Genomic DNA, 130,119 nt, shown 5'->3' with positions numbered 1-130,119 from the left:
CGGAGATCAGCAGTGTTGGGGCACCCCATGCACTTGGAGAAGCTACAATCCTGGAATATAAATCCATAGATCACAGTCCTGCTTCTACTAACATACACAAAGCTCTGATTACGCATCTCTCCAGGGACAATACACCTGCTGACTAGATAAAATGATATTTAAAGGGACAGTCCAGTCTGTATTCAGATTGCAGCTATAGTTCCCTGTGGATCTTCCCTGAGCGCTGCAGTTACTATTCCTCCATTATCCGGGCACTGAACTAGTCCTGGCCCCCCGGGGAGAGCGGTCATACACTATACACAGCAGCCGTGATCCAGGTCCCCTGAGCCCGGAGATCTCTGACCATAAGAGGAGAAGAGCTGGGACTATAAATCCGGGTGTGATACACAATGTCCAGCTGTGACCCAGAACACAAGGACTTGTCTGCGCTATACAAAGGGTGAAACCTGAGAGATATATATATATATATATATATATATATATATATATATATATATATATATATATATTTTATGATTTGCATCTTAAAATCCTCATATGCAAGATCTCTGTTTGCTGTCAGTGACTGGGGATGTTAGTTAGAAATCCCTGGATCCTTTTCTCAGCTGAGCGTTTGTTACAATTGTTTCCGGTCTGGATGAAGCTGTTCTGCAGAGTTGTGGACACCAGGGCAGACTGTGACCTGGACCTGATTGTAGGTGATCTGTATCCGTGAGGGGATCCAATGTTCTGTTAATAAACACTGAGAACTGAGTCAGAACAGCGCCATTCTACCTGCGGTGGCTGCACCAGGTAACTGCAGCTCGGTTCTGATTCAAGAGTTACCATGAGATATTGGACAGGAAGGTGTCCCGGTGTGATGCCAAGCACCCCTCCTGCCCTTTACCTTCCCCCATCTCCTTTTCGGATATTATGAGGCCATTCTTGGCAGTGACAGCTGCACTTCAGTATCTCGGCAGTCCTGACACCTCTGGCATCAAAGGGGTTAAATCCAGCTCGCACAGGCGGCTATTGTGTCCTCAGCGCCCATCAGTCACAGCACATTCCTCCACGCTGCCAGCGGTGACCCTTAGAGATGTCCTCAGCGTCTATAGGAGGTTCTCAGACTATGAATGGAGTCGCCTCTGCTGTGTCACTATGTACTGACAGTGTAGAATTCTATTCCTGAACCATTCAGATCACCATAAATACAATATGTCTCTCCACAGACGGTTTTGGTTTCGGACGATCCCATAAATTCTTTACATGAAGCATCACTAAACCTTAGGAAATTAATTGGGATAAAAGAATCCTAAAAAATATATATATGGCCTTCATTTTACTGATACAAAGCACCAAATCTCCTGCATAGTTGTGATTATATGATTGAATTTTGATTACCTGCAGCCGCCACTAGAGGGAGCTCCCTGCATCCCTAATCATACATTTCAATGTGTATGTACCATCACTCCCCCTAGTGGTGGCAGTGGGTCATCACAATATAAAGATACATCGAGGAGAAGAGCTGGAGTTCTGAATGACGCTCTATAGTTATCACTGGCTGTGGCCATAGACCTCTCCCCTCCCCCACTAACAGTCAGACCAGGGATCGGTTGTCAGGGAAGGTTTCAGTCTGCAGTAACTTGTTCTCCTGGGCGCTGATTTGGGGATTTCAGTAGTTTGTCTGGTGCCAGCAGCCAAAGATAGACACAGCGAGGGGCGACCCCGGCCCCAACACATGACAGGGATATACAAGCTCCATGTTCTCATCAATATCCTAACAACCTCAACACACAGAAGTATTCGGAGAGCAGCCGCCATGTTTGCTGGGTGTATTATACTATAATATATACTATAATATACTGCCCCTATGTACAAGAATATAACTACTATAATACTACCCCCTATGTACAAGAATATAACTACTATAATACTGCCCCCTATGTACAAGAATATAACTACTATAATACTGCCGCTATGTACAGGAATATAACTACTATAATACTGCCCCCTATGTACAAGAATATAACTACTATAATACTGCCCCCTATGTACAAGAATATAACTACTATAATACTGCCCCCTATGTACAGGAATATATCTACTATAATACTGCCCCCTATGTACAAGAATATAACTACTACAATACTGCCCCCTATGTACAAAAATATAACTACTATAATACTGCCCCCTATGTACAAGAATATAACTACTATAATACTGCCCCCTATGTACAGGAATATAACTACTATAATACTGCCCCCTATGTACAAGAATATAACTACTATAATACTGCCCCCTATGTACAAGAATATAACTACTATAATACTGCCCCATATGTACAAGAATATAACTACTATAATACTGCTCCCTATGTACAAGAATATAACTACTATAATACTGCCCCCTGTGTACAAGAATATAACCACTATAATACCGCCCCCTATGTACAGGAATATAACTACTATAATACTGCCCCCTATGTACAAGAATATAACCACTATAATACCGCCCCCTATGTACAGGAATATAACTGCTATAATACTGCTCCCTATGTACAGGAATATAACTACTATAATACTGCTCCCTATGTACAAGAATATAACTGCTATAATACTGCCCCCTATGTACAAGAATATAACTACTATAATACTGCCCCCTATGTACAGGAATATAACTACTATAATACTGCCCCCTATGTACAGGAAAATAACTACTATAATACTGCCCCCTATGTACAGGAATATAACTACTATAATACTGCCCCCTATGTACAGGAATATAACTACTATAATACTGCCCCCTATGTACAGGAATATAACTACTATAATACTGCCCCCTATGTACAGGAATATAACTACTATAATACTGCCCCCTATGTACAGGAATATAACTACTATAATACTGCCCCTTATGTACAAGAATATAAATACTATAATACTGCCCCCTATGTACAAGAATATAACTACTATAATACTGCCCCCTATGTACAGGAATATAACTACTATAATACTGCCCCCTATGTACAAGAATATAACTACTATAATACTGCCCCCTATGTACAAGAGTATAACTACTATAATACTGCCTCCTATGTACAAGAATATAACTACTATAATACTGCCCCCTATGTACAAGAATATAACTACTATAATACTGCCCCCTATGTACAAGAGTATAACTACTATAATACTGCCTCCTATGTACAAGAATATAACTACTATAATACTGCCCCTTATGTACAAGAATATAACTACTATAATACTGCCCCCTATGTACAAGAATATAACTACTATAATACTGCCCCCTATGTACAGGAATATAACTACTATAATACTGCCCCCTATGTACAGGAAAATAACTACTATAATACTGCCCCCTATGTACAAGAGTATAACTACTATAATACTGCCTCCTATGTACAAGAGTATAACTACTATAATACTGCCTCCTATGTACAAGAATATAACTACTATAATACTGCCCCCTATGTACAGGAATATAACTACTATAATACTGCCCCCTATGTACAGAAATATAACTACTATAATACTGCCTCCTATGTACAGGAATATAACTACTATAATACTGCCTCCTATGTACAAGAATATAACTGCTATAATACTGCCCCCTATGTACAGGAATATAACTGCTATAATACTGCTCCCTATGTACAAGAATATAACTACTATAATACTGCCCCTTATGTACATGAATATCACTACTATAATACTGCCCCTTATGTACATGAATATAACTACTATAATACTGCCCCCTATGTACATGAATATAACTACTATAATACTGCCCCCTATGTACATGAATATAACTACTGTAATACTGCCCCCTATGTACATGAATATAACTACTATAATACTGCCCCCTATGTACAGGAATATAACTACTATAATACTCCCCCTATGTACAAGAATATAACTACTATAATACTGCCCCCTATGTACAGGAATATAACTGCTATAATACTGCTCCCTATGTACAAGAATATATCTACTATAATACTGCCCCCTATGTACAGGAATATAACTACTATAATACTGCCCCCCTATGTACAGGAATATAACTACTATAATACTCCCCCTATGTACAGGAATATAACTACTATAATACTCCCCCTATGTACAAGAATATAACTACTATAATACTGCCCCCTATGTACAGGAATATAACTACTATAATACTGCCCCCTATGTACAGGAATATAACTACTATAATACTGCCCCCTATGTACAGGAATATAACTACTATAATACTGCCCCCTATGTACAAGAATATAACTACTATAATACTGCCCCCTATGTACAAGAATATAACTACTATAATACTGCCCCCTATGTACAGGAATATAACTACTATAATACTGCTCCCTATGTACAAGAATATAACTACTATAATACTGCCCCCTATGTACAGGAATATAACTACTATAATACTGCCCCCTATGTACAGGAATATAACTACTATAATACTGCCCCCTATGTACAGGAATATAACTACTATAATACTGCCCCCTATGTACAGGAATATAACTACTATAATACTGCCCCTATGTACAAGAATATAACTACTATAATACTGCCCCCTATGTACAGGAATATAACTACTATAATACTGCTCCCTATGTACAAGAATATAACTACTATAATACTGCCCCCTATGTACAGGAATATAACTACTATAATACTGCCCCCTATGTACAGGAATATAACTACTATAATACTGCCCCCTATGTACAGGAATATAACTACTATAATACTGCCCCCCATGTACAGGAATATAACTACTATAATACTGCCCCCTATGTACAGGAATATAACTACTATAATACTGCCCCCTATGTACAGGAATATAACTACTATAATACTGCCCCCTATGTACAAGAATATAACTACTATAATACTGCTTGTTATGTCCAGGAATATAACTACTATAATACTGCACCCTATGTACAAGAATATAACTACTATAATACTGCCCCCTATGTACAAGAATATAACTACTATAATACGGCCCCCTATGTACAGGAATATAACTACTATAATACAGCCCCATATGTACAAGAATATAACTACTATAATACTGCTTGTTATGTACAGGAATATAACTACTATAATACTGCTCCCTATGTACAGGAATATAACTACTATAATACTGCTCCCTATGTACAAGAATATAACTACTATAATACTGCCCCCTATGTACAAGAATATAACTACTATAATACTGCCCCCTATGTACAAGAATATAACTACTATAATACTGCCACCTATGTACAGGAATATAACTACTATAATACTGCCACCTATGTACAGGAATATAACTACTACAATACTGCCCCCTATGTACAAGAATATAACTACTATAATACTGCCACCTATGTACAGGAATATAACTACTATAATACTGCCCCCTATGTACAGGAATATAACTACTATAATACTGCCCCCTATGTACAAGAATATAACTACTATAATACTGCCCCCTATGTACAAGAATATAACTACTATAATACTGCCTCCTATGTACAGGAATATAACTACTATAATACTGCCACCTATGTACAGGAATATAACTACTATAATACTGCCCCCTATGTACAGTAATATAACTACTATAATACTGCCCCCTATGTACAAGAATATAACTACTATAATACTGCCCCCTATGTACAAGAATATAACTACTATAATACTGCCACCTATGTACAAGAATATAACTACTATAATACTGCCACCTATGTACAGTAATATAACTACTATAATACTGCCCCCTATGTACAAGAATATAACTACTATAATACTGCCCCCTATGTACAAGAATATAACTACTATAATACTGCCCCCTATGTACAAGAATATAACTACTATAATACTGCCCCCTATGTACAAGAATATAACTACTATAATACTGCCCCCTATGTACAGGAATATAACTACTATAATACTGCCCCCTATGTACAGGGATATAACTACTATAATACTGCACCCTATGTACAGGAATATAACTACTATAATACTGCCCCCTATGTACAGGAATATAACTACTATAATACTGCCCCCTATGTACAAGAATATAACTACTATAATACTGCCTCTATGTACAGGAATATAACTACTATAATACTGCCCCCTATGTACAGGAATATAACTACTATAATACTGCTCCCTATGTACAGGAATATAACTACTATAATACTGCCCCCTATGTACAGGAATATAACTACTATAATACTGCCCCTATGTACAGGAATATAACTACTATAATACTCCCCCCTATGTACAGGAATAAATTATAACTACTATAATACTGCCCCCTATGTACAAGAATATAACTACTATAATACTGCCCCCTATGTACAGGAATATAACTACTATAATACTGCCCCCTATGTACAGGGATATAACTACTATAATACTGCCCCCTATGTACAGGAATATAACTACTATAATACTGCCCCCTATGTACAAGAATATAACTACTATAATACTGCCTCTATGTACAGGAATATAACTACTATAATACTGCCCCCTATGTACAGGAATATAACTACTATAATACTGCTCCCTATGTACAGGAATATAACTACTATAATACTGCCCCCTATGTACAGGAATATAACTACTATAATACTGCCCCTATGTACAGGAATATAACTACTATAATACTCCCCCCTATGTACAGGAATAAATTATAACTACTATAATACTGCCCCCTATGTACAAGAATATAACTACTATAATACTGCCCCCTATGTACAGGAATATAACTACTATAATACTGCCCCCTATGTACAGGGATATAACTACTATAATACTGCACCCTATGTACAGGAATATAACTACTATAATACTGCCCCCTATGTACCAGAATATAACTACTATAATACTGCCCCCTATGTACAGGAATATAACTACTATAATACTGCCCCTATGTACAAGAATATAACTACTATAATACTGCCCCCTATGTACAAGAATATAACTACTATAATACTGCCCCCTATGTACAGGGATATAACTACTATAATACTGCCTCCTATGTACAAGAATATAACTACTATAATACTGCTCCCTATGTACAGGAATATAACTACTATAATACTGCTCCCTATGTACAGGAATATAACTACTATAATACTGCCCCCTATGTACAGGAATATAACTACTATAATACTGCCCCTATGTACAGGAATATAACTACTATAATACTCCCCCCTATGTACAGGAATAAATTATAACTACTATAATACTGCCCCCTATGTACAGGAATATAACTACTATAATACTCCCCCCACCCCTTTCCATTGGAAGCTGATTGGCTGTGATGGTAGATATGATTAGGTAAATGAATGACTGTATTTCCCTCTGTATACATTAGTTTGGTGCAGGTTGTGGTTATACGCGGTGTCTTCTCTCTGTTGATTGGTCGGTGACATTTGGATTGTCTCCCATTCGTTGTATGAAGCGGGAGGTAACCCTTTCCTCCTTTGCTTGGAGCGGCCGCTCTCCCTGTGGAGGTGCAGGTCCTTATATGGTCTCCCAGATATATCTCACTCCAGGGTCCTGTGATGGATGGTCGGGTGGACAGGGTGGTCCCTGCACCCCCTATTATCCTGCACCCCCAGTAGTTACATATTTGGGGGCTTCCTCTAGAGTATTTTCTATGTGTTTATTTCCTCTGGTGTCGCAGAGATGAGTCAGGATCACGTATCGGGTTTCTTGGTAACTAATAAGATTTCCATGTAAGGAGAGACCCCGGGGCTGCGCTCAGTATTACAGATGTGTACAGGGTCATAAATCCACTGACAGGGAGACCTCTCCTGTGTGATACTGTCTGCTGAGCTGTGTATCTAATCCCATCATGTGTGATACAGTCTGCTGAGCTGTGTATCTAATCCTATCCTGTGTGATACTGTCTGCTGAGCTGTGTATCTAATCCCATCCTGTGTGATACTGTCTGCTGAGCTGTGTATCTAATCCCATCATGTGGGATACTGTCTGCTGAGCTGTGTATCTAATCCTATCCTGTGTGATACTGTCTGCTGAGCTGTGTATCTAATCCTATCCTGTGTGATACAGCCTGCTGAGCTGTGTATCTAATCCTATCATGTGTGATACTGTCTGCTGAGCTGTGTATCTAATCCAATCCTGTGTGATACTGACTGCTGAGCTGTGTATCTAATCCTACCCTGTGTGATACTGTCTGCTGAGCTGTGTATCTAATCCTATCCTGTGTGATACTGCTGAGCTGTGTATCTAATCCTATCCTGTGTGATACTGCTGAGCTGTGTATCTAATCCTATCCTGTGTGATACAGTCTGCTGAGCTGTGTATCTAATCCTATCCTGTGTGATACTGTCTGCTGAGCTGTGTATCTAATCCTATCCTGTGTGATACTGTCTGCTGAGCTGTGTATCTAATCCTCTCCTGTGTGATACTGTCTGCTGAGCTGTGTATCTAATCCTCTCCTGTGTGATACTGTCTGCTGAGCTGTGTATCTAATCCTCTCCTGTGTGATACTGCCTGCAGAGCTGTGTATCAAATCCCATCATGTGTGATACTGTCTGCTGAGCTGTGTATCTAATCCTATCCTGTGTGATACTGTCTGCTGAGCTGTGTATCTAATCCTCTCCTGTGTGATACTGTCTGCTGAGCTGTGTATCTAATCCTCTCCTGTGTGATACTGCATGCTTGGCTGTGTATCTAATCCTATCCTGTGTGATACTGTATGCTGAGCTGTGTATCTAATCCTATCCTGTGTGATACTGTCTGTTGAGCTGTGTATTTAATCCTATCCTGTGTGATACTGTCTGCTGAGCTGTGTATCTAATCCTCTCCTGTGTGATACTGTCTGCTGAGCTGTGTATCTAATCCTATCCTGTGTGATACTCCCTGCTGAGCTGTGTATCTAATCCTCTCCTGTGTGATACTCCCTGCTGGGCTGTGTATCTAATCCTATCCTGTGTGATACTCCCTGCTGAGCTGTGTATCTAATCCTATCCTGTGTGATACTCCCTGCTGAGCTGTGTATCTAATCCTATCCTGTGTGATACTCCTGTGTATCTAATCCTCTCCTGTGTGATACTCCCTGCTGGGCTGTGTATCTAATCCTATCCTGTGTGATACTCCCTGCTGAGCTGTGTATCTAATCCTATCCTGTGTGATACTCCCTGCTGGGCTGTGTATCTAATCCTCTCCTGTGTGATACTCCCTGCTGGGCTGTGTATCTAATCCTCTCCTGTGTGATACTCCCTGCTGGGCTGTGTATCTAATCCTCTCCTGTGTGATACTCCCTGCTGGGCTGTGTATCTAATCCTATCCTGTGTGATACTGTCTGCTGGGCTGTGTATCTAATCCTATCCTGTGTGATACTGTATGCTGAGTTGTGTATCTAATCCTATCCTGTGTGATACTGTCTGCTGGGCTGTGTATCTAATCCTATCCTGTGTGATACTGTCTGCTGAGCTGTGTATCTAATCCTATCCTGTGTGATACTGACTGCTGAGCTGTGTATCTAATCCTATCCTGTGTGATACTGTCTGCTGGGCTGTGTATCTAATCCTATCATGTGTGATACTGTCTGCTGAGCTGTTTATCTAATCCTATCCTGTGTGATACAGCCTGCTGAGCTGTGTATCTAATCCTTTCATATGTGACATAGGCTGAGTATGTGATACAGTGTATCTCAGCTCCTTGGTGTGTGGCTTTTCCTTCTGCTTTCATGTGATTCTTATTATGTGTTTTGTGACTTTTTATCCATTAAATATTAACCTGCGATGTCCTGGAGGGTGGGGGGTCTAAGGTAACGACTGCCCATATAATAATGTTATATATTATTACTTCTATTGCCATACAATGTCCACACAATACCGCTATATAGTATAACCTCATGGTGGTGAATAGATAATACCGCTATGTAGCATTAGCTTATATACAGTCATGGCCAAAAGTTTAGAGAATGATACAAATGTAATTGTTACAAAGTCTCCGGCATCAGGTGTTATAATGGTAATTTGCATATAGTCCAGAATGTTATACAGAGGGATCAGCATAACAGCAATTCATTGCAGAGTCAGTATTTGCCTAGAAAATGAACTTTTTCCCCCAAAACACATTTCACCTTCATTGTAGGCGCCTTAGGCGGAGCAGCTGCCATGGTGTCAGTGATGTCTCCAGTAGCACAGGTGCGGGGGCTGATGGGGACAGGGCTGGGGACAATCTGTCAGGATTAAGTAAGAATCCCACCCCTGGACACTTTACAAGGCGGCTGGTGCTTGGCATCATTGTTTCTCTTCTGTTACCCATGGTTATCTCTAAAGAAACACGCGCAGTCATCATTGCACTGCACAAAACTGGCTGAACAGGGAAGAGTATCGCAGCTAGAAAGATTGCACCTCAGTCCCCAATCTATCACATTATCAAGGAATCCAAGGAGAGAGGCTCCAGTGTTACCAAAAAGGCTCCAGGAGCCCAAGAAGGACCAGCAAGTGCCAGGAGCGTCTCTTACAAGTGTCTCAGCTTGGGGATGGGGCTCCCAGCATCGCAGAGCTCAGGAATGGCAGCAGCAGGTGTGAGGCATCTGCACGCACTGTGACACTGCGGAGACTCCTGGAGCAAGGCCTGGTGTCCAGGAGGGAAGCACAGAAGCCGCTTCTCTCCAGGAACCATCAGGGACAGACGGATATTCTGCAGGAGGTGCAGGGAGTGACTGATATTCTGCAGGAGGTGCAGGGAGTGGACGCTGAGGACTGGGGGACAGACGGATATTCTGCAGGAGGTGCAGGGAGTGACTGATATTCTGCAGGAGGTGCAGGGAGTGACTGATATTCTGCAGGAGGTGCAGGGAGTGACTGATATTCTGCAGGAGGTGCAGGGAGTGACTGATATTCTGCAGGAGGTGCAGGGAGTGGACGTTGAGGACTGGGGGAAAGGCATTGTCTCTGATGAATCCCCTTTCCGATTGTTGGGAGAAGACAAGTTGAGCGATGCCCCCAGTCCTGTCTCCTGCACCTGTAAAGCTCCTGCAGTCATTCATGTAGGGGGGGGGGGGGGGGGAATCGCCTAAAAACACCTCCATGAATAAAGAATGGAGCAGCATGTCCTCCAGGAGCCGCTTCTCCCGACCCTCCAGGAGCAGATGGTGATGAGCAGAGCCTCCTCCAGCATGATGGAGCACCGGCCATAAAGGGGAGAACTAAATGGTGCAGGGAACAGAACACAGAGATTCTGGGTCCATGGCTCCGGGAACAGAACACAGAGATTCTGGGTCCATGGCTCCGGGAACAGAACACAGAGATTCTGGGTCCATGGCTCCGGGAACAGAACACAGAGATTCTGGGTCCATGGCTCCGGGAACAGAACACAGAGATTCTGGGTCCATGGCTCCGGGAACAGAACACAGAGATTCTGGGTCCATGGCTCCGGGAACAGAACACAGAGATTCTGGGTCCATGGCTCCGGGAACAGAACACAGAGATTCTGGGTCCATGGCTCCGGGAACAGAACACAGAGATTCTGGGTCCATGGCCCGGGAACAGAACACAGAGATTCTGGGTCCATGGCCCGGGAACAGAACACAGAGATTCTGGGTCCATGGCCCGGAAACTCCCCGGATCTTATCCCATTGAGAACTTGTGGTCAATCATCAGGAGACGGGGGACAAGCAAAACCCAACACATTGTGACAGAATGCAGCAGTGATTGTGCAGGAATGGACGGCGATCAGTCAGGATCTGGTGCAGGAGGTGAGTGAGAGCTGCCAGGGAGAACCATATACAGCAATATAATAAATCTTTCACATGTTTTGTCAGGTTGTTACAATGTATCAGTGCAGTTATGATCTATCAATCTGGAGTCCTGACATTTTGTGTCACTGAGGATTTTCGCTCCGTGTCACCGGGGTCAGTGATTGCATGTGATGGGTCCTGTGCCCCCGGACACCTCACAGCAGTGACATAGGATGAGGGGTTTCTAGAATTCCTGTAAAATCCCTTTAAAGGACATCTATCACCAGGATAAGGGATTGTAAACCCAGCACTGATAACTGGTGTGTGCCCCCTCTGGCCGTTTCTGCACTTTTATAAGCGTCATATGCCCTTGTTTTTTTTTTTTTTTTAAAGGCTTTATACATTATGCAAATGAGCCTGGGAGGCTTCAAGCTCCATCATTTGCATAATTTTAAAAGCCTTTTATTTTGTAAAAACCAGGAGATAAGAAACTAAAAGACGAGCAGATCCTGCCACAGGGGGCACAGACCAGTATGTCAGTGCTTGGTTTACAATACTTCATCCTGGTGGTAGGCGTCCTTTAAGGTGACACAATGTAACCCCCAGAACCCTGTGTCCTGTGTGCATCATGTGACCTGCCAGCGCTGCCTCTTGATGGGATTTTTACGATCCTTCATTCTGCATTTGTTTCCTACATCTGACATTTTACACAATGAGGCAGATTAGAGGTCCCCAGGTGTGAGATAAGACAGGGAGAGGGTGAGAGGGGCATCCAATATAGGAGGAAGAGACATGGAGAGGTCACCGGGTGCAGGAGATGGATCCCATTCCCTATGGAGAGGTCACCGGGAGCAGGAGATGGATCCCATTTCCAATGGAGAGGTCACAGGGTGCAGGAGATGGATCCCATTCCCTATGGAGAGGTCACAGGGTGCAGGAGATGGATCCCATTTCCTATGGAGAGGTCACAGGGTGCAGGAGATGGATCCCATTCCCTATGGAGAGGTCACAGGGTGCAGGAGATGGATCCCATTTCCTATGGAGAGGTCACAGGGTGCAGGAGATGGATCCCATTCCATATGGAGAGGTCACAGGGTGCAGGAGATGGATCCCATTCCCTATGGAGAGGTCACAGGGTGCAGGAGATGGATCCCATTTCCTATGGAGAGGTCACAGGGTGCAGGAGATGGATCCCATTCCCTATGGAGAGGTCACAGGGTGCAGGAGATGGATCCCATTCCCTATGGAGAGGTCACAGGGTGCAGGAGATGGATCCCATTTCCTATGGAGAGGTCACAGGGTGCAGGAGATGGATCCCATTTCCTATGGAGAGGTCACAGGGTGCAGGAGATGGATCCCATTCCCTATGGAGAGGTCACAGGGAGCAGGAGATGGATCCCATTCCCTATGGAGAGGTCACAGGGAGCAGGAGATGGATCCCATTCCCTATGGAGAGGTCACAGGGTGCAGGAGATGGATCCCATTCCCTATGGAGAGGTCACAGGGAGCAGAATCATCATTACTGTAATCTGCCCGGTCCCATTGATCTCCTGCTCATATTGATGATCTGTTCAAGGTCTCCTTAGACAAGAAGGCGCTGGCAGAAGATTATAGCCCCTACATTATCCATACATATTCCACTTTGCACTATTCCTCTCCCTACATCCTTACGACACTACTTGCATAAAAGGGGTTTTCTAACTCAAATATATATCCCATATCCATAGGCGGCTTCCAGGAGAGGCTCATCCTATAAGCCCAGGACCTAAAATTTAATCAAGCACTGGACGAACGTGGGATTTCTCCCTTCTCCTGAAATACTCTGTGCTGCTGGGGATCTAGCCATCTTCTAGAACACTATATCATGGTGAGATTTTGAAACATTTGGAAAGGAATCAGAGGGGGGGTTTCCTTGCCATGTTTTGGTACCGATGTCCTGTATTACAGCAGTGGGGGTCCGATATCCAGACCCCAGAATCATGGATCGTTTTGGGCTGTCCCTGGCACCAAGCAAGTTCTAGTGATAGAAGTAGCTGAGCTTGATGACTGGTGCGGGGTCCGGTTGTAGGACCCCCACTTCTCTGATACTGATACTAATCATTTACATCACAAACAGACATCTGGTTAGATAATTAGATATTATTAGACAATATAATATAAACTACCGGTACATACAGAAGCAGAAAAAGCAACAAAAACATAAAAAATTCTTTGTTATGAAACATAATAATAATATTTGAATATAATAATTGAAATTAAATATAAATATATAAATGTATTTACAATGTTTCATATTTATTATTTTATTTCTTTTTATTTATACTTTTATTTAAGAAATAAAATAATAAATATGAAACATTGTAAATACATTTATATATTTATATTTAATTTCAATTATTATATTCAAATATTATTATTATGTTTCATAACAAAGAATTTTTTATTTTTGTTGCTTTTTGTAAAAGATAAATGAAAACATAATAACAATTTACTATGACAATATTTATATCCCTGCTAATACTGTTATTACTGCAGCGCTCCCATGTAATGCTGACTCAGCAGGGGGTGAGGAGGTGATGTGATATGTGGCACAGGGAGTGTGCAGGGGGCACAGCAGCAGGTGCCCAGGCTATGCCAGCTCCATGCCCAGCAGTGACATTCTATCCTAGGAGCAAATGTTATGAACACAACCTGCAAAGGGAGGAGGGGGAGAGAGGAAGAGGAGGAATCAGAGGGAAGGAACAGATTCCCAGGCTGAGGGCATAGACTGGGAGCCCTGCACAATGTACAAGGGGACAGGGGAGCCAGAAGGAGCAGGGGACAGGAGAACACACAGGGGTGAAGCCTCCCGCATGGGGGAGGGGGTGTAAGGAGGAAGCAGCTGACAGGGTGACCCATTTAGTGCTGTGTTATTTGGGATTGTCATTTTGCTGTAGTATTAGACCTAGAGGGATATACAAGGACTGGCGTGTACAAGGACTCAGGATGGGATAGGACTGCAACCCCCATCCCAAGGCTTCACCATGGAGATAATGGATGACGATGACCCCCAACAGGTAATCAATCCGGCACCTGATCACTTATGTCTTTGCATGTACAGATGTAGCAGAGCTGAATGTGTCATGTAACGTTCTAGATGCTGCCAGAAGATGTTATAATCCTCTATCATTATTTTGCTTTGAAAAAGCTAAAATATTCCTTGTACCGTGATAGAAAAATGAAAGATGATGACGCCTTTTATTGGCAAACTAAGGAGGTGAAAACAATTGTAAGCTCTTCAGACTATTCGGGTCTCTTCCTACTAATTTGGAAACAAATGGACAAAGTAACGCTACGGCTGATGAGCTTTAAGGGGTAAAGGCTTCCGGGCTTATATGTTCTGCAGAGCATCTCGATTTTAGGAGAGGAGAACTTTCATATAGCATTGATGATACTGAGAGTTGTAGTCCTAGGAAGCCGGACAGCTACTAGTTGCCTGTGTTATTGGTGCTCTGCCTTATGTGTCTATTATATCTGTGTTATCATTGAGTGATGGTAAAGATAGAGAGGTATTTTGGGGGCGGCCTCTTCAGGTTGAGCCCCTCACAAATGGTCGGTGCACTACCACCAGCCGGGGGTCTGTCTGCGCCTTCCAGCAGCATCACAGGATCCATCGGAGCACAGCTATCAGAGAGGGTCATTAGGGGTACAAGCTCCAACATATGTGTGTATTACCTCTATGATGGCAGCTTAGATACAGCAGCTCATCTCTATATATGGTAGATACCTCCATAATGGCAGCTTAGATACAGCAGCTCATCTCTATGTACGGTAGATACCTCCATAATGGCAGCTTATATACAGCAGCTCATCTGGATGTATGATATATATTTCTATAATGACAGCTTAGGTACAGCAGCTCATCTCTATGTATGATAGATTTCTCTATAATGGCAGCTTAGATACAGCGACTTAGCTCTATGTATGGTAGATACCACTGTACTGGCAGATTAGATACAGCTGATCAGTTCTAGTTATGATATATTTCTCTATAATGGCAGCTTAGATCCAGCAGCTCAACTTTATGTATGATAGATCTGTATAATGGAAGCTTAGATACAGCAGCTCATCTCTATGTATGGTAGATACCTCTATAATGGAAGCTTAGATACAACAGCTCATCTCTATGTATGGTAGATACCTCTATAATGGCAGCTTAGATACAGCAGCTCATCTCTATGTATGGTAAATACCTCAATAATGGCAGCTTAGGTACAGCAGCTCATCTCTATGTACGGTAGATACCTCTATAATGGTAGCTTAGATACAGCAGCTCATCTCTATGTACGGTAGATACCTCCATAATGGCAGCTTAGATACAGCAGCTCATCTCTATGTACGGTAGATACCTCCATAATGGCAGCTTAGATACAGCAGCTCATCTCTATGTATAGTAGATACCTCTATAATGGTAGCTTAGATACAGCAGCTCATCTCTATGTACGGTAGATACCTCTAGAATGGCAGCTTAGATACAGCAGCTCATCTCTATGTACGGTAGATACCTCTATAATGGAAGCTTAGATACAGCAGCTCATCTTTATGTACGGTAGATACCTCTATAATGGAAGCTTAGATACAGCAGCTCATCTCTATGTACGGTAGATACCTCCATAATGGCAGCTTAGATACAGCAGCTCATCTCTATGTATAGTAGATACCTCTATAATGGTAGCTTAGATACAGCAGCTCATCTCTATGTATAGTAGATACCTCTATAATGGTAGCTTAGATACAGCAGCTCATCTCTATGTATAGTAGATACCTCTATAATGGTAGCTTAGATACAGCAGCTCATCTCTCTGTGTGTTAGGCGCCTGTGTGGACTAGATGCCAGTTGTACACAGTGAGATGTGATTCTGCGCCAGTTACATCCGGTGTCGCCGCCTCTGATGTAGAGGTGGGAATGGAGTAAAATTCTCTGGTATCGCACCATACAGACCTGTGCAAGGAGAATACTGCAACCCCCGAGCCGCCCCACTGACCTGCGGCTACTTCTGGCAGTCAAAGGTTCATGACATTGTCAGCGGGGAGGGTGACATGTCTGCATCTGGAGTATCATAAATCTCAGTGCGGAGAGCAGGGGAGGACTTATGATACTTAGTCTTCCAGACATCAAAGGAGGTCACAGTATTGTGAGAGAGGCCTTTGGACCCCCTGACCTTTAGGCCTTGTGACAGCTGCATCCTCTATGACCCCTGTTACCACTGAATATAGGGCCAAATACTCCATACGTTATCCAAACAAAATTCAGATGCTTTACATACATCATAGCCCCGATGGAAACCCATTAATACCTCCATACAGTGTCCAGATATTTGCCCTATATAGCGCCTGACCTCCATACAGTGCACATTGTATAAATTATTCTGCTTCCCATACTATACCGCATCTAGTATATTATAACATATGGACTTTATAATCCTGCTGGAGATTTTACTGTAATTAATGTAACATCACCCGGACATATTAGTGGGGATTATGGAGGATTGTGGCCGGTGCCTGGGGGCTTCTATATATGTAGGAAGAAGGGGATGATGTGCACTCAGGACTTCCCTTCTTTTATATAATATACATAGATATAAGATAGAGATGAGTGAGTTGTAGTGAGCCGCGCCCCTGTGTCTCCTCATATATTAGGCACATTCGGTGCAGGGGTAAGGGGTATCCTATATCCCCCCCTGATTCCCTCATTCCCCTCTGGATGCATGTGCTGTAGATATCTCTGTATAACATATCGGTAACACATTCTCTATTTTTCCTCTTAGGATGAGATGCTTCTTGACCCCAGTCTCCCCCTGTACCCCTCTCCAGGTAATAGTCATCGGTTACTTTCTGGTGGCATCAGAGTAACATCCATTACGGTCTTGGGCATTTAACGGGTTAATGGTAACGTCCTTGGTGGTCTACATCAGTATAAGGGTTAATGGTACCGCAACGGATGGTTTAGAGTAGTGAGAGGGTTAATAGTAAGATCCTGGGTGGTCTAGAGCAATGCAAGGGTTAATGGTAAGATCCCGGGTGGTCTAGAGCAGTGTAAGGGTTAATGGCAGGATCCCGGGTGGTCTAGGGCAGTGTAAGGGTTAATGGTAAGATCCCGGGTGGTCTAGAGCAGTGTAAGGGTTAATGGTAAGATCCCGGATGGTCTAGGGCAGTGTAAGGGTTAATGGTAAGATCCCGGATGGTCTAGGGCAGTGTAAGGGTTAATGGTAAGATCCCGGATGGTCTAGGGCAGTGTAAGGGTTAATGGCAGGATCCTGGGTGGTCTAGGGCAGTGTAAGGGTTAATGGTAAGATCCCGGATGGTCTAGGGCAGTGTAAGGGTTAATGGTAAGATCCCGGGTGGTCTAGAGCAGTGTAAGGGTTAATGGCAGGATCCCGGGTGGTCTAGGGCAGTGTAAGGGTTAATGGTAAGATCCCGGATGGTCTAGGGCAGTGTAAGGGTTAATGGTAAGATCCCGGGTGGCCTAGGGCAGTGTAAGGGTTAATGGTAAGATCCCGGATGGTCTAGGGCAGTGTAAGGGTTAATGGCAGGATCCAGGGTGGTCTAGGGCAGTGTAAGGGTTAATGGCAGGATCCCGGGTGGTCTAGAGCAGTGTAAGGGTTAATGGTAAGGTCCTGGAAGGTCTAGGGCAGTGTAAGGGTTAATGGCAGGATCCCGGGTGGTCTAGAGCAGTGTAAGGGTTAATGGCAGGATCCCGGCAGGTCTAGAGCAGTGTAAGGGTTAATGGTAAGGTCCCGGCAGGTCTAGGGCAGTGTAAGGGTTAATGGTAAGGTCCCGGCAGGTCTAGGGCAGTGTAAGGGTTAATGGTAAGGTCCCGGCAGGTCTAGGTCAGTGCAAGGGTTAATGGTAAGGTCCCGGCAGGTCTAGAGCAGTGTAAGGGTTAATGGCAGGATCCCGGCAGGTCTAGGGCAGTGTAAGGGTTAATGGTAAGGTCCTGGAAGGTCTAGGGCAGTGTAAGGGTTAATGGCAGGATCCCGGCAGGTCTAGAGCAGTGTAAGGGTTAATGGTAAGGTCCCGGCAGGTCTAGGGCAGTGTAAGGGTTAATGGTAAGGTCCCGGCAGGTCTAGGGCAGTGTAAGGGTTAATGGTAAGGTCCCGGCAGGTCTAGGTCAGTGCAAGGGTTAATGGTAAGGTCCCGGCAGGTCTAGGGCAGTGTAAGGGTTAATGGCAGGATCCCGGCAGGTCTAGGGCAGTGTAAGGGTTAATGGCAGGATCCCGGCAGGTCTAGGGCAGTGTAAGGGTTAATGGTAAGGTCCCGGCAGGTCTAGGTCAGTGCAAGGGTTAATGGTAAGGTCCCGGCAGGTCTAGGGCAGTGTAAGGGTTAATGGCAGGATCCCGGCAGGTCTAGGGCAGTGTAAGGGTTAATGGTAAGGTCCCGGCAGGTCTAGGGCAGTGTAAGGGTTAATGGCAGGATCCCGGCAGGTCTAGGGCAGTGTAAGGGTTAATGGTAAGGTCCCGGCAGGTCTAGGGCAGTGTAAGGGTTAATGGTAAGGTCCCGGCAGGTCTAGGGCAGTGTAAGGGTTAATGGTAAGGTCCCGGCAGGTCTAGGTCAGTGCAAGGGTTAATGGTAAGGTCCCGGCAGGTCTAGGGCAGTGTAAGGGTTAATGGCAGGATCCCGGCAGGTCTAGGGCAGTGTAAGGGTTAATGGCAGGATCCCGGCAGGTCTAGGGCAGTGTAAGGGTTAATGGTAAGGTCCCGGCAGGTCTAGGGCAGTGTAAGGGTTAATGGCAGGATCCCGGCAGGTCTAGGGCAGTGTAAGGGTTAATGGCAGGATCCCGGCAGGTCTAGGGCAGTGTAAGGGTTAATGGCAGGATCCCTGTGAGAGGGTTATCATTGGTTTCCCTGGTGGTCTAGGGCAGTGACGCTGTAGGAGGAGACTCTATAGGGTCTGGACATATAGGAGCCGTAGCCATCGCAGCCAATCAGGTCTCTGCTTTCATTTCCTAAGCACGTGAGTGGCTGCTGGGGGCTCTGGGCGCTTGTTGTTGTTGTGTTATTGGCCGTACACGTGCGATGTATGACGCTATGGGCTACGTGTGACACCGCGGACGCCATGTCTGTCCCCTACACGTCTCCTCATAAAGAGTCTCCCCCAAATAACCAATCACAGCTCAGCCTTTATTCTACAATGGCGGCAGAGGACATGAAAGATGCGCTGTGATTGGTTGTTCTTGGTCAGACATGGCGTCCGCAGTCTCACTCACACTTCATAGCGCTCTCTATTATACGTGTAAAACCTCTGGCCCTCGCCATCTGCCCTCCTCCCACAGGAATTAAGAAGCCTGTCCTGCCAAGCCCAGCGGGCACATTACCAGCGCCAGGGCAGAGGGTGATAACTGCCGACCATTATCAAGGCTTTGGTCACACAACCTTCTTATCACTGACGTCTCCGTGTCCTGGATGGGGGTAAATGTCCCCAAGACCCAGTGTGCCGCCATATGTCCCCGAGATCCAGTGTGCCGCCATATGTCCCCGAGACCCAGTGTGCCGCCATGTGTCCCCGAGATCCAGTGTGCCGCCATATGTCCCCGAGATCCAGTGTGCCGCCATGTGTCCCCGAGATCCAGTGTGCCGCCATGTGTCCCCGAGATCCAGTGTGCCGCCATATGTCCCCAAGATCCAGTGTGCCGCCATATGTCCCCGAGATCCAGTGTGCCGCCATATGTCCCCGAGATCCAGTGTGCCGCCATATGTCCCCGAGATCCAGTGTGCCGCCATGTGTCCCCGAGATCCAGTGTGCCGCCATATGTCCCCAAGATCCAGTGTGCCGCCATATGTCCCCGAGATCCAGTGTGCCGCCATATGTCCCCGAGATCCAGTGTGCCGCCATATGTCCCCGAGATCCAGTGTGCCGCCATGTGTCCCCGAGATCCAGTGTGCCGCCATATGTCCCCGAGATCCAGTGTGCCGCCATATGTCCCCAAGATCCAGTGTGCCGCCATATGTCCCCAAGATCCAGTGTGCCGCCATATGTCCCCAAGACCCAGTGTGCCGCCATATGTCCCCAAGATCCAGTGTGCCGCCATATGTCCCCGAGACCCAGTGTGCCGCCATATGTCCCCAAGATCCAGTGTACCGCCATGTGTCCCCGAGATCCAGTGTGCCGCCATGTGTCCCCGAGACCCAGTGTGCCGCCATATGTCCCCAAGACCCAGTGTGCCACCATATGTCCCCAAGACCCAGTGTGCCGCCATATGTCCCCAAGATCCAGTGTGCCGCCATATGTCCCCAAGATCCAGTGTGCCGCCATGTGTCCCCGAGATCCAGTGTGCCGCCATGTGTCCCCGAGATCCAGTGTGCCGCCATATGTCCCCAAGATCCAGTGTGCCGCCATATGTCCCCGAGATCCAGTGTGCCGCCATATGTCCCCGAGATCCAGTGTGTCGCCATGTGTCCCCGAGATCCAGTGTGCCGCCATATGTCCCCAAGATCCAGTGTGCCGCCATATGTCCCCAAGATCCAGTGTGCCGCCATATGTCCCCAAGACCCAGTGTGCCGCCATATGTCCCCAAGATCCAGTGTGCCGCCATATGTCCCCGAGATCCAGTGTGCCGCCATATGTCCCTGAGATCCAGTGTGCCGCCATATGTCCCCAAGACCCAGTGTGCCGCCATATGTCCCCAAGATCCAGTGTGCCGCCATATGTCCCCAAGACCCAGTGTGCCGCCATGTGTCCCCAAGATCCAGTGTGCCGCCATGTGTCCCCGAGATCCAGTGTGCCGCCATATGTCCCCGAGACCCAGTGTGCCGCCATATGTCCCCGAGATCCAGTGTGCCACCATGTATCCCCAAGATCCAGTGTGCCGCCATATGTCCCCGAGATCCAGTGTCCCCGAGATCTAGTGTACGGCCATATGTCCCCGAGATCTAGTGTGCCGCCATATGTCCCCGAGATCCAGTGTACCGCCATATGTCCCCGAGATCCAGTATGCCACCATATGTCCCCGAGATCCAGTGTGCCGCCATATGTCCCCGAGATCCAGTGTGCCGCCATATGTCCCCAAGATCCAGTGTGCCGCCATATGTCCCCGAGATCCAGTGTGCCGCCATGTGTCCCCGAGACCCAGTGTGCCGCCATGTGTCCCCAAGATCCAGTGTGCCGCCATATGTCCCCAAGACCCAGTGTGCCGCCATATGACCCCGAGATCCAGTGTGCCGCCATATGTCCCCAAGATCCAGTGTGCCGCCATATGTCCCCAAGACCCAGTGTGCCGCCATATGTCCCCGAGATCCAGTGTCCCCGAGATCCAGTGTGCCGCCATATGTCCCCGAGATCCAGTGTACGGCCATATATCCTCCAAAGCCTAAAGATGTTGCCATTTGTAATTCCGTCGGTTAGTCATTGTGGTAATTTTCATTATAATTTTTTGATGTATCCTTCTCTCTCTCAGGGGATCTCGGGGAGGACGCCGGGGTGTATATGGAGTTTATGATGAAGCACCGATGCTACGATGCCATCCCCACAAGCTGCAAGCTGGTCGTTTTTGACACTTCTCTACAGGTCAGCAATTTTCAGGGGTCAGCATGGGCGCTCTGACCTCTCTGTGACTACACCCCCCATACACAGCGAGCTGCCATGTCCTGTGTGTCCTGACACCTTTCTATCATAGCCAGCAGTGGTCAGGGGTCAGCATGGGCGCTCTGACCCCTCTGTGACTACATCCTCCATACACAGGGAGCTGCCATGTCCTGTGTGTCCTGACACCTTTCTATCATAGCCAGCAATGGTCAGGGGTCAGCATGGGAGCTCTGACCTCTCTGTGACTACACCCCCCATACACAGCGAGCTGCCATGTCCTGTGTGTCCTGACACCTTTCTATCATAGCCAGCAGTGGTCAGGGGTCAGCATGGGCGATCTGACCCCTCTGTGACTACACCCCCCATACACAGCGAGCTGCCATGTCCTGTGTGTCCTGACACCTTTCTATCATAGCCAGCAGTGGTCAGGGGTCAGCATGCGTGCTCTGACTCCTCTGTGACTACACCCCCCATACACAGTGAGCTGCCATGTCCTGTGTGTCCTGACACCTTTCTATCATAGCCAGCAGTGGTCAGGGGTCAGCATGCGTGCTCTGACTCCTCTGTGACTACACCCCCCATACACAGTGAGCTGCCATGTCCTGTGTGTCCTGACACCTTTCTATCATAGCCAGCAGTGGTCAGGGGTCAGCATGGGCGCTCTGACCCCTCTGTGACTACACCCCCCATACACAGTGAGCTGCCATGTCCTGTGTGTCCTGACACCTTTCTATCATAGCCAGCAGTGGTCAGGGGTCAGCATGGGCGCTCTGACCCCTCTGTGACTACACCCCCATACACAGCGAGCTGCCATGTCCTGTGTGTCCTGACACCTTTCTATCATAGCCAGCAGTGTTCAGGGGTCAGCATGGGCGCTCTGACCCCTCTGTGATTACACCCCCCATACACAGCGAGCTGCCATGTCCTGTGTGTCCTGACACCTTTCTATCATAGCCAGCAGTGGTCAGGGGTCAGCATGGGCGCTCTGACCCCTCTGTGACTACACTCCCATACACAGCGAGCTGCCATGTCCTGTGTGTCCTGACACCTTTCTATCATAGCCAGCAGTGGTCAGGGGTCAGCATGGGCGCTCTGACCTCTCTCTGACTACACCCCCCATACACAGCGAGCTGCCATGTCCTGTGTGTCCTGACACCTTTCTATCATAGCCAGCAGTGGTCAGGGGTCAGCATGGGCGCTCTGACCCCTCTGTGATTACACCCCCCATACACAGCGAGCTGCCATGTCCTGTGTGTCCTGACACCTTTCTATCATAGCCAGCAGTGGTCAGGGGTCAGCATGGGTGCTCTGACATCTCTGTGACTACACCCCCATACACAGCGAGCTGCCATGTCCTGTGTCCTGACACCTTTCTATCATAGCCAGCAGTGGTCAGCATGGGCGCTCTGACCCCTCTGTGACTACACCCCCCATACACAGCGAGCTGCCATGTCCTGTGTGTCCTGACACCTTTCTATCATAGCCAGCAGTGGTCAGGGGTCAGCATGAGCGCTCTGACCCCTCTGTGACTACACCCCCCATACACAGCGAGCTGCCATGTCCTGTGTGTCCTGACACCTTTCTATCATAGCCAGTAGTGCTCAGGGGTCAGCATGGGCGCTCTGACCCCTCTGTGACTACACCCCCCATACACAGCGAGCTGCCATGTCCTGTGTGTCCTGACACCTTTCTATCATAGCCAGCAGTGCTCAGGGGTCAGCATGGGCGCTCTGACCCCTCTGTGACTACACCCCCCATACACAGCGAGCTGCCATGTCCTGTGTGTCCTGACACCTTTCTATCATAGCCAGCAGTGCTCAGGGGTCAGCATGGGCGCTCTGACCTCTCTGTGACTACACCCCCCATACACAGCGAGCTGCCATGTCCTGTGTGTCCTGACACCTTTCTATCATAGCCAGCAGTGGTCAGGGGTCAGCATGGGTGCTCTGACCCCTCTGTGACTACACCCCCCATACACAGCGAGCTGCCATGTCCTGTGTGTCCTGACACCTTTCTATCATAGCCAGCAGTGGTCAGGGGTCAGCATGGGCGCTCTGACCCCTCTGTGACTACACCCCCCATACACAGCGAGCTGCCATGTCCTGTGTGTCCTGACACCTTTCTATCATAGCCAGCAGTGGTCAGGGGTCAGCATGGGTGCTCTGACCCCTCTGTGACTACACCCCCCATACACAGCGAGCTGCCATGTCCTGTGTGTCCTGACACCTTTCTATCATAGCCAGCAGTGGTCAGGGGTCAGCATGGGCGCTCTGACCCCTCTGTGACTACACCCCCCATACACAGCGAGCTGCCATGTCCTGTGTGTCCTGACACCTTTCTATCATAGCCAGCAGTGGTCAGGGGTCAGCATGGGCGCTCTGACTCCTCTGTGACTACACCCCCCATACACAGCGAGCTGCCATGTCCTGTGTGTCCTGACACCTTTCTATCATAGCCAGCAGTGGTCAGGGGTCAGCATGGGTGCTCTGACCCCTCTGTGACTACACCCTCCATACACAGGGAGCTGCCATGTCCTGTGTGTCCTGACACCTTTCTATCATAGCCAGCAGTGGTCAGGAGTCAGCATGGGCGCTCTGACCCCTCTGTGACTACACCCCCCCATACACAGCGAGCTGCCATGTCCTGTGTGTCCTGACACCTTTCTATCATAGCCAGCAGTGGTCAGGGGTCAGCATGGGCGCTCTGACCCCTCTGTGACTACACCCCCATACACAGCGAGCTGCCATGTCCTGTGTGTCCTGACACCTTTCTATCATAGCCAGCAGTGGTCAGGGGTCAGCATGGGTGCTCTGACCCCTCTGTGACTACACCCCCCATACACAGCGAGCTGCCATGTCCTGTGTGTCCTGACACCTTTCTATCATAGCCAGCAGTGGTCAGGGGTCAGCATGGGCGCTCTGACCCCTCTGTGACTACAACCCCCATACACAGCGAGCTGCCATGTCCTGTGTGTCCTGACACCTTTCTATCATAGCCAGCAGTGGTCAGGGGTCAGCATGGGAGCTCTGCCCCCTCTGTGACTACACCCCCATACACAGCGAGCTGCCATGTCCTGTGTCCTGACACCTTTCTATCATAGCCAGCAGTGGTCAGGGGTCAGCATGGGACCTCTGACCCCTCTGTGACTACACCCCCCATACACAGCGAGCTGCCATGTCCTGTGTGTCCTGACACCTTTCTATCATAGCCAGCAGTGGTCAGGGGTCAGCATGGGCGCTCTGACCCCTCTGTGACTGCACCCCCCATACACAGCGAGCTGCCATGTCCTGTGTGTCCTGACACCTTTCTATCATAGCCAGCAGTGGTCAGGGGGGAGCATGGGTGCTCTGACCTCTCTGTGACTACATCCCCATACACAGCGAGCTGCCATGTCCTGTATGTCCTGACACCTTTCTATCATAGCCAGCAGTGGTCAGGGGTCAGTATGGGCGCTCTGACCCCTCTGTGACTACACCCCCCATACACAGCGAGCTGCCATGTCCTGTGTGTCCTGACACCTTTCTATCATAGCCAGCAGTGCTCAGGGGTCAGCATGGGCGCTCTGACCCCTCTGTGACTACACCCCCATACACAGCGAGATGCCATGTCCTGTGTCCTGATACCTTTCTATCATAGCCAGCAGTGGTCAGGGGTCAGCATGGGCGCTCTGACCTCTCTGTGACTACACCCCCCATACACAGCGAGCTGCCATGTCCTGTGTGTCCTGACACCTTTCTATCATAGCCAGCAGTGGTCAGGGGTCAGCATGGGTGCTCTGACCCCTCTGTGACTACATCCCCCATACACAGCGAGCTGCCATGTCCTGTGTGTCCTGATACCTTTCTATCATAGCCAGCAGTGGTCAGGGGTCAGCATGGGCGCTCTGACCCCTCTGTGACTACACCCTCATACACAGCGAGCTGCCATGTCCTGTGTCCTGACACCTTTCTATCATAGCCAGCAGTGGTCAGGGGTCAGCATGGGCGCTCTGACCCCTCTGTGACTACACCCCCCATACACAGCGAGCTGCCATGTCCTGTGTGTCCTGACACCTTTCTATCATAGCCAGCAGTGGTCAGGGGTCAGCATGGGCGCTCTGACCCCTCTGTGACTACAACCCCCATACACAGCGAGCTGCCATGTCCTGTGTCCTGACACCTTTCTATCATAGCCAGCAGTGGTCAGGGGTCAGCATGGGCGCTCTGACCCCTCTGTGACTACACCCTCATACACAGCGAGCTGCCATGTCCTGTGTCCTGACACCTTTCTATCATAGCCAGCAGTGGTCAGGGGTCAGCATGGCGCTCTGACCCCTCTGTGACTACACCCCCATACACAGGGAGCTGCCATGTCCTGTGTGTCCTGACACCTTTCTATCATAGCCAGCAGTGGTCAGGGGTCAGCATGGGAGCTCTGCCCCCTCTGTGACTACACCCTCCATACACAGCGAGCTGCCATGTCCTGTGTGTCCTGACACCTTTCTATCATAGCCAGCAGTGGTCAGGGGTCAGCATGGGTGCTCTGACCCCTCTGTGACTACACCCCCCATACACAGCAAGCTGCCATGTCCTGTGTGTCCTGACACCTTTCTATCATAGCCAGCAGTGGTCAGGGGTCAGCATGGGCGCTCTGACCCCTCTGTGACTACACCCCCATACACAGGGAGCTACCATGTCCTGTGTGTCCTGACACCTTTCTATCATAGCCAGCAGTGGTCAGGGGTCAGCATGGGCGCTCTGACCCCTCTGTGACTACACCCCCCATGCACAGCGAGCTGCCATGTCCTGTGTGTCCTGACACCTTTCTATCATAGCCAGCAGTGGTCAGGGGTCAGCATGGGTGCTCTGACCTCTCTGTGACTACACCCCCCCATACACAGCGAGCTGCCATGTCCTGTGTGTCCTGACACCTTTCTATCATAGCCAGTAGTGGTCAGGGGTCAGCATGGGCGCTCTGACCCCTCTGTGACTACACCCCCCATACACAGCGAGCTGCCATGTCCTGTGTCCTGACACCTTTCTATCATAGCCAGCAGTGGTCAGGGGTCAGCATGGGCGCTCTGACCCCTCTGTGACTACACCTCCCATACACAGAGAGCTGCCATGTCCTGTGTGTCCTGACACCTTTCTATCATAGCCAGCAGTGGTCAGGGGTCAGCATGGGCGCTCTGACCCCTCTGTGACTACACCCCCCATACACAGCGAGCTGCCATGTCCTGTGTCCTGACACCTTACTATCATAGCCAGTAGTGGTCAGGGGTCAGCATGGGCGCTCTGACCCCTCTGTGACTACACCCCCCATACACAGCGAGCTGCCATGTCCTGTGTGTCCTGACACCTTTCTATCATAGCCAGCAGTGGTCAGGGGTCAGCATGGGCGCTCTGACCCCTCTGTGACTACACCCCCCATACACAGCGAGCTGCCATGTCCTGTGTCCTGACACCTTTCTATCATAGCCAGCAGTGGTCAGGGGTCAGCATGGGCGCTCTGACCCCTCTGTGACTACACCCCCCATACACAGCGAGCTGCCATGTCCTGACACCTTTCTATCATAGCCAGCAGTGGTCAGGGGTCAGCATGGGTGCTCTGACCCCTCTGTGACTACACCCCCCATACACAGCGAGCTGCCATGTCCTGTGTCCTGACACCTTTCTATCATAGCCAGCAGTGGTCAGGGGTCAGCATGGGAGCTCTGACCCCTCTGTGACTACACCCCCTATACACAGCGAGCTGCCATGTCCTGTGTCCTGACACCTTTCTATCATAGCCAGCAGTGGTCAGGGGTCAGCATGGGCGCTCTGACCCCTCTGTGACTACACCCCCCATACACAGCGAGCTGCCATGTCCTGTGTCCTGACACCTTTCTATCATAGCCAGCAGTGGTCAGGGGTCAGCATGGGTGCTCTGACTCCTGTGTGACTACACCCCCTATACACAGCGAGCTGCCATGTCCTGTGTCCTGACACCTTTCTATCATAGCCAGCAGTGGTCAGGGGTCAGCATGGGCGCTCTGACCCCTCTGTGACTACACCCCCCATACACAGCGAGCTGCCATGTCCTGTGTCCTGACACCTTTCTATCATAGCCAGCAGTGGTCAGGGGTCAGCATGGGCGCTCTGACCCCTCTGTGACTACACCCCCCATACACAGCGAGCTGCCATGTCCTGTGTCCTGACACCTTTCTATCATAGCCAGCAGTGGTCAGGGGTCAGCATGGGGGCTCTGACACCTCTGTGACTACACCCCCCATACAAAGTGAGCTGCCATGTCCTGTGTCCTGACACCTTTCTATCATAGCCAGCAGTGGTCAGGGGTCAGCATGGGTGCTCTGACTCCTGTGTGACTACACCCCCTATACACAGCGAGCTGCCATGTCCTGTGTCCTGACACCTTTCTATCATAGCCAGCAGTGGTCAGGGGTCAGCATGGGCGCTCTGACCCCTCTGTGACTACACCCCCCATACACAGCGAGCTGCCATGTCCTGTGTGTCCTGACACCTTTCTATCATAGCCAGCAGTGGTCAGGGGTCAGCATGGGCGCTCTGACCCCTCTGTGACTACACCCCCCATACGCAGCGAGCTGCCATGTCCTGTGTGTCCTGACACCTTTCTATCATAGCCAGCAGTGGTCAGGGGTCAGCATGGGCGCTCTGACCCCTCTGTGACTACACCCCCCATACACAGCTAGCTGCCATGTCCTGTGTCCTGACACCTTTCTATCATAGCCAGCAGTGGTCAGGGGTCAGCATGGGTGCTCTGACCCCTCTGTGACTACACCCCCCATACACAGCGAGCTGCCATGTCCTGTGTGTCCTGACACCTTTCTATCATAGCCAGCAGTGGTCAGGGGTCAGCATGGGCGCTCTGACCCCTCTGTGACTACACCCCCCATACACAGCGAGCTGCCATGTCCTGTGTGTCCTGACACCTTTCTATCATAGCCAGCAGTGGTCAGGGTTCAGCATGGGTGCTCTGACCCCTCTGTGACTACACCCCCCATACACAGCGAGCTGCCATGTCCTGTGTGTCCTGACACCTTTCTATCATAGCCAGCAGTGGTCAGGGGTCAGCATGGGCGCTCTGACCCCTCTGTGACTACACCCCCCATACACAGCGAGCTGCCATGTCCTGTGTGTCCTGACACCTTTCTATCATAGCCAGCAGTGGTCAGGGTTCAGCATGGGTGCTCTGACCCCTCTGTGACTACACCCCCCATACACAGCGAGCTGCCATGTCCTGTGTGTCCTGACACCTTTCTATCATAGCCAGCAGTGGTCAGGGGTCAGCATGGGCGCTCTGACCCCTCTGTGACTACACCTCCCATACACAGGGAGCTGCCATGTCCTGTGTGTCCTGACACCTTTCTATCATAGCCAGCAGTGGTCAGGGGTCAGCATGGGGGCTCTGACCCCTCTGTGACTACACCCCCCATACACAGCGAGCTGCCATGTCCTGTGTGTCCTGACACCTTTCTATCATAGCCAGCAGTGGTCAGGGGTCAGCATGGGCGCTCTGACCTCTCTGTGACTACACCCCCCATACACAGCGAGCTGCCATGTCCTGTGTGTACTGACACCTTTCTACCATAGCCAGCAGTGGTCAGGGGTCAGCATGGGCGCTCTGACCCCTCTGTGACTACACCCCCCATACACAGCGAGCTGCCATGTCCTGTGTGTCCTGACACCTTTCTATCATAGCCAGCAGTGGTCAGGGGTCAGCATGGGTGCTCTGACCCCTGTGTGACTACACCCCCCATACACAGCGAGCTGCCATGTCCTGTGTGTCCTGACACCTTTCTATCATAGCCAGCAGTGGTCAGGGGTCAGCATGGGCGCTCTGACCCCTGTATGACTACACCAATAGTCTTCATATCATCCGTCAGTGGTTGTCATGTCATGGTTCCGCGGTGTCTATACACATACAATACGTATATATCTCATGTTTTTATATCAACACATTACATAATATCCTAAGTGAGATACTTGATCTGGTGTTTATCCATACACAGCACAGTGTGGCGGTGTAGTGTGCGCCAGTTCTCTACATTCTTCATTGAAAAATTTAGTGTTATGTAAAATAACATGGCCAAAAAATGAAAAGCCACAAAACCTTTAACCTTTTAGTCTGTGTTATGATAGCATGTCTATATAAGCAATATATGGCACTAATACAGTCACATGATGTGTCCCTCTGGTTTGTCAGATGTTTATCACATACAGAGATACAAGTGCAATCATATTATGGGGAGCAGAAGCTTTTATTGTCAGGTGGGAGGAGTTACTGCAGCGAGTCAGTATCTGCAGGACCTCTCCTTGTTCTTCAGGACCTCTGCAATTCTCCCCGGCAGCTCTCACTCACCTCCTGCACCAGATCCTGACTGATCGCCGTCCATTCCTGCACTATCACTGCTGCATTCTGTCACAATGTGTTGGGTTATGTTTGTCCTCCGTCTCCTGATGATTGACCACAAGTTCTCAATGGGATAAGATCTGGGGAGTTTCCGGGCCATGGACCCAGAATCTCTGTGTTCTGTTCCCGGAGCCATGGACCCAGAATCTCTGTGTTCTGTTCCCGGACCATGGACCCAGAATCTCTGTGTTCTGTTCCCGGAGCCATGGACCCAGAATCTCTGTGTTCTGTTCCCGGAGCCATGGACCCAGAATCTCTGTGTTCTGTTCCCGGGCCATGGACCCAGAATCACTGTGTTCTGTTCCCGGAGCCATGGACCCAGAATCTCTGTGTTCTGTTCCCGGAGCCATGGACCCAGAATCTCTGTGTTCTGTTCCCGGAGCCATGGACCCAGAATCTCTGTGTTCTGTTCCCGGGCCATGGACCCAGAATCTCTGTGTTCTGTTCCCGGAGCCATGGACCCAGAATCTCTGTGTTCTGTTCCCGGAGCCATTTAGTTCTCCCCTTTATGGCCGGTGCTCCATCATGCTGGAGGAGGCTCTGCTCATCACCATCTGCTCCTGGAGGGTTGGGAGAAGTTCGGACAGTTTTGTGCAGTGCAATGATGACTGCACGTGTTTCTTTAGAGATATCCATGGTTAACAGAAGAGAAACAATGATGCCAAGCACCAGCCTCCTTGTAAAGTGTCCAGGGGTGTGATTCTTACTTAATCCTGACAGATTGAAAATGAAGGTGAAAATGTGTTTTGGGGGAAAGTTCATTTTCTAGGCAAATATTGACTTTGCAATTAATTGCTGTTAAGCTGATCCCTCTTTATAACATTCTGGAGACTTTGTAAAAATTAACATTTGTATCATTCTCAAAACTTTTGGCCATGACTGTATGTACTATTACTTTGTGATGTAAGCACTATATGGCACTACTATGTACTATTACTATGTGATGTAAGCACTATATGGCACTACTATGTACTATTACTATGTGATGTAAGCACTATATGGCACTACTATGTACTATTACTTTGTGATGTAAGCACTATATGGCACTACTATGTACTATTACTATGTGATGTAAGCACTATATGGCACTACTATGTACTATTACTATGTGATGTAAGCACTATATGGCACTACTGTGTACTATTACTACGTGATGTAAGCACTATATGGCACTACTATGTACTATTACTTTGTGATGTAAGCACTATATGGCACTACTATGTACTATTACTATGTGATGTAAGCACTATATGGCACTACTATGTACTATTACTATGTGATGTAAGCACTATATGGCACTACTATGTACTATTACTTTGTGATGTAAGCACTATATGGCACTACTATGTACTATTACTATGTGATGTAAGCACTATATGGCACTACTGTGTACTATTACTACGTGATGTAAGCACTATATGGCACTACTATGTACTATTACTATGTGATGTAAGCACTATATGGCACTACTATGTACTATTACTTTGTGATGTAAGCACTATATGGCACTACTATGTACTATTACTATGTAATGTAATCACTATATGGCACTACTATGTACTATTACTATGTGATGTAAGCACTATATGGCACTACTATGTACTATTACTTTGTGATGTAAGCACTATATGGCACTACTATGTACTATTACTATGTGATGTAAGCACTATATGGCACTACTGTGTACTATTACTACGTGATGTAAGCACTATATGGCACTACTATGTACTATTACTATGTGATGTAAGCACTATATGGCACTACTATGTACTATTACTTTGTGATGTAAGCACTATATGGCACTACTATGTACTATTACTATGTAATGTAATCACTATATGGCACTACTATGTACTATTACTATGTGATGTAAGCACTATATGGCACTACTATGTACTATTACTATGTGATGTAAGCACTATATGGCACTACTATGTACTATTACTATGTGATGTAAGCACTATATGGCACTACTATGTACTATTACTTTGTGATGTAAGCACTATATGGCACTACTATGTACTATTACTATGTGATGTAAGAACTATATGGCACTACTATGTACTATTACTTTGTGATGTAAGCACTATATGGCACTACTATGTACTATTACTATGTGATGTAAGAACTATATGGCACTACTATGTACTATTACTATGTGATGTAAGCACTATATGGCACTACTATGTACTATTACTATGTGATGTAAGCACTATATGGCACTACTATGTACTATTACTATGTGATGTAAGCACTATATGGCACTACTATGTACTATTACTTTGTGATGTAAGTACTATATGGCACTACTATGTACTATTACTATGTGATGTAAGCACTATATGGCACTACTGTGTACTATTACTACGTGATGTAAGCACTATATGGCACTACTATGTACTATTACTATGTGATGTAAGCACTATATGGCACTACTATGTACTATTACTTTGTGATGTAAGCACTATATGGCACTACTATGTACTATTACTTTGTGATGTAAGCATTATATGGCACTACTATGTACTATTACTTTGTGATGTAAGCACTATATGGCACTACTATGTACTATTACTTTGTGATGTAAGCATTATATGGCACTACTATGTACTATTACTACGTGATGTAAGCACTATATGGCACTACTATGTACTATTACTATGTGATGTAAGCACTATATGGCACTACTATGTACTATTTCTATGTGATGTAAGCACTATATGGCACTACTGTGTACTATTACTACGTGATGTAAGCACTATATGGCACTACTATGTACTATTACTATGTGATGTAAGCACTATATGGCACTACTATGTACTATTACTATGTGATGTAAGCACTATATGGCACTACTATGTACTATTACTTTGTGATGTAAGCACTATATGGCACTACTATGTACTATTACTTTGTGATGTAAGCACTATATGGCACTACTATGTACTATTACTATGTGATGTAAGCACTATATGGCACTACTATGTACTATTACTATGTGATGTAAGCACTATATGGCACTACTATGTACTATTACTATGTGATGTAAGCACTATATGGCACTACTATGTACTATTACTATGTGATGTAAGCACTATATGGCACTACTGTGTACTATTACTATGTGATGTAAGCACTATATGGCACTACTATGTACTATTACTATGTGATGTAAGCACTATATGGCACTACTATGTACTATTACTTTGTTATGTAAGCACTATATGGCACTACTATGTACTATTACTATGTGATGTAAGCACTATATGGCACTACTGTGTACTATTACTATGTGATGTAAGCACTATATGGCACTACTATGTACTATTACTATGTGATGTAAGCACTATATGGCACTACTATGTACTATTACTATGTGATGTAAGCACTATATGGCACTACTGTGTACTATTACTACGTGATGTAAGCACTATATGGCACTACTATGTACTATTACTTTGTGATGTAAGCACTATATGGCACTACTATGTACTATTACTATGTGATGTAAGCACTATATGGCACTACTGTGTACTATTACTATGTGATGTAAGCACTATATGGCACTACTATGTACTATTACTTTGTGATGTAAGCACTATATGGCACTACTATGTACTATTACTATGTGATGTAAGCACTATATGGCACTACTGTGTACTATTACTACGTGATGTAAGCACTATATGGCACTACTATGTACTATTACTATGTGATGTAAGCACTATATGGCACTACTATGTACTATTACTATGTGATGTAAGCACTATATGGCACTACTGTGTACTATTACTACGTGATGTAAGCACTATATGGCACTACTATGTACTATTACTATGTGATGTAAGCACTATATGGCACTACTATGTACTATTACTATGTGATGTAAGCACTATATGGCACTACTATGTACTATTACTTTGTGATGTAAGCACTATATGGCACTACTATGTACTATTACTTTGTGATGTAAGCACTATATGGCACTACTATGTACTATTACTTTGTGATGTAAGCACTATATGGCACTACTATGTACTATTACTTTGTGATGTAAGCACTATATGGCACTACTATGTACTATTACTATGTGATGTAAGCACTATATGGCACTACTATGTACTATTACTTTGTGATGTAAGCACTATATGGCACTACTATGTACTATTACTTTGTGATGTAAGCACTATATGGCACTACTATGTACTATTACTTTGTGATGTAAGCACTATATGGCACTACTATGTACTATTACTATGTGATGTAAGCACTATATGGCACTACTATGTACTATTACTTTGTGATGTAAGCACTATATGGCACTACTATGTACTATTACTTTGTGATGTAAGCACTATATGGCACTACTATGTACTATTACTATGTGATGTAAGCACTATATGGCACTACTATGTACTATTACTATGTGATGTAAGCACTATATGGCACTACTATGTACTATTACTATGTGATGTAAGCACTATATGGCACTACTATGTACTATTACTACGTGATGTAAGCACTATATGGCACTACTATGTACTATTACTTTGTGATGTAAGCACTATATGGCACTACTATGTACTATTACTTTGTGATGTAAGCACTATATGGCACTACTATGTACTATTACTATGTGATGTAAGCACTATATGGCACTACTATGTACTATTACTATGTGATGTAAGCACTATATGGCACTACTGTGTACTATTACTATGTGATGTAAGCACTATATGGTACTACTATGTACTATTACTTTGTGATGTAAGCACTATATGGCACTACTATGTACTATTACTATGTGATGTAAGCACTATATGGTACTACTATGTACTATTACTTTGTGATGTAAGCACTATATGGCACTACTATGTACTATTACTATGTGATGTAAGCACTATATGGCACTACTATGTACTATTACTACGTGATGTAAGCACTATATGGCACTACTGTGTACTATTACTATGTGATGTAAGCACTATATGGTACTACTATGTACTATTACTTTGTGATGTAAGCACTATATGGCACTACTGTGTACTATTACTATGTGATGTAAGCACTATATGGCACTACTATATACTATTACTATGTGATGTAAGCACTATATGGCACTACTATGTACTATTACTATGTGATGTAAGCACTATATGGCACTACTATGTACTATTACTATGTGATGTAAGCACTATATGGTACTACTATGTACTATTACTTTGTGATGTAAGCACTATATGGCACTACTATGTACTATTACTTTGTGATGTAAGCACTATATGGCACTACTATGTACTATTACTATGTGATGTAAGCACTATATGGTACTACTATGTACTATTACTTTGTGATGTAAGCACTATATGGCACTACTATGTACTATTACTATGTGATGTAAGCACTATATGGTACTACTATGTACTATTACTATGTGATGTAAGCACTATATGGCACTACTATGTACTATTACTATGTGATGTAAGCACTATATGGCACTACTATGTACTATTACTATGTGATGTAAGCACTATATGGCACTACTATGTACTATTACTATGTGATGTAAGCACTATATGGCACTACTATGTACTATTACTATGTGATGTAAGCACTATATGGCACTACTATGTACTATTACTTTGTGATGTAAGCACTATATGGCACTACTATGTACTATTACTATGTGATGTAAGCACTATATGGCACTACTATGTACTATTACTATGTGATGTAAGCACTATATGGCACTACTATGTACTATTACTATGTGATGTAAGCACTATATGGCACTACTATGTACTATTACTATGTGATGTAAGCACTATATGGCACTACTATGTACTATTACTATGTAGAGATGTTCCAGGCTCTTGTATTTCTTTCTCTTGTGTTTCCCTTGCTGATGTTCTCCCATTTCTGTCTGTAGATTAAGAAAGCCTTCCTGGCCCTGGTGGCGAACGGTGTGCGTGCGGCGCCTCTGTGGGACAGTAAGCAGCACTGCTTTGTGGGTAAGTGTCCATGTCGTGTATCATTTCATATATAACAATAGTCAATAAAGAACATCATGGTCTGAGGACAACGGTGTCTCTCAAAGGGACCACAACTTATGTTGGATACATTGTATATAACTTTAGTTTGTATCGAGTAGGCGATAGGAGATGAGCAGAATGTAAGGCAGATTCTCTAGGGATAACTTCACTTCACTGGCAAAATGAATAGTTATTCTATATTTGGATGAAATTATGGGGTTTATCCAGTGTAATAGAGTTCTTAAAGGGGATCTCCACTTTTACAATCCCTTTTGTTTACGAGAGAGCATGGAGGGAAGTGTTCGCCCCAACACAGCGCCACCACAGGAGCAGTTTAGAATTGCATGCTGCTTATTGAAATCATGTTCCTTGGACTCTCTTACAAGAGACACTTGTCCCTCTCTTATGACTTATGACTGTAGTTGTAGTACTGTTGGCAGGCAGGACCCTTGGTCTTGAATTGTCACTTTGTAACCACTCCACCCTGCCAAATTTCACATTGTTCTCTCCTGGATCTGAAACAAGAGCCTCATACATTAAAACAGGGCAGATTTCCTCATCCAAGATTTAAAGTCTACAGAAGCCTCAAAAATGCATGTGCCATTCTGATTGTTGCAATGGCATTGTTTAAAATGCATGTCAATCGCACCGGGGTGTAACAATATACGTATCAGGAAGATGAGGGGCTAGCCTGGTTGCATCTTAGCCATGGGGGTCGGGGTAGCACTCTCCCAGTCAAATCCCCATCAGAAAGACCCAGAACCCGGCGTAGATTCACTGCCAGTGTGCACCCGATATCCTGCATGTGTCGCTTCCCCGCTCAGGTCCCCGGAGTTTACCTTCTTCTTCCTAGTGCATGTGCAACACCCTCGCCGATGCAATGGCGAGGTAGTGCTTGCGAATACGTCCCACCTGTAGGTAACACCACATTACACTACATGGTCCTTATAGGATCAAGGGGAAATTGCAGTGGTTAATCCTGCCTGGCAAGGCAGATGTTAATATGTGATGTAATTTCTATTATCCAATGATATGTGTTGCATCCTGTCTCTGTGCACTGAGAGGTAATTGGAGGAGCAGCCACCACCTGACCAAAGGGAGGTAATAAAACCCCCTAGCCTGGAATGTTCTGGGGAAAAGAGAGAAATCTCTCTCAGGAGAGAGACCGGTCCTAGTCAGGCCCTCTGGGTCTGTAGGACACAAGCAGAGAGTAGTTAGCTGAGCAGCAGCTCAGAGACTCTAGCATACCAGACCAGTGCAGGAAGAGCCTAGCCCCTGCCTGAAGTGGAAGCTAAGACTAGAGGTAGTGTAGTGAGGAAAAGGGGTATCATTCCTACCTTCAAGGGTGATACCTGAAGAGATCCAGGACCGAGCTGAAGCCTCCTCTAAGGACACAGCTGCCTCCCAGCCTGCCCTATACATCCAGGCTGGTGAAATACATCCTGTGGCTCCCTCCAAATACCTCTCCAGTACTCCACCTGTTAAAGGCACGTTTGCTGCGGTTCCTGCGGTTCAAATAAAGAACTGTAAGTTGTTTTCTTCAACTTCTGTCTCCGTCTGGTCCCTACTACTACAACTACCATCATCACCGGCACCCTGTCCGCCACCCAGAGACTCACACTCGGGACATTAAGGGGTTGCCCCAGGGAGATCCGCTATAGCAGCCTCTCCCTCATCATTTCTTGCCAACACCACCTGCTGGAGACCTGCCAGGCTGTAGGACAGCCCTCCGGTTCCCCCGTACCAAGCACCGTGACAATAGCGTGCTTAGGCCGCAACCGCCAGCCACTCCGGTACCGCGGGCCCCGGCTGTCACCAGGCCTCACCTCAAGGGCTAGGCCCCGGTGGGGGATGTTGCACATGTAAGTGCATTGTCTGTGTATAATGTGCTGTGCGGGGAGTCACTAAGATCCTGCACCCGATATCCTGCATGTGTCGCTTCCCCACTCAGGTCCCCGGAGTTCACCTTCTTCTTCCTGGTGCATGTAAGTGCATTGTCCGTGTATAATGCGCTGTGCGGGGAGTCACTAAGATCGTGCGCCCGATATCCTGCATGTGTCGCTTCCCCGCTCAGGTCCCCGGAGTTCACCTTCTTCTTTCTGGTGCATGTAAGTGCATTGTCCGTGTATAATGTGCTGTGCGGGGAGTCACTAAGATCCTGCCCCCGATATCCTGCATGTGTCGCTTCCCCGCTCAGGTCCCTGGAGTTCACCTTCTTCTTCCTGGTGCATGTAAGTGCATTGTCCGTGTATAATGCGCTGTGCGGGGAGTCACTAAGATCCTACCCCGATATCCTGCATGTGTCACTTCCCCGCTCAGGTCCCCGGAGTTCACCTTCTTCTTCCTGGTGCATGTAAGTGCATTGTCCGTGTATAATGCGCTGTGCGGGGAGTCACTAAGATCCTGCGCCCGATATCCTGCATGTGTCGCTTCCCCGCTCAGGTCCCCGGAGTTCACCTTCTTCTTCCTGGTGCATGTAAGTGCATTGTCCGTGTATAATGTGCTGTGCGGGGAGTCACTAAGATCCTGCGCCCGATATCCTGCATGTGTCGCTTCCCCGCTCAGGTCCCTGGAGTTCACCTTCTTCTTCCTGGTGCATGTAAGTGCATTGTCTGTGTATAATGTGCTGTGCGGGGAGTCACTAAGATCCTGCACCCGATATCCTGCATGTGTCGCTTCCCCACTCAGGTCCCCGGAGTTCACCTTCTTCTTCCTGGTGCATGTAAGTGCATTGTCCGTGTATAATGCGCTGTGTGGGGAGTCACTAAGATCCTGCGCCCGATATCCTGCATGTGTCGCTTCCCCGCTCAGGTCCCCGGAGTTCACCTTCTTCTTCCTAGTGCATGTAAGTGCATTGTCTGTGTATAATGTGCTGTGCGGGGAGTCACTAAGATCCTGCACCCGATATCCTGCATGTGTCGCTTCCCCACTCAGGTCCCCGGAGTTCACCTTCTTCTTCCTGGTGCATGTAAGTGCATTGTCCGTGTATAATGCGCTGTGTGGGGAGTCACTAAGATCCTGCGCCCGATATCCTGCATGTGTCGCTTCCCCGCTCAGGTCCCCGGAGTTCACCTTCTTCTTTCTGGTGCATGTAAGTGCATTGTCCGTGTATAATGTGCTGTGCGGGGAGTCACTAAGATCCTGCGCCCGATATCCTGCATGTGTCGCTTCCCCGCTCAGGTCCCTGGAGTTCACCTTCTTCTTCCTGGTGCATGTAAGTGCATTGTCTGTGTATAATGCACTGTGCGGGGAGTCACTAAGATCCTGCGTCTGATATCCTGCATGTGTCGCTTCCCCGCTCAGGTCCCCGGAGTTCACCTTCTTCTTCCTGGTGCATGTAAGTGCATTGTCCGTGTATAATGCGCTGTGCGGGGAGTCACTAAGATCCTGCGCCCGATATCCTGCATGTGTCGCTTCCCCGCTCAGGTCCCCGGAGTTCACCTTCTTCTTCCTGGTGCATGTAAGTGCATTGTCTGTGTATAATGCACTGTGCAGGGAGTCACTAAGATCCTGCGCCCGATATCCTGCATGTGTCGCTTCCCCGCTCAGGTCCCCGGAGTTCACCTTCTTCTTCCTGGTGCATGTAAGTGCATTGTCCGTGTATAATGCGCTGTGCAGGGAGTCACTAAGATCCTGCGCCCGATATACTGCATGTGTCGCTTCCCCGCTCAGGTCCCCGGAGTTCACCTTCTTGTTGCCGGTGTATGTAAGAGCATTGTCCATGTATAATGCCCTGTGCGGGGAGTCACTAAGATCCTGCACCCGATATTCTGCATGTGTCGCTTCCCCGCTCAGGTCCCCGGAGTTCACCTTCTTCTTCCTGGTGCATGTAAGTGCATTGTCCGTGTATAATGCGCTGTGCGGGGAGTCACTAAGATCCTGTACCCGATATCCTGCATGTGTCGCACCCCGCTCAGGTCCCCGGAGTTCACCTTCTTCTTCCTGGTGCATGTAAGTGCATTGTCCGTGTATAATGTGCTGTGCTGGGAGTCACTAAGATCATGCGCCCGATATCCTGCATGTGTCTCTTCCCCGCTCAGGTCCCTGGAGTTCACCTTCTTCTTCCTGGTGCATGTAAGTGCATTGTCCGTGTATAATGCGCTGTGCTGGGAGTCACTAAGATCATGCGCCCGATATCCTGCATGTGTCTCTTCCCCGCTCAGGTCCCTGGAGTTCACCTTATTCTTCCTGGTGCATGTAAGTGCATTGTCCGTGTATAATGCGCTGTGCGGGGAGTCACTAAGATCCTGCGCCCAATATCCTGCATGTGTCGCTTCCCCGCTCAGGTCCCTGGAGTTCACCTTCTTCTTCCTGGTGCATGTAAGTGCATTGTCTTCTAACATAATTTAAATGTTAAATCCCGCGGTTTGTCCGAATCCGTCTCATTGCCGGACGGTCCCACGATTTTTGTTGCATGAAAGCCGATGCGCCAAAATCTGATCGCATGCGTCACAATCCCTGTTATTCCACTGATCAGTGTAAGATCATTTAGAGCCTGTCCTTTATGTGTACACCGACACCGAACATTGGATGAGTGGAAAAAAAAAATTGACTGATGAAAAAGCCCATTGAAAAGAAAGGATCAGTAAAGCAACAGAGAAAAAATACTGAAAAAAGGAAGAGAAATCCAATCTGTTTGGGGCCTTGGTGACTGGAGACGAAGAGGAGGCGGAGATACTTAATACAATAGAAGAAAGAACTTCTGACGTGGGTGGTGCCGGTGCTGAGGATTGGGTGTGGGTGGTGCCAGTGTGGGTCATGTATCCGGTAATATACTACACTGGCTGAATGTAGACATAATGGGGGTCATTTACTAAGGGCCCGATTCGCGTTTTCCCGACGTGTTACCCGAATATTTCCGATTTGCGCCGATTTCCCCTGTATTGCCCCGGGATTTTGGCGCACGCGATCGGATTGTGGCGCATCGGCACCGGCATGCACTCCAGCGCGTTCAGATGCTTTTCAGCGCAGAAGCGCTACCTGGTGGACGGCGGAGGAACTACCTTGATGAATCCCGTCCGGACCCGAATCCAGCACAGAGAATGCGCCGCTGGATCGCGAACGGACCGGGTAAGTAAATCTGCCCCATTGTGTACAAAGCTCCTGGACCAGATGGGTTACACCACAGAGTTCTTAAAGAACTCAGTTCTGTTATTGCTGTACCGCTGTCTAACATCTTCAGGGATTCTGTAATATCTGGTGCGGTGCCAAGTGACTGGCGCAAGGTGAATGGGGTGGCAATATATAAAAAGGGCTCTAGAACATCGCCAGGCAATTACAGGCCTGTAAGCTTAACTTCCATTGTGGGGAAAATATTGGTGTCTCTCTCGTTGAGAAGGAGCTGGGTGGCTAGTAGATCATCAATTAAATAACAACACAATGTCAATCAGCTGCCTCTAAAGCCAGCAAGGTCTTGTAATGTATCAAAAGTGGTCTGGACTCTCGGGATGGGGATGTAATATTACACTGTACGAGACATTGGTTCAGCCTCACCTGGAATATACCCTCCAGTTCTGGGCACCAGAGGGTTCAACGAAGAGCCAAAAAATGATAAGGGGTATGGAGGGTCTCAGTTATGAGGAAAGATTAAAACAACTCAATTTATTCAGTCTGGAAAAGAGACGACTACGAGAGGAAATGATTAATCTATATGAATGTTCCATACAAAATATTTGGTGGAAAGTTGTTTCAGATTAAATCAAATCAAAAGACGAGGGGGCACTGTCTGCGTCTGGAGAAAACAAGGATTAATCACCGGAGGCGACAGGGCTTCTTTACTATGAGAACTGTCAATCTGTGGAATAGCCGAGCTCAGGCGCTGGTCACAGCAGGGGCAGCAGAGAGCTCAGGCGCTGGTCACAGCAGGGGCAGCAGAGAGCTCAGGCGCTGGTCACAGCAGGGGCAGCAGAGAGCTCAGGCGCTAGTCACAGCAGGGACAGCAGAGAGCTCAGGCGCAGAGCACAGCAGGGACAGCAAAGAACTCAGGCGCTAGTCACAGCAGGGACAGCAGAGAGCTCAGGCGCTGGTCACAGCAGGGTCAGCAGAGAGCTCAGGCGCTGGTCACAGCAGGGACAGCAGAGAGCTCAGGCGCTGGTCACAGCAGGGACAGCAGAGAGCTCAGACGCTGGTCACAGCAGGGACAGCAGAGAGCTCAGGCACTGGTCACAGCAGGGACAGCAGAGAGTTCAGGCGCTGGTCACAGCAGGGACAGCAGAGAGCTCAGGAGCAGAGCACAGCAGGGACAGCAGAGAGCTCAGGCGCACAGCACAGCAGGTACAGCAGAGAGCTCAGGCGCTGGTCACAGCAGGGACAGCAGAGAGCTCAGGCGCTGGTCACAGCAGGGACAGCAGAGAGCTCAGGCGCTGGTCACAGCAGGGACAGCAGAGATCTCAGGCGCTGGTCACAGCAGGGACAGCAGAGAGCTCGGGAGCAGAGCACAGCAGGGACAGCAGAGAGCTCGGGAGCAGAGCACAGCAGGGACAGCAGAGAGCTCGGGAGCAGAGCACAGCAGGGACAGCAGAGAGCTCGGGAGCAGAGCACAGCAGGGACAGCAGAGAGGTCAGGCGCTGGTCACAGCAGGGACAGCAGAGAGCTCAGGCACTGGTCACAGCAGGGACAGCAGAGAGCTCAGGCGCTGGTCACAGCAGGGACAGCAGAGAGCTCAGGCGCTGGTCACAGCAGGGACAGCAGTGAGCTCAGGCGCTGGTCACAGCAGGGACAGCAGAGAGCTCAGGCGCTGGTCACAGCAGGGACAGCAGAGAGCTCAGGCGCTGGTCACAGCAGGGACAGCAGAGAGCTCAGGCGCTGGTCACAGCAGGGACAGCAGAGAGCTCGGGAGCAGAGCACAGCAGGGACAGCAGAGAAGTCAGGCGCTGGTCACAGCAGGGACAGCAGAGAGCTCAGGCGCTGGTCACAGCAGGGACAGCAGAGAGCTCAGGCGCTGGTCACAGCAGGGACAGCAGAGAGCTCAGGCGCTGGTCACAGCAGGGACAGCAGTGAGCTCAGGCGCTGGTCACAGCAGGGACAGCAGAGAGCTCAGGCGCTGGTCACAGCTGGGACAGCAGAGAGCTCAGGAGCAGAGCACAGCAGGGACAGCAGAGAGCTCAGGCGCTGGTCACAGCAGGGACAGCAGAGAGCTCAGGCGCTGGTCACAGCAGGGACAGCAGAGAGCTCAGGCGCAGAGCACAGCAGGGACAGCAGAGAGCTCAGGCGCAGAGCACAGCAGGGACAGCAGAGAGCTCAGGCGCTGGTCACAGCAGGGACAGCAGAGAGCTCAGGAGCAGAGCACAGCAGGGACAGCAGAGAGCTCGGGAGCAGAGCACAGCAGGGACACCAGAGAGCTCAGGCGCTGGTCACAGCAGGGACAGCAGAGAGCTCGGGAGCAGAGCACAGCAGGGACAGCAGAGAGCTCAGGCGCAGGTCACAGCAGGGACAGCAGAGAGCTCAGGCGCAGGTCACAGCAGGGGCAGCAGAGAGCTCGGGAGCAGAGCACAGCAGGGACAGCAGAGAGCTCAGGCGCAGGTCACAGCAGGGGCAGCAGAGAGCTCGGGAGCAGAGCACAGCAGGGACAGCAGAGAGCTCAGGCACTGGTCACAGCAGGGACAGCAGAGAGCTCAGGCACTGGTCACAGCAGGGACAGCAGAGAGCTCAGGGGCTGGTCACAGCAGGGACAGCAGAGAGCTCAGGCGCTGGTCACAGCAGGGACAGCAGAGAGCTCAGGCGCTGGTCACAGCAGGGACAGCAGAGAGCTCAGGCGCTGGTCACAGCAGGGACAGCAGAGAGCTCAGGCGCTGGTCACAGCAGGGACAGCAGAGAGCTCAGGTGCTGGTCACAGCAGGGACAGCAGAGAGCTCAGGCGCTGGTCACAGCAGGGACAGCAGAGAGCTCAGGCGCTGGTCACAGCAGGGACAGCAGAGAGCTCAGGCGCTGGTCACAGCAGGGACAGCAGAGAGCTCAGGCACTGGTCACAGCAGGGACAGCAGAGAGCTCAGGCGCTGGTCACAGCAGGGACAGCAGAGAGCTCAGGTGCTGGACACAGCAGGGACAGCAGAGAGCTCAGGCGCTAGTCACAGCAGGGACAGCAGAGAGCTCAGGCGCTGGTCACAGCAGGGACAGCAGAGAGCTCAGGCGCTGGTCACAGCAGGGACAGCAGAGAGCTCAGGCGCTGGTCACAGCAGGGACAGCAGAGAGCTCGGGAGCAGAGCACAGCAGGGACAGCAGAGAGCTCGGGAGCAGAGCACAGCAGGGACAGCAGAGAGCTCAGGCGCAGGTCACAGCAGGGACAGCAGAGAGCTCAGGCGCAGGTCACAGCAGGGGCAGCAGAGAGCTCGGGAGCAGAGCACAGCAGGGACACCAGAGAGCTCAGGCGCTGGTCACAGCAGGGACAGCAGAGAGCTCGGGAGCAGAGCACAGCAGGGACAGCAGAGAGCTCAGGCGCAGGTCACAGCAGGGACAGCAGAGAGCTCAGGCGCAGGTCACAGCAGGGGCAGCAGAGAGCTCGGGAGCAGAGCACAGCAGGGACAGCAGAGAGCTCAGGCGCAGGTCACAGCAGGGGCAGCAGAGAGCTCGGGAGCAGAGCACAGCAGGGACAGCAGAGAGCTCAGGCGCAGGTCACAGCAGGGGCAGCAGAGAGCTCGGGAGCAGAGCACAGCAGGGACAGCAGAGAGCTCAGGCGCACAGCACAGCAGGGACAGCAGAGAGGTCAGGCACAGAGCACAGCAGGGACAGCAGAGAGCTCAGGCGCTGGTCACAGCAGGGACAGCAGAGAGCTCAGGCACTGGTCACAGCAGGGACAGCAGAGAGCTCAGGCACTGGTCACAGCAGGGACAGCAGAGAGCTCAGGGGCTGGTCACAGCAGGGACAGCAGAGAGCTCAGGCGCTGGTCACAGCAGGGACAGCAGAGAGCTCAGGCGCTGGTCACAGCAGGGACAGCAGAGAGCTCAGGCGCTGGTCACAGCAGGGACAGCAGAGAGCTCAGGCGCTGGTCACAGCAGGGACAGCAGAGAGCTCAGGCGCTGGTCACAGCAGGGACAGCAGAGAGCTCAGGCGCTGGTCACAGCAGGGACAGCAGAGAGCTCAGGCGCTGGTCACAGCAGGGACAGCAGAGAGCTCAGGCGCTGGTCACAGCAGGGACAGCAGAGAGCTCAGGCGCTGGTCACAGCAGGGACAGCAGAGAGCTCAGGCGCTGGTCACAGCAGGGACAGCAGAGAGCTCAGGAGCAGAGCACAGCAGGGACAGCAGAGAGCTCAGGAGCAGAGCACAGCAGGGACAGCAGAGAGCTCAGGCGCTGGTCACAGCAGGGACAGCAGAGAGCTTCAAGAAGGGTCTAGATGCCTTTTTACACCTAAATAACATTGATGGTTATGTTATATAGAATTGTTTCCCCTAAATCCCTTCCTCATCCAATCCCTTCCCTTCCTCATCCGATCCCTTCCCTTCCTCATCCGATCCCTTCCCTTCCTCATCCGATCCCTTCCCTTCCTTGGTTGAACTTGATGGACAAGGGTCTTTTTTCAACCGTATAAACTATGTTACTATGGATCTGTATGTGTCCATAGGCCAAACTGGGTCCAATAAAAAAACACAATGTGAATGAGCCCTTAGATAATAAGTTTTGCTCTGAGCTTTTCCTTGCTTAGATGTAAGTGAAGGTTTATGCTGTACGGATGTGACCGCTGCGCGATACTATTAGGAGGCTCCACCCATTCTCTACACGCCGGATACAATTACCGCTCTGATTACTTATTGTCTTATAGGAATGCTGACCATCACCGACTTCATCAACATCCTGCACAGATACTACAAGGCTCCCATGGTAAACTATAGAATACATAGGGGAGGGGCTCATCTATAGGTGCTACCATACTGGAACCTAAATTAACCAATCACAGACCTGCTATGAGTTCTTGACCTCAGTTCGCACCATGCGTGATACAACATGATAGAACAAAGGACAAGGGACACATTTTCCCTATTATTACTGCTCCTAGAGGTTGTCAGACCTTTCTCGGAATGGCAGATCTTAGTTGTGCCGTAGTTGAGGTTTTGGTAAAGTTGGGCGACAACCAGTACAAGCACTTCTATAGCAGAAATTGTCAGGTAACTTGTATTAGTTCTGTAACAGTATGGAGGCTGGTACATCACTGCAATGCTACCTACTACTACCCACCACTACTACCTACTACTACCCACCACTACTACCCACTACTACTACCTACTACTACCCACCACTACTACCTACTACTACCCACCACTACTACCTACTACTACCCACCACTACTACCCACTACTACTACCCACCACTACCTACTACTACCCACCACTACTACCTACTACTAATACCCACCACTATCTACTACTACCCACCACTACTACCTACTACTAATACCCACCACTACCTACTACTACCCACCACTACTACCCACCACTACTACTACCTACTACTACCTACTACTACCCACCACTACTACTACCTACTACTACCCACCACTACTACCCACTACTACTACCCACTACCACTACTACCTACTACTACCCACCACTACTACCCACTACTACCTACTACTACCCACCACTACTACCTACTACTACCCACCTCTACTACCCACTACTACCCACCACTACTACCTACTACTACCCACTGTGACTGTCTAGAGATGTTCACTATACAAGCATTGACCATTGTGTCCATATATACTGAAACTTCCCCTCTATGGTATAGTACAGTATATACTCATTATATTACACTTTTGTTTGTCCATATACTCTGACCCCTCCATGATATAGTTTAGCAAATACTTTTTATAGTTTATCTTTGTGGGTCCTTCTATTCTGTACCTTATGATATAGTACAGTATATACTCTATATAGTACACCTTTGTGTGTCTATATACTCTGACCCCTCCCTCTATGATATAGTACAGTATATACTCGTTATATTACACCTTTGTGGGTCCTGCTATTCTGTACCTTATGATATAGTACAGTATATACTCTATATAGTACACCTTTGTGTATCCATATACTCTGACCCCTCCCTCTATGATATAGTACAGTATATACTCGTTATATTACACCTTTGTGGGTCCTTCTATTCTGTACCCTATGATATAGTACAGTATATACTCGTTATATTACACCTTTGTGGGTCCTTCTATTCTGTACCCTATGATATAGTACAGTATATACTTGTGATATAAGACCTTTGTGTGTCCTTAGGTGCAGATTTATGAGCTGGAGGAGCATAAGATAGAAACGTGGAGAGGTAACCTGTGATTTTTCCTCCTTTGCTATCCTCTGGTGTTCGGAGCGGTCAGTAAGTGATTTTCTTGTCTTGTAGAGGTTTACCTGCAGAGCTCCTTCAAGCCCCTGATCCACATCGCCCCCGGTGACAGGTACGAGTACTGCACCCTGTAGCCAGAGCTTGTTGGGGTTATTGGTGACCTGTGATACATTGTATCTCCTCAGTCTCTTCCATGCCGTCTATTCTCTCATCAAGAACAAGATCCATCGCTTACCAGTCCTGGAGCCCGTGTCCGGCAACATCCTGCACATCCTGACACACAAGCGGCTGCTCAAATTCCTGCACATATTTGTAAGTAGAGGTCGTGGTGTCAACGTCATCACCGGTATCACATGACAAGAACTCTAATGATCGTCTGTAAGGTCATACCTGGTGCAAATCCAACGCCGAATGTAAGATTTAATAAAGTTGAAACGCATTTAACTATTAGTGGTAAAACCATCTCGTCTGCAGCTCTAATATTCCCTTTACATGGACCATAGGAACCTGCTGCAGGGAGATGTCCATTGACTTCTATAGGAGGTTGTTGTGGGCATGCTCTGTGCAGGGGGGGCAGCACCATTGTCAGTATTATGAAGCTTAGTATAAAAAATTAAGATTTCAGGACAAGGAGGAGTGGGGAAAAAAAAGCAAAATAATAAAAATATATTTACCTGTATATACTCGAGTATAAGCCAACCCAAGTATAAGCCGAGGCCCTTAATTTTACCACCAAAACCTGGGAAAACCTATTGACTCGAGTATAAGCCGAGGGTGGGAAATGCATTGGTCACAGCCTCCCCAGTATATAGCCTGCTTGACCCTGCCCCATATTATATAGCCAGCACCTGCTCCAGTATATAGCCTGCCAGCCCATATCCCCCAGTATATAGCCAGCCTCCTGCCCTTAGTATATAGCCAGCATCTGCCCCCAGTATATAGCCTGCCGGACCCTGCCCCATAGTATAAAGAGTATATAGCCAGCACCTGCCCCAGTATATAGCCTGCCAGCCCATATCCCCCAGTATGTAGCCAGCCCCCTGCCCTTAGTATATAGCCAGCACCTGCCCCCAGTATATAGCCAGCACCTGCCGCCAGTATATAGCCTGCCAGCCCATATCCCACAGTATATAGTCAGCCCCCTGCCCTTAGTATATAGCCAGCACCTGCCCCCAGTAGATAGCCAGCACCTGCCCCCAGTATATAGCCAGCACCTGCCCCCCGTATATAGCCTGCCAGCCCATATCCCGCAGTATATAGCCAGCACCTGCCCCCAGTATATAGCCAGCACCTGCCCCCAGTATATAGCCTGCCAGCCCAGATCCCGCAGTATATAGCCAGCCCAGATCCCGCAGTATATAGCCAGCCCAGATCCCGCAGTATATAGCCAGCCCAGATCCCGCAGTATATAGCCAGCCCAGATCCCGCAGTATATAGCCAGCAGTGGGGGAAGCCAGAAAGGTGAGTTTTAATATATTTTTCTACTCGAGTATAAGCCAAGTTTGGGTTTTCAGCACATTTTTTTGTGCTGAAAAACTAGAGTACTCGAGTATATATGGTAATTTTAAAAAAAAATAAGATTTATCAAAACATTTTTCTGATAATTTTCCTGTTTAAAAAGTAGCTGCTCCGTAGTAGTGGGCGATGACATTACCTTCTCACCTTCTTGTAGGGGGGAACCATTCCAAGGCCGCGCTTCCTGCAGAGGACCATGCAGGAGCTGGGGATCGGCACCTTTAGAGATGTGGCCATTGTCCTGGATACATCCACAGTTTACAGCGCGCTGGAGATCTTTGTGGAGAGGAGAGTGTCAGCGCTTCCCGTGGTGAATGAGGCCGGTGAGTAACTACTCTACATCAAGTGGTTCCTCCTCCATCCTATAGGAAAGGAAACCTGTCAGCAGCTGCTTCCAGTGTTATGCATTCTCTTTGTGGATGTAGAGTTGCAGCAGGACTGTGAAATATGGATTTATAATGCATGATTGAAGCTTCATGTCCTCACACTGCTGTGCTCTATGCAATCAATGTTTGGTACTGTCTCTGGAGAGATGTGTAATTACACTTTTGTGTATGTTGTGAGTAGCAGCAGGACTGTGATATATGAATTTAAAAGACAGAATCTTCAAGTGCACAGGGGGTGTTCCCTCACACTGCTGTGTTCTTAGACCTAAACTACCACCTCCCCCCAGCTCTGAATAACTGCTGCAGTATTTTACCAGAAGCCTAATACTATAGCTTTAACACAGAGGGGAGGGATTGTGGAGCAGCTAAATGCAAAAGGATAAGAGCACAGCAGTGTGAGGACACCTACATTTACTAATTCACTTTCTGAAGCTACAATCCTGGAATATAATTCCATAGTTCACAGTCCTGCTGCTACTAGCAACATGCACAGAGGTCTGATTACACATCTCTCCAAGATGCAAACAGTTAAGAGCACAGCAGTGTGAGGACACCTACATTTACTAATTCACTTTGTGAAGCTACAATCCTGGAATATAATTCCATAGTTCACAGTGCTGCTGCTACTAACAACATGCACAGAGGTCTGATTACACATCTCTCCAGGGACAATACATAACACTGGCTGCAGAGAGCACAGTGCACAGCAGTGTGAGGTCTGATTACACATCTCTCCAGGGACAGCACATAACACTGGCTGCAGAGAGCACAGAGCACAGCAGTGTGAGGTCTGATTACACATCTCTCCAGGGACAATACATAACACTGGCTGCAGAGAGCACAGAGCACAGCAGTGTGAGGTCTGATTACACATCTCTCCAGGGACAGTACATAACACTGGCTGCAGAGAGCACAGAGCACAGCAGTGTGAGGTCTGATTACACATCTCTCCAGGGACAATACATAACACTGGCTGCAGAGAGCACAGTGCACAGCAGTGTGAGGTCTGATTACACATCTCTCCAGGGACAGCACATAACACTGGCTGCAGAGAGCACAGTGCACAGCAGTGTGAGGTCTGATTACACATCTCTCCAGGGACAATACATAACACTGTCTGCAGAGAGCACAGAGCACAGCAGTGTGAGGTCTGATTACACATCTCTCCAGGGACAATACATAACACTGTCTGCAGTCTTTATGGTCACCCCTGTACCATAGAGAAGCCTTTATTTTTGTTAAATTTGAGTAATTTCCACCATATCCCATGTGAATAACTTCTCCAGCTATAATCAATCCCTCCCCATCCTGGGGCAGGTAGCTGGACATCTCTAACCCCTCCGTACAGCGACTTATATTTCATTGTCCTGCTGTCACTGTAATGCGGCTACACCCTTCACTCTCCAGAGGGCAGAGGCTTTTATACTTCCTTCCTCGGCAGCTTCGGCTCCTTCTTCTCATCCATACACAATGATCCCAGGTCCAGATCTGATGACCGGATCAGGAGCTTCCTGTCTGGGGTGGGAATTAATTAAAATAGTTTCTTATTCTCCTTCTTTCCTAATTCTGGAGGAGGCTAAATGAATGAAATTGCCCAGTGTCCAGTGTTCCCCCAGCATCACTAGGCTGTCACCATCCCATCTCACACATCATACATACAGCTATAATGGAAATGGCTGGTAGAGTGTGCTGAGGAGTGCGAAGGGTTAAAATTCTCTGGCAAAATGAGAGCAGGTCCCTTACACTCCTGTAGCTCCTACTAAAAGGGTCACAGCCACGATCATCTCATCCCTCTACAGCTGCTATTTCTGGACACAGCAAGGCATTTACAGATATAAATAACCCCGCAAGTGCAACCCAGACACATACTACATGGTAACCACACAGAGAGGTAACACAAGGAGGTTACATTATATCCTAAATGTAAATGATTCTTTATGATCCTGTAAATTATGTGCCCCCTATGTACAAGAATATAACTACTATAATACTGCCCCCTATGTACAAGAATATAACTACTATAATACTGCCCCCTATGTACAGGAATATAACTACTATTATACTGCACCCTATGTACAGGGATATAAACTACTATAATACTGCCCCCTATGTACAAGAATATAACTACTATAATACTGCCCCCTATGTACAGGAATATAACTACTATAATACTGCCCCCTATGTACAAGAATATAACTACTATAATACAGCACCCTGTATACAGGAATATAACTACTATAATACTGCCCCCTATGTACAAGAATATAACTACTATAATACAGCACCCTGTATACAGGAATATAACTACTATAATACTGCCCCCTATGTACAAGAATATAACTACTATAATACTGCCCCCTATGTACAAGAATATAACTACTATAATACTGCCCCCTATGTACAAGAATATAACTACTATAATACTGCCCAATATGTACAGAAATATAACTACTATAATACTGCCCCCTATGTACAGGAATATAACTACTATAATACGGCCCCCTATGTACAAGAATATAACTACTATAATACTGCCCCTGTATACAGGAATATAACTACTATAATACTGCCCAATATGTACAGAAATATAACTACTATAATACTGCCCCCTATGTACAGGAATATAACTACTATAATACTGCCCCCTATGTACAAGAATATAACTACTATAATACTGCCCCCTATGTACAGGAATATAACTACTATAATACTGCCCCCTATGTACAGGAATATAACTACTATAATACTGCCCCCTATGTACAAGAATATAACTACTATAATACTGCCCCCTGTGTACAAGACTATATCTACTATAATACTGCCCCCTGTGTACAAGACTATATCTACTATAATACTGCCCCCTATGTACAAGAATATAACTACTATAATACTGCCCCCTATGTACAGGAATATAACTACTATAATACTGCCCCCTATGTACAAGAATATAACTACTATAATAGTGCCCCCTATGTACAAGAATATAACTACTATAATACTGCCCCCTATGTACAGGAATATAACTACTATAGTACTGCCCCCTATGTACAGGAATATAACTACTATAATACTGCCCCCTATGTACAAGAATATAACTACTATAATACTGTTCCCTATGTACAAGAATATAACTACTATAATACTCCCCCTATGTACAAGAATATATCTACTATAATACTGCCCCCTATGTACAGGAATATAACTACTATAATACTGTCCCCTATGTACAGGAATATAACTACTATAATACTGCCCCCTATTTACAGGAATATAACTACTATAATACTGCCCCCTATGTACAAGAATATAACTACTATAATACTGCCCCCTATGTACAAGAATATAACTACTATAATACTGCCCCCTATGTACAAGAATATAACTACTATAATACTGCCCCCTATGTACAGGAATATAACTACTATAATACTGCCCCCTATGTACAAGAATATAACTACTATAATACTGCCCCTATGTACAGGAATATAACTACTATAATACTGCCCCCTATGTACAGGAATATAACTACTATAATACTGCCCCCTGTGTACAGGAATATAACTACTATAATACTGCCCCCTGTGTACAAGAATATAACTACTATAATACTGCCCCCTATGTACAAGAATATAACTACTATAATACTGCCTCCTATGTATAAGAATATAACTACTATAATACTGCCCCCTATGTACAAGAATATAACTACTATAATACTGCCCCCTATGTACAAGAATATAACTACTATAATACTGCCCCTATGTACAGGAATATAACTACTATAATACTGCCTCCTATGTACAAGAATATAACTACTATAATACTGCCCCTATGTACAGGAATATAACTACTATAATACTGCCTCCTATGTACAAGAATATGACTACTATAATACTGCTCCCTATGTACAGGAATATAACTACTATAATACTGCCTCCTATGTACAAGAATATAACTACTATAATACTGCCCCCTATGAACAAGAATATAACTACTATAATACTGCCCCCTATGTACAAGAATATAACTACTATAATACTGCCCCCTATGAACAAGAATATAACTACTATAATACTGCCTCCTATGTACAAGAATATAACTACTATAATACTGCCCCCTATGTACAAGAATATAACTACTATAATACTGCCTCCTATGTACAATAATATAACTACTATAATACTGCCCCTATATACAAGAATATAACTACTATAATACTGCCCCTATATACAAGAATATAACTACTATAATACTGCCCCCTATGTACAGGAATATAACTACTATAATACTGCCCCCTATGTACAAGAATATAACTACTAAAATACTGCCCCTATGTACAGGAATATAACTACAATAATACTGCCCCCTATGAACAAGAATATAACTACTATAATACTGCCTCCTATGTACAAGAATATAACTACTATAATACTGCCCCCTATGTACAAGAATATAACTACTATAATACTGCCTCCTATGTACAATAATATAACTACTATAATACTGCCCCCTATGTACAAGAATATAACTACTATAATACTGCCCCCTATGTACAAGAATATAACTACTATAATACTGCCCCTATATACAAGAATATAACTACTATAATACTGCCCCCTATGTACAAGAATATAACTACTATAATACTGCCCCTATATACAAGAATATAACTACTATAATACTGCCCCTATATACAAGAATATAACTACTATAATACTGCCCCCTATGTACAGGAATATAACTACTATAATACTGCCCCCCATGTACAGGAATATAAGTACTATAATACAGCCCCCTATGTACAGGAATATAACTACTATAATACTGCCCCCCATGTACAGGAATATAAGTACTATAATACAGCACCCTATGTACAACAATATAACTACTATAATACTGCCCCCTATGTACAAAAATATAACTACTATAATACAGCCCCCTATGTACAGGAATATAACTACTATAATACTGCCCCCTATGAACAAGAATATAACTACTATAATACTGCCCCCTATGTACAAGAATATAACTACTATAATACTGCCCCTATATACAAGAATATAACTACTATAATACTGCCCCCTATGTACAGGAATATAACTACTATAATACTGCCCCCTATGTACAGGAATATAACTACTATAGTACTGTTTCCTATGTACAGGATATAACTACTATAATACTGCCCCTATGTACAGGAATATAACTACTATAATACTGCCCCCCATGTACAGGAATATAACTACTATAATACAGCCCCCTATGTACAGGAATATAACTACTATAATACTGCCCCCTATGTACAAGAATGTAACTACTATAATACTGCCTCCTATGTACAAGAATATAACTACTATAATACTGCCCCCTATGTACAGGAATATAACTACTATAATACTGCCCCCTATGTACAGGAATATAACTACTATAATACTGCCCTCTATGTACAGGAATATAACTACTATAATACTGCCCCCTATGTACAAGACTATAACTACTATAATACTGCCTCCTATGTACAAGAATATAACTACTATAATACTGCCCCCGATGTACAAGACTATAACTACTATAATACTGCCTCCTATGTACAAGACTATAACTACTATAATACTGCCTCCTATGTACAGGAATATAACTACTATAATACTGCCTCCTATGTACAAGAATATAACTACTATAATACTGCCCCCTATGTACAGGAATATAACTACTATAATACTGCCCCCTATGTACAGGAATATAACTACTATAATACTGCCTCCTATGTACAAGAATATAACTACTATAGTACTGCCTCCTATGTACAAGAATATAACTACTATAATACTGCCCCCTATGTACAGGAATATAACTACTATAATACTGCCTCCTATGTACAGGAATATAACTACTATAATACTGCCTCCTATGTACAAGAATGTAACTACTATAATACTGCCCCCTATGTACAAGAATATAACTACTATAATACTGCCCCCTATGTACAGGAATATAACTACTATAATACTGCCTCCTATGTACAAGAATATAACTACTATAATACTACCCCCTATGTATAGGAATATAACTACTATAATACTGCCCCCTATGTACAGGAATATAACTACTATAATACTGCCCCCTATATACAGGAATATAACTACTATAATACTGCCCCTATGTACAAGAATATAACTACTATAATACTGCCCCCTATGTACAAGAATATAACTACTATAATACTGCCTCCTATGTACAAGAATATAACTACTATAATACTGCCTCCTATGTACAAGAATGTAACTACTATAATACTGCCCCCTATGTACAAGAATATAACTACTATAATACTACCCCCTATGTATAGGAATATAACTACTATAATACTGCCCCCTATGTACAGGAATATAACTACTATAATACTGCCCCCTATATACAGGAATATAACTACTATAATACTGCCCCTATGTACAAGAATATAACTACTATAATACTGCCCCCTATGTACAAGAATATAACTACTATAATACTGCCTCCTATGTACAAGAATATAACTACTATAATACTGCCTCCTATGTACAAGAATATAACTACTATAATACTGCCCCCTATGTACAAGAATCTAACTACTATAATACTGCCCCTATGTACAGGAATATAACTACTATAATACTGCCCCCTATGTACAGGAATATAACTACTATAATACTGCCCCCTATGTACAAGAATATATCTACTATAATACTGCCCCTATGTACAGGAATATAACTACTATAATACTGCCCCCTATGTACAGGAATATAACTACTATAATACTGCCCCTATGTACAGGAATATAACTACTATAATACTGCCCCCTATGTACAGGAATATAACTACTATAATACTGCCCCCTATGTACAAGAATATAACTACTATAATACTGCCCCCTATGTACAAGAATATATCTACTATAATACTGCCCCCTATGTACAAGAATATAACTACTATAATACTGCCCCCTATGTACAGGAATATAACTACTATAATACTGCCCCCTATGTACAGGAATATAACTACTATAATACTGCCCCCTATATACAGGAATATAACTACTATAATACTGCCCCTATGTACAAGAATATAACTACTATAATACTGCCCCCTATGTACAAGAATATAACTACTATAATACTGCCTCCTATGTACAAGAATATAACTACTATAATACTGCCTCCTATGTACAAGAATATAACTACTATAATACTGCCCCCTATGTACAAGAATCTAACTACTATAATACTGCCCCTATGTACACACCAAAAAATTGATCAAAACAATAACAATCTTTAAGTTCATATATTAAATTTATATTTTATTGATAACAAAAATGTACAAAAAGTATTTCAAATACATAGAATGTCAATAATGAATGGATCGAAATTTAAAACAATGATAAAAAAGTGACTATGTGAAATGGATAGCCAAATAAGGCATATAGGTAGGTTATACAGACCAAATTCAATACATTATGAGCACAAACAAGGCATGAGAAATCAAATGAACATAAACAAATGTGACATATGTAAACAGGTTGTACTAATACCATACCACAGAGAGACACACGCCACTAACCCCGACACGTGTTTCGCCGCTTAGGCTTTCTCAAGGGGAGTGCTGATTGTATGAGGGTGTCAAGAATATAAAGAGCAGCGGACCAATAAGAAATAGTTGAATAATTACCACCTGGTTTACCTTATCATAGCAGCCAATGTAGTGCCACCTCTATAAACCGCTAGCTGCGGTCCGGCGGCGAAGTGCGCATGCGCGAGAGCAGTATGTCATCGCGGGAGCCGCCGCAAATCACGTGGCGGCGGTATCGGCCGAGATGAACACTGCGCATGCGCAGAGCTCGCAGCGGCAGTAGTTAACAATGCGCACGCGCCAAGGCACAAAAACACATTGGTAAGTATAGAAAGAATATCTAAATGCATATTGCACATAAACCCATAAGTAAATGAATAAAATACATGTGAAAGAAATGTTTTTTATAAGAGGAATATATATATAAAAATACTATTTTATGAAAAAATTTTTTGCAATGCTAGAAAGTGCATAGTAAGAGCATGGACGCTAGCGAATGTGGGTCCAGGCATGAATCTGATAATAACGTGACACTATAATGAGGAGATAAAAGCAACAGTTGTTGCATATAATATAACATTTTATCAAAAAAATAACGTGAATAAAGTGCAAAAAGTGCAACCCAGTGCAAAAGTGGACACTCGTGAAAATACACATAAAAATATAATGGAGGGATGGGCAAATGAGTTGGCTTAGGTCAGTGGCACAGAATAAGGGCGATAGGATCCGATGACTCCTGTGAAAAAGAAAAGAGACAACATGACAGACAACATCAAGTACAAAATAATAGTGAGTGCGAAATTAAAATAAAGCTATATTAAAACCCAAAACAAGAACAACAAAAAGCATATAGAGAGGAATGGTAAGCATAAAAACAATTAAAAAGTCAAGACCCCAAAGCGGTAAGAGAGCTATATGGGGAAGAATCACAAGAAGGGCGCGTAACTGAGGTTCTCATTGAGACCATGTGGAGTTACCGTATCCAAAAGGAAAATCCATTTGGATTCTCTTTGTGCCAATATCCTTCTCCAATTGCCTCCCCTAGCATCGGTGAGCACCCTATCTATTCCCCTTACCTTCAATAGGGCTTCGTTACAGTCGTGATGTTCTTTAAAATGTCGCGGAATAGTTTTCAATTTCGTTGGATCACTTTCTTCCTTTGCGGCTCTGATGCCTAAGACGTGTTCACGGACTCTGCGGCGTAGTTCTCTAGTGGTGAGACCAATATAGATGAGCCCACAGGGACACATGGCCGAGTAGATAACACCAAAGGTGGTACATGAGATGGTGTGCGTAATCTCATAGTTGCGTTGCCTGTTGGAATTGGAAAAAGATGTGGCAGTTTCAACATTCACACAGGCAACACAATTACCACATGGTCGGCAGCCCCATTTTGGACCACGTGATCCAAATAGATGGGGAGTCTGGCCTTTGTATGCACTCCGGACCAAATGATCTCTCAGATTCTTAGATCGACGGTATGTAATAGAAGGATTCCTCTGTGTATACTGGCTGAGAGTATGGTCCATACGCAAAATCTGCCAATATTTAGACAGAATGGCCCTGACATTAGACCATTGAGAATTATAGGTAGTGATAAATCTCACCTGGTTATCCATCTCTTTGTTTTTAGTTTTTGGTCCAAGTAGGTCTCTGCGTCTGGATCGTTTCGCTACTTTGTATCCCTTGTGGATGACTTGATCAGAGTAGCCCCGTTCTTGAAATCTTTGTCGGAGATCCTCAGACTGGATCTCAAATTCAGCATCGTTCGAACACAGTCTACGAATACGGAGAAATTGTCCAATCGGTATACTATCAATCAGCTTTTGAGGATGAGAGGAATTTGCATGGAGTAGAGTATTGCTAGACGTTTCTTTCCTGTAGACGGTAGAGGAAATGTTGCCCATATCATCCACATCAAAAAGAATATCTAGAAATTCCATTCTATGTCTTCCAGCCTTGTATGTCAATTTGATGTTCTTATCATTTTGATTGAGGGTTTGAATGAACTCGTGAAGTTCCCCCAATTCCCCCCGCCAGACCATGAGAATATCGTCTATGTAGCGTGCATATAAACATACTTTGTCCACATGTTTGGAAGGATTGGTAACAAAGATCTCCCTCTCCCACAGCCCCAGGAAAAGATTAGCATATGAGGGGGCACATGCCGCCCCCATAGCTGTCCCCTGGAGCTGCAGGTAGAGGAGATCTTTGAACAGGAAAAAATTATGTACCAATGCAAACTCCAAAAGATGTAATAGTAGGGTAGCAAAATTGCGATCAATATTGGACGTCTCCAGGAAGAATTTCGTGGCTGATATGCCATCAACATGGCGTATTGACGTATAGAGTGACTCAACGTCACATGTCACGATTAACATATCTGGATCCAAGTGTAAATCTTGAAATTTCATCAAGACGTCATTGGTATCTTTGAGGTACGAAGGCAGTGTCTCAACAAGTGGGCGTAAGTAGTGGTCAACTAACTTACATATCGGTTCACAGAGGCTACCCGTTCCTGACACAATCGGACGTCCAGGTGGATTGTTCAGTCGCTTGTGAACCTTGGGAAGTAGATAAAAAGAGGATACCTTAGGAAATTTTGGCACAAGGGTATCAATATCCTTCCCCAGAATAACATTATTATCTACTGCCACTTGGAGAACTTCAATCAACTCATCTTTGAATTTAGTTAGGGGATTAAATGTGAGTCGTTGGTAACACGTAGTATCCCTCAATTGTCTAAATGCCTCTTTCTCATAATCTTGAACTGGCCAAATCACCACGTTCCCACCTTTATCAGATGGTTTAATAACCACATTATTTAACTTACTTAGTTCACAGATGGCTTTTCTTTGAACTGCTGTACAGTTGTTGTTATTGCCACTTCTAGGTAGGCGTCTGAGTTCCTGTGTGACCAATTTGACAAATAAATCAATATTGGGATAATTAGAAAAAGATGGAAAGTTTTTTGAGCGAGGTAGCAAATGTGGGGGAATTTTACCTTTGATGGTGGTTTGCTCTTGTTCATCTAATAAATCCTCCAAAGCTTGAAGAGCCAGGTGCTCATGGTCATCTGGTGACATAGACATCTCTTTCTCGTGGAATATCTTCTTAAAAGTAAGTTTTCGTGCAAATAGGTGAAGATCTTTTATTGCTGTGAAGCAATCGAAATTATCGGTGGGAGAGAAGGAGAGACCTAGTTCTAAAACATCAGTTTGGGCTTTGGTAAGTACAATATTAGAGAGATTAATTACCTTTTGTGTTTGTTTCTTTGTGCCCATCTCGGAATCACCTCGAGCCCATCTTTTTGGTTGTTGGCGTTGGTATGGTTCAAATCTTCTCTTATTCCCTCGTCTGGGTCTGGGATCAGGTCCATCTGAGGAGGTTTGTGAATGACCTCCTAAAGAAGATAGAGAGGATATGGACGGACTACGATTCTGAAGACTCAGTTTGGACGTTTTCCATTTGTAGATTTTACCAAGAGCCATATCTTGGGAATCGCGTTGGAATTTTCTAGTTTTCTGAATTTTAATCTGTTTCTCCCAAATGTTAAACAGTTCTTCTGTCTCTGTTTTAAATAGTTCTAATTCCGTAGTAGACAGGATTTGGTTCACCTGACCTTCCATATCCTCTATCTCTTTATCAAGAAGTTCAAGCTGTTTTGTGTTCTGTTCAATTATAATGTTTATGAGTAATTGAGAGCTTTTGTTACATACCTCTTCCCATTGTGTACAGAAGGTAAGATCATCTAGGCCGAAAGAGGGGTATATTTGTATTCTTAGTCCCCTAGGAATGAGATTTTTTGAAATATAGTTTTCCAAGGATAAGCGATTCCACCACAATCTAGTGTGGCGGTGTAATAGATTCTTTAGGCTCAATTTTAGCTCTTTACTCTTCTTCTGATTGGGGTCCTCAGTAGATCCACCATTATTGCCAAAGACGGCGTCAGCTTCGCGGCGCCATTGGGATTCCCTAGCCCGAAAATCCATGGTAGGATGTAAACAACGTCTGTAAAAATACAGGAATAAGTATACACAAAAAAGGAGCAAAAGCCAGTAATGGGGGCCGGCCACCACTGGCAACATACGTAACACACCAAAAAATTGATCAAAACAATAACAATCTTTAAGTTCATATATTAAATTTATATTTTATTGATAACAAAAATGTACAAAAAGTATTTCAAATACATAGAATGTCAATAATGAATGGATCGAAATTTAAAACAATGATAAAAAAGTGACTATGTGAAATGGATAGCCAAATAAGGCATATAGGTAGGTTATACAGACCAAATTCAATACATTATGAGCACAAACAAGGCATGAGAAATCAAATGAACATAAACAAATGTGACATATGTAAACAGGTTGTACTAATACCATACCACAGAGAGACACACGCCACTAACCCCGACACGTGTTTCGCCGCTTAGGCTTTCTCAAGGGGAGTGCTGATTGTATGAGGGTGTCAAGAATATAAAGAGCAGCGGACCAATAAGAAATAGTTGAATAATTACCACCTGGTTTACCTTATCATAGCAGCCAATGTAGTGCCACCTCTATAAACCGCTAGCTGCGGTCCGGCGGCGAAGTGCGCATGCGCGAGAGCAGTATGTCATCGCGGGAGCCGCCGCAAATCCCAATATTGATTTATTTGTCAAATTGGTCACACAGGAACTCAGACGCCTACCTAGAAGTGGCAATAACAACAACTGTACAGCAGTTCAAAGAAAAGCCATCTGTGAACTAAGTAAGTTAAATAATGTGGTTATTAAACCATCTGATAAAGGTGGGAACGTGGTGATTTGGCCAGTTCAAGATTATGAGAAAGAGGCATTTAGACAATTGAGGGATACTACGTGTTACCAACGACTCACATTTAATCCCCTAACTAAATTCAAAGATGAGTTGATTGAAGTTCTCCAAGTGGCAGTAGATAATAATGTTATTCTGGGGAAGGATATTGATACCCTTGTGCCAAAATTTCCTAAGGTATCCTCTTTTTATCTACTTCCCAAGGTTCACAAGCGACTGAACAATCCACCTGGACGTCCGATTGTGTCAGGAACGGGTAGCCTCTGTGAACCGATATGTAAGTTAGTTGACCACTACTTACGCCCACTTGTTGAGACACTGCCTTCGTACCTCAAAGATACCAATGACGTCTTGATGAAATTTCAAGATTTACACTTGGATCCAGATATGTTAATCGTGACATGTGACGTTGAGTCACTCTATACGTCAATACGCCATGTTGATGGCATATCAGCCACGAAATTCTTCCTGGAGACGTCCAATATTGATCGCAATTTTGCTACCCTACTATTACATCTTTTGGAGTTTGCATTGGTACATAATTTTTTCCTGTTCAAAGATCTCCTCTACCTGCAGCTCCAGGGGACAGCTATGGGGGCGGCATGTGCCCCCTCATATGCTAATCTTTTCCTGGGGCTGTGGGAGAGGGAGATCTTTGTTACCAATCCTTCCAAACATGTGGACAAAGTATGTTTATATGCACGCTACATAGACGATATTCTCATGGTCTGGCGGGGGGAATTGGGGGAACTTCACGAGTTCATTCAAACCCTCAATCAAAATGATAAGAACATCAAATTGACATACAAGGCTGGAAGACATAGAATGGAATTTCTAGATATTCTTTTTGATGTGGATGATATGGGCAACATTTCCTCTACCGTCTACAGGAAAGAAACGTCTAGCAATACTCTACTCCATGCAAATTCCTCTCATCCTCAAAAGCTGATTGATAGTATACCGATTGGACAATTTCTCCGTATTCGTAGACTGTGTTCGAACGATGCTGAATTTGAGATCCAGTCTGAGGATCTCCGACAAAGATTTCAAGAACGGGGCTACTCTGATCAAGTCATCCACAAGGGATACAAAGTAGCGAAACGATCCAGACGCAGAGACCTACTTGGACCAAAAACTAAAAACAAAGAGATGGATAACCAGGTGAGATTTATCACTACCTATAATTCTCAATGGTCTAATGTCAGGGCCATTCTGTCTAAATATTGGCAGATTTTGCGTATGGACCATACTCTCAGCCAGTATACACAGAGGAATCCTTCTATTACATACCGTCGATCTAAGAATCTGAGAGATCATTTGGTCCGGAGTGCATACAAAGGCCAGACTCCCCATCTATTTGGATCACGTGGTCCAAAATGGGGCTGCCGACCATGTGGTAATTGTGTTGCCTGTGTGAATGTTGAAACTGCCACATCTTTTTCCAATTCCAACAGGCAACGCAACTATGAGATTACGCACACCATCTCATGTACCACCTTTGGTGTTATCTACTCGGCCATGTGTCCCTGTGGGCTCATCTATATTGGTCTCACCACTAGAGAACTACGCCGCAGAGTCCGTGAACACGTCTTAGGCATCAGAGCCGCAAAGGAAGAAAGTGATCCAACGAAATTGAAAACTATTCCGCGACATTTTAAAGAACATCACGACTGTAACGAAGCCCTATTGAAGGTAAGGGGAATAGATAGGGTGCTCACCGATGCTAGGGGAGGCAATTGGAGAAGGATATTGGCACAAAGAGAATCCAAATGGATTTTCCTTTTGGATACGGTAACTCCACATGGTCTCAATGAGAACCTCAGTTACGCGCCCTTCTTGTGATTCTTCCCCATATAGCTCTCTTACCGCTTTGGGGTCTTGACTTTTTAATTGTTTTTATGCTTACCATTCCTCTCTATATGCTTTTTGTTGTTCTTGTTTTGGGTTTTAATATAGCTTTATTTTAATTTCGCACTCACTATTATTTTGTACTTGATGTTGTCTGTCATGTTGTCTCTTTTCTTTTTCACAGGAGTCATCGGATCCTATCGCCCTTATTCTGTGCCACTGACCTAAGCCAACTCATTTGCCCATCCCTCCATTATATTTTTATGTGTATTTTCACGAGTGTCCACTTTTGCACTGGGTTGCACTTTTTGCACTTTATTCACGTTATTTTTTTGATAAAATGTTATATTATATGCAACAACTGTTGCTTTTATCTCCTCATTATAGTGTCACGTTATTATCAGATTCATGCCTGGACCCACATTCGCTAGCGTCCATGCTCTTACTATGCACTTTCTAGCATTGCAAAAAATTTTTTCATAAAATAGTATTTTTATATATATATTCCTCTTATAAAAAACATTTCTTTCACATGTATTTTATTCATTTACTTATGGGTTTATGTGCAATATGCATTTAGATATTCTTTCTATACTTACCAATGTGTTTTTGTGCCTTGGCGCGTGCGCATTGTTAACTACTGCCGCTGCGAGCTCTGCGCATGCGCAGTGTTCATCTCGGCCGATACCGCCGCCACGTGATTTGCGGCGGCTCCCGCGATGACATACTGCTCTCGCGCATGCGCACTTCGCCGCCGGACCGCAGCTAGCGGTTTATAGAGGTGGCACTACATTGGCTGCTATGATAAGGTAAACCAGGTGGTAATTATTCAACTATTTCTTATTGGTCCGCTGCTCTTTATATTCTTGACACCCTCATACAATCAGCACTCCCCTTGAGAAAGCCTAAGCGGCGAAACACGTGTCGGGGTTAGTGGCGTGTGTCTCTCTGTGGTATGGTATTAGTACAACCTGTTTACATATGTCACATTTGTTTATGTTCATTTGATTTCTCATGCCTTGTTTGTGCTCATAATGTATTGAATTTGGTCTGTATAACCTACCTATATGCCTTATTTGGCTATCCATTTCACATAGTCACTTTTTTATCATTGTTTTAAATTTCGATCCATTCATTATTGACATTCTATGTATTTGAAATACTTTTTGTACATTTTTGTTATCAATAAAATATAAATTTAATATATGAACTTAAAGATTGTTATTGTTTTGATCAATTTTTTGGTGTGTTACGTATGTTGCCAGTGGTGGCCGGCCCCCATTACTGGCTTTTGCTCCTTTTTTGTGCCCCTATGTACAGGAATATAACTACTATAATACTGCCCCCTATGTACAGGAATATAACTACTATAATACTGCCCCCTATGTACAAGAATATATCTACTATAATACTGCCCCTATGTACAGGAATATAACTACTATAATACTGCCCCCTATGTACAGGAATATAACTACTATAATACTGCCCCTATGTACAGGAATATAACTACTATAATACTGCCCCCTATGTACAGGAATATAACTACTATAATACTGCCCCCTATGTACAAGAATATAACTACTATAATACTGCCCCCTATGTACAAGAATATATCTACTATAATACTGCCCCCTATGTACAAGAATATAACTACTATAATACTGCCCCCTATGTACAGGAATATAACTACTATAATACTGCCCCCTATGTACAGGAATATAACTACTATAATACTGCCCCCTATGTACAAGAATATAACTACTATAATACTGCCCCCTATGTACAGGAATATAACTACTATAATACTGTCCCCTATGTACAAGAATATAACTACTATAATACTGCCCCCTGTGTACAGGAATATAACTACTATAATACTGGCCCCTATGTACAAGAATATAACTACTATAATACTGCCCCCTATGTACAGGAATATAACTACTATAATACTGCCCCCTATGTACAGGAATATAACTACTATAATACTGCCTCCTATGTACAGGAATATAACTACTATAATACTGCCCCCTATGTACAGGAATATAACTACTATAATACTGCCCCCTATGTACAGGAATATAACTACTATAATACTGCCCCCTATGTGCTGGAATACTGTGTAACTCTGCTGTATTTTTTGTTCACAGGGCAGGTGGTCGGGCTATATTCCCGTTTTGATGTTATAGTGAGTTGGTTTTTATGTGTAAATGTTAATTTTTGCTACCATATTTGGACATTTTTGACTTTCGATATGTTTATTCTCTTCCCTCTCTGTATAACAGCATCTAGCAGCGCAGAAGTTGTATAATAATCTGGATATAACAGTGGGGGAGGCTCTGCGGCTGCGCTCCCTGTGCCTGGAGGGCGTTCTTATGTGTTACCCCTATGAAACAGTGGAGGTTGTGATTGACCGTATAGTACGAGAACAGGTACTAACTGTATAGATATGAGTATATCTATAATATCTTTATGTGTCACTATATAGCAACTAATAAAATTATTTACATGAGACCCCAGGTTATACCGGCTGTACATATATCATTATATACAGGAGCTCCCCAGGTTATACCAGCTGTACATATATCATTATATACAGGAGCTCCCCAGGTTATACCAGCTGTACATATATCATTATATACAGGAGATCCCCAGGTTATACCAGCTGCACATATATCATTATATACAGGAGATCTCCAGGTTACACCGGCTGTACATATATCATTATATACAGGAGATCCCCAGGTTATACCGGCTGTACATATATCATTATATACAGGTGATCCCCAGGTTATACCGGCTGTACATATATCATTATATACAGGAGATCCCCAGGATATACCGGCTGTACATATATCATTATATACAGGAGATCCCCAGGTTATACCAGCTGTACATATATCATTATATACAGGAGATCCCCAAGTTATACCGGCTGTACATATATCATTATATACAGGAGATCCCCAGGTTATACCGGCTGTACATATATCATTATATACAGGAGATCCCCAGGTTATACCAGCTGTACATATATCATTATATACAGGAGATCTCCAGGTTATACCGGCTGTACATATATCATTATATACAGGAGATCCCCAGGTTATACCGGCTGTACATATATCATTATATACAGGAGATCCCCAGGTTATACCGGCTGTACATATATCATTATATACAGGAGATCCCCAGGTTATACCGGCTGTACATATATCATTATATACAGGAGATTCCCAGGTTATACCGGCTGTACATATATCATTATATACAGGAGATCCCCAGGTTATACCGGCTGTACATATATCATTATATACAGGAGATCCCCAGGTTATACCGGCTGTACATATATCATTATATACAGGAGATCCCCAGGTTATACCGGCTGTACATATATCATTATATACAGGAGATCCCCAGGTTATACCCGCTGTACATATATCATTATATACAGGAGATCCCCAGGTTATACCGGCTGTACATATATCATTATATACAGGAGATCCCCAGGTTATACCGGCTGTACATATATCATTATATACAGGAGATCCCCAGGTTATACCGGCTGTACATATATCACTATATACAGGAGATCCCCAGGTTATACCGGCTGTACATATATCATTATATACAGGAGATCCCCAGGTTATACCGGCTGTACATATATCACTATATACAGGAGATCCCCAGGTTATACCGGCTGTACATATATCATTATATACAGGAGATCCCCAGGTTATACCGGCTGTACATATATCATTATATACAGGAGATCTCCAGGTAATACCGGCTGTACATATATCATTATATACAGGAGATCCCCAGGTTATACCGGCTGTACATGTATCATTATATACAGGAGATCCCCAGGTTATACCGGCTGTACATATATCATTATATACAGGAGATCTCCAGGTTATACCGGCTGTACATATATCATTATATACAGGAGATCCCCAGGTTATACCGGCTGTACATATATCATTATATACAGGAGATCCCCAGGTTATACCGGCTGTACATATATCATTATATACAGGAGATCCCCAGGTTATACCGGCTGTACATATATCATTATATACAGGAGATCCCCAGGTTATACCGGCTGTACATATATCATTATATACAGGAGATCCCCAGGTTATACCGGCTGTACATATACCATTATATACAGGAGATCCCCAGGTTATACCGGCTGTACATATACCATTATATACAGGAGATCCCCAGGTTATACCGGCTGTACATATATCATTATATACAGGAGATCCCCAGGTTATACCGGCTGTACATATATCATTATATACAGGAGATCCCCAGGTTATACCGGCTGTACATATATCATTATATACAGGAGATCCCCAGGTTATACCGGCTGTACATATATCATTATATACAGGTGATCCCCAGGTTATACCGGCTGTACATATATCATTATATACAGGAGATCCCCAGGTTATACCGGCTGTACATATATCATTATATACAGGAGATCCCCAGGTTATACCGGCTGTACATATATCATTATATACAGGAGATCCCCAGGTTATACCGGCTGTACATATATCATTATATACAGGAGATCCCCAGGTTATACCGGCTGTACATATATCATTATATACAGGAGATCCCCAGGTTATACCGGCTGTACATATATCATTATATACAGGAGATCCCCAGGTTATACCGGCTGTACATATATCATTATATACAGGAGATCCCCAGGTTATACCGGCTGTACATATATCATTATATACAGGACATCCCCAGGTTATACCGGCTGTACATATATCATTATATACAGGACATCCCCAGGATATACCGGCTGTACATATATCATTATATACAGGAGATCCCCAGGTTATACCGGCTGTACATATATCATTATATACAGGAGATCCCCAGGTTATACCGGCTGTACATATATCATTATATACAGGAGATCCACAGGTTATACCAGCTGTACATATATCATTATATACAGGAGATCCCCAGGTTATACCAGCTGTACATATATCATTATATACAGGAGATCCCCAGGTTATACCGGCTGTACATATATCATTATATACAGGACATCCCCAGGATATACCGGCTGTACATATATCATTATATACAGGAGATCCCCAGTTTATACCGGCTGTACATATATCATTATATACAGGAGATCTCCAGGTTATACCAGCTGTACATATATCATTATATACAGGAGATCCCCAGGTTATACCAGCTGTACATATATCATTATATACAGGAGATCCCCAGGTTATACCGGCTGTACATATATCACTATATACAGGAGATCCCCAGGTTATACCGGCTGTACATATATCACTATATACAGGAGATCCCCAGGTTATACCGGCTGTACATATATCATTATATACAGGAGGTGCCCAGGTTATACCAGCTGTACATATATCATTATATACAGGAGATCCCCAGGTTATACCGGCTGTACATATATCATTATATACAGGAGATCCCCAGGTTATACCGGCTGTCCATATATCATTATATACAGGAGATCCCCAGGTTATACCGGCTGTCCATATATCATTATATACAGGAGATCCCCAGGTTATACCGGCTGTACATATATCATTATATACAGGAGATCCCCAGGTTATACCAGCTGTACATATATCATTATATACAGGAGATCCCCAGGTTATACCGGCTGTACATATATCATTATATACAGGAGATCCCCAGGTTATACCGGCTGTACATATATCATTATATACAGGAGATCCCCAGGTTATACCGGCTGTACATGTATCACATTCTTGGTTCCTTTTGTCAGGTTCATCGCTTGGTCTTGGTGGATGAAGATCATCGGCCTCGTGGGATTGTGTCGCTCTCTGACATCCTACAAGCCCTGGTTTTAACCCCCGCAGGTATTGATGCCCTTAATTCCTAACCCTGCGAAGGCTCTTTTCTACCTTCACCCTGCACCTCCTCCTCCTCTCAGGCTCAGGTACGCCCCCTACAGATCCCGGCAGGAGCAAACATCGGTGTGAGAATGGTCTGGATCCTTGCACTTTGCCCCCTGGGTCCTCAGTAATGTGCACTTCTGCTGCTGCCAAGTTTTACGCTCTGCCTGAAGCTCTGCTTTTCTTTGTTTTCCCTCCTGCTGCTCTCCTGAGGGGTCCCGGACCCTCTGCTATCACCCTCCTATTTCCAGATTTTCCTAGAACCATACTTTTCCAATAAAGTATGGACTACGCTTGTGAATCTACATGCCCCAAAATTTGCAGAATATATCAGAATGAATTGCAGCACTTGTTACCGTGCTCTAATTGAGGGGATAGAGAGAACTGTGCAGCTGTAACTCCTTATGACTGCACAGTTCTCTCTATGATTGGGCGGAGAAATTCAGGAGAAGTCGACCAAACTCTGCAGTGATAAGTAACAGTAATAATATTTACCTAATAAGACAAATTCACTATACAATATAATTTCTCACTGCACACCACACAGTGCCATACTATGCTAATTACCGTTTTCGGACTATAAGGCGCACAAAAAATCCTTTGATTTTCACAGAAATCAAAGGTGCACCTTATAATCTGGTTCGCCTTATATATGAACCGTACTTACAGACAACAGCTGCCTTGATCTGCGCACAGGTCTGCCACCTGCTGGTCATTCATCCTTATAATAAGGTGTGCCTTATAATCTGGTGCGCCTTATATATGAAACTAGACGTTTTAGCAGGAATTTATTGATGGTGCGCCTTATAGTCCGGTGTGCCTTATGGTCCGAAAAATACGGTATATTACTTCTATATAATGATAATAATATAAAACGTTTAATGATACAGGGAAACTTTGTGAAGGGTGCGATACGGTGCTGTATTTTGGTGAAGTAAGATACTTACCTCTCTAAGTTGTGACACTGTCCTGGCTGTAAATTAGGCCTAACACCAGTTATTCAGTGCAGGGAATGGATAGAGAGAACTGTGCAGCTTTATCTCTATGACTGCACAGTTCTCTCTATGGTTGGGCGGAGAAATTCAGGAGAAGTCGACCAAACTCTGCAGTGATAAGTAATAATATTTACCTAATAAGACAAATTCACTATACAATATAATTTCTCATTGCACCACACACAGTGCTGCTAATATATTACTTCTATATAATAATAATAATATAAATAGTTTTTAGGGAAATTTTGTGAAGGGTGCGATACGGCCCTGCACTTTGGTGTAGTAAGCTACTTACCTCTCTAAGTTGTGACACTGTCCTGGCTGTAAATTAGGCTGAACACCAGCTCTCCCATGCAGGGTAGGGATAGAGAGAACTGTGCAGCTGTATCTCTATGACTGCACAGTTCTCTCTATGGTTGGGCGGAGAAATTCAGTCTGTGGGTGGTTTTGAGGAGACGGCGGAGGAGCAGCCTGTCCCTGAGTGGGGATATCTTCTGAGCTGCCTGGATATAATGTAATGAATTGCCGTTCAACCTGATATATCCTGCAAATTGGCCCAAAACTGGAAGTAAACTTTGAAAAATCTATGAGGTCCAAATTGGGCAAAACTCCTGAATCCCTCCAGAATACCTGTGTCTTCCTGTTCTCTGCACGCCTCCGTCTCCGTCTCCTTGCACTACGTAAACCCTCAGCGATGACATCATGTCCGACTGCCATCCTGATCCCCTTTCTGCTTCCAGCGTTTACTCCACTGCTTATCTGTGACCCCGTTTCTGCACATTTCCCCTCGTTCCATGACGTTCCTTTTCTTCTGACTCTTCCAGGTCTAGACCGCAATTCCTTGTGATGGATACAGGAGAATTACAGAACTTTTTGTGCCTAGGGGGCGCTATTTCATCAACCAATGGTGTTCCAATGCCTGATGACGTGATATCACAGGAAGACTTGTTCCAGCCGGTGGATGTCGGCCGTCAGAGACATTACTATGGAAACCCAGATGCATTTAAAGGGGATGTGTCACCTTGTGTACATAGGATTTACTGTATTGTGTGGTCATGTGATCTCTGGAGACGGAGATGTCCTCGGAGCTGTGAGCGGGACTCATCCTTCAGTCATATGTGTTTTCTAGGTATATGCCGTTTACACAGTGCACACGTATGCATATATCTCATTGTAGCGATTATATATGGCGGATATTCTGTTCTCCATACTCATTGGTTAGAACTTTCTGTCTACTGAGCATATAAAATCCCTAGTTGGCAACATTTTATAGTTCTTGGCCACCTTTACGCCTCATGTGATTATTAGGGCAATTTGTCCTTAACCCACGAGGACCTGCCATATTTTTCCAATGGACAGAGTGTAATTCCTTTTTTCTCCTCTAGAGGTGCTGCAGAGAAATGGAACTCTTGCCGGATATTATGTAGTCACCTTGTTTTCCAGGTACCTGTTAGAACATGTAGGAATTGTTCAAAGCAAGCAATGCTCTTAAAGGGGCGTTTCAGTTACACGGTGTGGCCCCCAGATTGTTTCGTAGTCACTTGAAGTGGGGCACCGCGCCTTTATATTGTATGTAGCGAGTGGCCGCGGTACTGTTCAGTAGTGTGTTCGTTGCCCTAAAAGATCCATGTCCCCTATATTGTGTATCACTGACAGCGTGCAGTCTTTGTTCGTCAGTGTTTGTATTTGCACATACCGCCCCCTGCTGTACCATGCCATAATTTAAAGGGATCTACCATAATTTAAAGGGTTTTCTGAGTTTCTGTTACCGGGATCTGCTGTGAATAGCTTTTATGCTCTGCCATGTTTTACTGCTATAAGTTATATCATATCTTCTCTATTCACACCCAAAGCTGCATTTAGTATTTTTGGAGTATTGGATAACAGTTGTCTCTGTAAAGTAGTTCTGTGAATGTAGTCCACGCTCTGGGATGTGACCAAACAACTCCGCATACTGCAAACCAGCAGCTTTGGATGTGACTAGAGTAAAGAACAGGGGATTTATATAGTAGTGACAAGACCTCCTGTCTTCCTTCCCATCTTGCCTTATTTTTACACTCGCACTTTGTAGAAGAACTGCTGCAATTTTTTTTCTTTCTTTAACTTCTCTTCCATAAAATGTAACTGGAGGTTTTCAGAAAAAAAAAAAAAAAGTACAATAAACCCACCCGGCTCCTGGTCTATGTCTGTGTGATCCGTCTGTCGTTATCTTGTGTTACAGTCAGAGGGGTTCTCTCCTCTCCCTCTGCACTGATACACAGACTGTGCTTCATCTCCTTCATATCTACAACCTCTGAATACTTGGCCACTTCCTCACGGACTACCTACTATTCTACTGTGTACACCAGGGGTGGCAGCTATGGGGCCCCCAGTGTCAGGGGGCCCGTCATCCAACCTGACAATAAAGATGTTTGTATGCTGTTACATCTGTGTATTGCACTGCATGTGTATGTTTATTCTCTATGTGCGAGTATAGACATTTGTGTGTATGAGTGAAGAACTGTATGGTTATAGGTATATAAATGTATATATATGAGTGTAATATGTATATAGGGGAATGGGGGCTGCTATGGAGCCCTGCCTCTCTTAGTTAAGCCCGTGAATAGTAGATAGTCAAGTCTCGCCTCGTGGCTTCTTAGGCCCACCCCCCTCAGCTACGAGGAAACAAACCTTAGAAGGCTAATTAGGGTCCTATTTTGTGTTAGACTGTGGGCCCACCTGATTCTCTGGTAGGCCAGTCCAAACCAGTAGGAGGCAAACAGAGCCAAGAGCAGTTCAAGATTTATGTCAGATTCAGCAGAACAGCCAGCTAGACAAAGAAGCTATACAGAGTATACAACGGCGGTTAAAGGAAAATGTGAAGACTAAAAGGGAACCTGTCAGCACATTTGCACATACACAGCCAGTGACAGGTTCCTATAGAGCCCTAATAACGGACTGACCCCCTTCTTTTAGCTAAAAATTTTTTGCTTACATCCACATATATCACCTTTTATCTTATATTACCTGGCATCAGGGGGGGGGGGGGTCCTGCTTGGTTAGCCCCTCCCATCTAATCCTCCCCACGCCTTATTCCTCCTTACTGGTCACAGTTCATGTCATGTCACCAGAGTGACATCATCACAGGTCCTTTAGCCTCTTAACAATAGCAAACTGTACCCCATGCACATATCTGACCACATGAAGTCACAGCAGCCTCCATGGACTTCTACTCCTCTCCATCCTCCATGGAGGCTGCTGTGAGTTCATGTAATTACATACATGGTGTGCAGTTTGCTATTCTTAGAAGACTAAAGGACCTGCAATGATGTCACTGGTCACATGTCATGAATGTAACACAATGCACCATGTAAAAAGATTGACGCAATTTTTCCCATCTGTACATAGAGCCTTATACGTCTGTAGTTGAATATTAGCAGACGGTCCCTAAGTATAAGGAGGCAGAGCAGTGATGTGAAGAGACACAGAGCTGTCAGTCACAATAATGGGGTGTGGTTCACTGGTATCTCTGACTTTGCTCCTTTTTGGAGACAATCATTCAAAAGAAAAAAATAATCGAAAAAGGTCATTTTCGCTGTGCCCCTGCGCAATTTAATGTTTGTTTTGTTAAAATCCATCCGATAGTTCAGAAGATATGGCCCTCGGAAGTTTATACATGAATTGTCTCATACTAGCCAAGAAGGCGGAACCTTCTATGTGCCTGGGGGTGTGTCTATAAATAAAAGGTTACCACCCCCTTGCATTCGCGTTTTCCCGACGTGTTACCCGAATATTTCCGATTTGCGCCGATTTTCCCTGAATTGGCCCGGGATTTTGGCGCACGCGATCGGATTTTGGCGCTTCGGCGCTGGCATGCACGCGACGTTAATTGGGGGGCGTGGCCGAACGAAAACCCGGCGGATTCGGGAAAACCGCCGCATTTTTTAAAAAAATGTGTTGCGCAAATTGCACTTACCTTCACTAGGAATAGGCCGGTGAATTTCAGGGCATTCCAGCGGACTTCAGCGCAGCAGCGCCACCTGGTGGACGGCGGAGGAACTACCTTAGTGAATCCCGGCCGGACCCGAATCCAGCGCAGAGAACGCACCGCTGGATCGCGAATGGACCGGCTAAGTAAATCTGCCCCATAGAGTTCCAGTGGCCATATCTTCTGAACGGATAGACGGATTTTAATCAAACCAACACTAAATTGATTAGGGGGGGGGGGGGGCGGCTGTAATAACATGAGTCATGTTATTTAGCATTTTGTGCACAGTGAAAGGTCCCCTTTAAGTCCTATTTCCTCTGTAGATTTACTACCTGGATATATCCATCTCTGGGCTGCACAGTGGCTCAGTGGTTAGCATTACAGCCTTGCGGCGCTGGGGTCCTGGGTTTAAGTCCCAACTCTGCAAAGAGTTTCTATGTTTTCTTCATGTTTGCGTGGGTTTCCTCCGGGTCCTCCGGTCTCCTCCCACACTCCAAAAACATATAGGTAGGTTGATTAGGTTGTGAGTCACCGTAGGACGCCTCCTTTACCCCAAGCCATGGAATCTGCTGACTGACGCAGCAATAGGTTAGCAAACTGAATGATACTTGGTGAATTCCTTTAACAGTCTATTATATCATCACATCCTGAGTTCCTAGAGCCACGTTCTCCGCACGAGAGGCTCAGGTTATTAGAAAACCCCAGTGCACGCAAGTGGAACACCAAGGTTAATGAGTGGCCGAGGAATGGTCTACAAGGAACAGACAAAGGTTGTTCGGACCATTGGGAAGCGTGTTGTCTGCACGACCCTCCTCCTCCTTATATCTCCTGGAAACGGAAGGATCCAGTCTTCTTCCTCAATGACTCCTTAGAAGCCACAAGGACTGGGCAAAGGATGTCTATAATCTGCTGCGGGACCAAGAGTACCCGACAATCCTCCTACCAACCCCATGAGACCCCCCCATGGCTTCTCAGCTTCCTTTTTGCACTTCAGGTAAGTGATGATTCACCAGATATCTGGTACTTGAGCTGTGGCAGAAGTACAACTCCCAGCATGCACTGGCACCCCGCAGCTGTGGGAGAACCCTGGAAATAGGTGACTACTGTCTTAGATGAGTAAATGTGCATTAATTTATTAACTAATCCTTATAACGCTCTCCCCCTCCAGCACCTCTTGGTCCAGACGTCACTGATCTGCACCTGTCACAACCTCTTCCTGCAGCATCGTCCGCTGACGTCACCAGATGAGAGTCGTTTATTGGCCAGGACCCTCTTTGTCTGTGGCATCAGCACCAGCCTGCAGAGTAGTCTGGGAACAAGGTACCATCTCTAATGCAATAGTGTAATCCAGGAACATATGCAAATAAGTTTTCCAGGATGGGATTAGGCTTCCTGAAAGTCATGCTTGATGTACAAGGCAGCTAAAAGAGGCGTGGCTTTCCTTATCACACCCCCAAAATTGATTTGCATATTTTCCCACAATCCCCTAGTAAAGTGTCAATGACTAAAAGCCTCCACAAGCCAAAAGTCTCTATAAGGAGAACTCTTACTTCCCGACCCTTTTGTAAAATAATTAACCAATACTACAAGTGTTTATAAGAAACTTTGGAACATATCTTATCATTCTCCAATTATTATGCTCTTTACCTCCTCTCTTCTACTATCTTTACTCATTCATTGCTTTGGTCTCTAAAGACTTCCAGCTCAGTGATTAGAGCAGCTACATGTAAAAGTTTAGAAAGTGGGAGCAGGTGCTCGGTGCGAGACAAAAATAGAGGTATAGACTGCTGCAGCTAAATATAAGTTTTCTATCTTACCCGCAAAATATTGCTCACATCAGTAAAGGTCAATTCTTCTCTATAATGGCCTATATGATCCTTCAGATGCTTAGAGTTATAGAGGAGATTCTCCTCTACTTTCTGTGTGCAGTGTATGGGAGACACTGCAGAATATACTAGCCAGATATTGGGGCTCATTAACTTACCCGGTCCATTTGCGATCCCGCGGTGCGTTGTCCGACATGGATTCGCATCCTGCTGGGATTCACTAAGGTCGTGCGCCCGATATCCACTAGGTGTCGCTGCTGCGCTGAAGTCCACCGGAGTTCGTCGGAGTTCACCATCTTCTTCCTGGTGCATGTAAGTGCGTGTCAAGCGACATAATTTTTTAAAAGAATACCGCAGTTTTTCCGAATCCGGCAGGTTTTCCGAAGGCCACACTCCCCGATTTCCGTCGCATGCAAGCCGGCATTGACGCGACACAATCCGATCGCGTGCGCCAAAACCCGGGGCAATTCGGTGCAGAACGGTGCAAATCCGAAATAATCTGGAAAACACAATTGTGTTGTTTTCTGATGGACCTCTGGTTTTCAGTATTAGGTTGAGCCAGGGCCCACCGGAGGATCCTCTGCTACTCCGGTGGGCCAGTCCGACACTGGGTTCACCAGCGTGCAAACAGTCAAAAATATTCTCCTGCCTTTCTGTGTACACAACTCAATTACAGACGTATGTATCTCCCTGACTACAAACAAATCTCATGTAGTCAGATCGTGGAAATCGGTTATTAACTTAATCTAAATGACTAAGAAGATGGAGACAGTATCGCATGACTTAATTATTATGAAATATACTGAGGCTGATTTAATCGCTTCTAACTTCTACCTGTTTAGGGCTTGTTATAGTGTATCCATATCTCGATAGTACAGAACCCTGTTGTATTGGTTGAGTTTCTTCCAGTTAGTTGTGGACTTGGCTTTCATTCCACAGACTTCCGGGTAAGAGGTTAGTTTCGCATAATAGTAAATGTGTCAAATATGTGAAGAATTTACAAAAGTGGCACCAGCATACTACACTGTGTATGTATAAACACTGGATTGAGAATCTCATCTATGATGTTATGTAATAACGTGTGTATGTATCTATGTATACATCAGCACAAATCATACAAATGATGGGGCAGTGCAGGAGCCCATGGCGGTTCCTCAACATCTGCCAGTGCAACTTGTGGCCATCTATTCAGCGCCATCGTACACTTCACTAACATAAAATGTAGTATGTAGTGTTCTCATGAGCTCTTTCAAGTGGTACCTGTAGCCAACGACCATAAAATCCTGTAAACCTATAGCTATGTGGTGGAATTGGTGTGGTGTTGTAAAATGGAGCTCTGTGGGACCTAGAAATGACAGAATGATAGAAAGTGGAGACGTATGGTCGGTTATGGAGTTACTGAGAGCTCCGCCTCCTCTTTTAAAGTCATTGAAATTTTAAAGTCTTCAACCAAGAGGTATATGATGTTAGCATTGAACATGAAGGGAACAAAGTGTCACAGTAGGAAGGAGACAACCCTGACAGTTTGATACAGTATGTTGCCCAGGCAGCACAGGGAATATCAGTACTGTAGATGTATGGAGCTGTAACCTGTCCTCTCATGTCATGATGCCATTAAGGGCATGCCTATACTGGAAGGAACACAGTGAACAATGATAAAGTAGGATGGAGAGGTCCCTGTGTGACAGTTTGGTGCAGTATGTTGCTCAAGCAATGCAGAGCATTTCAGATGTGAAGTTGTTGTGGAGAGCTGTAACCTGTCCTCTGCTGCAATGATGCTGGTAAGGGAAAGGCTATATTAGAAAGAACACAGTGAACAATGTCAAGGTAGGATTGAGAGGTCCCTGATTGACTGTAGGATACAGTATGTTGCCGTAACAGTGAAGACAATTTCAGAAGTGAAGTTGTTGTGGGTAGTTAAGACCTCTCATGTGATGATGCTAGTAAGGGCAGAGCTGTAACCTGTCATCTCATGTGATAATGCTAGTAAGGGTAGAGCTGTAACCTGTCCTCTCATGTGATGATGCTAGTAAGGGCAGAGCTGTAACCTGTCATCTCATGTGATAATGCTAGTAAGGGTAGAGCTGTAACCTGTCCTCTCATGTGATGATGCTATTAAGGGTGGAGCTGTAACCTGTCCTCCCATGTGATGATACTAGTAAGGGCAGAGCTGTAGCCTGTCCTCTCATGTGATAATGCTAGTAGGAGTAGAGCTGTAAACTGTCCGCTCATGTGATAATGCTATTAAGGGCAGAACTGTAACCTGTCCTTTCATGTGATGATCCTAGTAAGGGCAGAGCTGTAACCTGTCCTCTCATGTGATGATGCTAATAAGGGTAGATCTGTAACCTGTCCTTTCATGTGATACTAGTAAAGGAAGAGCTGTAACCTGTCCTCTCATGTGATGCTAGTAAGGGCAGAGCTGTAACCTGTCCTCTCATGTGATGATGCTAATAAGGGTAGATCTGTAACCTGTCCTTTCATGTGATACTAGTAAAGGAAGAGCTGTAACCTGTCCTCTCATGTGATGCTAGTAAGGGCAGAGCTGTAACCTGTCCTCTCATGGGATGATGCTAGTAAGGGTTGCGCTGTAACCTGTCCTCTCATGTGATGATGCTAGTAAGGGTTGCACTGTAACCTGTCCTCTCATGTGATGATGCTAGTAAGGGGAGAGCTGTAACCTGTCCTCTCATGTGATGATGCTAGTAAGGGGAGAGCTGTAACCTGTCCTCTCATGTGATGATGCTATTAAGGGTAGAGCTGTAACCTGTCCTCTCATGGGATGATACTAGTAAGGGGAGAGCTGTAACCTGTCCTCTCATGTGATGATGCTATTAAGGGTAGAGCTGTAACCTGTCCTCTCATGTGATGATACTAGTAAGGGGAGAGCTGTAAACTGTCCTCTCATGTGATGATGCTATTAAGGGTAGAGCTGTAACCTGTCCTCTCATGGGATGATACTAGTAAGGGGAGAGTTGTCACCTGTTCTCTCATGTGATGATGCTATTAAGGGTAGAGCTGTAACCTGTCCTCTCATGGGATGATACTAGTAAGGGGAGAGTTGTAACCTGTCCTCTCATGTGATGATGCTATTAAGGGTAGAGCTGTAACCTGTCCTCTCATGGGATGATACTAGTAAGGGGAGAGTTGTCACCTGTCCTCTCATGTGATGATGCTATTAAGGGTAGAGCTGTAACCTGTCCTCTCATGGGATGATACTAGTAAGGGGAGAGTTGTAACCTGTCCTCTCATGTGATGATGCTAGTTAGGGCAGAGCTGTAACCTGTTCTCTCATGGGATGATACTAGTAAGAGGAGAGCTGTAACCTGTCCTCTCATGTGATGATGCTATTAAGGGTAGAGCTGTAACCTGTCCTCTCATGGGATGATACTAGTAAGGGGAGAGTTGTCACCTGTCCTCTCATGTGATGATGCTAGTAAGGGTAGAGCTGTAACCTGTCCTCTCATGTGATAATGCTAGTAAGGGTAGAGCTGTAACCTGTCCTCTCATGGGATGATACTAGTAAGGGGAGAGTTGTAACCTGTCCTCTCATGTGATGATGCTATTAAGGGTAGAGCTGTAACCTGTCCTCTCATAGGATGATACTAGTAAGGGGAGAGTTGTCACCTGTCCTCTCATGTGATGATGCTATTAAGGGTAGAGCTGTAACCTGTCCTCTCATGGGATGATACTAGTAAGGGGAGAGTTGTAACCTGTCCTCTCATGTGATGATGCTAGTTAGGGCAGAGCTGTAACCTGTTCTCTCATGGGATGATACTAGTAAGAGGAGAGCTGTAACCTGTCCTCTCATGTGATGATGCTATTAAGGGTAGAGCTGTAACCTGTCCTCTCATGGGATGATACTAGTAAGGGGAGAGTTGTCACCTGTCCTCTCATGTGATGATGCTAGTAAGGGTAGAGCTGTAACCTGTCCTCTCATGTGATAATGCTAGTAAGGGTAGAGCTGTAACCTGTCCTCTCATGGGATGATACTAGTAAGGGGAGAGTTGTAACCTGTCCTCTCATGTGATGATGCTAGTTAGGGCAGAGCTGTAACCTGTCCTCTCATGGGATGATACTAGTAAGGGGAGAGTTGTAACCTGTCCTCTCATGTGATGATGCTAGTTAGGGCAGAGCTGTAACCTGTTCTCTCATGGGATGATACTAGTAAGAGGAGAGCTGTAACCTGTCCTCTCATGTGATGATGCTATTAAGGGTAGAGCTGTAACCTGTCCTCTCATGGGATGATACTAGTAAGGGGAGAGTTGTCACCTGTCCTCTCATGTGATGATGCTAGTAAGGGTAGAGCTGTAACCTGTCCTCTCATGTGATAATGCTAGTAAGGGTAGAGCTGTAACCTGTCCTCTCATGGGATGATACTAGTAAGGGGAGAGTTGTAACCTGTCCTCTCATGGGATGATGCTAGTTAGGGCAGAGCTGTAACCTGTCCTCTCATGTGATGATACTAGTAAGGGGAGAGCTGTAACCTGTCCTCTCATGTGATGATGCTATTAAGGGTAGAGCTGTAACCTGTCCTCTCATGGGATGATACTAGTAAGGGGAGAGTTGTAACCTGTCCTCTCATGTGATGATACTAGTAAGGGGAGAGTTGTAACCTGTCCTCTCATGTGATGATGCTAGTTAGGGCAGAGCTGTAACCTGTTCTTTCATGGGATGATGCTAGTAAAAGAAGGACAATATTAGAAAGTAACACAGTTGACAATGTCGGGAGGGATGGAGACAAGTGAACGTTCACAGTTGAACAATTTGATGGAATATGTTGTTTCAGCAGCAGCACAGAGTATTCCTGGAAAGTAGTTTGCTGATGTTGTAAGGGACAGTGACCTGTGTTCTCATGTAATGATGTCAGTGAGGACAGACGTGTATGACGCAGTGTAACATCGCCCGGGGGTCCCTAATAACGCAGCCCAGTGACCCTCATGTTAACCTATGGCAGGACGATTCTGGGTCAGGATGACCGCTGTGACACAAAGGTTGCACTCTCATTAAACCTGCTCTGTCAGTAGACTGCACTCACCTGGAGAGCGTCACACACGAGCGCCTTTCATCTGTTTAGTGCAGGGATCAGCAGCGCAATATGTGCTCTGCCCGCTACGTAGAAATCTGTACAGAACCAGATGAACCGGGTTTATCTTGAGGGGACCAACTAAATTGACACCAGTATTCTGGGGCTTCTAGCAGATTTTAGATTAGGTTCCCAGAGTCTTTAGTTATTCCATTAGCAACACAATCAGACTATAGAGGTTTTTATTACATTGTACCAAGTATAGAACTTCCGCAGAACCAATCATTCTCCTGTTCTGATGATTTGCTACAATGTATCATTGGAAGTGAAATATATCAGGAGTCTCACTAAGGGTTACCTTTACTGGATACAATTGTAACAAACCTCCTGCTGTGAGGATTATTAGGCCTGTACAGGTTTCAGTCTATGTATGTAATTAACAATGTTCCCTTTCAATGACAACAAGCAGAGATTGAGGAAACAATAAAAAGTTTACTGGGAAGTAATAACCTTTTTGGACATAAATTCTGGCCAATGGTTCATTCAGCTTGGAGTAGGATACATCTGGGGCCAGTGAGAAGCAATGAGAGGGTCATAGCATTTGGAAGAGCAAAGCACTAAGCACAGCGCCGCATATGACATAGTGGCTGCTCTTGGTATTGCAGCTCAGCCCCATTCACGTGAATTACTGATCTACAAGAGATCCTCATTTAGTAAATATCTCTATCCCCCCAATGCAGGTTACCCCTGGTGCAGGCACCTACCTTTGAGCTGCTGATCCCGGCCATAATACTCTACAAATATAACGAAGTGAAAGACACTGCAGCGGGTGAGTCTCCTCCAGCCACCTATCTATCATCATACTATACAGCTGCAGGATGTTGGGCGTTGTAGTCCCTCAGCTGTTCTGTATAGGATATATGTGGAGTAATATGGAAGAGCTGTAATGTTTAACCCCTTGTTATCACTCTGCTTCCAGATGCTCCTGGATCGGTGCAGTGCACAGGGAGCTCATGTGACCTTCAGCCAATCAGAGAGGTGAGTAATAAATTACATATACTTTATCCTGAGGTGGGAATATTACCTTTACAGACCATCCTGCTAATGTGGAGGGAGAGGGCCCAGGCTTGGTGGTCCCGTGCCCCCTACTATTGGGTGGTGAGACCCTGTGCATCTGCATAAGAAGCAGAAAAATAACTCTAAGAGCGCGTTCACACGTTGCGTTTTGACCTGCATTTTCATTGCGTTTGAAACGCATATACAACAGCTGAGGAGAGGCGATTTGCCTAATTACATTACTGTTTACGTTTGTAAACGCAATGTTAACGCATGCGTTAACAAAACACATGCGTTAACGCTTTGTTAACATCGCGTTTACGATTCGTTTTGTAAACGGAAACGTTTACAGTGATGTAATTAGGCAAATCGCCTCTCCTCAGCTGTTGTATATGCGTTTCAAACGCAATGAAAACGCAGGTCAAAACGCAACGTGTGAACGCGCCCTAAGGGCGCTGTCCCACGTTGCGTTCGCAAACGCAGACGCATTCAAAACCGCGCCCACCGGGGCGGTCTGCGGTCCGATCGCATCGGCGTTTCTATGGAAACGCCTGCGATCGGGAACGCAAAACACCGGCGGCTCGTACCCGAGCCGCCGGTGTTTTTGGGCCGTTTTTGGGCCGTTTTTGGGCCGTTTTTACTAAGTGCGTTTTCAGATCGTTAAAAAACGCATCCGTTTTTTAAAAACGCATGCGTTTTTGAAAACGCATGCGTTTTTGTCCGTTTTTCCGAAATTGCGCAATGAAAAACGGACAAAAACGCATGCGTTTTCAAAAAACGCATGCGTTTTTAAAAAACGGATGCGTTTTTTAACGCATGCGTTTTTAACGATCTGAAAACGCACTTAGTAAAAACGGCCCAAAAACGGCCCAAAAACGCCATGTGTGTCTTCACCCTAAGGGTCATAAAAGGCCCAAAACAGGGGTCAAGTAGTTTTATTCTGTGTGTCCCGTCTCCCATGTAAGTCAGGTCATGTGAGTCCTCATCTGTCCAGTCACTATTATCATCATTGGGGTCTGCAGGTGTCGGGGGCTCTGCTCGTCTCGGGACTCCTGCAGGTCATCTTTGGGGTCTCTGGACTCTGGGGATTCATCCTACAGTTCTGTGGCCCCATGGTCCTGGCACCGGTGCTCTCTATTATTGGACTCTCATGCTACAAACCTGCAGCCATGTTGTGCGCCTCCAACTGGGGCATCTCCATGAGGTAAGTGTCCCAAATGTTTCACTTGTTCTACTCCATTCACTTTCAGAGCTGCGTTTCTAAAGTCTTGCTTTATGCTCCAGTCACATCCAGAGATGCAGTTACAGTTCTTCTTGGCGACATCCATCCAAAAACATTTTACATTTCTTCTTATACTTGACATTTTATACTCCGCTCACACCCAGGGCTGCACTTACAGCAGAATGGGGGAGATTTATCACTGATTCTGACATAGAAGCAGGGAAATAATTGCAAATTTTTGTGCAGGGCAAGAATGTGCAATAATAATAGCGACTATGCCACGTCATGTGGGCATGGAGGTGGTGTAGAGGGGCGCGGTGGCCAGTGGATGGGCGCGGGGGTTCCTGCCCCATGCCTGTGGGCAGCCTCTTCATGTATCCGGTAATCTAACGCTGGTGCAGGATAAATCTCCCCCAATATGTTACTCTCAGGTGATATCCAGGGCTTTTCCAGATATCCGCGACCCTCTATGCCCCCCTATACCCACATGGCATGCACGTGGTGTAGTCACAAATTCGTGCCCTGTGCTCCCACTGCTTCTACGCCATAAATCTCCCATTGTCTCTTCTATACTCCACAGCTCCCACAATGCAATGAAGCACAGAAGTGATTGATCCCTATTGTCAATCATCTCTGATTTCTGTGTTTCAGCCTGATCGCAGTGTGCGGGCTATTGTCACAGACCCTCCGCTGTGTGCACCTCCCTCTGTGCACCTGGCGAGGGGGGGACAGGAGGTACGCACCTGTATTCCGGATGCTGGCGGTAAGTGCCTACATGACAGGTGACAATTGACCTCTGGTTACAACACAATGGGGCACATTTACTTAGCCGGTCCAGTCGCGATCCCGCGGAGCATTGTCCGACGCTGATTCGGGTTCTGCTGGGATTCACTAAGATCCGTGCGCCCGATATCCTGCAGGTGTGGCTTCCCCGCTCAGGTCCCCGGAGTTCACCTCCTTCTTCCTGGTGCATGTAAGTGCATTGTCCGTGTATAATGCGCTGTGCAGGGAGTCACTAAGATCCTGCACCCAATATCCTGCATGTGTCACTTCCCCGCTCAGGTCCCCGGAGTTCACCTTCTTCTTCCTGGTGCATGTAAGTGCATTGTCCGTGTATAATGCGCTGTGCGGGGAGTCACTAAGATCGTGCACCTGATATCCTGCATGTGTCGCTTCCCTGCTCAGGTCCCTGGAGTTCACCTTCTTCTTCCTGGTGCATGTAAGTGCATTGTCCGTGTATAATGTGCTGTGCGGGGAGTTACTAAGATCGTGTGCCCGATATCCTGCATGTGTCACTTCCCCGCTCAGGTCCCCGGAGTTCACCTCCTTCTTCCTGGTGCATGTAAGTGCATTGTCCGTGTATAATGTGCTGTGCGGGGAGTCACTAAGATCCTGTGCCCGATATCCTGCATGTGTTGCTTCCCCGCACAGGTCCCCGGAGTTCACCTTCTTCTTCCTGGTGCATGTAAGTGCATTGTCCGTGTATAATGCGCTGTGCGGGGAGTCACTAAGATCGTGCGTCCGATATCCTGCATGTGTCACTTCCCTGCTCAGGTCCCTGGAGTTCACCTTCTTCTTCCTGGTGCATGTAAGTGCATTGTCCATGTATAATGTGCTGTGCGGGGAGTCACTAAGATCGTGCGCCCGATATCCTGCATGTGTCGCTTCCCCGCTCAGGTCCCCGGAGTTCTCCTTCTTCTTCCTGGTGCATGTAAGTGCATTGTCCGTGTATAATGCGCTGTGCGGGGAGTCACTAAGATCCTGCGCCTGATATCCTGCATGTGTTGCTTCCCCGCTCAGGTCCCTGGAGTTCACCTTCTTCCTCCTGGTGCATGTAAGTGCATTGTCCGTGTATAATGCGCTGTGCAGGGAGTCACTAAGATCGTGCGCCCGATATCCTGCATGTGCCGCTTCCCCGCTCAGGTCCCCGGAGTTCACCATCTTCTTCCTGGTGCATGTAAGTGCATTATCCGTGTATAATGCAATGTGCGGGGAGTCACTAAGATCCTGCGCCCGATATCCTGCATGTGTCGCTTCCCCGCTCAGGTCCCTGGAGTTCACCTTCTTCTTCCTGGTGCATGTAAGTGCATTGTCCGTGTATAATGCGCTGTGTGGGGAGTCACTAAGATCCTGCGCCCGATATCCTGCATGGGTCGCTTCCCCGCTCAGGTCCCCGGAGTTCACCTTCTTCTTCCTGGTGCATGTAAGTGCATTATCCGTGTATAATGCAATGTGCGGGGAGTCACTAAGATCCTGCGCCCGATATCCTGCATGTGTCGCTTCCCCGCTCAGGTCCCTGGAGTTCACCTTCTTCTTCCTGGTGCATGTAAGTGCATTGTCCGTGTATAATGCGCTGTGTGGGGAGTCACTAAGATCCTGCGCCCGATATCCTGCATGGGTCGCTTCCCCGCTCAGGTCCCCGGAGTTCACCTTCTTCTTCCTGCTGCATGTAATTGCTTGATCTTGCGACACAAATTCTTTTTTAAATGCCACGGTTTTTCCGAATCCGTCGGGTTGTCCGACGGCCACTCCCCTCGATTTCTGTAGCGCGAAAGCTGAAGCCGATGCGACACAATCCGATCGCGTGCGCCAAAATCCTGGGGCTATTTGGCACAAATCAGAAATATTCGGGAAACCCGGCGAAAGTGCGGTGTTCGGACTCTTAGTAAATGAGCCCCAATCTGTCACTTACCCCTATATCTGTCCCGGTAGATGTTCCTCCCCATTTCTTGCATCTGGATCGTCTGCAGTTTTTGGGTTCATGATGCGACGGATTATCCAAGTGATGTCCGTCTGGTGCAGAACACATCCGCTCGTACTGCAGAGAATCCACACCGGACACTCGCTGCGCTTCAAGGGAACATCACTCAGCTATCACCATGGTTTCAATTTCCATATCCAGGTAAGGAATAAAGATCTGTGTATCTAATCCAATCATGTGTGATACTGTCTGTAGATCTGTGTATCTAATCCAATCATGTGTGATACTGTCTGTAGATCTGTGTATCTAATCCAATCATGTGTGATACTGTCTGTAGATCTGTGTATCTAATCCAATCATGTGTGATACTGTCTGTAGATCTGTGTATCTAATCCAATCATGTGTGATACTGTCTGCATAGCTGTGTATCTAATCCAATCATGTGTGATACTGTCTGCATAGCTGTGTATCCAATCCAATCACGTGTGATACTGTCTGCATAGCTGTGTATCTAATCCAATCATGTGTGATACTGTCTGCATAGCTGTGTATCTAATCCTCTCATGTGTGATACTATCTGCTGGTCTGTGTATCTAAGCCTATTACATACAATACTAAACTTGAGTTTGCTCTGATCCACTCAGGAGCGCTGGGATGGCCTCATCTTAGTCTAGAGACGGCAGGTGTGGGGGCAGCGATGGCTCTGATCTCCAGCCTCTCCTCTCTAGGATCCTACATCTTATGTGCTCGCATGCTGAAATGTCCCCCACCCCCCCTACATCCATGTAACCGAGGGATCAGCATTGAGGGAATAGGGAATATCTTATCTGGAATTATGGGAAGTGTGTGCGGAGCAGGATCCAACATTCCCAGTGCAGGAATCACCGGAATCACACAGGTAACTAGGATAAAACTGTCCAACCAATATATAACATAGGAGGCAGTATTATAGTAGTTATATTCCTGTACATAGGGGGCAGTATTATAGTAGTTATATTCCTGTACATAGGGGGCAGTATTATAGTAGTTATATTCTTGTACACAGGGGACAGTATTATAGTAGTTATATTCTTGTACACAGGGGACAGTATTATAGTAGTTATATTCTTGTACATAGGGGGCAGTATTATAGTAGTTATATTCTTGTACATAGGGGGCAGTATTATAGTAGTTATATTCTTGTACATAGGGGGCAGTATTATAGTAGTTATATTCTTGTACATAGGGGGCAGTATTATAGTAGTTATATTCCTGTACATAGGGGGCAGTATTATAGTAGTTATATTCCTCTACATAGGGAGCAGTATTATAGTAGTTATATTCCTGTACATAGGAGGCAGTATTATAGTAGTTATATTCTTGTACATAGGAGGCAGTATTATAGTAGTTATATTCCTGTACATAGGGGGCAGTATTATAGTAGTTATATTCTTGTACATAGGCGGCAGTATTATAGTAGTTATATTCTTGTACATAGGCGGCAGTATTATAGTAGTTATATTCCTGTACATAGGGGGCAGTATTATAGTAGTTATATTCTTGTACATAGGGGGCAGTATTATAGTAGTTATATTCTTGTACATAGGCGGCAGTATTATAGTAGTTATATTCTTGTACATAGGGGGCAGTATTATAGTAGTTATATTTTTGTACATAGGGGGCAGTATTATAGTAGTTATATTCCTGTACATAGGGGGCAGTATTATAGTAGTTATATTCCTGTACATAGGGGACAGTATTATAGTAGTTATATTCCTGTACATAGGGGGGCAGTATTATAGTAGTTATTATATTCCTGTACATAGGGGGCAGTATTATAGTAGTTATATTCCTGTACATAGGAGGCAGTATTATAGTAGTTATATTCTTGTACATAGGGGGCAGTATTATAGTAGTTATATTCCTGTACATAGGAGGCAGTATTATAGTAGTTATATTCCTGTACATAGGGGGCAGTATTATAGTAGTTATATTCCTGTACATAGGGGGCAGTATTATAGTAGTTATATTCTTGTACATAGGGGGCAGTATTATAGTAGTTATATTCCTGTACATAGGGGCAGTATTATAGTAGTTATATTCCTGTACATAGGGGGCAGTATTATAGTAGTTATATTCTTGTACATAGGGGGTAGTATTATAGTAGTTATATTCCTGTACATAGGGGGGCAGTATTATAGTAGTTATATTCTTGTACATAGGGGGCAGTAGTATAGTAGTTATATTCTTGTACATAGGGGGCAGTATTATAGTAGTTATATTCCTGTACATAGGGGGCAGTATTATAGTAGTTATATTCCTGTACATAGGGGGCAGTATTATAGCAGTTGTATTCCTGTATAGGGGGCAGTATTATAGTAGTTATATTCTTCTACATAGGGGGCAGTATTATAGTAGTTATATTCTTGTACATAGGGGGCAGTATTATAGTAGTTATATTCTTGTACATAGGGGGCAGTATTATAGTAGTTATATTCCTGTACATAGGGGGCAGTATTATAGTAGTTATATTCTTGTACATAGGGGGCAGTATTATAGTAGTTATATTCTTGTACATAGGGGGCAGTATTATAGTAGTTATATTCTTGTACATAGGGGGCAGTATTATAGTAGTCATATTCTTGTACATAGGGGCAGTATTATAGTAGTTATATTCCTGTACATAGGGGGCAGTATTATAGTAGTTATATTCCTGTACATAGGGGGCAGTATTATAGTAGTTATATTCCTGTACATAGGGGGCAGTATTATAGTAGTTATATTCCTGTACATAGGGGGCAGTATTATAGTAGTTATATTCCTGTACATAGGGGGCAGTATTATAGTAGTTATATTCTTGTACATAGGGGGCAGTATTATAGTATTTATATTCTTGTACATAGGGGGCAGTATTATAGTAGTTATATTCCTGTACATAGGGGGCAGTATTATAGTAGTTATATTCCTGTACATGGGGGACAGTATTATAGTATTTATATTCCTGTACATAGGGGGCAGTATTATAGTAGTTATATTCCTGTACATAGGGGGCAGTATTATAGTAGTTATATTCCTGTACATAGGGGGCAGTATTATAGTAGTTATATTCTTGTACATAGGGGGCAGTATTATAGTAGTTATATTCTTGTACATAGGGGGCAGTATTATAGTATTTATATTCTTGTACATAGGGGGCAGTATTATAGTAGTTATATTCCTGTACATAGGGGGCAGTATTATAGTAGTTATATTCCTGTACATGGGGGACAGTATTATAGTAGTTATATTCCTGTACATAGGGGGCAGTATTATAGTAGTTATATTCCTGTACATAGGGGGCAGTATTATAGTAGTTATATTCCTGTACATAGGGGGCAGTATTATAGTAGTTATATTCCTGTACATAGGGGGCAGTATTATAGTAGTTATATTCCTGTACATAGGGGGCAGTATTATAGTAGTTATATTCTTGTACATAGGGGGCAGTATTATAGTAGTTATATTCCTGTACATAGGGGGCAGTATTATAGTAGTTATATTCTTGTACATAGGGGGCAATTTTTATTAGTAAAAACAAACAAAAATTTACAATACATTCTTGTCAGAATGAAAAATAAAACAATTATTTAACAAAGATCAAACACATCAGCAAAATAATGAATTTAGTGTAACTTCAAATTAAAAAGTCCATCACTGGTAATAAGGGAAAAAATGAAATAAACAGAATTCCATGACATATAATCCATCACTGTAGATATATGTTCCTCCATAACTGAACATTCTCACTCTTTTTCCTGAACTCTAATGATCGGATCCACCTCAGCTCTGATAGTATCTGTGTGACTGCGGTCATGGGCTGGAAGGACTCATTATGTACGGACACTCTGGTCCTGGTGTGCCAGTGGTAGTATTTAGTTACCGTGATGATGAGGTACATGGTCCCCCTGTTGATGCCGGCTACCTGTGATGTCACCCCATAGATTACATCAGGGTAGGTCAGAGACTGCAGTCCTGGTATCCTAAGCCTGCGGGACACCTCCTGCCATATCCGCCTCCCTCCCTGGCACTCGGTAATGAAGTGCTGCATCGTCTCCTCCTGATGACAACCCAAGGGGCACATACGGTCTGAGACACTTAAAAACTTTAAATTACCCCTAACAAAAAGCTTCCCGTGCAGTGATAGCCAAGCAATGTTGAATAGTTTTGCAGGGAGCCTAGGACTATTGAGGAGCTTCAGACTTTTCTGCAATGTGGCCGTTGTGCAGTCCCTCAGAGCTGGCTGTAAAGTATAAAAGGTCCTACAGACACTCATATAAAGGTCCTTCCTGGTCTTACTCTCCAGATAGGTCTTATTTATTCTCCACTTTTTCACACACCTGAGACCATACTCCAGATACTGGGGGAGGAAGCCAGGAGTCCATCGGCCCCTCTTGAGACTGACGCCTCGCACCCAAGACTCTGCAAAAGGCAATATCCAGTCCCTGACACTACTTACCCACAGGAGACCATTATTTGAGTCCAGGCTTCCAAAATTAACTTTCAGAAACATGGAGTCAAAGAAAACCCTTGGATTTAACATATCCAGCCCACCCTCTCTCCTCTGCAGGTAGGTGATCCCTCTTTTTACTGGGTTCAACCTGTTCCCCCATAAAAGCTGGAAGAACAGGCTAAAGAGCCGAGCGGAGAAAGATTCTGGCAAAGGAAAGACGACAGAGACGTAGAGGAAGACAGGGACCAGGTAAGTCTTCATCAGAGTAACCCTTTCTCTATAGGTCAGCCTCCAGTTCTTCCATCGCTGAACCTTTGCATTTCCGGCTTCCAACTTCTCTTTCCAATTTAGTTTGGCATTATCTTCCCTCCCGAATTTAACCCCAAGAATCTTAATATGTGTGGAGGCCTTGGCGAACTGTGGCAGATCAAAGCCAGGAGCAGTATCCAATGTCCAGAAAGCTTGACTCTTCTCAAGGTTGACCAGAGACCCGGAGGCCCCTGAGTAACTTCTGATGGCTGCAGACAACATCTCCACCTCACGAGGTTCAGATATCACCACAGTCACATCATCCGCGTAGGCGACTACCTTCAAAGGCAAGCAATGGGGACCGGCACCCCCTGAAAATCGCACCGCTGCAGTGATCGCAGAAACAAGTCTATAGCAAACACATACAGCAGTGGACTCAGGGGGCAGCCCTGTCGCACCCCTGCCTCTACTCCGAAAGTGTCCCCCTGCCAACCATTGATCAGAGGAAAGCTCTTCGCCTCTCTATATAAAGTTCTCAGCCAATCTATAAATTGTCCCGGAATACCGTACTTTGACAAAGTTGCCCATAGATAATCGTGATCAACCCTGTCAAAGGCTTTAGCCTGGTCCAGACCTACAACATATCTCCCACACCTCAGGGCTTTACATCTCTCAAACATCTCCCTTATCGAGATGACTGCTCCAGAGATGTTCCGCCCTTTTACCGTGCCGTACTGAGAGCCTGCCAACAGTGCCGGGGACAAACAGACTAACCTAGAAAACAGAATTTTTGCCAAAATCTTCCGGTCAACATTCAAGAGGGCGATCGGCCTCCAGTTCTTGATGTCACTAGGCTCCTTACCTTTGGACAGCAGAATAAGGGAGGACACTCTCATGGATGGAGGCATCAGGTGATTCTCTAGACAATTTGTAAATACATCCACAAGGATCGGGGCTAAGAGGTCTCTGAACTTCTTATAAAATTCTGCTGTTATCCCATCAGGACCTGGTGCCTTCTTCAGATGTAACTTATCAATGGCCTCTTTAACCTCCTACTCTGTTATTCCTGCTGTCAAAGGAGAAAAATCCAAATCTTTAGTGTCAGGACCTGGAGTTGCCTCCAAGAATTGAGCCATTTTCTCTTTATCCAAAACCTTCTTCTGAAATAATTCAGCATAGTAGGATCTCACCACCCCCAGGATACCCTCCCGAGATTCCTGTAAAACTCCCTGGGAGTCAGTGAGACCTGTGATCGATTTTTTTGCCACACGTTCCCGGCAATTTTCATATGGATCTGGAACCCCCAGAGTCCCGTAATCCCGTTCTACAACAAGAGACGTGTAGCGGCTGTACTGATACTGCTTTATCTCAGATTTCAGTCGGTCAATCTTTTGTTTGTCCCCCCCTCCCGCCGAATACAGTGACTCCAATTCTTTCCGCAGCCTGAGATACTGGCTGTACTTACTCTTACCCTTCTTCACTGACAGTCTCTTTAAGAGGGACCTGATCTCCTCCTTGACGTTCTCCCACCAGTCAGATATGTTGTCATAGAAGTCTACTCTCTGGAGCTGGTCCTGAAAAAGGGAGTAAACACAATTCTGGACACAGACATCATCCAGGATGCTGGAATTGAGCCTCCATAACCCCCGACCAATGTCCGACCGGTTAGAGGCTCCCATACAAAAAAATAACGCCAGGTGATCAGAATATGGGACGACTCTCTCGCTCATCCCACTAACAGTCTCTGAGGGACTCACAAACGCCATATCTATCCTACTTCTCCTGTCAGCACATGTGTAGGTGTACTTGGGTTTCCTGCCACCCAGGGTAAACACATCACATAGATGGGCCTGTGATATGATGCTCTTTAGGACTTTGGAGTCTCTGACCACTGCTCTGCCTGAGGACCTGTCACCTGATGTCATGGTAACATTAAAGTCGCCCGCCATTATCACAGGGATTGAGGTAAAAAGATATTGTTTTACCTCATTGAACAGCTGGATTCTCTCTGTCACTGTCTGTGGGCCATAGATGTTGATCAGCCGGAGCCGCCTACCATGGATGGTCACTTCCAGCACCAGGCACCTCCCCATAGAAACCTCCGTCAGCCTGTGCACCGTCACGTCTGTGGTGTTAAACAGTATGGCGACCCCGGCGTACGGCTCCACAGCCAGTGACCAGTAAGAAGGACCAGACCGCCACTCACGCTCAGCCTCACGGAGATGCCCTAAGGTGGTCAGACGGGTCTCCTGCAGGAAGATGACATCAGCGTCCAGATATCTCAGGTGATCATACACGGCGTGTCTGGTCCTTCTTACTTTAATGCTGTTAACATTGCTAGAAGCAACTCTTAGAGAGAATCCAGCCATCATAAGGAAACAGAAAAACAGCGCAGCGACCCCCATCATCATGAGTCAGAGTCAGATTCCCTCTGCCTACCACCAGTCTCCATGTCTGACAGGGGGTCTCCAGCTTCAGAAGAAGGGGGCTTCTTTTTTGTCGGAGGGTCTTCTGTATCCCCGTCACACTCATTATCAATGCGTTCTAACTCACGCTCAAAATCTCCATCTGACTCTGATAAGACATCATATCTATTGGAAAGGACCATGACCCCGGCATCACCACTGGATTTTTTCATGGTCTTAGACCCTGCACCATACTCTGTCTCAGGCTTACGGGTGGATTTGTCTTTTTTCTTTCTTTTGTTCTTTTTGGCCTCCTCGTATTCGGTAGTAGATGTTATAGAGGCTGCTGCCTGAGGCTGGTCCTGAGTGACAACCTCCATATTCTGCTGAGTGCGGACTGCTCTCTGAGGTTCTGGCGCAGTATCACCTGACCCCTGCTGTACCTCCTGCCTAGTTAGTATTAGACCTGACATCAAGGCCTCCTCCTCTAAGGCGTCTGCCTCCTGTACTATCTCGTCATCAGAGAAATCCCTGGCGATGTTATGCCAGGCCTCCGGGCAATCCTTGTGTGGGTGGCCAATCTCTCCGCAGAGGTTACATCTGACCATTTCACAGGTGGCACTGAGATGGCCGACCTCCCCACACAGGTTGCACTTTACTACTGTGCATACTTTGGCCACGTGACCGATCTTACCGCATCTAAAACACTTTCTCGGCTGCCCGGGATAGAAGCAGACGCCTTTCTCTCTGCCTATGAAGAAGCTGTTGGGGAGGTGCAGGGTGATGTTATTATACTGGCGTAACTTCACCAGAACCTTCCACCCTCCAGTCCAGATACCGTCGGCGTCTCTATTCTTGGTGAGGTCTGACACCAGATCACAATGACGCCTGAGCCACACCAGAATATCCTGAGGGGGAACAGACTCATTCCAAAAGATATTTACCACTACGGTACCTGGCCTGGATATGGGAACAAACGTAAACTTATTCCAGTTTGTCCCAGAACCTATCCAGACTAGACATGAGCTTAAAGCTGACATCATAGCCCTGTCTGTCTGGAAGGTTGATGACTGCCAGGATATCATCAGGCGTGAACCCCATCTGGCGGCACAGGAGATCCCGCACCACAAACCTCCTATCTGGGAGATCTTCCTTAGCGCCTCTGTTCTTAAAGCGCACCACGTTCCTCCTCTTAAACGCCTGCCCGGAGTATTGTGCACTGGAGGTAAAGGAGGGAGCGCCGCGGCTCCAGGCATTTCTAGGAGGCTCTTGACGGGGTTCACTCTGGCTATTAGGGGGAGGGTCTAATCTAGGGGGATCTGACTTATTTGGGGGGCTTGATGTTAGAGGGGGGAAATCACATACATCATCCTGTACAACCCCCTGCGCCCCATCCACCTCTATGCTATTATTAGATGATTGCATATCCCAGACAGACTGAGGGTCCCCTCCATCCCCCAACCCCTCAGGTCCATCAGAATGTCCCCCAGTCTCGGTCACAGCAGCACAGATCTCCTGGGACAGTGCATCAGTCTGACACACAGAGGAAAATGCTTTGTCTTGCTGCTGCACGGTCACTGCTGGGACTTGTTGTACCACATCCTCGTGCTCCTTCTCAGTGACTGCTGCAGAGGTCTGCGGCTGATCCTGCGACTGTCCCTTTTGGAAGGAGAAACTAGCAGGTTTCAGTACAGGTGTTGTAACACGGGGCGCATCTTGGGTCTGGGGTCACAGCTCTGCCTCTGCTGTGAGAAGCGCTCCCTATTCCGATATGTCTCAGCCAGGGGTCCCATCTTCTCCAGAACACAGTCCATGTCCCTCACCACCTGTGCCAGCTCTATGCTCAGTGAGTGCAGCTTGGTATCATACAGTCTCTTACTCTCTGGATGCGCAGTTTTCAGGTTATACATACAGTCTATCTGCATCTGCAGCATTTCCTTATGGTGGCTAAGCTCCCCCATCCTCCTTACCAGTCCTGGGATCTCCTCTGCTAGCCTCAGCTCAGGCGCTCGCACGGTCTCCTTCCCCTGCTGTGCTGGTCGGGGTGCTGCTCCAGGTGGTCTAGGAGCACCCGTCTCCTTTGCAGCTCCATTCTTTCTGCCTGCAGTGGCAGAGCTTGAGGCCTGTTCACACTGTGCAGGGACACTCAGCGGCTTAGCTGTAGATCTTGTGCGGCCTGTAGCGGCCATGCTGGACACCACATCCTTCTGCAGTAAGTTCTCTTGCAGGGTTTGTCTCTCCAGGGATGTTCTTCTCTGTCTGGGTGCAGGAGTGGGAGGCTGTGCACCTGCTGCTCGTCCTGCACTCACCACCTGTGCTGCTCCATGCTGGCCGGGCCTGGGACTCACTTCCATCATTACTTCACTCACTTTGTTTTCTTGTACCTTCTTTACAACATCCATATTCTGTTGACTTTCTTCCTTACAAATGACTCTGGGATTTCCATCCCTTGTAGAAATTGTATGGGAGTTTTCTCCCGGTGTAGGCCTGGAAGCCTGGGCCTTGCTTGGGGAATCTCCCCACCCAGGGTGGCCCCGCCCTGGGCTCGCTCCAGACATCAGGAGACTCAGGAGCTCACACTGCACACAACCTCTCAGCAAGGGGGCAGTATTATAGTAGTTATATTCCTGTACATAGGGGGCAGTATTATAGTAGTTATATCCCTGTACATAGGGGGCAGTATTATAGTAGTTATATTCCTGTACATAGGGGGCAGTATTATAGTAGTTATATTCTTGTACATAGGGGGCAGTATTATAGTAGTTATATTCTTGTACATAGGAGGCAGTATTATAGTAGTTATATTCCTGTACATAGGGGGCAGAATTATAGTAGTTATATTCTTGTACATAGGGGGCAGTATTATAGTAGTTATATTCCTGTACATAGGGGGGCAGTATTATAGTAGTTATATTCCTGTACATAGGGGGCAGTATTATAGTAGTTATATTCTTGTACATAGGAGGCAGTATTATAGTAGTTATATTCTTGTACATAGGAGGCAGTATTATAGTAGTTATATTCTTGTACATAGGGGGCAGTATTATAGTAGTTATATTCCTGTACATAGGGGGGCAGTATTATAGTAGTTATATTCCTGTACATAGGGGGCAGTATTATAGTAGTTATATTCTTGTACATAGGAGGCAGTATTATAGTAGTTATATTCTTGTACATAGGGGGCAGTATTATAGTAGTTATATTCTTGTACATAGGAGGCAGTATTATAGTAGTTATATTCTTGTACATAGGGGCAGTATTATAGTAGTTATATTCTTGTACATAGGAGGCAGTATTATAGTAGTTATATTCCTGTACATAGGGGGCAGTATTATAGTAGTTATATTCCTGTACATAGGGGGCAGTATTATAGTAGTTATATTCTTGTACATAGGGGGCAGTATTATAGTAGTTATATTCCTGTACATAGGGGGCAGTATTATAGTAGTTATATTCTTGTACATAGGAGGCAGTATTATAGTAGTTATATTCTTGTACATAGGGGGCAGTATTATAGTAGTTATATTCTTGTACATAGGAGGCAGTATTATAGTAGTTATATTCTTGTACATAGGGGCAGTATTATAGTAGTTATATTCTTGTACATAGGAGGCAGTATTATAGTAGTTATATTCTTGTACATAGGGGGCAATTTTTATTAGTAAAAACAAACAAAAATTTACAATACATTCTTGTCAGAATGAAAAATAAAACAATTATTTAACAAAGATCAAACACATCAGCAAAATAATGAATTTAGAGTAACTTCAAATTAAAAAGTCCATCACTGGTAATAAGGGAAAAAATGAAATAAACAGAATTCCATGACATATAATCCATCACTGTAGATTTATGTTCCTCCATAACTGAACATTCTCACTCTTTTTCCTGAACTCTAATGATTGGATCCACCTCAGCTCTGATAGTATCTGTGTGACTGCGGTCATGGGCTGGAAGGACTCATTATGTACGGACACTCTGGTCCTGGTGTGCCAGTGGTAGTATTTAGTTACCGTGATGATGAGGTACATGGTCCCCCTGTTGATGCCGGCTACCTGTGATGTCACCCCATAGATTACATCAGGGTAGGTCAGAGACTGCAGTCCTGGTATCCTAAGCCTGCGGGACACCTCCTGCCATATCCGCCTCCCTCCCTGGCACTCGGTAATGAAGTGCTGCATCGTCTCCTCCTGATGACAACCCAAGGGGCACATACGGTCTGAGACACTTAAAAACTTTAAATTACCCCTAACAAAAAGCTTCCCGTGCAGTGATAGCCAAGCAATGTTGAATAGTTTTGCAGGGAGCCTAGGACTATTGAGGAGCTTCAGACTTTTCTGCAATGTGGCCGTTGTGCAGTCCCTCAGAGCTGGCTGTAAAGTATAAAAGGTCCTACAGACACTCATATAAAGGTCCTTCCTGGTCTTACTCTCCAGATAGGTCTTATTTATTCTCCACTTTTTCACACACCTGAGACCATACTCCAGATACTGGGGGAGGAAGCCAGGAGTCCATCGGCCCCTCTTGAGACTGCCGCCTCGCACCCAAGACTCTGCAAAAGGCAATATCCAGTCCCTGACACTACTTACCCACAGGAGACCATTATTTGAGTCCAGGCTTCCAAAATTAACTTTCAGAAACATGGAGTCAAAGAAAACCCTTGGATTTAACATATCCAGCCCACCCTCTCTCCTCTGCAGGTAGGTGATCCCTCTTTTTACTGGGTTCAACCTGTTCCCCCATAAAAGCTGGAAGAACAGGCTAAAGAGCCTAGCGGAGAAAGATTCTGGCAAAGGAAAGACGACAGAGAAGTAGAGGAAGACAGGGACCAGGTAAGTCTTCATCAGAGTAACCCTTTCTCTATAGGTCAGCCTCCAGTTCTTCCATCGCTGAACCTTTACATTTCCGGCTTCCAACTTCTCTTTCCAATTTAGTTTGGCATTATCTTCCCTCCCGAATTTAACCCCAAGAATCTTAATATGTGTGGAGGCCTTGGCGAACTGTGGCAGATCAAAGCCAGGAGCAGTATCCAATGTCCAGAAAGCTTGACTCTTCTCAAGGTTGACCAGAGACCCGGAGGCCCCTGAGTAACTTCTGATGGCTGCAGACAACATCTCCACCTCACGAGGTTCAGATATCACCACAGTCACATCATCCGCGTAGGCGACTACCTTCAAAGGCAAGCAATGGGGACCGGCACCCCCTGAAAATCACACCGCTGCAGTGATCGCAGAAACAAGTCTATGGCAAACACATACAGCAGTGGACTCAGGGGGCAGCCCTGTCGCACCCCTGCCTCTACTCCGAAAGTGTCCCCCTGCCAACCATTGATCAGAGGAAAGCTCTTCGCCTCTCTATATAAAGTTCTCAGCCAATCTATAAATTGTCCCGGAATACCGTACTTTGACAAAGTTGCCCATAGATAATCGTGATCAACCCTGTCAAAGGCTTTAGCCTGGTCCAGACCTACAACATATCTCCCACACCTCAGAGCTTTACATCTCTCAAACATCTCCCTTATCGAGATAACTGCTCCAGAGATGTTCCGCCCTTTTACCGTGCCGTACTGAGAGCCTGCCAACAGTGCCGGGGACAAACAGACTAACCTAGAAAACAGAATTTTTGCCAAAATCTTCCGGTCAACATTCAAGAGGGCGATCGGCCTCCAGTTCTTGATGTCACTAGGCTCCTTACCTTTGGACAGCAGAATAAGGGAGGACACTCTCATGGATGGAGGCATCAGGTGATTTTCTAGACAATTTGTAAGAACATCCACAAGGATCGGGGCTAAGAGGTCTCTGAACTTCTTATAAAATTCTGCTGTTATCCCATCAGGACCTGGTGCCTTCTTCAGATGTAACTTATCAATGGCCTCTTTAACCTCCTCCTCTGTTATTCCTGCTGTCAAAGGAGAAAAATCCAAATCTTTAGTATCAGGGCCTGGAGTTGCCTCCAAGAATTGAGCCATTTTCTCTTTATCCAAAACCTTCTTCTGAAATAATTCAGCATAGTAGGATCTCACCACCCCCAGGATACCCTCCCGAGATTCCTGTAAAACTCCCTGGGAGTCAGTGAGACCTGTGATCGATTTTTTTGCCACACGTTCCCGGCAATTTTCATATGGATCTGGAACCCCCAGAGTCCCGTAATCCCGTTCTACAACAAGAGACGTGTAGCGGCTGTACTGATACTGCTTTATCTCAGATTTCAGTCGGTCAATCTTTTGTTTGTCCCCCCCTCCCGCCGAATACAGTGACTCCAATTCTTTCCGCAGCCTGAGATACTGGCTGTACTTACTCTTACCCTTCTTCACTGACAGTCTCTTTAAGAGGGACCTGATCTCCTCCTTGACGTTCTCCCACCAGTCAGATATGTTGTCATAGAAGTCTACTCTCTGGAGCTGGTCCTGAAAAAGGGAGTAAACACAATTCTGGACACAGACATCATCCAGGATGCTGGAATTGAGCCTCCATAACCCCCGACCAATGTCCGACCGGTTAGAGGCTCCCATACAAAAAAATAACGCCAGGTGATCAGAATATGGGACGACTCTCTCGCTCATCCCACTAACAGTCTCTGAGGGACTCACAAACGCCATATCTATCCTACTTCTCCTGTCAGCACATGTGTAGGTGTACTTGGGTTTCCTGCCACCCAGGGTAAACACATCACATAGATGGGCCTGTGATATGATGCTCTTTAGGACTTTGGAGTCTCTGACCACTGCTCTGCCTGAGGACCTGTCACCTGATGTCATGGTAACATTAAAGTCGCCCGCCATTATCACAGGGATTGAGGTAAAAAGATATTGTTTTACCTCATTGAACAGCTGGATTCTCTCTGTCACTGTCTGTGGGCCATAGATGTTGATCAGCCGGAGCCGCCTACCATGGATGGTCACTTCCAGCACCAGGCACCTCCCCATAGAAACCTCCGTCAGCCTGTGCACCGTCACGTCTGTGGTGTTAAACAGTATGGCGACCCCGGCGTACGGCTCCACAGCCAGTGACCAGTAAGAAGGACCAGACCGCCACTCACGCTCAGCCTCACGGAGATGCCCTAAGGTGGTCAGACGGGTCTCCTGCAGGAAGATGACATCAGCGTCCAGATATCTCAGGTGATCATACACGGCGTGTCTGGTCCTTCTTACTTTAATGCTGTTAACATTGCTAGAAGCAACTCTTAGAGAGAATCCAGCCATCATAAGGAAACAGAAAAACAGCGCAGCGACCCCCATCATCATGAGTCAGAGTCAGATTCCCTCTGCCTACCACCAGTCTCCATGTCTGACAGGGGGTCTCCAGCTTCAGAAGAAGGGGGCTTCTTTTTTGTCGGAGGGTCTTCTGTATCCCCGTCACACTCATTATCAATGCGTTCTAACTCACGCTCAAAATCTCCATCTGACTCTGATAAGACATCATATCTATTGGAAAGGACCATGACCCCGGCATCACCACTGGATTTTTTCATGGTCTTAGACCCTGCACCATACTCTGTCTCAGGCTTACGGGTGGATTTGTCTTTTTTCTTTCTTTTGTTCTTTTTGGCCTCCTCGTATTCGGTAGTAGATGTTATAGAGGCTGCTGCCTGAGGCTGGTCCTGAGTGACAACCTCCATATTCTGCTGAGTGCAGACTGCTCTCTGAGGTTCTGGCGCAGTATCACCTGACCCCTGCTGTACCTCCTGCCTAGTTAGTATTAGACCTGACATCAAGGCCTCCTCCTCTAAGGCGTCTGCCTCCTGTACTATCTCGTCATCAGAGAAATCCCTGGCGATGTTATGCCAGGCCTCCGGGCAATCCTTGTGTGGGTGGCCAATCTCTCCGCAGAGGTTACATCTGACCATTTCACAGGTGGCACTGAGATGGCCGACCTCCCCACACAGGTTGCACTTTACTACTGTGCATACTTTGGCCACGTGACCGATCTTACCGCATCTAAAACACTTTCTCGGCTGCCCGGGATAGAAGCAGACGCCTTTCTCTCTGCCTATGAAGAAGCTGTTGGGGAGGTGCAGGGTGATGTTATTATACTGGCGTAACTTCACCAGAACCTTCCACCCTCCAGTCCAGATACCGTCGGCGTCTCTATTCTTGGTGAGGTCTGACACCAGATCACAATGACGCCTGAGCCACACCAGAATATCCTGAGGGGGAACAGACTCATTCCAAAAGATATTTACCACTACGGTACCTGGCCTGGATATGGGAACAAACGTAAACTTATTCCAGTTTGTCCCAGAACCTATCCAGACTAGACATGAGCTTAAAGCTGACATCATAGCCCTGTCTGTCTGGAAGGTTGATGACTGCCAGGATATCATCAGGCGTGAACCCCATCTGGCGGCACAGGAGATCCCGCACCACAAACCTCCTATCTGGGAGATCTTCCTTAGCGCCTCTGTTCTTAAAGCGCACCACGTTCCTCCTCTTAAACGCCTGCCCGGAGTATTGTGCACTGGAGGTAAAGGAGGGAGCGCCGCGGCTCCAGGCATTTCTAGGAGGCTCTTGACGGGGTTCACTCTGGCTATTAGGGGGAGGGTCTAATCTAGGGGGATCTGACTTATTTGGGGGGCTTGATGTTAGAGGGGGGAAATCACATACATCATCCTGTACAACCCCCTGCGCCCCATCCACCTCTATGCTATTATTAGATGATTGCATATCCCAGACAGACTGAGGGTCCCCTCCATCCCCCAACCCCTCAGGTCCATCAGAATGTCCCCCAGTCTCGGTCACAGCAGCACAGATCTCCTGGGACAGTGCATCAGTCTGACACACAGAGGAAAATGCTTTGTCTTGCTGCTGCACGGTCACTGCTGGGACTTGTTGTACCACATCCTCGTGCTCCTTCTCAGTGACTGCTGCAGAGGTCTGCGGCTGATCCTGCGACTGTCCCTTTTGGAAGGAGAAACTAGCAGGTTTCAGTACAGGTGTTGTAACACGGGGCGCATCTTGGGTCTGGGGTCACAGCTCTGCCTCTGCTGCGAGAAGCGCTCCCTATTCTGATATGTCTCAGCCAGGGGTCCCATCTTCTCCAGAACACAGTCCATGTCCCTCACCACCTGTGCCAGCTCTATGCTCAGTGAGTGCAGCTTGGTATCATACAGTCTCTTACTCTCTGGATGCGCAGTTTTCAGGCTGTACATACAGTCTATCTGCATCTGCAGCATTTCCTTATGGTGGCTAAGCTCCCCCATCCTCCTTACCAGTCCTGGGATCTCCTCTGCTAGCCTCAGCTCAGGCGCTCGCACGGTCTCCTTCCCCTGCTGTGCTGGTCGGGGTGCTGCTCCAGGTGGTCTAGGAGCACCCGTCTCCTTTGCAGCTCCATTCTTTCTGCCTGCAGTGGCAGAGCTTGAGGCCTGTTCACACTGTGCAGGGACACTCAGCGGCTTAGCTGTAGATCTTGTGCGGCCTGTAGCGGCCATGCTGGACACCACATCCTTCTGCAGTAAGTTCTCTTGCAGAGTTTGTCTCTCCAGGGATGTTCTTCTCTGTCTGGGTGCAGGAGTGGGGGGCTGTGCACCTGCTGCTCGTCCTGCACTCACCACCTGTGCTGCTCCATGCTGGCCGGGCCTGGGACTCACTTCCATCATTACTTCACTCACTTTGTTTTCTTGTACCTTCTTTACAACATCCATATTCTGTTGACTTTCTTCCTTACAAATTACTCTGGGATTTCCATCCCTTGTAGAAATTGTATGGGAGTTTTCTCCCGGTGTAGGCCTGGAAGCCTGGGCCTTGCTTGGGGAATCTCCCCACCCAGGGTGGCCCCGCCCTGGGCTCGCTCCAGACATCAGGAGACTCAGGAGCTCACACTGCACACAACCTCTCAGCAAGGGGGCAGTATTATAGTAGTTATATTCCTGTACATAGGGGGCAGTATTATAGTAGTTATATTCCTGTACATAGGGGGCAGTATTATAGTAGTTATATTCTTGTACATAGGGGGCAGTATTATAGTAGTTATATTCTTGTACATAGGAGGCAGTATTATAGTAGTTATATTCCTGTACATAGGGGGCAGAATTATAGTAGTTATATTCTTGTACATAGGGGGCAGTATTATAGTAGTTATATTCCTGTACATAGGGGGGCAGTATTATAGTAGTTATATTCCTGTACATAGGGGGCAGTATTATAGTAGTTATATTCTTGTACATAGGAGGCAGTATTATAGTAGTTATATTCTTGTACATAGGAGGCAGTATTATAGTAGTTATATTCTTGTACATAGGGGGCAGTATTATAGTAGTTATATTCCTGTACATAGGGGGGCAGTATTATAGTAGTTATATTCTTGTACATAGGGGGCAGTATTATAGTAGTTATATTCCTGTACATAGGGGGCAGTATTATAGTAGTTATATTCTTGTACATAGGAGGCAGTATTATAGTAGTTATATTCTTGTACATAGGGGGCAGTATTATAGTAGTTATATTCTTGTACATAGGAGGCAGTATTATAGTAGTTATATTCTTGTACATAGGGGCAGTATTATAGTAGTTATATTCTTGTACATAGGAGGCAGTATTATAGTAGTTATATTCCTGTACATAGGGGGCAGTATTATAGTAGTTATATTCCTGTACATAGGGGGCAGTATTATAGTAGTTATATTCTTGTACATAGGGGGCAGTATTATAGTAGTTATATTCCTGTACATAGGGGGCAGTATTATAGTAGTTATATTCTTGTACATAGGAGGCAGTATTATAGTAGTTATATTCTTGTACATAGGGGGCAGTATTATAGTAGTTATATTCTTGTACATAGGAGGCAGTATTATAGTAGTTATATTCTTGTACATAGGGGCAGTATTATAGTAGTTATATTCTTGTACATAGGAGGCAGTATTATAGTAGTTATATTCCTGTACATAGGGGGCAGTATTATAGTAGTTATATTCTTATACACAGGGGGCAGTATTATAGTAGTTATATTCCTGTACATAGGGGGCAGTATTATAGTAGTTATATTCCTGTACATAGGGGGCAGTATTATAGTAGTTATATTCTTGTACATAGGGGGCAGTATTATAGTAGTTATATTCTTGTACATAGGGGGCAGTATTATAGTAGTTATATTCTTGTACATAGGGGGCAGTATTATAGTAGTTATATTCTTGTACATAGGGGACAGTATTATAGTAGTTATATTCCTGTACATATGGGGCAGTATTATAGTAGTTATATTCCTGTACATAGGGGGCAGTATTATAGTAGTTATATTCTTGTACATAGGAGGCAGTATTATAGTAGTTATATTCCTGTACATAGGGGGCAGTATTATAGTAGTTATATTCCTGTACATAGGGGGCAGTATTATAGTAGTTATATTCCTGTACATAGGGGGCAGTATTATAGTAGTTATATTCCTGTACATAGGGGCAGTATTATAGTAGTTATATTCCTGTACATAGGGGGCAGTATTATAGTAGTTATATTCCTGTACATAGGGGGCAGTATTATAGTAGTTATATTCCTGCACATGGGGGACAGTATTATTTTATTGTAGTCTTTACATGTCAATTACTTTTCAGGTGGGCTCCCGCCACTCGGTACAGCTATGTGCACTTCTTTTTGTTCTCATTGGCTGCTCCCCAAGGCTATCACAGATACTAATGACTATACCTTCTGCTGTCCATGGTATGATTAGTGTCACATACACAACCCATATATTTTATGCACCATTGTAGAACTATTTTAGCCACATTGTGCTGTTAGAAAGGGAATCTTCAGATTCTTGTACGTGTCTCACCTTGGGGTCTGTCTCACCTTGCAGGGGGCTCGCTATCTGTGACATTCGCTATGGCAGTGGGAGGTGGAGTCTCCTTCTTCCAATATGCAGATATAGACTCGGGGAGGAACATCTTCATTGTAGGCTTCACCATGTTCATGGCTCTCCTGGTCCCACGCTGGGTTAATGCTGTGCCGACACAACTGGACACAGGTAAGGCCACACCCAAATTTATTATTACTAGTATTGATTGATGGCCATATCCTGATGATTAGATCTGTGCTTTCCTTCTCCAGGCTGGCCAGCGCTGGACATGCTCATCCTGTCACTGCTCACCACTCCTATCTTTCTAGGAGCTTTGTTCTCATTTATATTGGACAATACTGTGGAAGGTGAGAAAATGAAAGTTAAGTTTACGTAAAAAATGTAAACCAGCAGTAAATATACCCCACTTATAAATATATACCAGCAGTGAATATACCCCACATATAAATATATACCAGCAGTGAATATACCCCACATATAAATATATACCAGCAGTGAATATACCCCACCTATAAATATATACCAGCAGGGAATATACCACACTTATAAATATATACCAGCAGTGAATATACCAGATACTTAAATCTATACCTGCACTGAATATATATTCAAGAAGCTTCAAGAAGGGCCTAGATGCCTTTTTACATCTAAATAACAGTGATGCTTATGTTATATAGAATTGTTTCCCTAAATCCCTTCCTCATCCAATCCCTTCCCTTCCTTGGTTGAATTTGATGGACAAGTGTCTTTTTTCATCCATATAAACTATGATATTGCACAAAAGGCAGCGTTAATGTGATGTTAACATATGTGGTGACATCACGTTAACAAAATGCATGTTAACAGATAGTTAACACATGCAGTAAAATTGCATTTACGAAGTGTTTTGTAAATGCAATTGTTAACAATAATGTAATTAGGCAAATCACCTCGCCTCAGCTGTTCTAATGCGTTTCAAAATGCACCGTGTGAATGCGCCCTTACAGATGATCATTGCAGCTTGGGACTAAGGAAAGCTTCCAGAGAGGTCACAGGGGCAGAGTGGGCCATCTGTAGCTAGTGGTTGTCTGTAAGTTGGTGTCCTTAAGTAGGGGACCACCTGTATATACATACAACTTGCACACAAATTCAACTTGAGAACAAACCTACAGAACCTCCCTTGTATGTAACCCGGGGACTGCCTGTAATAACATGGGGCTGTTTATAATGATACAATTACATATAGAGTCTTGTGTTCCTTCTGTGTCCAGGAACACTAGAGGAACGAGGTCTGCAGTCAAACCTCCCCCCCTGGGAAGCAGGATCCAAAGACGAGGCACCGAAGAACCAGGACAGAGAGCTGGCGCTGGTGTATGGACTGCACCCCGTGGTGGCACGCCTCTTACCCGCCACATACCCATTCACCCAGCTGTGCCCTCCCCCAGCTAAGTCCATTATTATTGTGGAGGGAGAAGATGACAAACTCTTGAGCGGACCTCCAGGGACGGATGTAGAACTGGGATGTACACGGAGCATGGACAACCCCGGAGCCTCTGTATAGTCACCAGAGCAATATTTATTTTATTTTGTTCTCATTTTTCAAAGTGATATTTTATTTTTTATGCAGCTGTGACTCCGGATCTCATAATTTACCATCTATCGAGCTTCTGATATAGAAAGTATTGTATCCAGTCCACTATAGCAGGGATCTTGTAAACGTATTTGTTATTATATAAAATGCGAGGACCAAAGTGAAGACTGACACGTGACTACAGAAGATGATATAACGATGATCACTACTGTCTTACTTATTGTTCTACTTTAAGAAAATAAGTTACATAAAGGGCAAGTAAAGAATAATCAGTGATACACTAATATCACCATATAAATATATAACGGCAGTGAATATACCATCCACATGAATATAGACCTGCAGGGAATATGTATTGTACATAAATATATAAAGGCAGTGACTATACCATACACATGAATATATTCCTGCATTGAATATATACAGTATATATTGCAGCACAGATCAAATCGAAGATTATACAGTAATTTCCTTATATCACCAACCACAGATTTTTCACATTCAGAAAAAAAGATATATATGCCAATATTGAAGCTTCTCCAAGTTCACTGGAGGTATATCCTCACACTGCTGTGCTCTGTGCTCTCTGCAGTCAGAGTTAGGTATTGTCCCTGGAGATATGTGTAATCAGACCTCACACTGCTGTGCTCTGTGCTCTCTGCAGCCAGTGTTATGTATTGTCCCTGTAGAGATGTGTAATCAGACCTCACACTGCTGTGCTCTGTGCTCTCTGCAGCCAGTGTTATGTATTGCCCCTGGAGAGATGTGTAATGAGACCTCACACTGCTGTGCTCTGTGCTCTCTGCAGCCAGTGTTATGCATTGTCCCTGGGGAGATGTGTAATCAGACCTCACACTGCTGTGCTCTGTGCTCTCTGCAGCCAGTGTTATGTATTGTCCCTGGAGAGATGTGTAATCAAACCTCAAACTGCTGTGCTCTGTGCTCTCTGCAGCCAGTGTTATAGATTGTCCCTGGAGAGATGTGTAATCAGACCTCACACTGCTGTGCTCTGTGCTCTCTGCAGCCAGTGTTATGTATTGTCCCTGGAGAGATGTGTAATCAGACCTCACACTGCTGTGCTCTGTGCTCTCTGCAGCCAATGTTATGTATTGTCCCTGGAGAGACGTGTAATCAGACCTCACACTGTTGTGCTCTGTGCTCTGTGCAGACAGTGATATGTATTGTCCCTGGAGAGATGTGTAATCAGACCTCACACTGCTGTGCTCTGTGCTCTCTGCAGCCAGTGTTATGTATTGTCCCTGGAGAGATGTGTAATCACACCTCACACTGCTGTGCTCTGTGCTCTCTGCAGCCAGTGTTATGTATTGTCCCTGGAGAGATGTGTAATCACACCTCACACTGCTGTGCTCTGTGCTCTCTGCAGCCAGTGTTATGTATTGTCCCTGGAGAGATGTGTAATCACACCTCACACTGCTGTGCTCTGTGCTCTCTGCAGCCAGTGTTATGTATTGTCCCTGGAGAGATGTGTAATCAGACCTCACACTGCTGTGCTCTGTGCTCTCTGCAGCCAGTGTTATGTATTGTCCCTGGAGAGATGTGTAATCACACCTCACACTGCTGTGCTCTGTGCTCTCTGCAGTCAGAGTTAGGTATTGTCCCTGGAGATATGTGTAATCAGACCTCACACTGCTGTGCTCTGTGCTCTCTGCAGCCAGTGTTATGTATTGTCCCTGTAGAGATGTGTAATCAGACCTCACACTGCTGTGCTCTGTGCTCTCTGCAGCCAGTGTTATGTATTGCCCCTGGAGAGATGTGTAATGAGACCTCACACTGCTGTGCTCTGTGCTCTCTGCAGCCAGTGTTATGCATTGTCCCTGGGGAGATGTGTAATCAGACCTCACACTGCTGTGCTCTGTGCTCTCTGCAGCCAGTGTTATGTATTGTCCCTGGAGAGATGTGAAATCAAACCTCACACTGCTGTGCTCTGTGCTCTCTGCAGCCAGTGTTATAGATTGTCCCTGGAGAGATGTGTAATCAGACCTCACACTGCTGTGCTCTGTGCTCTCTGCAGCCAGTGTTATGTATTGTCCCTGGAGAGATGTGTAATCAGACCTCACACTGCTGTGCTCTGTGCTCTCTGCAGCCAATGTTATGTATTGTCCCTGGAGAGACGTGTAATCAGACCTCACACTGCTGTGCTCTGTGCTCTCTGCACCCAGTGTTATGTATTGTCCCTGGAGAGATGTGTAATCAGACCTCACACTGTTGTGCTCTGTGCTCTGTGCAGACAGTGATATGTATTGTCCCTGGAGAGATGTGTAATCAGACCTCACACTGCTGTGCTCTGTGCTCTCTGCAGCCAGTGTTATGTATTGTCCCTGGAGAGATGTGTAATCACACCTCACACTGTTGTGCTCTGTGCTCTCTGCAGCCAGTGTTATGTATTGTCCCTGGAGAGATGTGTAATCACACCTCACACTGCTGTGCTCTGTGCTCTCTGCAGCCAGTGTTATGTATTGTCCCTGGAGAGATGTGTAATCACACCTCACACTGCTGTGCTCTGTGCTCTCTGCAGCCAGTGTTATGTATTGTCCCTGGAGGGATGTGTAATCAGACCTCACACTGCTGTGCTCTGTGCTCTCTACAGCCAGTGTTATGTATTGTCCCTGGAGAGATGTGTAATCAGACCTCACACTGCTGTGCTCTGTGCTCTCTGCAGCCAGTGTTATGTATTGTCCCTGGAGGGATGTGTAATCAGACCTCACACTGCTGTGCTCTGTGCTCTCTACAGCCAGTGTTATGTACTGTCAGGCCCGGCTCCAGCACCCGGCATACCTGGGCAAGTGCCGGGGCCCAGAGAGCTGCCGGGGGCCCACACACGCTGTGAACATCTTCAATCCTTACTTTCTGTGATTGAGCTGTGTCCTCCACCATTCCTCCCCCACTCGGACAGGCACACACAGCACAGGTAGAGACTACAGAGCTGCCTGTGTGGTGCAGCACATTATGGGTTAACCTCCCCCCTATCACCTCTTTACATGGAGCTGCAGTAAAGCTGAAATCCGGCAGCTCAGAGATCGGGACGAAGAGGAGGAGGAGGAGGAGGAGAAGAAGCCTGAAGACTCCTCTGTGTGATGCCAGGGCCGCTGCAGACACCACAGGTTGTGTGTGATGGTATGTGACATGTATGGATGTGTACATAGTGAGTGTATGGTATGTGTGATGATGTGTTTGCCTGCATGTGTATCTGTATCTGTTTGCATGTATCTGTCTGTCAGAGTGTGTTTTTGCCTCCATGCTTGTCTATCTTTATGCATGTCTCTGTCTGCCTGTATACTGTATATGTCTTGCTGCATGTGTGGATGTATGAATGATATTAATCATCTCAAATGTACATGAGAAACAGAGAGGGTTCAGTGTAAGCAGTGATGTGTATTATGAGGTTACACAGCAGCTCAGGTGTGTATTATGAGGTTACACAGTAGCTCAGATGTGTATTCGGAGGTTCCGCAGCAGCTCATGTGTGTATTCGGAGGTTCCGCAGCAGCTCAGGTGTGTATTATGAGGTTCCGCAGCAGCTCAGGTGTGTATTATGAGGTTCCGCAGCAGCTCAGGTGTGTATTATGAGGTTCCGCAGCAGCTCAGGTGTGTATTATGAGGTTATGCTGCAGCTAAGTTGAAGTTTCAGTTTTATTGCTTGGCAGAGTGGAGGGGCACACATTTTTATGTTCGCCCTGTTGGTTAAATGACCTCAAAACTGCCCTGACCGTGACACGGCTGTTTGGGATGATAAACTGGGGAATATTTCGGGGAACAGGAGACAGTTTTTTAGTATTTGAATTTTTAATGCTGGCACGTGAGTTCACTGCAAAGGGGCCCACTGAGGCACTGTCGCCCAGGGGCCTACTGAAACCTGGAGCCGGCCCTGTGTACTGTCCCTGGAGAGATGTGTAATCAGACCTCACACTGCTGTGCTCTGTGCTCTCTGCAGCCAGTGTTATGTATTGTCCCTGGAGAGATGTGTAATCAGACCTCACACTGCTGTGCTCTGTGCTCTCTGCAGCCAGTGTTATGTATTGTCCCTGGAGAGACATGTAATCAGACCTCACACTGCTGTGCTCTGTGCTCTCTGCAGCCAGTGTTATGTATTGTCCCTGGGCAGATGTGTAATCAGACCTCACACTGCTGTGCTCTGTGCTCTCTGCAGCCAGTGTTATGCATTGTCCCTGGAGAGATGTGTAATCAGACCTCACACTGCTGTGCTCTGTGCTCTCTGCAGCCAGTGTAATGTATTGTCCCTGGATAGATGTGTAATCAGACCTCACACTGCTGTGCTCTGTGCTCTCTGCAGCCAGTGTTATGTACTGTCCCTGGAGAGATGTGTAATCATTCCTCACACTGCTGTGCTCTGTGCTCTCTGCAGCCAGTGTTATGTATTGTCCCTGGAGAGATGTGTAATCAGACCTCACACTGCTGTGCTCTGTGCTGTCTGCAGCCAGTGTTATGTATTGTCCCTGGAGAGATGTGTAATCAGACCTCACACTGCTGTGCTCTGTGCTCTCTGCAGCCAGTGTTATGTATTGTCCCTGGAGAGATGTGTAATCACACCTCACACTGCTGTGCTCTGTGCTCTCTGCAGCCAGTGTAATGTATTGTCCCTGGATAGATGTGTAATCAGACCTCACACTGCTGTGCTCTGTGCTCTCTGCAGCCAGTGTTATGTATTGTCCCTGGAGAGATGTGTAATAATTCCTCACACTGCTGTGCTCTGTGCTCTCTGCAGCCAGTGTTATGTATTGTCCCTGGAGAGATGTGTAATCAGACCTCACACTGCTGTGCTCTGTGCTGTCTGCAGCCAGTGTTATGTATTGTCCCTGGAGAGATGTGTAATCAGACCTCACACTGCTGTGCTCTGTGCTCTCTGCAGCCAGTGTTATGTATTGTCCCTGGAGAGATGTGTAATCAGACCTCACACTGCTGTGCTCTGTGCTCTCTGCAGCCAGTGTAATGTATTGTCCCTGGATAGATGTGTAATCAGACCTCACACTGCTGTGCTCTGTGCTCTCTGCAGCCAGTGTTATGTACTGTCCCTGGAGAGATGTGTAATCAGACCTCACACTGCTGTGCTCTGTGCTCTCTGCAGTCAGTGTTATGCATTGTCCCTGGAGAGATGTGTAATCAGACCTCACACTACTGTGTTCTGTGCTCTCTGCAGCCAGTGTTATGTATTGTCCCTGGAGAGATGTGTAATCAGACCTCACACTGCTGTGCTCTGTGCTCTCTGCAGCCAGTGATAGGTTTTGTCCCTGGAGAGATGTGTAATCACACCTCACACTGCTGTGCTCTGTGCTCTCTGCAGCCAGTGTTATGTATTGTCCCTGGAGAGATGTGTAATCAGACCTCACACTGCTGTGCTCTGTGCTCTCTGCAGCCAGTGTTATGTATTGTCCCTGGAGAGATGTGTAATCAGACCTCACACTGATGTGCTCTGTGCTCTCTGCAGCCAGTGTTATGTATTGTCCCTGGAGAGATGTGTAATCATACCTCACACTGCTGTGCTCTGTGCTCTCTGCAGCCAGTGTTATGTATTGTCCCTGGAGAGATGTGTAATCAGACCTCACACTGCTGTGCTCTGTGCTCTCTGCAGCCAGTGTTATGCATTGTCCCTGGAGAGATGTGTAATCAGACCTCACACTGCTGTGCTCTGTGCTCTCTGCAGCCAGTGTAATGTATTGTCCCTGGATAGATGTGTAATCAGACCTCACACTGCTGTGCTCTGTGCTCTCTGCAGCCAGTGTTATGTACTGTCCCTGGAGAGATGTGTAATCATTCCTCACACTGCTGTGCTCTGTGCTCTCTGCAGCCAGTGTTATGTATTGTCCCTGGAGAGATGTGTAATCAGACCTCACACTGCTGTGCTCTGTGCTATCTGCAGCCAGTGTTATGTATTGTCCCTGGAGAGATGTGTAATCAGACCTCACACTGCTGTGCTCTGTGCTCTCTGCAGCCAGTGTTATGTATTGTCCCTGGAGAGATGTGTAATCACACCTCACACTGCTGTGCTCTGTGCTCTCTGCAGCCAGTGTAATGTATTGTCCCTGGATAGATGTGTAATCAGACCTCACACTGCTGTGCTCTGTGCTCTCTGCAGCCAGTGTTATGTATTGTCCCTGGAGAGATGTGTAATAATTCCTCACACTGCTGTGCTCTGTGCTCTCTGCAGCCAGTGTTATGTATTGTCCCTGGAGAGATGTGTAATCAGACCTCACACTGCTGTGCTCTGTGCTGTCTGCAGCCAGTGTTATGTATTGTCCCTGGAGAGATGTGTAATTAGACCTCACACTGCTGTGCTCTGTGCTCTCTGCAGCCAGTGTTATGTATTGTCCCTGGAGAGATGTGTAATCAGACCTCACACTGCTGTGCTCTGTGCTCTCTGCAGCCAGTGTAATGTATTGTCCCTGGATAGATGTGTAATCAGACCTCACACTGCTGTGCTCTGTGCTCTCTGCAGCCAGTGTTATGTACTGTCCCTGGAGAGATGTGTAATCAGACCTCACACTGCTGTGCTCTGTGCTCTCTGCAGTCAGTGTTATGCATTGTCCCTGGAGAGATGTGTAATCAGACCTCACACTGCTGTGTTCTGTGCTCTCTGCAGACAGTGTTATGTATTGTCCCTGGAGAGATGTGTAATCAGACCTCACACTGCTGTGCTCTGTGCTCTCTGCAGCCAGTGATAGGTTTTGTCCCTGGAGAGATGTGTAATCACACCTCACACTGCTGTGCTCTGTGCTCTCTGCAGCCAGTGTTATGTATTGTCCCTGGAGAGATGTGTAATCAGACCTCACACTGCTGTGCTCTGTGCTCTCTGCAGCCAGTGTTATGTATTGTCCCTGGAGAGATGTGTAATCAGACCTCACACTGATGTGCTCTGTGCTCTCTGCAGCCAGTGTTATGTATTGTCCCTGGAGAGATGTGTAATCATACCTCACACTGCTGTGCTCTGTGCTCTCTGCAGCCAGTGTTATGTATTGTCCCTGGAGAGATGTGTAATCAGACCTCACACTGCTGTGCTCTGTGCTCTCTGCAGCCAGTGTTATGTATTGTCCCTGGAGAGATGTGTAATCAGACCTCACACTGCTGTGCTCTGTGCTCTCTGCAGCCAGTGTAATGTATTGTCCCTGGAGAGATGTGTAATCACACCTCACACCTCACACTGCTGTGCTCTGTGCTCTCTGCAGCCAGTGTAATGTATTGTCCCTGGATAGATGTGTAATCACACCTCACACTGCTGTGCTCTGTGCTCTCTGCAGCCAGTGTTATGTATTGTCCCTGGAGAGATGTGTAATCACACCTCACACTGCTGTGCTCTGTGCTCTCTGCAGCCAGTGCTATGTATTGTCCCTGGAGAGATGTGTAATCATACCTCACACTGCTGTGCTCTGTGCTCTCTGCAGCCAGTGTTATGTATTGTCCCTGGAGAGATGTGTAATCAGTCCTCACACTGCTGTGCTCTGTGCTGTCTGCAGCCAGTGTTATGTATTGTCCCTGGAGAGATGTGTAATCAGACCTCACACTGCTGTGCTCTGTGCTCTCTGCAGCCAGTGTTATGTATTGTCCCTGGAGAGATGTGTAATCAGACCTCACACTGCTGTGCTCTGTGCTCTCTGCAGCCAGTGTAATGTATTGTCCCTGGATAGATGTGTAATCAGACCTCACACTGCTGTGCTCTGTGCTCTCTGCAGCCAGTGTTATGTATTGTCCCTGGAGAGATGTGTAATCATTCCTCACACTGCTGTGCTCTGTGCTCTCTGCAGCCAGTGTTATGTATTGTCCCTGGAGAGATGTGTAATCAGACCTCACACTGCTGTGCTCTGTGCTCTCTGCAGCCAGTGTAATGTATTGTCCCTGGAGAGATGTGTAATCACACCTCACACTGCTGTGCTCTGTGCTCTCTGCAGCCAGTGATAGGTTTTGTCCCTGGAGAGATGTGTAATCACACCTCACACTGCTGTGCTCTGTGCTCTCTGCAGCCAGTGTTATGTATTGTCCCTGGAGAGATGTGTAATCAGACCTCACACTGCTGTGCTCTGTGCTCTCTGCAGCCAGTGTTATGTATTGTCCCTGGAGAGACATGTAATCAGACCTCACACTGCTGTGCTCTGTGCTCTCTGCAGCCAGTGTTATGTATTGTCCCTGGGCAGATGTGTAATCAGACCTCACACTGCTGTGCTCTGTGCTCTCTGCAGCCAGTGTTATGCATTGTCCCTGGAGAGATGTGTAATCAGACCTCACACTGCTGTGCTCTGTGCTCTCTGCAGCCAGTGTAATGTATTGTCCCTGGATAGATGTGTAATCAGACCTCACACTGCTGTGCTCTGTGCTCTCTGCAGCCAGTGTTATGTACTGTCCCTGGAGAGATGTGTAATCATTCCTCACACTGCTGTGCTCTGTGCTCTCTGCAGCCAGTGTTATGTATTGTCCCTGGAGAGATGTGTAATCAGACCTCACACTGCTGTGCTCTGTGCTGTCTGCAGCCAGTGTTATGTATTGTCCCTGAAGAGATGTGTAATCAGACCTCACACTGCTGTGCTCTGTGCTCTCTGCAGCCAGTGTTATGTATTGTCCCTGGAGAGATGTGTAATCACACCTCACACTGCTGTGCTCTGTGCTCTCTGCAGCCAGTGTAATGTATTGTCCCTGGATAGATGTGTAATCAGACCTCACACTGCTGTGCTCTGTGCTCTCTGCAGCCAGTGTTATGTATTGTCCCTGGAGAGATGTGTAATAATTCCTCACACTGCTGTGCTCTGTGCTCTCTGCAGCCAGTGTTATGTATTGTCCCTGGAGAGATGTGTAATCAGACCTCACACTGCTGTGCTCTGTGCTGTCTGCAGCCAGTGTTATGTATTGTCCCTGGAGAGATGTGTAATCAGACCTCACACTGCTGTGCTCTGTGCTCTCTGCAGCCAGTGTTATGTATTGTCCCTGGAGAGATGTGTAATCAGACCTCACACTGCTGTGCTCTGTGCTCTCTGCAGCCAGTGTAATGTATTGTCCCTGGATAGATGTGTAATCAGACCTCACACTGCTGTGCTCTGTGCTCTCTGCAGCCAGTGTTATGTACTGTCCCTGGAGAGATGTGTAATCAGACCTCACACTGCTGTGCTCTGTGCTCTCTGCAGTCAGTGTTATGCATTGTCCCTGGAGAGATGTGTAATCAGACCTCACACTACTGTGTTCTGTGCTCTCTGCAGCCAGTGTTATGTATTGTCCCTGGAGAGATGTGTAATCAGACCTCACACTGCTGTGCTCTGTGCTCTCTGCAGCCAGTGATAGGTTTTGTCCCTGGAGAGATGTGTAATCACACCTCACACTGCTGTGCTCTGTGCTCTCTGCAGCCAGTGTTATGTATTGTCCCTGGAGAGATGTGTAATCAGACCTCACACTGCTGTGCTCTGTGCTCTCTGCAGCCAGTGTTATGTATTGTCCCTGGAGAGATGTGTAATCAGACCTCACACTGATGTGCTCTGTGCTCTCTGCAGCCAGTGTTATGTATTGTCCCTGGAGAGATGTGTAATCATACCTCACACTGCTGTGCTCTGTGCTCTCTGCAGCCAGTGTTATGTATTGTCCCTGGAGAGATGTGTAATCAGACCTCACACTGCTGTGCTCTGTGCTCTCTGCAGCCAGTGTTATGCATTGTCCCTGGAGAGATGTGTAATCAGACCTCACACTGCTGTGCTCTGTGCTCTCTGCAGCCAGTGTAATGTATTGTCCCTGGATAGATGTGTAATCAGACCTCACACTGCTGTGCTCTGTGCTCTCTGCAGCCAGTGTTATGTACTGTCCCTGGAGAGATGTGTAATCATTCCTCACACTGCTGTGCTCTGTGCTCTCTGCAGCCAGTGTTATGTATTGTCCCTGGAGAGATGTGTAATCAGACCTCACACTGCTGTGCTCTGTGCTATCTGCAGCCAGTGTTATGTATTGTCCCTGGAGAGATGTGTAATCAGACCTCACACTGCTGTGCTCTGTGCTCTCTGCAGCCAGTGTTATGTATTGTCCCTGGAGAGATGTGTAATCACACCTCACACTGCTGTGCTCTGTGCTCTCTGCAGCCAGTGTAATGTATTGTCCCTGGATAGATGTGTAATCAGACCTCACACTGCTGTGCTCTGTGCTCTCTGCAGCCAGTGTTATGTATTGTCCCTGGAGAGATGTGTAATAATTCCTCACACTGCTGTGCTCTGTGCTCTCTGCAGCCAGTGTTATGTATTGTCCCTGGAGAGATGTGTAATCAGACCTCACACTGCTGTGCTCTGTGCTGTCTGCAGCCAGTGTTATGTATTGTCCCTGGAGAGATGTGTAATTAGACCTCACACTGCTGTGCTCTGTGCTCTCTGCAGCCAGTGTTATGTATTGTCCCTGGAGAGATGTGTAATCAGACCTCACACTGCTGTGCTCTGTGCTCTCTGCAGCCAGTGTAATGTATTGTCCCTGGATAGATGTGTAATCAGACCTCACACTGCTGTGCTCTGTGCTCTCTGCAGCCAGTGTTATGTACTGTCCCTGGAGAGATGTGTAATCAGACCTCACACTGCTGTGCTCTGTGCTCTCTGCAGTCAGTGTTATGCATTGTCCCTGGAGAGATGTGTAATCAGACCTCACACTGCTGTGTTCTGTGCTCTCTGCAGACAGTGTTATGTATTGTCCCTGGAGAGATGTGTAATCAGACCTCACACTGCTGTGCTCTGTGCTCTCTGCAGCCAGTGATAGGTTTTGTCCCTGGAGAGATGTGTAATCACACCTCACACTGCTGTGCTCTGTGCTCTCTGCAGCCAGTGTTATGTATTGTCCCTGGAGAGATGTGTAATCAGACCTCACACTGCTGTGCTCTGTGCTCTCTGCAGCCAGTGTTATGTATTGTCCCTGGAGAGATGTGTAATCAGACCTCACACTGATGTGCTCTGTGCTCTCTGCAGCCAGTGTTATGTATTGTCCCTGGAGAGATGTGTAATCATACCTCACACTGCTGTGCTCTGTGCTCTCTGCAGCCAGTGTTATGTATTGTCCCTGGAGAGATGTGTAATCAGACCTCACACTGCTGTGCTCTGTGCTCTCTGCAGCCAGTGTTATGTATTGTCCCTGGAGAGATGTGTAATCAGACCTCACACTGCTGTGCTCTGTGCTCTCTGCAGCCAGTGTAATGTATTGTCCCTGGAGAGATGTGTAATCACACCTCACACCTCACACTGCTGTGCTCTGTGCTCTCTGCAGCCAGTGTAATGTATTGTCCCTGGATAGATGTGTAATCACACCTCACACTGCTGTGCTCTGTGCTCTCTGCAGCCAGTGTTATGTATTGTCCCTGGAGAGATGTGTAATCACACCTCACACTGCTGTGCTCTGTGCTCTCTGCAGCCAGTGCTATGTATTGTCCCTGGAGAGATGTGTAATCATACCTCACACTGCTGTGCTCTGTGCTCTCTGCAGCCAGTGTTATGTATTGTCCCTGGAGAGATGTGTAATCAGTCCTCACACTGCTGTGCTCTGTGCTGTCTGCAGCCAGTGTTATGTATTGTCCCTGGAGAGATGTGTAATCAGACCTCACACTGCTGTGCTCTGTGCTCTCTGCAGCCAGTGTTATGTATTGTCCCTGGAGAGATGTGTAATCAGACCTCACACTGCTGTGCTCTGTGCTCTCTGCAGCCAGTGTAATGTATTGTCCCTGGATAGATGTGTAATCAGACCTCACACTGCTGTGCTCTGTGCTCTCTGCAGCCAGTGTTATGTATTGTCCCTGGAGAGATGTGTAATCATTCCTCACACTGCTGTGCTCTGTGCTCTCTGCAGCCAGTGTTATGTATTGTCCCTGGAGAGATGTGTAATCAGACCTCACACTGCTGTGCTCTGTGCTCTCTGCAGCCAGTGTAATGTATTGTCCCTGGAGAGATGTGTAATCACACCTCACACTGCTGTGCTCTGTGCTCTCTGCAGCCAGTGATAGGTTTTGTCCCTGGAGAGATGTGTAATCACACCTCACACTGCTGTGCTCTGTGCTCTCTGCAGCCAGTGTTATGTATTGTCCCTGGAGAGATGTGTAATCAGACCTCACACTGCTGTGCTCTGTGCTCTCTGCAGCCAGTGTTATGTATTGTCCCTGGAGAGATGTGTAATCAGACCTCACACTGCTGTGCTCTGTGCTCTCTGCAGCCAGTGTTATGTATTGTCCCTGGAGAGATGTGTAATCAGACCTCACACTGCTGTGCTCTGTGCTCTCTGCAGCCAGTGTTATGTATTGTCCCTGGAGGGATGTGTAATCAGACCTCACACTGCTGTGCTCTGTGCCCTCTGCAGCCAGTGTAATGTATTGTCCCTGGAGAGATGTGTAATCACACCTCACACCTCACACTGCTGTGCTCTGTGCTCTCTGCAGCCAGTGTAATGTATTGTCCCTGGATAGATGTGTAATCACACCTCACACTGCTGTGCTCTGTGCTCTCTGCAGCCAGTGTTATGTATTGTCCCTGGAGAGATGTGTAATCACACCTCACACTACTGTGCTCTGTGCTCTCTGCAGCCAGTGCTATGTATTGTCCCTGGAGAGATGTGTAATCATACCTCACACTGCTGTGCTCTGTGCTCTCTGCAGCCAGTGTTATGTATTGTCCCTGGAGAGATGTGTAATCAGTCCTCACACTGCTGTGCTCTGTGCTGTCTGCAGCCAGTGTTATGTATTGTCCCTGGAGAGATGTGTAATCAGACCTCACACTGCTGTGCTCTGTGCTCTCTGCAGCCAGTGTTATGTATTGTCCCTGGAGAGATGTGTAATCAGACCTCACACTGCTGTGCTCTGTGCTCTCTGCAGCCAGTGTAATGTATTGTCCCTGGATAGATGTGTAATCAGACCTCACACTGCTGTGCTCTGTGCTCTCTGCAGCCAGTGTTATGTATTGTCCCTGGAGAGATGTGTAATCATTCCTCACACTGCTGTGCTCTGTGCTCTCTGCAGCCAGTGTTATGTATTGTCCCTGGAGAGATGTGTAATCAGACCTCACACTGCTGTGCTCTGTGCTCTCTGCAGCCAGTGTAATGTATTGTCCCTGGAGAGATGTGTAATCACACCTCACACTGCTGTGCTCTGTGCTCTCTGCAGCCAGTGTAATGTATTGTCCCTGGATAGATGTGTAATCACACCTCACACTGCTGTGCTCTGTGCTCTCTGCAGCCAGTGTTATGTATTGTCCCTGGAGAGATGTGTAATCACACCTCACACTGCTGTGCTCTGTGCTCTCTGCAGCCAGTGCTATGTATTGTCCCTGGAGAGATGTGTAATCATACCTCACACTGCTGTGCTCTGTGCTCTCTGCAGCCAGTGTTATGTATTGTCCCTGGAGAGATGTGTAATCAGTCCTCACACTGCTGTGCTCTGTGCTGTCTGCAGCCAGTGTTATGTATTGTCCCTGGAGAGATGTGTAATCAGACCTCACACTGCTGTGCTCTGTGCTCTCTGCAGCCAGTGTTATGTATTGTCCCTGGAGAGATGTGTAATCAGACCTCACACTGCTGTGCTCTGTGCTCTCTGCAGCCAGTGTAATGTATTGTCCCTGGATAGATGTGTAATCAGACCTCACACTGCTGTGCTCTGTGCTCTCTGCAGCCAGTGTTATGTATTGTCCCTGGAGAGATGTGTAATAATTCCTCACACTGCTGTGCTCTGTGCTCTCTGCAGCCAGTGTTATGTATTGTCCCTGGAGAGATGTGTAATCAGACCTCACACTGCTGTGCTCTGTGCTGTCTGCAGCCAGTGTTATGTATTGTCCCTGGAGAGATGTGTAATCAGACCTCACACTGCTGTGCTCTGTGCTCTCTGCAGCCAGTGTTATGTATTGTCCCTGGAGAGATGTGTAATCAGACCTCACACTGCTGTGCTCTGTGCTCTCTGCAGCCAGTGTAATGTATTGTCCCTGGATAGATGTGTAATCAGACCTCACACTGCTGTGCTCTGTGCTCTCTGCAGCCAGTGTTATGTACTGTCCCTGGAGAGATGTGTAATCAGACCTCACACTGCTGTGCTCTGTGCTCTCTGCAGTCAGTGTTATGCATTGTCCCTGGAGAGATGTGTAATCAGACCTCACACTACTGTGTTCTGTGCTCTCTGCAGCCAGTGTTATGTATTGTCCCTGGAGAGATGTGTAATCAGACCTCACACTGCTGTGCTCTGTGCTCTCTGCAGCCAGTGATAGGTTTTGTCCCTGGAGAGATGTGTAATCACACCTCACACTGCTGTGCTCTGTGCTCTCTGCAGCCAGTGTTATGTATTGTCCCTGGAGAGATGTGTAATCAGACCTCACACTGCTGTGCTCTGTGCTCTCTGCAGCCAGTGTTATGTATTGTCCCTGGAGAGATGTGTAATCAGACCTCACACTGATGTGCTCTGTGCTCTCTGCAGCCAGTGTTATGTATTGTCCCTGGAGAGATGTGTAATCATACCTCACACTGCTGTGCTCTGTGCTCTCTGCAGCCAGTGTTATGTATTGTCCCTGGAGAGATGTGTAATCAGACCTCACACTGCTGTGCTCTGTGCTCTCTGCAGCCAGTGTTATGCATTGTCCCTGGAGAGATGTGTAATCAGACCTCACACTGCTGTGCTCTGTGCTCTCTGCAGCCAGTGTAATGTATTGTCCCTGGATAGATGTGTAATCAGACCTCACACTGCTGTGCTCTGTGCTCTCTGCAGCCAGTGTTATGTACTGTCCCTGGAGAGATGTGTAATCATTCCTCACACTGCTGTGCTCTGTGCTCTCTGCAGCCAGTGTTATGTATTGTCCCTGGAGAGATGTGTAATCAGACCTCACACTGCTGTGCTCTGTGCTATCTGCAGCCAGTGTTATGTATTGTCCCTGGAGAGATGTGTAATCAGACCTCACACTGCTGTGCTCTGTGCTCTCTGCAGCCAGTGTTATGTATTGTCCCTGGAGAGATGTGTAATCACACCTCACACTGCTGTGCTCTGTGCTCTCTGCAGCCAGTGTAATGTATTGTCCCTGGATAGATGTGTAATCAGACCTCACACTGCTGTGCTCTGTGCTCTCTGCAGCCAGTGTTATGTATTGTCCCTGGAGAGATGTGTAATAATTCCTCACACTGCTGTGCTCTGTGCTCTCTGCAGCCAGTGTTATGTATTGTCCCTGGAGAGATGTGTAATCAGACCTCACACTGCTGTGCTCTGTGCTGTCTGCAGCCAGTGTTATGTATTGTCCCTGGAGAGATGTGTAATTAGACCTCACACTGCTGTGCTCTGTGCTCTCTGCAGCCAGTGTTATGTATTGTCCCTGGAGAGATGTGTAATCAGACCTCACACTGCTGTGCTCTGTGCTCTCTGCAGCCAGTGTAATGTATTGTCCCTGGATAGATGTGTAATCAGACCTCACACTGCTGTGCTCTGTGCTCTCTGCAGCCAGTGTTATGTACTGTCCCTGGAGAGATGTGTAATCAGACCTCACACTGCTGTGCTCTGTGCTCTCTGCAGTCAGTGTTATGCATTGTCCCTGGAGAGATGTGTAATCAGACCTCACACTGCTGTGTTCTGTGCTCTCTGCAGACAGTGTTATGTATTGTCCCTGGAGAGATGTGTAATCAGACCTCACACTGCTGTGCTCTGTGCTCTCTGCAGCCAGTGATAGGTTTTGTCCCTGGAGAGATGTGTAATCACACCTCACACTGCTGTGCTCTGTGCTCTCTGCAGCCAGTGTTATGTATTGTCCCTGGAGAGATGTGTAATCAGACCTCACACTGCTGTGCTCTGTGCTCTCTGCAGCCAGTGTTATGTATTGTCCCTGGAGAGATGTGTAATCAGACCTCACACTGATGTGCTCTGTGCTCTCTGCAGCCAGTGTTATGTATTGTCCCTGGAGAGATGTGTAATCATACCTCACACTGCTGTGCTCTGTGCTCTCTGCAGCCAGTGTTATGTATTGTCCCTGGAGAGATGTGTAATCAGACCTCACACTGCTGTGCTCTGTGCTCTCTGCAGCCAGTGTTATGTATTGTCCCTGGAGAGATGTGTAATCAGACCTCACACTGCTGTGCTCTGTGCTCTCTGCAGCCAGTGTAATGTATTGTCCCTGGAGAGATGTGTAATCACACCTCACACCTCACACTGCTGTGCTCTGTGCTCTCTGCAGCCAGTGTAATGTATTGTCCCTGGATAGATGTGTAATCACACCTCACACTGCTGTGCTCTGTGCTCTCTGCAGCCAGTGTTATGTATTGTCCCTGGAGAGATGTGTAATCACACCTCACACTGCTGTGCTCTGTGCTCTCTGCAGCCAGTGCTATGTATTGTCCCTGGAGAGATGTGTAATCATACCTCACACTGCTGTGCTCTGTGCTCTCTGCAGCCAGTGTTATGTATTGTCCCTGGAGAGATGTGTAATCAGTCCTCACACTGCTGTGCTCTGTGCTGTCTGCAGCCAGTGTTATGTATTGTCCCTGGAGAGATGTGTAATCAGACCTCACACTGCTGTGCTCTGTGCTCTCTGCAGCCAGTGTTATGTATTGTCCCTGGAGAGATGTGTAATCAGACCTCACACTGCTGTGCTCTGTGCTCTCTGCAGCCAGTGTAATGTATTGTCCCTGGATAGATGTGTAATCAGACCTCACACTGCTGTGCTCTGTGCTCTCTGCAGCCAGTGTTATGTATTGTCCCTGGAGAGATGTGTAATCATTCCTCACACTGCTGTGCTCTGTGCTCTCTGCAGCCAGTGTTATGTATTGTCCCTGGAGAGATGTGTAATCAGACCTCACACTGCTGTGCTCTGTGCTCTCTGCAGCCAGTGTAATGTATTGTCCCTGGAGAGATGTGTAATCACACCTCACACTGCTGTGCTCTGTGCTCTCTGCAGCCAGTGATAGGTTTTGTCCCTGGAGAGATGTGTAATCACACCTCACACTGCTGTGCTCTGTGCTCTCTGCAGCCAGTGTTATGTATTGTCCCTGGAGAGATGTGTAATCAGACCTCACACTGCTGTGCTCTGTGCTCTCTGCAGCCAGTGTTATGTATTGTCCCTGGAGAGATGTGTAATCAGACCTCACACTGCTGTGCTCTGTGCTCTCTGCAGCCAGTGTTATGTATTGTCCCTGGAGAGATGTGTAATCAGACCTCACACTGCTGTGCTCTGTGCTCTCTGCAGCCAGTGTTATGTATTGTCCCTGGAGGGATGTGTAATCAGACCTCACACTGCTGTGCTCTGTGCCCTCTGCAGCCAGTGTAATGTATTGTCCCTGGAGAGATGTGTAATCACACCTCACACCTCACACTGCTGTGCTCTGTGCTCTCTGCAGCCAGTGTAATGTATTGTCCCTGGATAGATGTGTAATCACACCTCACACTGCTGTGCTCTGTGCTCTCTGCAGCCAGTGTTATGTATTGTCCCTGGAGAGATGTGTAATCACACCTCACACTACTGTGCTCTGTGCTCTCTGCAGCCAGTGCTATGTATTGTCCCTGGAGAGATGTGTAATCATACCTCACACTGCTGTGCTCTGTGCTCTCTGCAGCCAGTGTTATGTATTGTCCCTGGAGAGATGTGTAATCAGTCCTCACACTGCTGTGCTCTGTGCTGTCTGCAGCCAGTGTTATGTATTGTCCCTGGAGAGATGTGTAATCAGACCTCACACTGCTGTGCTCTGTGCTCTCTGCAGCCAGTGTTATGTATTGTCCCTGGAGAGATGTGTAATCAGACCTCACACTGCTGTGCTCTGTGCTCTCTGCAGCCAGTGTAATGTATTGTCCCTGGATAGATGTGTAATCAGACCTCACACTGCTGTGCTCTGTGCTCTCTGCAGCCAGTGTTATGTATTGTCCCTGGAGAGATGTGTAATCATTCCTCACACTGCTGTGCTCTGTGCTCTCTGCAGCCAGTGTTATGTATTGTCCCTGGAGAGATGTGTAATCAGACCTCACACTGCTGTGCTCTGTGCTCTCTGCAGCCAGTGTAATGTATTGTCCCTGGAGAGATGTGTAATCACACCTCACACTGCTGTGCTCTGTGCTCTCTGCAGCCAGTGTAATGTATTGTCCCTGGATAGATGTGTAATCACACCTCACACTGCTGTGCTCTGTGCTCTCTGCAGCCAGTGTTATGTATTGTCCCTGGAGAGATGTGTAATCACACCTCACACTGCTGTGCTCTGTGCTCTCTGCAGCCAGTGCTATGTATTGTCCCTGGAGAGATGTGTAATCATACCTCACACTGCTGTGCTCTGTGCTCTCTGCAGCCAGTGTTATGTATTGTCCCTGGAGAGATGTGTAATCAGTCCTCACACTGCTGTGCTCTGTGCTGTCTGCAGCCAGTGTTATGTATTGTCCCTGGAGAGATGTGTAATCAGACCTCACACTGCTGTGCTCTGTGCTCTCTGCAGCCAGTGTTATGTATTGTCCCTGGAGAGATGTGTAATCAGACCTCACACTGCTGTGCTCTGTGCTCTCTGCAGCCAGTGTAATGTATTGTCCCTGGATAGATGTGTAATCAGACCTCACACTGCTGTGCTCTGTGCTCTCTGCAGCCAGTGTTATGTATTGTCCCTGGAGAGATGTGTAATCATTCCTCACACTGCTGTGCTCTGTGCTCTCTGCAGCCAGTGTTATGTATTGTCCCTGGAGAGATGTGTAATCAGACCTCACACTGCTGTGCTCTGTGCTCTCTGCAGCCAGTGTAATGTATTGTCCCTGGAGAGATGTGTAATCACACCTCACACTGCTGTGCTCTGTGCTCTCTGCAGCCAGTGTAATGTATTGTCCCTGGATAGATGTGTAATCAGACCTCACACTGCTGTGCTCTGTGCTCTCTGCAGCCAGTGTTATGTATTGTCCCTGGAGAGATGTGTAATCAGACCTCACACTGCTGTGCTCTGTGCTCTCTGCAGCCAGTGTTATGTATTGTCCCTGGAGAGATGTGTAATCAGACCTCACACTGCTGTGCTCTGTGCTCTCTGCAGCCAGTGTTATGTATTGTCCCTGGAGAGATGTGTAATCAGACCTCACACTGCTGTGCTCTGTGCTCTCTGCAGCCAGTGTAATGTATTGTCCCTGGATAGATGTGTAATCACACCTCACACTGCTGTGCTCTGTGCTCTCTGCAGCCAGTGTTATGTATTGTCCCTGGAGAGATGTGTAATCACACCTCACACTGCTGTGCTCTGTGCTCTCTGCAGCCAGTGCTATGTATTGTCCCTGGAGAGATGTGTAATCATACCTCACACTGCTGTGCTCTGTGCTCTCTGCAGCCAGTGTTATGTATTGTCCCTGGAGAGATGTGTAATCAGTCCTCACACTGCTGTGCTCTGTGCTGTCTGCAGCCAGTGTTATGTATTGTCCCTGGAGAGATGTGTAATCAGACCTCACACTGCTGTGCTCTGTGCTCTCTGCAGCCAGTGTTATGTATTGTCCCTGGAGAGATGTGTAATCAGACCTCACACTGCTGTGCTCTGTGCTCTCTGCAGCCAGTGTAATGTATTGTCCCTGGATAGATGTGTAATCAGACCTCACACTGCTGTGCTCTGTGCTCTCTGCAGCCAGTGTTATGTATTGTCCCTGGAGAGATGTGTAATCACACCTCACACTGCTGTGCTCTGTGCTCTCTGCAGCCAGTGTAATGTATTGTCCCTGGATAGATGTGTAATCAGACCTCACACTGCTGTGCTCTGTGCTCTCTGCAGCCAGTGTTATGTATTGTCCCTGGAGAGATGTGTAATCAGACCCCACACTGCTGTGCTCTGTGTTCTGTGCAGCCATGGTTATGTATTGTCCCTGGAGAGATGTGTAATCAGACCTCACACTGCTGTGCTCTGTGCTCTCTGCAGCCAGTGTTATGTATTGTCCCTGGAGAGATGTGTAATCAGACCTTGTATGGAATGGAGGGGACGGGTTGTGGAAAGGCTAATTGCAAAGAGCTAATATCACAACAGTGTGAGGATATCCCCCACCAGTGCACTTGCACGGTTAACCGGTTCGCGACCGCCCGCTGTGTATTCACGGCGGCGGTCGCGTCACGCTGCATGGAGAGGGCTCACGGGCTGAGCCCTCTCCATAGCCGGTAAGTCTTTGCTGCATATTGCTAGCACCGATCGCGGGTGTTTTTACAGCGTGCGCTGCCGGCAGCCTCAAACATATAGCGGCGCATGGGCGCCGCCATCTTACCTGGGATCGCCGCTCACCGTGACGTCATCGGGGGGCGGCGATCCATCTCCATGGTAGCCTCGGGTCTTCCGAAGACCCGAGGCTATTTCGTTTTAACCCCTTCATTACAATGTGCTGATAGCACATTGTAATGAATGAGTTATAAAATCCCCATATACTGCCATACTGTAGTATGGCAGTATATGATAGGATCGATCAGACAACCTAGGGTTAAAGTACCCTAGGGCGTCTGAAAAATAGTATAAATAAAAATAAAAAAAAGTTTAAAAAAAAAAAATTATAATAAAAAAACTTAAAATTTCAAATCACCCCCCTTTCCCTAGAACTGACATAAATATAAATAAACAGTAAAAATCATAAACACATTAGGTATCGACGCGTCCGAAAATGCCCAATCTATCAAAATATGATAACGGTTTTTCAATGCGTTTAACCCCGTAACGGAAAATAGCGCCCAAAGTCGAAAATGGCACTTTTTTGCCATTTTGAAAAATCTAAAAAAATCTATAAAAAGTGATCAAAAGGACGTACAGTCCTAAAAATGATATCATTGAAAATAATATCAAATTTCGCAAAAAATGACACCACCCACAGCTCCGTACACCAAAGTATAAAAAAGTTATTAGCGCCAGAAGTTGGCAAAATCAAAAAAATAATTTTTGTACAGGAGGTTTTAATTTTTGTAAATGTATGAAAACATTATAAAACCTGTACAAATTTGGTGTCCCCTTAATCGTACCGACCCAAAGAATAAAGTAGACATGTCATTTGGGGCGCTCAGTGAAAGACGTAATATCCAAGCCCACAAGAAAATGGCGCAAATGCGTTTTTTCACCATTTTCATTGCATTTGGAATTTTTTTCCCGCTTCCGAGTACATGGCATGGAATATTTAATACCATCATTATGAAGTGCAATTTGTTACGCAGAAAACAAGCCGTCACACAGCACTTTACTTGTAAAAATAAAAAAGTTATAGATTTTTGAAGGTGGGGAGTGAAAAATGGACATGAAAAAACAGGAAAGGGCCCGGTCCTTAACCGGTTAAAATGGATAAAAGATACTGATCATAGTCCTATATGCAAAGTACTAAATAACTAGCGATGTAAAACTAAGTAACATCCAAATAATCCTTGGAGACCACATACCGAATAAGCAATACCGATACATCCTGCTACTCAGTGCAGTGCACCATAACAAGACTCCATAACAAGACTCCATAACAAGACTCCATAACAAGACTCCATAACAAGACTCCATAACAAGACTCCATAACAAGACTCCATAACAAGACTCCATAACAAGACACCATAACAAGACACCATAACAAGACTCCATAACAAGACTCCATAACAAGACTCCATAACAAGACTCCATAACAAGACTCCATAACAAGACTCCATAACAAGACACCATAACAAGTCACCATAACAAGTCACCATAACAAGACACCATAACAAGACTCCATAACAAGACTCCATAACAAGACTCCATAACAAGACTCCATAACAAGACTCCATAACAAGACTCCATAACAAGACACCATAACAAGTCACCATAACAAGACTCCATAACAAGACACCATAACAAGACTCCATAACAAGACACCATAACAAGACTCCATAACAAGACTCCATAACAAGTCACCATAACAAGACACCATAACAAGACTCCATAACAAGACTCCATAACAAGACTCCATAACAAGACACCATAACAAGACACCATAACAAGACTCCATAACAAGACTCCATAACAAGACACCATAACAAGACTCCATAACAAGTCACCATAACAAGACTCCATAACAAGACTCCATAACAAGACTCCATAACAAGTCACCATAACAAGACTCCATAACAAGACTCCATAACAAGACTCCATAACAAGACTCCATAACAAGACTCCATAACAAGACTCCATAACAAGACTCCATAACAAGACTCCATAACAAGACTCCATAACAAGACTCCATAACAAGACACCATAACAAGACACCATAACAAGACTCCATAACAAGACTCCATAACAAGACTCCATAACAAGACTCCATAACAAGACTCCATAACAAGACTCCATAACAAGACTCCATAACAAGACTCCATAACAAGACTCCATAACAAGACTCCATAACAAGACTCCATAACAAGACACCATAACAAGACTCCATAACAAGACTCCATAACAAGACTCCATAACAAGACTCCATAACAAGACACCATAACAAGACTCCATAACAAGACTCCATAACAAGACTCCATAACAAGACTCCATAACAAGACTCCATAACAAGACTCCATAACAAGACTCCATAACAAGACACCATAACAAGACTCCATAACAAGACTCCATAACAAGACTCCATAACAAGACTCCATAACAAGACTCCATAACAAGACACCATAACAAGACTCCATAACAAGACACCATAACAAGACACCATAACAAGACACCATAACAAGTCACCATAACAAGACTCCATAACAAGACACCATAACAAGACTCCATAACAAGACACCATAACAAGACTCCATAACAAGACACCATAACAAGACTCCATAACAAGACTCCATAACAA

At 45.8% G+C, this 130,119-nt stretch overlaps 2 protein-coding genes across 5 annotated transcripts; both read left to right on the top strand.

Moving 5' to 3' along the window:
* The first annotated feature begins 14,338 nt into the window (after window positions 1-14,338).
* On the top strand, window positions 14,339-72,870 carry PRKAG3 (protein kinase AMP-activated non-catalytic subunit gamma 3). 4 transcript variants are annotated; one of them, XR_011849482.1, is made up of 13 exons: window positions 14,339-14,777; window positions 17,529-17,574; window positions 22,154-22,263; window positions 36,620-36,701; window positions 46,478-46,536; window positions 47,940-47,985; window positions 48,061-48,115; window positions 48,189-48,315; window positions 49,676-49,841; window positions 66,325-66,362; window positions 66,460-66,606; window positions 69,981-70,154; window positions 71,930-72,870. XR_011849482.1 is itself a non-coding variant. In XM_072122344.1 (13 exons), the coding sequence occupies exons 1-13, from the start codon at window positions 14,745-14,747 to the stop codon at window positions 71,950-71,952; spliced, it is 1,026 nt and encodes a 341-aa protein (XP_071978445.1). In that variant the 5' UTR covers window positions 14,341-14,744; the 3' UTR covers window positions 71,953-72,870. The 4 variants fall into 4 exon arrangements, 3 of the variants coding, with proteins under 3 accessions (XP_071978445.1, XP_071978447.1, XP_071978446.1); XM_072122344.1 differs by having other exon boundaries at window positions 14,341-14,777; window positions 69,981-70,074; XM_072122346.1 differs by lacking the exons at window positions 14,339-14,777; window positions 17,529-17,574 and adding an exon at window positions 19,930-20,091 and having other exon boundaries at window positions 69,981-70,074.
* A 2,793-nt stretch (window positions 72,871-75,663) lies between these two features.
* Window positions 75,664-107,552, top strand: SLC23A3 (solute carrier family 23 member 3). Its single transcript, XM_072122342.1, has 12 exons — window positions 75,664-76,066; window positions 76,241-76,392; window positions 82,665-82,753; window positions 82,904-82,962; window positions 84,003-84,184; window positions 84,854-84,965; window positions 86,915-87,104; window positions 87,548-87,801; window positions 105,567-105,672; window positions 105,809-105,976; window positions 106,060-106,155; window positions 107,059-107,552. Exons 1-12 carry the CDS (start codon window positions 75,968-75,970, stop codon window positions 107,346-107,348), a joined length of 1,797 nt encoding a protein of 598 aa, XP_071978443.1. The 5' UTR covers window positions 75,664-75,967; the 3' UTR covers window positions 107,349-107,552.
* The last annotated feature ends 22,567 nt before the right edge of the window (window positions 107,553-130,119 follow it).

This window comes from Engystomops pustulosus, chromosome 8, assembly GCF_040894005.1.
Source record: "Engystomops pustulosus chromosome 8, aEngPut4.maternal, whole genome shotgun sequence".
NCBI lineage: Eukaryota > Metazoa > Chordata > Amphibia > Anura > Leptodactylidae > Engystomops > Engystomops pustulosus.
The sequence above is the reverse complement of the archived record's forward strand: the minus strand, read 5'-3'. Positions and strand labels throughout refer to the sequence as shown.

Bases quoted from the DNA above. Each gene is read 5' to 3' on its own strand.
- SLC23A3 (XM_072122342.1), top strand. From the start codon at position 75,968: ATGTCTATAATCTGCTGCGGGACCAAGAGTACCCGACAATCCTCCTAC. The intron at 76,393-82,664 runs GTACCATCTCTA...CCCCCAATGCAG, and splicing joins CAGAGTAGTCTGGGAACAAG to GTTACCCCTGGTGCAGGCAC. The intron at 84,185-84,853 runs GTAAGTGTCCCA...TCTGTGTTTCAG, and splicing joins AACTGGGGCATCTCCATGAG to CCTGATCGCAGTGTGCGGGC.
- PRKAG3 (XM_072122344.1), top strand. From the start codon at position 14,745: ATGGAGATAATGGATGACGATGACCCCCAACAG. The intron at 46,537-47,939 runs GTAAACTATAGA...GTGTGTCCTTAG, and splicing joins GATACTACAAGGCTCCCATG to GTGCAGATTTATGAGCTGGA. The intron at 49,842-66,324 runs GTGAGTAACTAC...TTTTGTTCACAG, and splicing joins TCCCGTGGTGAATGAGGCCG to GGCAGGTGGTCGGGCTATAT.